At 45.5% G+C, this 143,474-nt stretch overlaps 2 protein-coding genes and 1 non-coding gene across 3 annotated transcripts; 1 reads left to right on the top strand and 2 right to left on the bottom strand.

Annotated features, from left to right (window-relative positions):
• Positions 1-12,847: 12,847 nt before the first annotated feature.
• MOGAT1 (monoacylglycerol O-acyltransferase 1) lies at positions 12,848-47,417 on the bottom strand. Its single transcript, XM_004576777.4, has 6 exons — positions 47,115-47,417; positions 29,547-29,725; positions 28,365-28,569; positions 24,150-24,324; positions 23,435-23,634; positions 12,848-13,096 (listed from the first exon to the last, which is right to left on the bottom strand). The coding sequence occupies exons 1-6, from the start codon at positions 47,206-47,208 to the stop codon at positions 12,942-12,944; spliced, it is 1,008 nt and encodes a 335-aa protein (XP_004576834.2). The 5' UTR covers positions 47,209-47,417; the 3' UTR covers positions 12,848-12,941.
• Positions 47,418-57,355: 9,938 nt separating this feature from the next.
• Positions 57,356-142,120, top strand: FARSB (phenylalanyl-tRNA synthetase subunit beta). Its single transcript, XM_058665067.1, has 17 exons — positions 57,356-57,529; positions 62,516-62,571; positions 64,923-65,077; positions 67,765-67,834; positions 68,725-68,840; positions 80,198-80,348; positions 81,211-81,319; positions 82,162-82,232; positions 83,897-83,958; positions 84,871-84,922; positions 91,624-91,685; positions 91,957-92,164; positions 92,620-92,700; positions 102,841-102,933; positions 105,695-105,812; positions 116,833-116,988; positions 141,863-142,120. Exons 1-17 carry the CDS (start codon positions 57,472-57,474, stop codon positions 142,012-142,014), a joined length of 1,770 nt encoding a protein of 589 aa, XP_058521050.1. The 5' UTR covers positions 57,356-57,471; the 3' UTR covers positions 142,015-142,120.
• Positions 78,024-78,127, bottom strand: LOC118757908 (U6 spliceosomal RNA). Its single transcript, XR_004995419.2, has one exon. It is a non-coding gene; the product is annotated as a U6 spliceosomal RNA (small nuclear RNA).
• Positions 142,121-143,474: the final 1,354 nt, after the last annotated feature.

Raw genomic sequence — 143,474 nt, 5'->3', positions numbered from 1 at the left:
GGACGCTGGTGTTGCACGCAGCAGCGTATCCCACTGCACCACAATGCTTGCCAAAAGGGGACTCCTTTCTTCTTCCTGGATTAAACACAGATGTGATGTCTGGGGCTATGGTGACAACTTTTGCCACCACAATGAAACCAGCATGAGGTTGATGCATTATAGCCAATACGTCACTGGCTATGTTGGCTAAAGAGCCAATGCTTTCTTGTCTCTGGAGCTGATATTGATTTGAGCTAGAGACTTAACCATGGTCACTTGGGAGAAAATCACTGAGGCAGTTCCTTCTCCTGGGAAACTTTGGTTCTCTGAGATTTTGGTTGTGGTCATGTCATCCCAGGGTTTCAGTTGAAGAGAGTTCAACTTCAGCACAGCCTAAATCTGTTAATGTACTCGGAGTAGGTGGGATATAAAAACAAGCTGTATGAGTTGTGTTTCAAGATTGAATGTTGAACATGGCCAAAGTGTACAGAAAACAGTGATTGCTGGTCCTATGACTCAATGAACTTCTGTACAGAACAGATAATTTTATTACTGTCAGTACTCAATTGGAACTTGAGCTTTTCCTAAGCTTTGTAAGTGGTAAATTAGATAATGAAATGGCTAATAAACCTATTATATCTTTGGTGCTTTTGCAATCATACGTTGTAAAGGTATTAAACTCTCTTTTTTTTTTAATTTGATTATTATTATTGGAAAGCCGGATATACAGAGAGGAGGAGAGACAGAGAGGAAGATCTTCCATCCGATGATTCACTCCCCAAGTGAGCCGCAATGGGCCGGTGTGCGCCGATCCGAAGCCGGGAACCTGGAACCTCCCCCGGATCTCCCACGCGGGTGCAGTGTCCCAATGTATTGGGCCGTCCTCAACTGCTTTCCCAGGCCACAAGCAGGGAGCTGGATGGGAAGTGGAGCTGCCAGGATTAGAACCGGCGCCCATATGGGATCTGGGGGCTTTCAAGGCGAGGACTTTAGCTGCTAGGCCACGCCGCTGGGCCCAAGGTATTAAACTGTTGAAGGTAGAAGAAAACAAAATAAAATGTTCAGTAAATGCTCTAAAGGACTTTTCAGTCTACCTCAGGTCTTCAAGTATGTGCTGAGATTCAAAGGTCATCAGATCTGGGCACTTGATCATTAGAAACACATTAGAAATCCATTAGAAGAGATATTTTCTCCAGGTGAGAATAGAAACTGAATCCCAGAAAAACAGCTTCACATAGTCTGAAAGTTCCTCTCATCCTGGGGTTCAGATTCTCATGGGTTAGGCCCTGAGGTATGTCTTACGTCACTGCAATTGGCCTGTGCAGGAAGGAAGACTCAGAACAAAATCTCACCCAAGACTGGGATGATACTCTGCTGGCTCTGTCTTCAGACCAGAGAGGGTATACCTAAGAAGCCGTTGAACTTGACTGGACAATAAGATGCTGGACTCTATGTTTAGTATATGCTTGCAATGGGGGAATCTCAACTGAACTTGAGCTGTGGTTATGCAACAAGGTGGAGAAATGCACCATGGTGGGAGGGTTTGGGGAGGGGTGGGGAGAACCCAAGTACCTATGTAACTGTGTTGTCCCGACCTGCAGGACACGACGCTCAAACCCTGAGGGTGGACTGGGAATGCCGGGCTGCTGGCCCAAGAAACACACGGACACTCGTACTTGGTGGAAAAGAGTGCCTCTCTCTTTATTTTTTCTCCTCATATATATACCTTCTCTAGGGGAGGAAGAGAAAGGGAGGGGTTTCCTGGGAGTAATTATCTTCACTGAAGCAGGAAGGAACTAATCAGCTACATTGAAACAGGGGAGGAACTAATTATCTGAACAGGAACAAGGGTGGAGGTTGTATTCTGTTTGCTCTACAGAGGATGTTTTGGCCTAATATCCTGCTTGCTGTAGCCCTGCCTGCAGGCTTTTGCAATGCAACAGGCTGTCAGGTAGGCCAAGTCTAAGGCCCATAAGTCTTTGGCTCCTAACACTGTGTCACATAATACAATGTAATTAATGAAGTAAAATAATAAATAATTAAAAAAAACCCAAAAAAACCCCCCAAATCTCACCCAAACACAGAGATCTCTCCCAGCCTTAGGTCCACCATTCACATGGAAGTCCCAGGAAGTGGAAAATTTCAGGCTATCATGGGGTTACATGGCTAAATTAAAATTATTCATTTGCCGTAAGTTGGCTTAAAAGCTCCTCTCTGCAACCGTGAAAACAACGTGCTTTCCCTCCCAAAGGTAGAGACCACTGCCAGCACTGCGCTGAATGCCTAGGGAGACCAACTCTCTGCCCGGGACAGAGATCTCCGCTTCCTTTACTGCTAAACCAGGACCATGTCAGGAAACCCGAGTCAAGCTGGTCACCTTGACTGACACTCACCTGCCCTTTCTCTTCATGTTCTCTCGCACCTGCCTCATCCTAGCAAGTCCCAGTGGATTCCAGTCTCTTTATGACTCCCTGCCAGATCGTCCAGCCAGAACGAATCTCTCCATCTGACCAGAGCTCTGGGCGCCCCATGTGTGGACTGCGGCTTCATGCTGGCAGGTGGCACTCCACAGGGCAGTGCACATGCCCCCAGCATTGGTTCTCTTGTCTGAGTCAGTGCTTGACCACCTTTGTGCAGCCGAGAGGTCCCTGGGGCACGACTGACAGAACCATCTTTCTCCAAGACATGTGCACATCGCTTGCACCTGTTGGGAGAAACACACCTTACGGCTTGGGCTCAGGCACCTCCGTGAGAATCTCTGAATTTCTGGGAGAGGCAGGAAATTCTGATTGCATCTGATAACTACAAACAAAGCTGAAAGTAATTCTTCAGCAGATTCTTGCCAAATGATTCTGGCAGGAAAATAGTCCTGCTGGAACTCAGAGAATTAGCAGAAAACAAGTTACACATCCCAGAAAGGGGATCAGATCGAAATCACTGTGTCCCCACATTTTGAAAAAGAAAAAAAAGTAAATAATAAATAAGCAAGAGCCCATAGCAAAGCGGAACCACAAGCAAAGTGGAAGAGAAATTTCCCCTTTGAAATCATGGCCGTGGGCAGCTTCTGGGCTTTTCAAGATGGGGAAATGGAAATAGCCCCTGCCTAAAGACAGGTTACAGGAAACGCTTCAGAGGAGTTTTGAAGTTCAACGTCAGTGGGACCTTGTGAAATGTGTTTTCTCTGGCCTTCAGGAAAGCACACAGCTTTGCAAAAATTCCATCATCTCAACCTCCAGACTCAGCAGCTATAGTCAAATCACCTTGCTTTATTTTCTAGAACTCTGAACACCAACTGTGCAAATACATAGTTCTAAAGGTCGCCTTGCGTGTGCGCAATCGAACAAATGCAATTGACTATTCTGTGTTCATGGGAGTATTTGATCTTTGGACTTGTGATCATATCACCTGTCAACTTGGCATAGTACTGGAGGGGAAAAATGGGCTCTGAGTCTCCTAGAGCTTCCATCTAAGACTTTCAGCTGTTTGATGATTGAAGTTAGCAATTGCAGATTCTCAAAAGTAATCAGGAAAATTGCCAAGATCCTTCACAGAGGCCTGGTAGGATTAAGAGAATTTAAGTTTTTGCTGTAGAAATCACTCTTTTAGGTTGCCAAGAAGGGGCCAGCAGACCTCACCTTCCTTCCGGGTGTACCATGAATGTGAGAACTGGGAACAGGATGTGGAAGGGTCTTTAATGAATATGGGATGTATAATGTTCACTGCAAAATGTCCATCGTGAGGGAGCCTCCTCTTCTCTTAGGCAGAGTCTCATCCCTTTCTTTTCAGCTCTTTCCAACCTTGACAGTCCTTGGCCCTTACCTCTTCCTGGAATTCGACTTTCCCCTCCTTGTCCCTCCTCTTCCTTTTCTTTTCCTTCTCCTGGATTGTTAGACAAAGCAGAGGAGTCATCGAAGAAGCTAGAAAGGGGGGCTAATAGGGGTTATCTCATGACTTTCTTCTCGACTCAGACATAAACCCTCTGGCCCGGCACGGTGGCCTAGCAGCTAAAGTCCTCACCTTGCACGTGCTGGGATCCCATATGGGTGCTTGCTCTAATCCCAGTAACCCCACTTCCCATCCAGCTCCCTGCTTGTGGCCTGGGAAAGCAGTCGAGGACAGCCCAAAGCCTTGGGATCTTGCACCTGTGTGGGAGGCCAGGAAGAGGCTACTGGCTCCTGACTTCAGATCAGCTCAGCTCTAGCCATTGCAGCCACTTGGGGAATGAACCATCAGACGGAAGAGCTTCTTCTCTGTCTCTCCTCCTCTCTCTATATCTGCCTTTCCAACAAAAATAAATAAATCCTTTTTTTAAAAAAAGAGAGAGAAAGCCTCCACTGTCAGAGTCAAGTGCTTTAAAGGCAAGAGTGCAGCTCTGTCCTGGGTTGACACAGCACAAGGAGTTGCTTCTGCTGGGTTACAACCCTTGTTCACTTGTAATCCTGGTACTAAGTTCAACTGACAGTAAATGAAATGCTCATGGAAAAATGGATTTGCAAGGTAAGCTTATTTGGGTGCAAATAGATACCAGGAATAATACGTATGCTCATGGACTTGTTGAAGACCTCTCTTATGCATGAATCTCAAAAACTTTTTGCACCTGAATAAATTTATCTTTTAATTCCATTTTCTGTTAGCCTTTTGAAGAATCCTTATATTATTCACAAGGCAGGTAAAATTCAGCTTTAAAACTATCATTAGTTCCCAAAGGAACGACGTTTGCTTTAGGTTCCAGTGATTCAAAATTTCCTTTGCTGAGAGGGTTATTTCAATTATACTAAGGAATAATATACATCTTTATACGTGTGTCTATATTATTGTTATATGTAATGTATCATAGTATACATGTTTTATATAATGCAAAACCATATTACACGTATGAAATTCTCTGTAGATCCTGATAAAATACTTTAATATAACCCAAAATTCTATATTCATGGATTCAATGTTATTTTAAGGCTAGGTCAATTTGAAATTACAAATGGTCTGATCTTCCTCTTGCATCATCAACCAATCTAAGATAAATCACAGCATTCCATCATAAAAGGTCCAGACCAGGTTATGTTAAAAGTCTAATTCCTTTCATATCTAGAATCTTCTTAAGATATTGCCGGAAAGCTGGAGAAAGCAGGGGAGGAGCTGTCAACTGCAAACATTTTTTTTCTTAAATTTAGAACATGTGGCAAGCATCTTACAGAGAAAAACATCAAAAGGTGCTTAGAGACACACACACAGGCATGTGCTTAGAGACACACACACAGGCATGTAAACATGGGAGAAGGAAAATGAATCTCAAAACAGTTTGCAAAATGGTCTTTCCTGAGTTAATGTTCCATGTAGTCACAGCCACACAAACACACACCAAAAATGTCAAGACATTGAATCAAATAGATTGTTCTTTCCCATCTTTAAATTTGTCCAACAAATATTCATCTGTTGGTGAAGGTTATGTGTGCTGTTGTTTTAGTGGGGGACGTGACATTGTCAGCACATACGGGGTCCTCAGTGCTTGCGTGCTGAGGGTGGCCACTGGGACTGCTGGGTCTGAGGCCAGGGTAGGTCAGAAGCAGCTTTAGACACAATCCCAGCTAGAGGCAGCCGCCCCATTGGTTCCTCGGTGGATGGTGTGTTTGCTGACCCTGTTGCTGTGTGCTAGCTCACTGGCATGTGTTTGCTCAGGGTGAGCCACAGAGATCAGGCCCAGCTTACAGGTATGGTATCTTTTCTCAGCTGCACCTCCCACCATCAGGCTACGGTTCGATACCTTACTGAGCCCCAGCTTCCTATAAGATAAAAGTAACACCTGCAAGATGGGGATATTTTAAAAATTAACTGCCATAATATAGTAAAAGCATTTAACTCTATATGGCATATTGCAGGTAGCTGACAAATGTTGCCTATCTTATATGGCAATGATTATTTAGTAGGTTGTGGAGTTAATAAGCTAATTTAAACTAAGTTTCAGTGTTGAGACTGGCACAGTTAGCCTAGTGCATAAAGTCTTCACCTTGAATGCGCTGGGATCCCATATGGGCACCGGTTCTAATCCTGGCAGCCCTGCTTCCCATCCATCTCCCTGCTTGTGGCCTGGGAAAGCAGTCAAGGACTGCCCAAAGCCTTGGGATCCTGCACCCATGTGGGAGACCTGGCAGAGGCTCCAGGCTCCTGACTTCAGATTGGCGCAGCTCTGGCTGTTGCAGCTACTTGAGGAGTGAATCATCAGTCGGAAGATCTTCCTCTCTCTCCTCCTCTCTCTGTATCTGCCTTTCCAATAAAAATAAAATAAATTTTTTTTAAGATACATTCTATTAAAAAAAAGAAGTTTCAGTGTTGTGATGCAGTGGGTTAAGCCCCCATCTGTGATGCTGGCATCCCATAGGGGAGTCCTGCTTTTAATCCTGGCCCACTCTGATCCAGGTTGCTGCTAATGCAGCTGGTGAGGCAGCAAAAGATGGTGCCGGACCCTGTACTGGCAAGCTCACACAAGAATCAGGTCTGGGATCACCTCAGACGAAGTTTCCTTGGAGATCCCTCCAACTGAACTGCTGATCTCAGAACCCCAACCATGGAGAGACTATGTCAGCCAGTGGATTCTGAAGAGATTTCATCGTGCTTGGAGTGGTGAGATTGGCAGCAATTCAGCACTGTTGAACTAGCAAAACTGCTTGAGCAGGACCCTCAGAGCATGCCCCACGTCGGGGACCTGGGATGGCTGGGAGGCTGGGTGGGGCTTTTCCCTTTGTCTCTTCCCTTACCCTGGATACAGAAAAAAAATAATATTAATGTGGAAACAATGATCCTACCCACTTTCCTGAAGCCCTTGACCCTTTGTACCCTAATCAACTATGCAAAGATTATTTTAAAAAAAATTTTTTAAAAGAAATAGAAAAAAGAAAATTTAACACACACACACACACAAAGATGGTCAACTGCTTGAAGTCTTGCCACCCGTGTGGGAGACCAGGGTGGAATTCTTGGATTCTGGTTTTGGACTGGCCCAGTCCTAACTTTTGCAGCCACTTAGGTAGTTAACCAGTGAGTGAAATGTTCTCTCTCTTTCAAATAATTAATTAAATCTGTTTTAAAAACATTAAAGTCAGAGTACTTACAATAAGAACAAATGTTCTTTAGTCACTAAAATGCTCTGGCCAGTAAAAATAGTAATGGACTGCAAAACACACTTAGTAGATTTCAGACATCAAGGCACATGGTTTGGCATACGAGGTGCTGGCTTCTAAAATGAATTTCATTTTTGACATGTTTTAAAATTTGTATTTATTTATTTGAGAAGCAGAGAGATAGAGATGGGGCAGACAACGCTCCTCCTACCTTCTGGTCCATCCGCTTGGACTAGGCTGGCCGAGAACTCAGTCCAGGCTTCTCCAGTATTTGAGATCATTGTTGCCTCTCTGGATCTCCATTAACAGAAGTTACGATGAGATATTAGACCTAGGTACTCTAATAGGGACCTCAGACATCAAGGCTAAATGCCCACTGTTAGTTATTTAAAACAGTTAAAGTTCTGGTTATTACAATATTATTAGGATATTATTACGTAAAGCTAATTCCTGTAAAGGTGAGCTGAAAACACCAGACGCAACAATGTATCTCAGGAGGTTTATTCCAGCGGGGGCAGGAACGGGACAGGGTGGTGGGCAGGCAAGGGGGGAGGGGGAGGAAGAGGTGGGGGGAGCCAGAAGGAGAAAAGACAGACAGAGTCCACCTGGGAGCCTTACTGTCACTCAAGTGAGCCTGCAAGGTGCGGGGGATGAGGATTGGGAGGGATCCAGGGCAGGCCCCAGGGGATTGGTGCCTGAGACTGTCGCAGGTGATTGCCTAAGAATGATTGGTAAGCGAGCGGAGCCGGGGAAGGGGCTGGAAGATTGAGGGTGGGATTCTCAGGTAAAGTCAGGGTTACATCTGATTGGGGACGGCTAGTCTGGCGTGAATTCCGTGAGCTCTGAGGAAGAGGAAATGGCGCTGGGTCCAGGGTGGGGTGTTCAAATAACTCCTTACAACTATCCTGACATGTTCTAAAATTAAGAGATTTTGATTTTCTACCATCATTTTGGTAATGAAATGATTGACTTGATTTTTATAGAAGTTTTGAGTTATAACTCACATACTCTAACACCCAACCGTTAGCAATGGTGAGGTGCAGGTTTTTAGTATACTGACAGCATTGTGAACCGTCACTAACACACTTCATCAGGCGTGCTCATTAGCAGCGACCAGCTTCATCAGTCAGCCACACGTGTTCCTACAAGTGTTCGAAGACTTTGAACGTGTCTGGCTCAGACAGGCTCTCGTTCGGCTTCCTCTTACCGTCCCTATTCCAGGTTCAATCCCGCCTGAAGTTTTCAGCGCTCCTGCCTCTGCGTCAAGGTTCCCTATCAAGAGGACTTAAAGCACTGACTCTTCATTATGAGAATTTGCAAATACTCCTGATTTTGCTACAATTTTCGGGCCAAGTCTAAACTATGTCACCCTTACAAGGGGCTGGGGGAAGGAAAGCATCCCCCTCCAAGTTGAAAAACAAAATACACACAAACACACACAAACTCAATGTATCACTCAGGGCAGAAAAGCACATTTATTGGTCAAAACTTTTTAAAATGGAGAGGTTTAAAAAATACAACAGCAACATGTGCCATATAGAAAATATATAAATTCACAGCCTCGTATAAATGTTTTAACAAAGTAATAACCTTTTTGAATGTTATAAAGGAAGTGGGTTCTTAAACTACATTTCTCTTATTTACTGAATTCACTTCTTACAATCGCACAATGAAAGGGAACTGTGGTCCTGCAGACACCGCAGTGGCAACCTGTGTTCTGTGTATATGAAGAAAGTGAGAAGATTATTTCAGAACTTCTGGAGGGATAGAGGCAAGTGAGGGGGCGACAGAGGAAAAGATAGTTACCAGGTGAAACACCCCCCAAAGAGATGTTATTACCATGACAGATAAAAGGCCAGGCAAAGACAGAGTCAGAAGGTACCATGGGCAATACTCACTCGTACCTCTATTTATGTCGGAAGGAATTGAGTCAGGACCCTCCAATCAGTTACTGGAAGCCAGAGGCTAAAGGACTGTGTGGGACAGAAGTTCAGAGAATAGAAGAGAGTGGGGCAGTTAGATTCTCCCAGCATCACTGCATGTCTGCACTACAGAGCTTGGAATCCAACCAGGAAGAGCTAAGGTTCCCAGTTAGCCTGGAAATGGTTTACAGAATAGCTAGGTAGTCCCTGGGAACATGGGGAGACCAAAACAACTTAACATAATTCTTAATCGGAATCTAACAACTTTGGAAAAGAGAGTCGCTTCCAATCTTTACCAAACGTCATTAGGGTCCAACCACTTCCTATACAGAAGGAATGTCAGAAGGAACTCAGGCTGCTAAACAGCTTTTGGCTTTACGACTTGACTTCTTTGACATAATACCAAATTTGTTGTTTTCCAGTTTGGTGCCACCAGTATTCACTGAGACTCTGCGTCGGGTCTGGTCTGTGGGGTTGGGACCCAGATGCAAACAAGCCACAGATTCTTCTGTTAAGAACTCATCATCTCCAGGTTAACTGTAAGTTGGGATAAACATTCTCTTTGTCATTACAAGATATTAAGGCACAAAGACACAGGTGCTTGGAAGGATAAACTACAATGACCAACATATGAAGTACTAGAGAAATCCTTCTAGAGGAAAAACTGCTTCTGTATCTGCATCCTAGAAAAACCAGAGAAACTGGTTTAGAAGTTGCCCTGTTTTTCTCTCTTGGAAAGATCTACAAATTCTGTGTCATAATTCCTCCATTCCCGCAAAATGACATCTCATCACTTTGATTAAACAATACAAACAAGAGAATCATTCCTTGTTGGGCTGTTTGGGGTTGGGGGAAGTTATTGAGTAATTCAACAAATTCCATCAAGTGTTTCTTGCCAGAGGAAAGCAGACCTAACGCACTGTCTCACATTCATCACGGAGCTGGCAGTCTGCATCAGTGAGGTAGTACGGGACAGATGGCAAGTCACGGAGGTGTGGCTAGGTGCCACCTCTATGCTTCTCATGACAGGGACGGGAGCTCACCCAGCGTCTCTGCAGGACAGCCACATCAACTCCTCCCAAGCAGCAGCAAAGGACTCACACGAAGCCTGTAGCACCCCTTCCTGTGATTTCCAGGTGTAAAAAGGCCACGCTGACCAGCTCTTACACATATCTGAAGAGTTAGCCTTCAATTTGAGTGTAACCAGATTTAACTGGTTATCAGCAATTTCATACACTTGTAGTTGCAAGACAATGACGCAGTCTACACCAGGTGGGCAAGGGAAAGAAATGTTTTAAATTATGTAACATACATGCACATTTTGCCAAGGCCTTGGGTCCACTTTCTCCCAGGTGGCTCTAGAGATAGTTTTGGCGTTGTTATTGTTTTGATTTGTAGTTTAAAAATAACATGCAAATCTGCAGAAGGACATTGTGACCCTAGAAGGTCAGGGAGCACAGCGTTACAACTGATAGGATACTATTTGTATGAGAACAACTGGATGGATGCCATTTGTGTGACTGATTGGATGTCCTCTGTATGAGAACAACCAAATGGATGCCTTTTGTATAACTGATTGGGCATCATTTGTATGAGAACAATTAAGTGTGTACCATTCCTATAACTAAATGGATATCATTTGTATGAGAGCAGCTGAGTGGACAGCAAGTGAATAAGAACACTTGGTGGAATATACAAAACAAAAGGAGTTCCAAACAAAAGTATAGAAACAGTGGATGGGTTTTGTTGATAAGCGCAATACCTCCTCCCTTATCCCATATGACCCTCAGTGTATAAAGTCTGATGCCACTAATAAACTTTGGCTTTAAACCATCAGTCAGAGTCCACACGTGTGTTAATAAAGGCTCCGTGCACCAGTCCATCACTGTGGGACAGTTGCACAATTCCATAGAGATGGGATTCTTGGAGAGATCCCTGACAAATCCCTCGTGAATATACTCTATGCCCCACATAAGTGGGAAGCCAAACTTGGTACCAAAGAATTCAATTGGAATCTGCAGAACTTGGGGGGATTTGCAAGCATGACTTGGGTCTATGAAAGTATTTCAGGTGTGGCTGGATCAAGGCCTTTGGAGACCCCCAGAACAGGCTGAGATCATCTTTCTTCTCCCATAAGCTACACCAAAAAATCTCATTTCATGTATGCCATCTACTAGGATTCGTAAAAAATTCCTAAAGGTAAATAATTCCTAATTAGATTTTTTAATTCCTAATGGTAAAATCCAGATAATTTATGAGTGAAAATTTTCTCTCTCTCTCTCTCTCTATTTTTTTGTCTTTTTGCTTTACTAAACATGCACATTTAATCTCCTGCCAGACAATTCAGCTGATCTTGGCCAGTCATTACCAACAATGACACTGAAACTCATCTCTGCAAAGTCATGAAAGTTCAAGCATAAACTTCTCTGAGGGAATGAAATCTGTGGGTTTGGAAAAAACGTAGAGTCTCATTTTGACCAAAAACAAATAAAACAAAACAAAATAACCCAAGTTCCTGGATTGCTCCATTAGTATGAAATCAAAGGAATTTAGGCCCAACACCTTCATACAGAACAATACAGAACTTTCTTGCATGGAACACGTTGTCTTACTCAAAGTCTTGCCCAGCATGATTTTGTAGAGCTGTTGCTTTACTCAAGCCAGGCTCCAGCCCCGGTTTTTACGCTTAAACATTAGACATATTGCCAACAAGCTGTGACATTGTCCACAAATACCTGGAACAGAGGAGGCACAGAAACGAGCAACCAGCCCTGGAGATGCTCCGGAAACCAGGTGTGCTTCCTGCCCAACTAGTTCCTAGCACGGATGCTCTCCAACTTGCCTGCTGGGAGCCAGTCTGACACCAGGACAGTCACATGGAGCGAACGACCTCCTTCTTAAGGCAGGTCTTACATTTCATTCTAGCGACTTTAAAACTTCTTCATGTTATAGCAACATTTGGCATGTTCTTGAACACCTTCATTAAGCAAGTACTTACTTAGTGCTTTCTGAGTTCCGTGAGCCCTTTAGACCCGGCTCCATGGATACATCAGCAGAAGCAAGGACAGGGCTCTGCTCACTCAGCTTCAGAGGAGACTGAACCCCAGCTCACCGGGAACTGGACACATCTCCCTAGAGCAGCTCTGCTTCAGGGCCTGGCTTACAATGCAAAGGCCATTTGGGAAGGAAGTGGAAACTATTTCTGTTGCCATGAAAGCCTTTTGGAATTTCCGCCGTCTAAAGCACATGCAAAGCTCTGTCTTCCCCTGGGTTTCCTCGCTGCATCAGAAGGCTGCATCGCTAAGCACGGAGAGAGATGAAGAGACAGGCTTTGGCTCACATGGATTTCCACGTGACGGGCTCATTCTGCTTCCAAGATGACACAAACACTCTACACGATTGTATAAAACTGCGTTGGTTGACATGAGCGAAAGGGCTGAATTATTCCTTCTGTTGCACCTGGTCCAAACAAACCAAAAGAGTCCCCTCACTCTAGCTCTATGTGGCAAATTATTTTACAGCCCATTCTGCATGTCCCAGCTGTGCTAAACCACAGCTGTCACACTGGATGAAAACATTATGTATAATGATTCCTACGCCTAGTGAAAGGATCTAATAACTTTTTGAAGATGTCATATTTTTTTTGACATCTGGTGAGTAAATCTGAACCTGTTTATAACCTAGAAAATGATCTGTACCTTATAAACAAGGGATATTATTAAAAGTTCTACAGTTATGTCCATTCTTACCCTACATTCACTTACTACATTTTTTATTTTCTGAGAAAACAACATCTGTCACCATAAATAATACTTTCCGGGTACAAATTTGATTTCGTAAGTCAAAAGAGAAAAACTTATTTAAAATGGTTTTGCTGTCACTGCGATGTTCCCTCGTCCTCCTTTGCGCCTTGAGAAAATGGCAATCATTTGAAAACCAGAGTTTCATGCTCTGGGATGCCGTACTTTGCTTTGTGCTCGTCGAACAGTTTTCGTAGTTCCTCCATGTAGGTCTGATGCAGCTGCTCGATCTGCTCCGAGGTCGGGTGCGGAGTCTGAGCAACAGGGATTGGGCGGCCAACTGGAAAAACAGAGAGCCGTCAGGCAGGGGAGGAGCGCGCCGCCGGCTTCCGCCAATGACCGGCTGTCAATCACAATCCTTCCAGCCTACTGACTCCCAGTCCTTTTGCTCGCTTCACTGGCCGCCTGCGGCGGTCACCCCATCCCTCTTCTTAACGAATGAGGAGCTTGCCTTCTCAGCAGATACTGCCGTGTGATACCCTGGCGGTTTTGCCTTGGAGTCAAAGGAGTTCCTGAGCTGACTGGGGCTGCGAGCCGAGAGCGCACCGCTCCGTGGCCACGTCCCTGGCACGCTGTTCCTGGCACAGCGCCCTCGTTAGGACCAGCTGAATCTGTGAGCCACGGGCATCCCTCCTCTCCTCGCTGTCCTGAACCGTGAATGCACTGACAGGTTTTGCAATGAGGTATCTGTATTGGAGAATGCCCAATTACAACGATTCTTTGTGATAATCTGTAAGTCTCACTTGAAAAACGAAGAAGTCATGCAATGTTCATTGACCTTTTTCATAAAATATAAACACGTGAAGATGAGCACATGCTTGTCTAAACTGCATTAAGGGGGAAAAGTGGAATAACTTGGCATGATCTTATGTGCAATAAATATTTATATTTATAGGTACATAGAGTCTGTTGTATAAAAAATATTGAAAGAGAAATAGTTTTAGCTAAAGAAGGAGGTGAAGATGGGGAATCCATCACTTTCTCTCTGTTTTATCTGTATTTTCTACAAAGAAGAAAGCATTTGTAGGAGACACATTACCAATACAGTAATTTATTAAAAATAAATCTGGCAAGTTTACATATTTTAAGAGATGTTTATGCAATAAACAGTATTTCACTGTCTCAGCTTTTTAAGAGAACACAAAACCATGTAAGGTGGGTCCAGCATGACAGCATAGTAGCTAAAGTCCTTGCTTTGTATCCCCGGCATCCCATATGGGCGCTGGTGCTAATCCCAGCGCCCCCACTTGCTATCCAGCTCCCTGCCTGTGGCCTGGGAAAGCAGTCAAGGATGGTCCAAAGCCCAGGGATCCTGCACCTGCGTGGGAGACCTGGAAGAAGCTCCTGGCTCCTGGCTTTGCATCAGCCTAGCTCCGGCCATTGAAGCCACTTGGGTAGTGAATCAGTGGACATAAGCTCTGTCTCTCCCTTTCTCTGTATATCTGCTTTTCCAATAAAAATAAATACATTTAACAACAAAATAAAAACAAAACCTCAAGACTTTGGCGCGTGCCCTCACGGCACCCCCTGCTGGTGGTCTTGTTATATTACAGATTCCCCCTCCGACCACCACCCAGCAAAACTGCTTCTTCTGACCTTTGAGCCTCTGGGATAGGACAAGGTAATGACTGGAACTCGCTGTACACGGGACTTCCTATGTCCGTCCCTGATACTACTGTGTGGTACCTACCAGCCCCACATCAATTAGAGAAGGCCTTCACAGAAAGCAGAACAAACGTTAAGTCATAAAGAAGGAAGGAAATATTGAATCACACCAGTACGGAGGGCGAGGAGGTGCGGAGGAGTGAGCAGTGCGTGGACTCTCACGCACCTCTTTACTGTAGCATGGGGATTCTCAAATTGCTAATTATTCAACCGGATGCTTTTCTTTGGTAGCCTGGATGGCATTTTATACACGGGAGTCACCAGGCCTTTTAAACTCAACATGAAGAACTAGAAACGTGACCATGCGACTGTGAGTTGTTGGTCAGACATAAGGCACTCAGGCGCTTATGCAGCGACGAAGTATAGTGCGCACTCAGCGGCAGGTGCACTGGTCAGGTAGCCCTCTTTCTGGCCTTAATTTTCACATGTATGTGATAAAAGGTTAGAACTCCAAATCCATGGTGTTACATAAGTAGTTTCTGCTTTCTCAGGGAGAATATTCCGCTGAACCAGGTCTGTGTAAGCACTCAGGGTGAGGCTGGACTGAAACAGAGACACGAATCTAAGCTCAGAGTGTGCTGTCTCCAGAGTCCTCAGGAAGCATTGCATCTCCTTCCTGGGAGGCGCCCTGGACTCCCTGCCTGGTCTCTTATTGCTAGCAGCTTTCTTACATCTCAGATGGTTCTGTAGAGTGCTCAGACCTGGCACTTAGGTGCTAAAGGCGTCAGGTGCTGAAATTCCATGGTTACAACTGAGTCTGCACCCTGAGGTGAGTAGAGGGGAGGCCTTGGAGAAGTCATCCGGATGGGATCCAGTCATTAGCATGGAGCTTTGGAATTCAGGACACTCCATAAGCAGAGGGGAGAGAAACGTAGACATGTGTGATCCCTCATCCTGAACGCACTTCTACTAGAGAACTCAGGGAAGCCTACCTTGAAGAAGTAAGGTTCTCAGCAATGGACAACAAGCTCCAGCTGTAAGCTCAGGTCTGATACAGCCATCGAGAGGCTACACTGCACATAGATTTGATATGACACGCTTATTTATGGAGGGTCCACTAGATGTCATTAAACTGAATCTTTGCAACCCTCTAACAAAGCAGCCACACTGTCTTTTAAACATTGGGAATATTGGGCCACAGAAAAGCGAAGGAGTAAGTCAAGAGAAAATGTTGTGAAGCTGAAGAGCAAGTGTCAGAAATGTCAAACTGAGCCTGAGGCGACAATTCAATGGCTAAATCTCCACCTTGCAAGAACCTGGGATCCCATATAGGCACCAGTTCATGTCCTGACTGCTCCATTTCCAATCCAGCTCCCTGCTTGTGGCCTGGGAAGGCAGCAGAAGATGGCCCAAGTCCTTGGGCCTTGCACTCGCATGAGACACACAGAACCAACTCCTGGCTTCTGGCTTTGGATTGGCTCAGCAGTGGCCAGTGTGGCCATTTGGGAAACGAACCAGTAGATGGAAGATCTTTCTCTCATTTCTCATTCTCTTTAAATCAACCTTTCTTTTTTTTTATATAAAGGTTTATTAATTTTATTACAAAGTCAGATATACAGAGAGGAGAAGAGACAGAGAGGAAGATCCTCCATCCGATGACTCACCCCCCAAGTGAGCCGCAACGGTCGGTGCGCGCCGATCCGAAGCCGGGAACCAGGAACCTCCTCCGGGTCTCCTACGCGGGTGCAGTGTCCCAAATCCTTGGGCCGTCCTGGACTGCTTTCCCAGACCACAAGCAGGGAGCTGGATGGGAAGTGGAGCTGCTGGGACTAGAACCGACGCCCACCTGGGATCCCGGGGCTCCCAAGGCGAGGACTCTAGCAACTAGGCCACGCCGCCGGGCCTGTAAATCGGCCTTTCTGATAAATAAATAATTTTTTAAACGAAAGAAATGGGAAAGTTGGGAAATGGGTTTTGAACAAAAGCTGTGAGCTGAGGATGCTGAGGCAACCACATTCCTCCTGCTGCACCAACAGAGGAGGGTCCGATCAGCACTGTGGTCCCTCTCCTTTCCAATCCCAGGCCTCCCGCAGCCTAGGCCAGTCCAATCTCAGGCTTCCCTCAGCCTAGCCCCGAGCCCTCAGTTCACACCATAGACCAGTGTGTTATAAGCTCCATCGTATTCCAGCTGTACCCATCACTAAAATTCAAGTTTCTCATTCATTCAGCCAGGCTAGCAGCATCCCTGCCCCACCTACTTCCAGTGCTTCCAGGATGAGGCAAAAAGAGCCATCTGAAATTGTTCTGTACCTACTTACTGCAAATCAGAAGTAGTTGAAAGGTCCTGGACCCTTCAAACTGCTGCAAAAATACTCATTTTAGAACACAAAGGGGAAAAAGGCAGCTGCATAACACTGCCTTTGTAAAATGCCTTGCCCTGGAAAAAATCAGCCAGCACCCACTTGCAGCACAGTCAGGAGTCAGAGCCTTTGTTTATGCTTTGCTGCTTTTTATAGCTGCTGTGCTCCACTGGTCTATTTTTGCACTCTACCCAAAAGTTCCAGATCAGTGCCTTACATAGCAGTCACCCCGGTTTAGAGTGCTGGGCTATTGTTACTTGAGATGAGGGAAGAGCTGCTTCCATGAGCCCTGGGATACCTGGAAAGAGAGGGCTTGGAAACGGGTATTCATTTCTTTTCATGGAGGCAAAGAGTAGACCTTTCAGAATAAAAATGTCTCTGCTGTCTAACTCTGCAGTGCCAGAGACCACGGCTTCTCCGCTCTGATGGTCTCACGCAGATCCTTCATTCTCAGGATTTCTCACACACAGCAGCATGTGGCCGCGCGAGTTGGTGGAGAGCAGACCCACTGGACCCAGATGAAACCCAAGGGAAGACTCAAAAGATACCCAGGGTTCCACGTGCGTGTGTGTTGCACCTGTATGCCATATAGAATTACACACGCACTCACTCATGAACATCCATGGAGTGCTGGTACCATGCGCTGAAGTGTTGCTTGCATCGAGCTGCCCCAAAACTGCCAACAGGTAGCAGGTTGAGCGTAAAGATGTCATAGAGGGTCAATCTGCAGTGCAAGAAGGGCATTCTGAATTCTCTCTCCTTCCGGAAACAGAATGTGGAACTCCTACATAAAAGACGCCCTCTCTATCCCAGGAGGAAACATTCTTAGCAGAGCCAGAAAAGGAGAGTCAAGCTGAGAGAAACCCCTTCAGCCCTTGAACTCACTAACCTTCCCTTACTCTCCCCACGGATTTGTTTTCCACACCTGCCTTTCCTTGTCTCACATGGCATATAAACTCTTAGGCCGGAGGCAGAGAGTGAGACAGCCACACAGAGACAAAGACAAACAGATTACCCATCCACTGGTTCACTCCCCCAAATCCCTCAACAGGTGGGACTGAGCCAGGCCGTGGAGGCTCCCTCCATGACCTGGGACAACCAGTGTGTTTTCCTGAGGCTCCTGAGTCCAGGCGATTGAAGTTTCAGGCCTCGCCAGAGACTTTGAGATTACAGAAGTAGAATTTTGTCTCCCCTACAACATCGTCCTAATTCCCTTAACATGATTAGTATTTCAAAATCTCTTCAATTTTACAATTAAAACTCCAATTAAGTCTCCCTTCTTTTTTCGTAATTTCCAAACATTCCTTAGTCTTCCCAACAGGAAAAAATGACTTAAAATATAATGGGCCTAGCGTGGTAGCCTAGCAGCTAAAGTCCTAGCCTTGCAAGTGCCAGAACCCCATATAGGCGCCAGTCCTGATCCCGGCAGCTCTACGTCCCATCCAGCTCCCTGCTTGTGGCCTGGGAAGGCAGTTGAGGACGGCCCAAAGCTTTGGGACCCTGCTCCCATGTGGGAGACCTGGAAGAAGCTCCTGGCTTTGGATTGGCGCAGCTCCAGCCACTGTGCCTGCTTGGGATGTGAATCATTGGACGGATCTTTCTCTCTGTCTCTCCCTTTCTTGGTTTATCTGCTTTTCCAATAAAAATAAATAAATCTTAAATATATATATAATGGACAACTTTGGTCTCTTATGGTTTAAAATCAGCTTTATCTAAATAAAATCAATCCCCTTTCCCTCCTTTTTAAATTTCAGAGGCATCAGGAGAGCCGGCTTGATGTGCTTAGCAGTCGAGCTGTCCCTGGGATCCCATACTCCACCTTAGAGTGCCTGGGTTCCAGTCTCAGTTCCGGTCTCCATCCTGACTTCCTCCCCGTGAGCAGCAGGTGGAGGCATGGGCAGTCAGGTCCCTGGCTCCTGGGGGGCAGTTCCTCGCTCTCGGCTCTGTCTTGGTGCAGCCCCAGCTGCTACAGGCATTTGGGAGTGAACCGGTAGATGGGCATTTTTTTCTTATCTCACTCACTCTCACTCTTTCTCAAATTAAAAAAAAAATTTTTTTTTCAAAACTTCATATTTAGACAGAGCAAGGCAATGAGCATTTGCATGCCACTTCTAGGCTCATCAATCTCTAGCATTCTCTATATATGCACATACAGCATGTTCATTTCTTCTTTTTTTTTTTTTTCATTTATCAAGGCAGACTTACAGAGAGAAGAGACAAAGAGAGAGAGGGAGAGACAAAGAAAGAGAGGGAGAGACAAAGAGAAAGCGAGAGATCTTCCAGCCAATGGTTCATTCCCCAAATCGCTGCAACAGCTGGAGCCGAGCCAATCCACAGCCAGGAAACAGGCACCTCTCCCACATCCTCCACTCCTTTCCCACGCCGTACGTAAGCAGAGAGCTGTGTCTGAAACGGACCAATGGGATTGGAATCTGCACCTGTGTGGGATGCTGGCACTGCCAAGCGGAGGGTCAGTTTGTTGAGCCAGGATTAGTTTGCTAGCCCAGCATATCCATTATTAATCAAACTTCCGTAGAACCATTTTAAATTAAGTTATGCAATCAAAGATTCGATCAAGCGAATCATCCCTAACTATTTTCACATTGCCCAAGAACAGCATCCTGTGTGACGATACCATTGTGATACTAACTTCGACAGAGTATTATTGTGAACTCAATCCACACTGAAACTGGATCAGTTATCTCAATAATACCATTTATGTTTTTCCTCAGTCTACAATAGCAGTGTGTCTCTGAATACAACCTCATTTTTGTCTTTCATGACATTGTGGGTTGTGTTTAAAGAGTCCAGGCAGTTGTTTGGTACAATGTCCTCCAATCTGCATTTGCCTGCTTATGTCCCCATGATCTTATTCAGACTAACATTTTGGATGGGGACAAAGGCTCCCAGCCAGCTAGGCAGGAAGGCTCCGGCTCTGTGCTCTGACCCGCATCATCCCAGCACCAGGAACAGCAGGCTGTCCCAGGAATCAGGAAACTTAATCTTCAGAATAACATGACAGAAGATAAAACAATTACACTTAGCTTCTCCTTTGTGGTTCATAAAGCTGAGGCTTAGGGAACATGAATGAAACATTAAAGCCACCCAGAGGCCACAAACCCCAGGAGTTCCTTCCGTACATCCTTTTTAACATGAGTACAAGTCTGCCCAAAGTTTCCCGGCAGACTTACTACGGAAAAGATCTTGTAATGGCACTGGTTTTTTTGTTTGTTAGTTTTATATTTTTCAGTTGTTATCAGAATAAAAGTGAAGCAAACACATTCAGATCAGCAGACAGGCTTGACTAGTTCTGATAGGTCCGAGCCCTCTTTCACATGCAAATACACCTGATAAGGTTAGCTGGGCATCCAGACTTTAACTAACCTAGCAGCGGGAAATGCCATATCCATGGTAACATACCAACGAATAAAGCACACTAGGAAAACTGCAGTTAGAAAGACACCCGCTTGCAACCATGACCCTAATCACTGATTCCGGCCAGTTATCAATGGATAACTAAACATGACTGAAACAGCCATGGTGTAACATGCCAGAACATTCCGTACTCCTCACCAGTTCTCATCATCTCAGAGAGACAGAGAGGGGATGAAGAACTAGTCCAGCTTAAAGAAGGCAAATGGGGGCCCTGCGGCGTGACCTAGCTGCTAAAGTCCTTGCCTTGAACGCCCCAGGATCCCATATGGGTGCTGGTTCTAATCCCAGCGGCTCCACTTCCCATCCAGCTCCCTGCTTGTGGCCTGGGAAAGCAGTCCAGGACAGCCCAGTGCACTGGGACCCTGCACCCATGTGGGAGACCCGGAGGAGGTTCCTGGTTCCCAGCTTCGGATTGGCACGTACCGGCCGTTGCGGCTCACTTGGGGAGTGAATCATCGGACGGAAGATCTTCCTCTCTGTCTCTCCTCCTCTCTGTATATCTGACTTTGTAATAAAATGAATAAATCTTAAAATAGATAAATAAATAAATAAATAAATAAGTAAGTAAATAAATAAATCTTTTTAAAAAACCCAGCAACAACAATGAAACACTACTGTGACAGTCAAATGTGAACATAAACTATAGCCTTTTTTTTTACTTTATTTTTACTTCTTGGAGAATCAGAGATGGAAAGAATTAGAAGATACAGAGAGTGCCTATCTGTTGGTTCATCCCCCAAATGTCAGAAACAGCGGGGCCAGGGCCAAACCCACAACCAGGAGAACTCGGCGTTTGCCTCCCACCTGGAGGCCAGGGGTTAAGCACCTGCTGCCTCCCAGGCCATGACTAGAAGGAAGCTGGCCTTCCAGGTGAAGCTGGGACTTGATCCCAGGCTCTCTCGATACAGGATGTGGACACCCCGGCTGGTTTCTTCTCTGCTACATCACAGTCAGTCAGTGTTAATTCTCCTTAACGGTACTGACATGGCAGAAGGAAACACCTCTTAAGATATATACAAAAGTATACTTTCGTATTACAAAAGTATACTTTTTTGTATACTTATATACAAAAGTAATCAGAAGCCAAAGGCCATCATGTGTACACTCACTGAACACTTCTGAGATGACATAGAAGTGTATTTATTACACACACACACAGAGGAGAGGGGGACCAAGAGAGGGAGAGAGAGGGAGATGGAGGGAGGGAAGGACAGATGGAGGGATGGACAGAGATAAAGAACAAGAGAACAAGAGAGAAGAGGAAAAAGCTGTCACAAAAACATAGCAAATGTTGGGTCTAGAAAAGTGGTGTGCAGACATGCATGTGACAATCGTGGTTGAGTTCATTGTTGAAGCGTGAGGGAAACAGCAGACGCACTGTAGACCCTGGGCTGCTGTGAATGCTGAGTGACCGCTGAAGTGGTAACTTAAGGGGAACCAGACCAATGCTGTGGGTGACTTCAACGAAGTCGTAGTTAAGGAGAAGGAGGGCAGAGGGGCTGCCAAATAACCCGCTATTCTGGAAGGTGCCGAGTCCTTCCTAGGGCGGGGCAGGGGGAACTCAAAGCCATCAAAGAACTTGAGGTTTCAAGTGCTTAGGTTTAAAAGAGAAATGGACAGAGCTCAGAACAGTGTTTCAGTATCACTTGTGGTTTGTTCTCTTGTGACATCTGACGGCTACATAGCTTTACTTTGTTGTATAGCTGTGAATATTCTGGCCTCATGTGATTTCAAGTAAACAAAAACCCTTAAGTACACATCATCTTGCTTCACAAATGGGGCTGGGCAAGCGCATGTGACTCCTACGGCTAGACCAACCCTAAGATCATGACAGCTGCGTCTCAGGAATGCACATGCGTAAACTTGACTTTTAAGGGTTACAAATGATACTGGGACACACACTAGGATCTGCCTTAGTTGCCTGTGGTGGAAGTGTAATTAGAGAAATCCCCCTTCATTCTGAGTCTTTTTAAGAGAAACATTGGAAAGGCAGTGATGAAAACAGTCTTTAAATTGTTCCAGTTACACAGACTCAATAATTCCATCTGACCTTACCATTTTACTATTTTGTCAGCGGAGCTAACTCTGCATCTATTCAATGGCAAATGACTTGATTGCCCAAAACAAAACAAAAACCCCTTAACTCAATCAGGTGATAACTGTAATCATTAAATGCTATAAAATATACTTGCATTCAACAATTATAAGCTATTTCATGACAGTACTTACCTGAACTTTCAGTTCCAGAATAACTCACATTCCTTTATACTGTCCCCCCTCAAATTCAACAATATAAATTTGCACCTAAGATACCAAAAGTTATTAAGTAACACTCTGTCAAGGGAATGTAGCTAGTTAATTTTGAAAAATACAACTGAAAACTAAGTATCAATATTCTTGCTGTACTAACTAATATACAGGCTTCAAATATTCCATGTAAGTTAGATACAACATTAAAAATATAGCATTTGATTGTGTGTGAAATGCAAAGCTCTTAAAAACCGATAGTAGTAAAATCCTGTCCTAAGGAAAGGGCCCTTAAAGTGTTTTGGACTACACTAAACCTTCACTTAATAAGTACACATGGAAAAAATGACTTCCAGCTCCGTGTAAAGTACACAGTTACGGTTATTCTGCTGCAGCTCCACATTTCCTCATTTTTAGCTGACTCTTTACAATCTGCGAAGACAATTATTCCCTCCTCTGTCCTTTTATCAACATGAGGTTCACCCAACTCTCCGCATCTCAATCTTCCGAACATGCAACTTTTTAAAATATTAGATATCACAATGTGCACTAATATAGCAAGTTGCAACAACAACAAAAAAATGCTTTTGCTATAGAAACTGCTGCCTACATGAACTGGCCATGATGAAGACATCTACTGTGGAGAAGTTTTCATGTGTTAGTACACTCCACAGTAACCTGTTCCTCAAGAAATTACTATGCATGCTCTCATTTTATGGCACAAAGAAATATTCATCATAGAAACACTATTGGATTGTACCTGTAATTCAATAGCAGTGTTCCAGAAAGTAATCAATTGCTATTCAAATGGAAAATAGTTATTATTTCATAAATAAAAGGCATGCTGTAAATGAAGCTCAAATAGCATCAACAGGATTATCATTTGCAAGCCACTTCTCCTGTATGATCTCCTCAGTCAACAGCGATCAACATTGTTAAGGTAACGGTTTTTATCCATTTTATGTACATACCAACAGTGTTGATGGGCTTCCTATAGGGTATTATACCAAAGCTGTACTGAAAAACTCCTCTGGCGTGAAACAGTGGCAAAGCAAACCCCATGATCTTCTGCAGTCTCTCCTGAACAGTTCGAAGCCATGAGCCTTCGGGGTTGCTAACTTGTTTAAACAGTTCATTTTCACCAAAGGAAAACACAGGGACCAAATAGGCCCTACAAGTAACAAAGGTGAAGAACAGGAATTTTAAATGAAAAGGATTGAAATAATTTATTCTGCCCAACTGACATTTGCAATAAATTCTTTTTAAAAAAATCCCAAATTCCCGTATTGCTAACTTCATGCTCCGCACATTGAAACTGCATTATAATTGAAATCCTTTGGGCAAGGAATCTCAGGCAGCAAGGAACTGGTGGCAGTTTATTCTGCAGATCCTAGGAAGCATTCAACTATAGGTTTGGTCATCGCTCATTTGGTTGGAAATCAACATCGCATATATAAGATTTTGTTTCTCACTGCTGTATATTGGCCTCTTGAAGTTAAATATAACTGCTGGGTGTTGTGGCATTGAGCTCCATTTGTAGGGAATTCCATTCCCTGGGAATGCCCACTCCTATTTTTATTATAAGATCTGTCTATAGGGCTAGAAAATTTGTGTTATTTCTTTTTGTTCATTTAATAATGTTTTCATTTTCCCAACCCAGTCACTCCAAAATGAAAATACACCTACCCGTGGGTCAAAGCAATTTTAATGAAGCCTTTCCGTTGGCGAATGAACAGCGTGAATTTCCCAGGGTGGGCATCCAGCGACTCTTCGGCTCCCCCGAGGACGATCACTGATATGTTCCCACCTCCCTGCCTGCTCAGCACGTAGGACACACTTCTCTTGGAAACAGACACTGGTCCTTCATGAACAGAACAATGTAACTGACCATCTTCCTTTAAACATTAAAACATGAATTACAATATTCTACAATAACAATGAAAATTTCACAAAATTCTCTATACTTCTCACGTTTGGAGAACTTTGCAAGTTTACAGTTTTTGCACAGCCAAACCTTCCTTATTAAGAACTGACATTTTGGTGGGTAATGTGTTAGGTGTTTAAAACATTGCTTCATCTTAACTAGTCTACCACTCATTAGTTGGTTTTGCACTGCTGAGCATTAAGATTCCACTCACGTTGCACAGGAAGTAAATGGTTCATATTGCCCAGCACGGGGTTGTTCTGCACAGCGTCTACACAGCTGCAGGTGGTGGGCATGAGCATTATCCTGGCAGAGCCTTGGTAGAACCACAAATATGTCCTCCGAGAAGCTTCAGGATGCTTCGAACACGTAACAGCATGTTTTCAGAGGTCCCATGTGGGTTTTTGTTGACCACATCAGGATTTATAATGGTCTCAAAAACTCAGACACTTGATAAATAACATAGATCATTTGCCAGATTTCCTCACAGTTCCAAGATGTATCATCTGAGTTTGACGAATTATCCGTTTTAAATAGTCACATTCTTGGTCAGTTTGTATATCAGACTTTTGCATGTGAAAACAGCTCTAAAGACTCTGCACAGAATTTCTATCAAGTATAGACTCTTGGAGGAAGAACACAGAACAAAGACAAAAATAGAAAAAACAAATGGCCAGCATTTTGCTGATAATTGCCTTTCTTTTTTTTTTTAAAAAGATTTATTCATTTTTATTACAGCCAGATATACACAGAGGAGGAGAGACAGAGACAGAGTGAATCCGATGATTCACTCCCCAAGTGAGCCGCAATGGGCCGATGCTGCGCCGATCCGAAGCCAGGAACCTGGAACCTGGAACCTCTTCTGGGTCTCCCACACGGGTGCAGGGTCCCAGTGCATTGGGCCGTCCTCAACTGCTTTCCCAGGCCACAAGCAGGGAGCTGGATGGGAAGTGGAGCTGCCGGGATTAGAACCGGCGCCCATATGGGATCCTGGGGCTTTCAAGGTGAGGACTTTAGCCGCTAGGCCACGCCGCTGGGCCCGATAATTGCCTTTCAACATCTTGCATGTTTCCTCCCATTCTGACGTCTGTCCAGTTGTTTAAAGTCGTAACAGAATGTGTTAGGCTTTATACAGCACAGCACGTTTCCTCTTTCAAAGGAAATGGCATGTGAATTTTACGACATGTTGTTATCATTGTGGAATCATAGCATGATTCAGGATTCTAAATGACCGACTACTCTCCTAGGACCAGGCAGAGGGCGCTGCACTCTGGGAGCCTGAGCTGGCCTGGTCTGAACTTTATCGATTTAAGGCATGCTGTTCTGCTCTGCATGTCTTGGGTGGGAGCTGAGAGGCACCATCTCTGCCCCTGGTTTCCAGACGCATCTTCTCCAAGCTTGCGTCTGGCCACTTCGCCCCTGGACACTGCAATTTCACCTTCCTCATCTTGTCTTCTAACCTGATATGTGCCAAAGACCCAACTGTCACCAGTGTGTGCTGACTTCTTCCAGTTCCATCTCCTGGGAGATACTCCTCTTCAACTTTTGGGCCTACATTTTGAATGATCCTAAAGAACTTCTACCTTGACAGACCAAAGGTACCTCAAACTGCATGTCCCCAAGCACAGTGCGTCAAATTCTCCCTCAAAGTGGTGCCTTTCCTACATTACCTATCGAGGTAAACAAAGCCATCTCCTATCCAGTCACTCAAATCAGAAACATCGACGTCTACCAGATGTGTTCCCCCTCTTCGCCGCCATGCTGACCAGGCACTCATTCACTAATCCAGATGTATTTATTAAATAAGCACCTACTGGATGCCAGTTACTGCTCTAGAGGCTGATAAAAATGATGGTATTGCTGGGATCAGTGTGCCAGTTCAACAGGCTACCTAGTGGTGCCAGTGGCCCAGATGGGTGCTGGTTTGTGTCCCAGCTGCTCCAGTTCCAATTCAGCTTCCTGCTTGTGGCTTTGGAAAGTAGCCTTAAGGATGACTCCAGCCCTAGGGCGCCTGTACCCATGTGAGGGACCCAGAGGGAGCTCTTGGCTCCCAGCTTCAGATCAGCTGGGTTCTGGGCGTTGTGGCCATTTAAGGAGTGTATTGATGGATGGAAAGGTCTCTCTCTTTTCCTTTCTGTAAATCTAGCTTTCAAATAAATTTAAAATAAATAATAAATAAAATAATGACAGGGCCCAGAGCAGTAACCTAGTGGCTAAAGTCCTCACTTTGCAAGTGTCAGAACCTCATATGGGCGCCAGTTCTAATCCTGGTGGCCTCACTTCCCATCCAGCTCCCAGCTTGTTGCCTGGGAAAACAATCCGAGGACGGCCCAGCGCCTTGGGATACTGTATCTGCGTGGGAGACCTGGAACAAGCTCCTGGCTCCTGGCTTCGGATCAGCGCAGCACCAGCTGTTGTGGCCACTTGGGGAGTGAATCATCAGATGGACGATCTTCCTCTCTGTCTCTCCTCCTCTCTGAATACCTGACTTTGCAATAAAAATAAATATAATCTTTAAAAATAGGCTATAGCAAAGGGAAGGATTTAATGATGTGATAAGTCAGTGATGGTCGACAAGTTTCATCTGAAACGTCAGATATAGTAAATGGCAATGACCATGGAGACCGGTGCTGGGAGTCACTAAGTTTGTTAGGCCATGGAGAGGAGCTCACGTAAATCTCCTGTACCATGGATCTGATTCACCTGCTGTCAATTCTAATCCTCCAACTCACCTGTGGCAAAGACTTTTCTGTAAACATATTTCCACACTGTTTTGAAAATTTTAACATTTCTCTTTAGTTTTCCTCCTTTTATCAAATCCAAATCCGACATATACAAACCAAGGAGGACGCTTCCCTCCGACACTTTGGTAGTTTGAGGAAGCTAGTGCGCCCTCTAGAGGCCACATGCAGGACCTTTTGGGCATTCGGGATGTAAATTGTTGCCTCTAGTACACCCTCTAATACAGACTGCCAGGAGTTGCTTGTGAGCTAATAAACAGAACTTGAATGCCCAGCTGTGGACCCTGGCCCCTTGCTACTCAGTGGTTTTTCTGCCAGACACATAATTATAACAGTGACCTGAGTGATGAATAGGAACTAATGAAAATCTAAAAAATTATGGACAACTCTGTCCCCAAATGTCATTTACTGATCCTGAAATTAAAATGTTTCATAAACAGAACATTCACTTCTCTTTATATCCAAGAAATGCAAAACTGCAAAAATGGTAATAAATAACTCACAAAACCTTCATAAATGTAAGGTACTTCTTAGGTTACTGTATCATGATTAGCCAACAATACAATTTCCAATTGTAGTTGGAAAACCAAATACATTGAGCCTCTTCAGTTGAAAGCAGAACTATTAACAAAAGCTTAGACTTCTGTACACATTTACATAACATATTCACAGCATTTAATATTAATTTTATCCTCAGAATTGGTAGAATTACGGTTTAATTAACCAAAGAGTCTTCCTTTGGTTCAGAGTGACAGGGTAAAATGGACTGATTTCTCAATCAAGCTGTGTTTAATCTGGGAAGAATAAGTTCACTTAATATGCTCAGTTTATGCCACCACCAAGACACACGGGAGACACTTTCTATTCGCAAAAACATGTAGGGCACTGCTCTAGGAGTATGACTTATCTCTATTTGATCTGTGACTTTTTGTCATGCACCCAAGTAAACAAAATGCATGCATTAGTTCTTTCATTGCATTTCATTGCATTACTAAATGTCAGGCACCATGCCAGATACCTGATATGGAACAGGAGAAAAAGGCACAGTCTATGCGATGCTGACCTCACAGTGTCTGTGATGTTCGCACTTCCAGGACCCTGTGCAGGGCCAGCAGGGACAGAGGCACAGGATGCATATTCCTGTAAGACACTGTGTGCCCAGCTGGGCATGGGAGGGAAAGTTCTGCGTGCTTGCGCCACCCCAGAGCTTGAAGAAAGTGACCTGCCCTCACTTACCACAACTCATCAGATATTCCCGGAAGAGAGGGCACCGGAACCAAAATGGGAGCACGTGAAGATATGCGGTAAAGCCGGGGAACAGCTCCTTGAACTCCGAGTAATTTGTACAAAAATTTCCAAAGGCTCCAACCACAAGAACTCCGTGGGGGTGAAAGCCAAATATATAGTTGCGACTTGGATCCAAACCCTGAGTTTTGATGAGCTGGGGCACATTCATGTTGAGATAAAAAATAAATTAAATATCCCCTGATTAGGTTCCAACGAGAAACAAAAGGATTCATGATGAGTCAGGAAATAGAGCATGATTTATTTCAATTCTCTGCACTGGAGCTATTTCCCAATTTCTAAGCCCAGATTCCTTCATATACAGTCTTCTATATTTTATCAATTTAGCTTAGAGTTTATTTAGCAATTCAGGCCAAACTTCAGGCTGCCTTCTCCCTGTGCTGTTACAAACAGCATCTGACGCAGCAGCGTTGGGAGGTGTGTCCTAATGAAAGGTAATCCAACCATGAAGGCAGGACGAACAGATGAAGGTCATTACTGTGCGAGTGGGTTCCCTACTGTTAAAGGATACATTTGGTCCCCTCTTCTGCTTATGCAATGGGATACTGCAGCAAGAAGGCCTTTGCTTGTTGCTGGCACATTGACATTGGATTATCCTGCCTCCAGCACTGTGACAAATTTCCTTTCTTTATAAATTAACCAGCCTCCGGGCCCGGCGGCGTGGCCTAGCGGCTAAGGAAAGCCCCGGGATCCCATATGGGTGCCGGTTCTAATCCCGGCAGCTCCACTTCCCATCCAGCTCCAAGCTTGTGGCCTGGGAAAGCAGTTGAGGACGGCCCAATGCATTGGGACACTGCACCCGTGTGGGAGACCTGGAAGAGGTTCCAGGTTCCCGGCATCGGATTGGCTCAGCACCGGCCGTTGAGGTCACTAGGGGAGTGAAACATCGGATGGAAGATCTTCCTCTCTGTCTCTCCTCCTCTGTGTATATCTGGCTGTAATAAAAATGAATAAATCTTTTAAAAAAATAAAAAAACAAATTAACCAGCCTCTGATACTCTGTTAGAATAGCAAAATCCAAACTGAGATACACCCAATGAATGGGACAAAATGTTGAAAACAAATACCCACTCTTTTCCCCCATTGAAAGCAATACAAAACAATTTTACTCACATGAATTGGAAAATAGTCCCTAAAGTACTTCCAAACAGTCCAACTTCTGACCCATTCGGTCCTTCTGCCTCCTTGCTCTGGGGTTTGCCAGTCAAAGTAAAGCCATGTCAAATAGGGGATGTAGAGGAACCAGTAGTTGTATATGATCAGTATTATGATGATTCCAACACACACCTGTGCTGTAACAAAGGGAATCAGGATCAGGCATTGGCCTTCAAGCAATGGCCTACAATCAGGGCATTTCATGCCCCGTTGCCTCAGTGCTGACGCAGCTCCCTTGATCATGGTCTTGGTGGAGCATCGGGAAATGGCTCAAGTGTTTTGGGCCCCTGCTAACCAGATGGAAGGCCCAGATGAAGCTCCTGGCTTTGACCCAGCCAAGCTCTGCCATGGCAGCCACCTATGAAACGACTGGTGGGTGAACGAGTCTGTTTCTCTCCCTCCCCGCTCCCCCTGACTCCCTGCCATCTCTGCTTCTGTAACTCAGATTTTTCAAGTAAATAAGTTAAAAAAAAAAAAAAGAAAGGGTTGGTGCATTAGAAGTGGTCAATGCACAAACTAACAATGACCCAGCTTCAAGGAGTGCCATTTAACTGTCCTACACGGCAGTCTCCAATCCAGCGCTCACTTCAGGCTGCGGATTTCATCCATTCTATATCAACTTTCTCAAGACTTTTCCCCAAAATCACCCATGGAGGTATAGAGTTTGATCTATTGCGTGAGACAGATGCATGGGCAGTAAGATGTTGCTGTGGTGCTGAAGTGGTTTGGTGTGGGGTCAGCAAGTGCCAGAATTTCATCTTAGAGGCAGGCAATTCGACTCTGAAATCTCCCTCATGAATGCATTCATGTTACCTTAGCAGAGAGTGGATCAGGTCTGGAAGAAGTGGATTTGTTTCTGAGAGCATCTTAGTATGAAAGGACTGACAGATCTCTCCCAGGTTCTGCATTCTCGTCCCCACCCGTGCCCTTGTGCACACAGCTGGTCTCCTTTGTACTTTTTCGCTATTCTGTGATGCAATCAGGGTGCCCTTGACAGGATGCCAGTGCCAGTGCCATGCTCTTCGGATCTGTCAGTCACATGATTCTGCTTCACTTGGGGTCTATCCACACGCGGGTATTTTTTACAACACAAAACAGACAACAGCAGAAACACATGTCAAGCTAAGAACATGTATTTGTATTACATTAGACGACACATTTCCTAGGACAGATTTAACCAAAATATGTCACTGAGCCTCGTCTGAGGCTTCACCTGCTGCTCTTCCCAGGTTGGGTTCAAAGACAACAGAGAGGATGAAAGATTAAGAAGTTCTGTGTCCTCCAGGCCACCGCGAGGTGTTTGGCTGCACCCTGGAAATGTCAAGAAAGTTTCTAGGAATGCAAAGCCAGGCAAAAAGAGTCCTCTATCCTCTGCCCTCATTTCTCCCAGAATTATCTCCCTTTGCGTCATCCATTTCCCTCTACAGAGACTTGAGTAACACTGCATTGCCCTGGGTTAGCTTTATTTTACTCTTTATAAGACTTTACTTAGTAAATATTTATTTTATACGAAACAAATGAGGATACTTCAAAAGTTCAGGGAAAAGTAGCTAAAGATAAATATATTTAGCTAGGGTTTTTAAGTCCACACACAGTTTTTTCATAAGATGTATTATCCTTTTTTAAAAAATATATATTTATTTTATTTTTATTGGAAAGTCAGATACTGAGAGGAGAGACAGAGAAGAAGATCTTCCTTCTGCTGATTCACTCCCTAAGTGACCACAACGGCCAGAGCCGAGGCGATCCGAAGCCAGGAGCCAGAGCTTCTTCTGGGTTTCCCACAAGAGTGTAGGGTCCCAAGGCTTTGGGCCGTCCTCGACTGCTTTCCCGGGCCATAAGCAGGGAGCTGGATGGGAAGCGGGGCTGCTAGGATTAGAATCAGTGCTCATATGGGATCCCGGCATGTGCAAGGCAAAGACTTTAGCCACTAGGCTACTGCTCTGGGCCAGATGTATTTTCCATGAATTTTTTGAAGGTCCTTCCTACCTTGATGTTATTTTGCACTCAAAGCTAGATCAGGGGGTTTGGTCTAACAGTTAAGATGCCAGGTAAGAGGTTTGCATCCTATATGGGGAATGCATGAACCCAAGTGCCAGCTCTGGTTCCTGTGTGCAGCTTCTTGCTAATTCACACCCTAGAAACGGGTAATGATTCAACTAAGTGAGTTCTTGCCACCCGCAAGGGAAACTGGGATTGAGTTCCCAACGATGGGCCACATCCAACCACTGCAGGCATTGAGTGGGCCAGCAGATGGGAGCTTTCTTTCTCTTTCTGTCTCACAAACAAACAAACAAATAAATAAAATATTTTTTAGCTAAGTCAGGTGAGCTAAGGTGCAGCAGAAAGAGAAGGAACATTTACTGAATGTTACTTCACTTCTTCCTCTTATTTGAAGGATCTCATGAACTCCTCCCAATACTCACATACTGTTCTCATTGCGTATTCCCATACTGAGGCTCAGGAAGGTTGAGTGCCCAGGGAAGTTAAACCTGGGTCTTGGGGCTAGCACCGTGACAGAGCTAGTACAGCTGCTACCTGTGCTGCCAACATTCCATGTGTGCACTGGCTCAAGTCCTGGCTGTTCCACTACCGATCCGGCTCCCTGCTATTGCATCTGGAAAAGCAACAGAGGATGGCCCAAGTCCCTGGGCCCCTGCATCCACGTGAGAGACATGGAAGGAGCTGGAGACTCATGGCTTCAGATTGCCCAGCTCTGGCCATTGCAGTCATTTGGGGAGTGAACCAGAGGTTGAAGATCTCTCTCCCTCTCCCTTGTTATCTCCAGCTGTGCAGCTCTGCCTTTCAAACAAATAACTAATTAAAAAAAAATCCACCATTTTTTTGAAACTGAATCTGCTTAATTTGTAAGCCCATGTGCTTTTGTTCAAAAAGCCACATAGTCTCTAGCTCATGGTAGTTATACTGTAGGCTTATATGCATGGAACTACAAGTACACAGACGGTTCACAATCAGGCAAGTGGGAGGTTCTGTTTCCTTATTGCAAAGATGGAAAAGGCATGGCAATTTCAACTCAGTCACAGAGTGAGAAAATAACAGGTTCACAATCCAATGCTGCTCATTCCATACTCCACTCACTCAACAGTATGTACTGTAGTTGAATTCATAACTCGCTGTGTCCAGTACGTTTTTTTTTTTAAAGATTTATTTATTCACTCCCCAAGTGAGCTGCAATGGCCGGTGCGTGCCGATCCGAAGCCGGGAACCAGGAACCTCTTCCAGGTCTCCCACACGGGTGCAGGGTCACAAGACTTTGGGCTGTCCTCGACTGCTTTCCCAGGCTACAAGCAGGGAGCTGGATGGGAAGTGTAGCTGCCGGGATTAGAACTGGCGCCCATATGGGATCCTGGGGCGTTCAAGGCGAGGACTTTAGCCGCTAGGCCACGCCGCCGGGCCCGTCCAGTACGTTTTACATGGATCGTAGCGGAGATGTGGGTCTGGAATTGCACTGCCTACAGCGGAATATGTCACTGGCTGGGACAGACTCCAACACCTGCTCCGACATGTCTCACATCTCACCTCCTTTACTTGTGAAATGAGCTGACGACAGCACCTTTCTCCAAAGGCTGCTGAGAGGAGAAATGTTATTAGATCGCACACAGCTCGGTGCAGAGACCTTGTGATAATTTTCTTAACTATTATATATTTAGATTATGAAAAAGGTAGAAGTAGAGTATCAGCTATTCTCCTGCCGCTCAAGAAACACTATCAGACTTCTCTCCCGTCTCCCTCACCACAGTGAGCAGATTATGTTTCTATCATACGGTTGTCATATTTTTAAAATTCCAAATCATTATAAATTATTATTGCTTCATATTCACTGGTGGGTACTATAAATTAGACATTATTTTATAAGTGTCAGATGTAACAGCTGACCAACATCCCATTGGTTTTCAGTGCCGATTTAAACATTCTCTTTGTGTTGAATGTTTGGTCTTCTGACACACTTTTCTTTATAAAAATCATCTTGAAGAGTTTCCCCACATTCTGACTTGCTTCTACAGGACAATAACTGAATTACTGGATCACTAAACAGAAACATCTTTTGTTGCTTGATCACTCTGGTGCTTTGCTTTCCAAAAAAGTTGTTCTATTTTAAACTCCTACTGCACACGCCACTTGCATTTTTTAAGTTTCACATCCATAAACAGAACCAAAATAGATTTTTAATCCCTTAGTTCTAATTGGACTGAAAGAAGAAAACAACATAAGTTGGTGACTAGATAACTTCTGTTTTCTATTTTTACTTCCTTAAGCAATTCTAGGTAACTTGATTCTCTTAAACCAGAGGCCAGAGACATGAAAGAGACAAAACTCCACTCCAATACTGGTGGTGATGCCCAGAATTACAAACTTATTTGTTTCTAGCCTCACAAATCAAATTGAATTGAATCATATTAGATATAATTTTGGATTAAAAGCTACAGGTCAGTGCCCTATTGCTGATAACCTAGCTTTACTTAACTATTCCAATAAATTCTACTTTTTCTGCTTATTAAGAAAGTTGCCCTCTGACTCACTTTTTTTTTGAGCTAATATTCACATAACATAAAATTCTCCATTTGAATGAACAATCCAGTGGCACCTAATGTATTAATAATGTTTGCAACTACTGCCAGGTTGCATGTCCCTTACGCTTGGGACTAGAAGTGTTTGGGAGGTATTTTTTTGGAAGATTTTTTTTGGAATTTTAGAACATTTGCGTGTGCATATTGAAGTATCCTGGTAATGGGTCTTGAATTTAAACACAAAACATATCCTGCTCATTTATGTTTCATATCTACCTTGTATCCCAGGCTGAAGGTAATTTACACAAATTGTTCGGACCACCTGTATTTTGATTACAATCTGTCACAAGAGACTGGTTGTGCAGTTTCCATCTTGTGCTGTTACACCAGCAGTCCAGAAGTTATGGATTTGGGAGTATTTTGGATTTCAGATTTTCAGATTAGTATTGCTTAATGTGTACTTCAGTCTTGTTCCCAAACACTTGATTATTTCAAAATGAAAATCTGTACCCATTAAGCAAGTACTCCGCGTTGCCCTCTACCCTCTGCACCTGGCGTTCACCAAGCGGCATTGTGTCTTTGCTTTTCCTATTCTGGATATTTCTTTTATAGATGTCTGCTTAATATCAAGTTTTATAGTTCTCCTATATCAGAGCATGAATCAGCATTTAATCCTTTCTATGGCTAAAAAATATAGCCTTGTATGTGTATACCACAAGTTGCTTATTTATCCACCTATTGCTGGACATTGGATAGTTTCCACCTTCTGGCTACTGTGAAAAGTGCTGCAATGTTCCAGTCACTTCAACAGTACTAAAGTCCTAGACAAACAAAGCTCATCCAAACCAAGTGTACTGTCATGAAATTTAACATCACCTTAAAGGGACAAAATAACCCCCAGCTGCATTGTACCTAGGCAAGTGCTACACTGCTGGGAGACAAGCAGGTAATAGCTGGCAGGCATCCTGAACCTGGCTAATAACAAATTTGTGTTAACTATACCTGTGTGCCAGTGTAGTTGCCTATTTTATTTAAATTTTCAAAGATATGTATGGAACTGATGCCAGATATCAACAAAGAGGGTCTAGGGACCCACACCCAAGTGTGAGTGGGACCTGGACAGGAAGGCAAGACCCCAGGGTGGCACAACATACTGCTGGAGGACTGAACTTGGGGATACGCATGCTTGCAGATGTTGGGGGCTATGGATTGCTCAGGAAGTAGGTCTAGGGATACGTGGGAGGGAGCATACTGGGAGAGGATGTGACAGGTGAGGAATGACTTCTGGGGACTTCTGCCAATCAGACTACTGTACTAGCAGGTAAATGAGGGGGCTGAGACCTAGTGGTGTGGAGGAGGACAACCTAAGTAAATCTCAGGGCCAAACCAATACACCTGCCCACATAGAAATACTGAGTTGGGCTTTTTGGTATCAACCACCATGTACCTGTACACATGAAAGCTAGGGCTAGAGGGTCTGCCTGGCCTGCTCTGCCACACTATTTGCCAGGGTAGGGGTGGACCACGTCAAGCTGGGCCATGACACTAGCTCGCATGTGAGAGAGCCAGGTCCAGGAGCACGTTCTGTAGGGGGTTAAGGGCTCACCACTGTGGGACTGCCATACCAGGTGGTTTGCTTAAGGATTGGGAATGGTGATAAGCCTAGCTAGGCCTGACCATGGAACTCACCAACATTCATGGGTGTTGAGGTTGGGAAGAGGCCAGGCAGGTCCAGACTGCAGTACCCGCAGGTGCACCCAAAAATTGGGTATAGGGTGGGCTGGGCCACAGCATCCACCAGCACACACAAAGGCCAAACCTGGGGGCACAGTGTGCTGGGTAAGGGCCTAATACCCACTGGCATATGTGAGATCTGGGTCTGGGAGTGGGCCTGGTGGTGTAACTTGGGGAACTTCCCTGGTGGGCTGTAGCACACACTGGTGAGCATGAGTTTGCTGGGTGTTAGGCTGGGCAAGGCTGCTTCACTTGTCAGCAGGTGTGTGGGTTGGGGATGAACAGGGCAGGGCTAGGCCGAGTATAGCTCACTGGCATGCACAGGAGCCAGGATGGGGTGTGGGCCATGCTGGGCTAGACTAGGCTGTTATACTTAGTGGTTTTCATTTAAGCCAGGGGTGAGGGCAGTCTGGCTGGGCTAAGCTATAGCACTCACCGGTGAAAGTTGAGATTGGGGGTGGGCTAGGTTAGTTCAGCCTACAGCACCAATGGCAAAGGCCAAGACAAGCAATGGGCAATGCTGGACCGGGTCAGAGCAACCACTGGAATGCATGGGATCTGTGGTTGGAAGTGGGCCTGGTCGGGGAGCTAAGAGGATGCCCCAGCTGGGTTGCAGTTGGCACTATGAGTGCAAAAGCTGGAACAGGGGTGGCAAACTGGGCTAAACAGGCTGTAGAATCCCTCAGCATGGATGTGGACTGGATTTGAGGTATGCCAAACTAGGTTAGGCTCCAGAAACTTCTAGCGCTCGCAAGAGCCAGAGTCAGTACAGGACAGCCTGGTCTGCCCCCATCCCAGATCTCGTGCTCACCAGCTGCAGCAGAGAGCGAGAGAGAAAGACCTTCCACCTTCTGGTTCACTCCCTAAAGGGCCAGAGCTGAGCCAATCTAAAGCCAGGAGCCAGGCACCTCATCTGAGTCTCCCACAAGATGCAGGGGCCCAAGGCATTGGCGCGTCCTCCACTGCCTTCCCAGGCCACAAGCAGGTAAGTGGAGCAAACAAACTGGCACCCAAATGGGTGCACTTGGCAGGTAGAGGATTAGCCTGTTAAACTCCTAATTTTTTTTCTTTTAAATGACCCATCAGCAACAGGGCCTGGTGCAATAGCATAGTGGTTAAAGTTGTCGCCTTGAACGCGCCAGGATCCCATTTGGGCGTCGGTTCTAATCCCAGCAGCCCCACGTCCCATCCAACTCCCTGCTTGTAACCTGGAAAAGCAGTCAAGGAGGGGCCAAAGCCTTGGGACCCTGCAACCTACCTGGGAGACCCGGAAGAGCTCCTGGTTCCTGGCTCCGGATTGGCTCAGCTCCAGCCACTGTGGTAGCTTGGGGAGTGAATCATCGTATGGAAGATCTTCCTCTCTGGCTCTCCTCTCTGTATATCTGCCTTTCCAATAAAAATAAACAAATCTTTTTAAAAAAATGACCCATCAGCACCAACAAAGTGGAGATGGAGAAGTAGATGATAGGGACACACAAGTGTCAAATGCTAAGAAGATGGCAAACGTAGGTTAAAAAAAAGAATGCTTTTATTTTTATTTTAATGTGGTAAAAGCACATAAAAGGAGATTTGCCATTTCAACAAAGTTCAAAGCATATGATATACTACTGCTAACAACAGGTACAATGTGACACGGGGTGTGTGTGCGCACACGCGCGCGCGTGTGTGTGTTCAGTCTTTACCTCCAATTGCTTGCACAGAACTCCTAAAATCATTGCAATTTCCAGATCACTAGGGATCATTGGCGGTGCTAGGTGAATGTTTTGCTCTGTGATTTGGTCTCTGACACAGATTCCTGATAGAGAGTTCCTAATCCCTGACAGAGAGTCCTGGGAGATAGGAATGTTATTTTTCCTAATGGAGCATCCTTTGGTGGGCTCCCAGATGGACATCAGCTACCAGAAAGTCCAAGACATTATTGGAATTTTGGAACCTTCATCACCCTCTCTCATCCCCTACTTGCTAAAGACAGGCAAGGGAATAGGAATGAAGCTAACAGCCAATCACGTGTGCATGATGAGGCTTCCACGCAAGTCCCCAGAGTGCAGCGTTCAGCGAGTACCCAGGATGGTGAACACATGGACCTGTTGTGATTGCCCTGCACCCTAACTCCAGGGAAGCAGAAGTCGCAGTGCTGTGATCCTGTGTGCCTCCTCATCTGGCTGCCCATCCATAGCTCTAACCACCCTCACTGCAGTCAGCAGGTAAGAAGCATGCCCCTGAATCCTGTGAGTCATCACAACAAACGTTTGAACCTGAGGAGGTGGTTGTGGGAACCCTGAAAAGCTGTTAGTTTAGAAACGCAGGAGTTGCAATCTGCAACGGAAGCAGACAATCTGGTGGAGTGATCCCTCAGCGCGCATCAACTATAGCTCACTCCAGGGACAGAGTGTCAGAATCAGATTACAGCGCATACTCAGCTGTTGTCTAGAGAATTGGATAAACCATTGGAATCGGGTAGAGGAACTCTTTTTTTTTTTTTTTTTAACAAGATTTAGTTATTTTTACTTGAAAGGCAGATATTACAGGGAGAGATAGAGAAGGTGTTCCAGCTTCTGGCTCACTTCCCAAATGGCAGAAATGGCCAATGTTAAGATGATCTGAAACCAGTAGCCAGAAGCTTCTTCCAAGTCTCCCATGTGAGTACAAGTCCAAGGGCTTGGGCCATCCTCTGCTGCTTTTCCAGGCTATACGCAGAAAGCCATAGCAGAAATGGCGCAGCTAGGACATGAGCTAGCGCCGATATGGGATGGCGGTGCCACAAGGAGGAGGATTAGTCTGCTTAGCTGCCATGCCAGGCTCTGAAAAGAACTTATACACTTTCCATGAAAATTAATTCAAAATGGATCACAGACCAAAGTGTAAAATGAAAATCTGTAAAACTCCTAGGGCACACCAGGAGAAAAAACTAGATGTTCTTCAGTTTGCCAATGACTTTTCAGATAAGATATCAATGGGCCCATCCATGAAAGAAAGAATTGATCAACTAGACTTCATAAAATACCAAAGTGTTTGTAAATGACGCTGTCAACAAAATGAAAAATTAAGAATAATCTGGGAGAGAATATTTGTAAAAAAAATGTATTTGATAAACATTCTAATTCAGGCACACAACAAAGTGTTAAATTCTACAAAAAATGGCGCAAGGGACAGGCACTGTGCACAGGGCGTTAGCTTGCTCACGGGGATGTGCATATCCCACATCAGGGTGTTGTCCCACATCTGCTTCCTATTCACCTTCTTGCCAATATACAACCTGAGAAGTGGCAAACAATAGCCCAAGTACTAGGGTACCTGTCATCTATATAAGAGACAAAAATGGGGTTCTGGGCCCGGCATGGTGGCCTAGCAGCCAAAGATCTTGGCTTGAGTGCGCCGGGATCCCATATGGGCGCCGGTTCTAATCCCAGCAGCCCCACTTCCCATCCATCTCCCTGCTTGTTGCCTGGGAAAGCAGTCAAGGACGGCCTAAAGCCTTGCAACCCTGCACCCATGTGGGAGACCCGGAAGAGCTCCTGGCTCCTGACTTCGGATTGGCTCAGCACCAGCCGTTGTGGCCACTTGGGGAGTGAACCATCGACGGAAGATCTTCCTCTCTGTCTTTCCTCCTCTCTGTGTATCTGCCTTTCCAATAAAAATAAATAAATCTTTAAAAAAAATAAATAAACATTGACCTATTACATTTCTACAAGTGGAGCCAAAGTTGTAGTACAGTGAGTTAAGCTGCCACTGTGATATAGGCATCCTCAGTTCAAACAACAATTTCTTCGATAGGACTTCCCAAACGCAATCTATTGAAAAATAAGGATAAACTGGACTCCAACAGAATTAAACTGCTCTTCAAAAGACACTAATGAGAATAGGAAAAAATAACCCACATATTGAAAGAAGATCTACACAAAGCATACATCTAAGGAAGGACTTACACCCAGAATACATAAAGAATTCTCACAACAGAAAGAGGAAGCACCCAATCAACAGGGTTTAAATGAAAACTTCAACAAATGACAAAGGAACCAAGGAACAGGTACTACAGCATAGCAAGTTAGACCTCCACCTGCGCAGCTGGCATCCCATGTGGGTGCCCATTGGAGTCCTCGTTGCTTCACGTCCAGTCCAGCTCCCTGCACCTCGGAAAGCAGAGGAGGAGGGGCCTCGTGCTTGGGCCCCTGTGTCCGTATGGGAGACCTGAAGAACTTCCTGGCTCCCAGCTCTGAATCAGCCCAAACCCGGCCATTGTGGGCATTTCGAGAAAGAACCAGGGGATGGAAGATCTCTCTCCATCTTTTCCTCCTGTCTCTCTAACTTTGCCTTTCAAATAAAGAATGAATAAATAAATCTTTTTAAAAATTGGGCCCGGCGGCGTGGCCTAGCGGCTAAAGTCCTTGCCTTGAAAGCCCCAGGAACCCATATGGGCACTGGTTCTAATCCCGGCAGCTCCACTTCCCATCCAGCTCCCTGCTTGTGGCCTGGGAAAGCAATCGAGTACGGCCCAAAGATTTGGGACCCTGCACCCGTGTGGGATACCCGAAAGAGGTTCCAGGTTCCCGGCTTCGGATTGGCACAGAACCGGCCGTTGCAGCTCACTTGGGGAGTGAATCATCGGACGGAAGATCTTCCTGTCTGTCTCTCCTCCTCTCTGTATATCTAACTTTGTAATAAAATAAATAAATCTTTAAAAAAAATATATGAAAAATATTTTAGATAAAAAGACTACATTATTAGTTATAGGTGACATACAAATTAAAGCTACAATGAGACACCATGAGAGGACCTGAGAGAACGTTGAGCGAGATGTGAGAGAGAATTCCACCATCACTAGTCTTCTGTTGGTGCTTCATCCCCAGACCCTGTCCCTGTCCACGTCACTGGCTCTGCTGGCCGGAGCATGAACTCTGCTTCTATGGTGAGAACAAGCCTAGGCCAGCCACCTGGAGATGAGAATACACTTGGAGCACAGTCACTCATACTGGTCTGGCACGGTAGTCCAGTGGCTAAAGTCTTCACCTTGAACACACCAGGATCCCATATGGGCGCCGGTTCTGGTCCCGGCAGCCCCACTTCCCATCCAGCTCCCTGCTTGTGGCCTGGGAAAGCAGTCGAGGACAGCCCAATGCATTGGGACCCTGCACCAATGTGGGAGAACTGGAGGAGGCTCCAGGCTCCTGGCTTCGGATTGGCTCAGCTCCAACGTGGCTGCTTGGGGAGTGAATCAACAGATGGAAGATCTTCTCTGTCTCTCCTTCTCTCTCTGTATATATATATATATGACTTTGGAATAAAAAGAAATAAATCTTAAAAATTTATTTATAAGCAGGGAACACATTTTGTGTATTTCATATATAGTTTTAATTGTGTGGGGATGCTTCCCACCCTCGTCTTTCTCCCTTTCTCACTCCCATCCTCTGTCCTTATTATTTTTCTTTTAATTTAACAATGATATGCCTTCAATTTGCTTGGTAATCATAAGCTTAACTGTCCACTAAATAAAGGATTCAACATGTAATAAGTAGGAAAAAACTATAAAATAAATGATTGCAAAAATATAGAACATCTAGCATTCTCATGCATATTTAGTGGTAATGTAATTAGGAGAAAATCTTGGCAATTTCTTTAAAAGTTAAAATTGCACCTATTATATGATCCAGCCACTTAATTCTCAGGTTTGTCTAAGAATAAAGAAGGCACATCTTCACACAAAGTGGAAGTTCTCATAAATATTCATAATAGCTACAACCCAAATATGCATCCAGAGAAATAGACAGACAATAATAACAGCCCTGAACAGAACCCTCTTCAAAAACCAAAAGCAAAGCACTATCAATACATAAAGTAAAATAAATTTGACCTGAAAAGTAAAAGAAATTTCTAGAAATACAAACTAATCTGTAATGGCTAAAAGCAGATCAGGGACAGAGAGGGACTGAAAAAAAAAAAGAGATTGGCAAAGAAAATGAGAACTCTCTGGGGGTGATGGCTGCATGTGGCCACAGTTTCTTATCCAAACACAGGCTTCGAATACAGGCAATTTGTTGTGTATCTCAAGAAATTGCTTAATAAGTAAATATTCAGTAAAAGATCGTGATTTCATCATTAACACACATGCAATCACGGGCAAAATATTTAGTGTTCTAAATTTTGCTTTTCTTTCATTTAACAATCTCTGTCATGGAGTAGTAGATAGCAGATCAATAAATGTATCCTTTTCTTATTTAACTTATATTTTTAAGGTTTATTTTAAAAATTTTTAGTTGAAAGCCAGAGTTACACAGAAAAAGAGGAGAGGAGAGACAGAGACCCTCCATCTGCTGGCCAGAGCTAAGCTGGTCTGGAGCCGGGAGGCAAGGCCCCCTTCCAGCCTCCGCTGCTTTCCCAGGCTTTAAGCAAGCAGCTAGATGAGAAGCGGAGCAACTGGGACTAGACCCAGTGCCCAGAAGGATTGGTAAGCTACCATGTGGGCCCTGTATTGAGTTTTGTGTGTTTGCTTTAAAGATTTATTTATTTTTATTGAAAAAATCAGATCAGGTTTACAGAGAGAAGAGACAGAAAAATCTTCCATCCACTGGTTCACTCCCCAAGTGGCTGCAATGGCCAGAGCCGAGCCAATCCAGTCAGGCGCCAGGAGCTTCTTCCAGGTATCCCACATAGGTGCAGGGTGCCAAGGCTTTGTGTCATGCCCAGACCACAAGCAGGGAGCTGAATGGGAAGTGGACCAGCCAGAACATGACTTTTGCCCATATGAAATCTTGCTGCTTGCAACTTGAGGATTTAGCCAATTGAGTCACTGCACCAGGCCCTGTGTTTCGTTATCTACGAATAGTTTAGTTAGCAGTTTAGTGGAATGCAACCTGGTAAGTAATGTTTCAGTTTCTTCGATAATTCAGTAGTAATAAATGGTGAGTAACATTTATCTCAAGGTAACAATGTTCAGCTTAATGAGTAAATGAAACAGCTTGCTATTTTTAAATAACTCTGAAGTGATCATCACTGAAACAGTTTTCTGGTGGTAGAAAGAAAAATGTATTTCAAGAATGTGATTTACATATTAAAATTATTCACACTTAATAAAGCATATCTTGTCACCACTGGAATAAGCACTTACATTAGCTCCTTACTTAAAGATTTAGAATTCAATTGAAATAAGTTGGCATTTACTTTTCCTTTCCTGCCAGAATTGAACTGCATAGTGGTTAATTGGTCCTGGATGAGCAGGGAAAAAATATGGATAAAATTTTCCTTCAGAAATTCTAGCTAATACGAGGAATATGCTGAAAGTTCATAGAAACTTCATAATATAAAAATCATGCATAGATTTCAATTTTTGCACCCAAATAAATTGACCATTTAATTCATTTATTCGAAGAACTTCTAGGAGTTCACTTGTACATGGGAAATGAAAGAATAAACCAACTATCATTTTGCAGTACAAATACACCAATCTAGGAAAAATGATGACATAAGGCACTAGGTGAAAGGTCAGTAGTGAAAGACACACAAATAAAACAATTTAGGGAAAGATCATGACATGAATTACTAGGTGAAAGGTCAGTGGTCAAAGACAAGGACATTTTTTTACAACATGTCAGCTACCACTTCTCAGATTACGTCCTTCCTGGACCTGCTAACCAGCCTGAGACACTAACAGCCGCACAACCTGACCTTGTGCGCATCTTGCAATGTTACAGCCTGAATATTTGTCCCCTAGAAATTCAGGCAATGTTCATCTCCTAAATTTTACGCTAATGGTACAAAGAGGTCGGAAACGCGTTCTAAGGATGATGTTTGATGATGTTTGCAGGTGGGGACTAGATAAAGTGATTGCATCATTAGGGCTGAGCTTCCAAGGTTGAATCCTGGTGGCTTTCTGAGGATAGGAGAGCCAGCATCAAACACAGACACACCTGGCCCTACCACGGTGTGACGTACTAAATGAGGTTCTTATAACAGCCTGAGCAGTGAGGTCTGGACTTTGACTCTGGGAACCAGGAGAAAAACTAAACCTCTGTTGCTTTTCAAGCAGCCTGCCTTGGGTACTGACTTACACAGAGAAGAAGCACACAGCTGTCTGCAGGAGGCAGTCATGCCAGAGGTCTTACTGACACCTAAGCAAGCCTGTAGCTCCTTCCGTTTAAGAAGAAATAGAGTGGATAAGGGAACACATTGATGCTATGCAGGAACAATCCAATCCACAAGGTTGCACCCTGCAGGATGCACGACATTCTAGCTTCTTCAACATTTCACTGATAAGTAAACAGATGTGACAGCAATGTTCTAGAGGAAAAAATACACAAAACCCACAATGGTCCTGTTTGCATCCATGTTCAAAGAGTAAGAGTGTATTTTGGTAGGATTGAGGAGATGTGAGTCTGAACTAAGCTTAGACGATTTTAAGCAAGTTATACTGATGACAATGGTACTACGAAATATGCACATTATTTAGGATGGAAACACCATAAATTAATTTACCTTGAAATACTTATGCAAAGTTACACACAAGTAGGGCAACAGACTAGATGGAGACAGAGAGAGAGAAAGTATATTTATTGGTTCACTCCTCAGATAGCTGCAGCTGGTGAGCTGGGCCAGGCCTGAGCCAGGAGCCTGAAGATCCTGCAGCTCTCCCACATGGCTGCAAGTCCCCACACTCTTGGGCCACCCTCACTGCTTTCCCAGGCACTCAACTGCAGGGAGCTGGACTGAAAATGGAGCAGCCTAGGTCGGAACCAGTGCCACAGTGCCTGCAGGTGGTGGCTTAAATGGCTATGCCACAGTGCTGGCCCCATAAATAATTTTTTTTAAAAAATTTGTTTGTGGAGTCGCTGTGGTTCAATTCGAATTAGGCAAGGCTTATTGGGGGTGCTGTCACTTCCTAGTCACTAATCCACTCACATGTATTTCCGTCACCAGCTACTGAGCTATGCAACCTTGAGTAATTCAGTTCAGCTCTAAGCTTCCCCATGTCTAACATGAGGACTGGAGGCGATCGCTTCCTCAGGGGTGGCTACAAGGATTTATATCCAGCAATGCCCTTCGTGGCGTTCCAGCTGATAGCGTGGAAGCCATCACACCACACGTCTCCCTGCACACCTCCGTGAGCCAGGCAGGTGCCAGGTGCCCCCTCAGCAAATCTGTAGGCTAGCACGGTCATCCAACTTTCTCAGAAGCCTGCAGACATACAAGTACAACCAACAACACATCCCCTGGACCAGACCTGGACTACGGTCAGAGTTAGGACATCCGGTTTCTAAGCTGGGAGTCCCAGCCTGAAAGCAGTCTTTGGCTAGAACACTTGGGTTTGCGTCCAATGCTTTCCCCTCCTGCCAGCTGTGTGACTTTGAGAGGTGTTTCTCTCATCTCTACAAGGAGAGTAGGACTAGTATCTACCTCGGGGGTGGGAGGGTGTCTGAGGATCACATGCTTACAAGTGGAAGGTGCTTAGAACAGCACTCGGAACTCGCCAAGCACTGGATAAGGTTGTCTCCCATTATCTTGATGGTCCTTTGGTCCAAGAGCAAAATGGAGTGGAATGTTATCAGCCCTCCTCATGCTTGCTCTGTGTGGACAGAATGAGTTACTGTTTGAGTTGCTTTTCTTGTAAGACCTGCTTGCACACCAGTGTCACTCAAAGTTCTTTAAAAAAAAAGTTCTGATGCAAAAGATGGCCCCTGGTCATCTGCATTCTGTGGGAGCTCCTCCAGGGATTCCTGGATGTCACCAGCACGGAGAACCACCGATGAAGGTGGTGAAAACAGAAAGTGTTAAAAATCCGGGCCCGGTGGCGTGGCCTAGCGGCTAAAGTCCTGGCCTTGAACACGCTGGGATCCCATATGGGCAGCGGTTCTAATCCCGGCAGCTCCACTTCCCATTCAGCTCCCTGCTTGTGGCCTGGGAAAGCAGTTGAGGACGGCCCAAGGATTTGGGACACTGCACCCATGTGGGAGACCTGGAAGAGGTTCCTGGTTCCAGGCTTCGGATCAGTGCAGCACCGGCTGTTGGGGTCACTTGGGGAGTGAATCATCGGATGGAAGATCTTCCTCTCTGTCTCTCCTCCTCTCTGTATATCCGACTATGTAATGAAAATAAATAAATCTTAAAAAAAAAAGTGTTAAAAATCCAAAAAGTGGACAAATCTACATGCAGAGAGTTTGCTTGGGTCCGGTGCGATAGCTCAGTGGCTAAATGCTACCTTGCAAGTGCCAGGATTCCACATGGGCACCAGTTCATGTCCCAGTTGCTCCACTTCCCTTCCAGCACCCAGCTATGACCTGGGAAAGCAATGAAGGATGACCAAAAGCCCTTGGACCCTACACCTGCGTGGGCGACCTGGAAGAAGCCCCTGGCTCCTGACTTTGGACTCAGCTCTGGCCACTGCAGCCACCTGGGGAGTGAAACCAGAGGATGGGAGAGCTTTTTCTCTGTCTCTCCCTCTCTTCATAAATCTTATCTGCCTCCCCAATGAAAATAATCAAATCTTACAGGAAAGTTGTATTCTCATCACGGCACCAACATACACAACCTTAAGCATACAGAAATGATTTTTTGCTTCCAAAAACAAGTTCTCACAGAAGGAGTTCCCCAAGTTTCTGCTCATTCCTGTAGTATTCCCACCCCACCCCAATTTATTCTAAGAGCAGAAGAAACTTGAAGAAAACAAAAAGTCAACCTGCCCATCTAGGGATCGTGGCTTGTTCGTGTGTCTTTCTTCCAGGGCTTAATTTGGGAATCGCTCAAGACTCTCTTCGTCCTTACTGTATCCGGATGAAAGCCACTGGTTCAACCCAGCCCAGTGTTTGGTGCAGACTGAAGAAATGCACCTTTTGCACTTGGGCGACGGGAAACGTTAGCACTTGGGGCGGCGTTCTCATGGCTCTTTGGCATTACTGTTTCAGCAGTTCAAGAAACGCGTTTATCAACTTTTAGGGAACTAAAGTGTGATGTTGCAAAGCTCCACGGGGCCACGGTTATACCTGGGAGCGCAGCTGTTTGTTTATAACCTGGGCAAGCCACAAGGCAACGCTTAAAATCGCACAGGGAAAAACACAGCCTGTAAACAGTCAAGCTACACGTGGGGAAGAAAACCAGGGGGTGGCCCCGCGTCAGCGCTAGGCGCCCTCTTCAACCCGCCCGCTCCGGCTGACAGGGGCACAGGGTTGGACTGTCCCGCAAGGACGGCCTTGGAGAGCGACCGCCTGCGAGCTTGGAACCGCAGCCCCGGCGCTGCGGCGTTTTGCCTGATCTCCCTCAGCCCGCGCGGGGTTCTTACCCAGCAGCAGGAAGGACAGGACCCATTGCAGCACCGCCGCCGTCTGCAACCGCCGCGCCAGGGGGATGCTGAGCGGCGCAAACTCCACCTTCATGGTTTGGGCTGGCTAGGATGGCGCCGGAACCCTCGCTGCCTTGCGGGGCCTGCGGGGAGCGCGCGGCGGGATCGGAGAGCGACGCCGGACACTGGCTGGGCTCAGAGGAGGTGGTGGCCCGGGAACAGGCGGAGACTGGACTTCGCCTTGGGTGGAAACGCGCTCCTGGGCTGAGGCTGGGGTCTGCCAATCACGCGCGCCGCCCGCAGGCGGAGGCCCTGAGCACCCCGGCCGAGAGCGGGAACGCGCCCAGGGCGGCAACCAGGGACAGCTGGCGGACCGGGAATGGGACAGCCCAGGCTCCTGCTGCTCTTCACTGGGACCTGATCATTGTTAGGTTCTTGGACCACCGTTGCTCCTGGCTTCAGCATCCGCCGTTAAACCCACCCCTTCCTCCAAACCCCCTGTGACTTGCAAGGGATCCAACAGCAGCTGGAGGGATTTCGCTTCTTAATTTATTGGTGTCTTCAAAGTACCCCCAAATTCTGAGCTGAGAGCCGGGGTCTCTGGCTTCCTAGCTCCTGGGGCTAAAGGTCCCTGCCTGAGTTTTGGAGAGTTTTCATTTTCTTTTCCCTCAGCCCACAGTTGGTGCATCCATAGCATACTGGGCACCATTCTGGGAGCTGGGGATACAGTGTAACCAAGTCATCCATCCTTTTCTTGAGGGTACAGATTATAAAGGGAAACAAATGTTAACAATGTAACTAAACAGGTATAATTAGGAGATTCTGCATAACTGGCCCATGTTAGGACTTGGCCTGGAGGGTTAGGGATGTTATCTCAAGAAATGCTCTTGACTTATCACAAGGAATTTAATTTGCGGAGAGGATTCTTTAGGCAAAACAAACACACACACACACACACACACACACACACACACGTGCAAAGGTCCTGTGACTTAAATACAAAAAGACTGATACAGCAGGAGCTCAAGCAGCAATCCAGAGATTGGGGTGAGTGAGGCCAAATTGTGGGGCTGCTGTTTGTAAATTTGCCTTTAAAATAAAAACATATCTTAAAAAAAATACTCAAACAGGGAAGCAGGAACATTAGACATTATCTTTCCAAACTACACATTTCGTGGAACAGGAAACTGAAGTAAAGTGACTTGCCTGGAACAACACAACCCAGCCAAGTGCTGGCCAGGAGTAAATCGACCACTCTGTAGAGTCATACAACCATGTCTTGACACTAACAACCATAACAAACAGGGGAAATTAATACGGAGTAAAAGAGTGGTTTCAAATTTTTCTTTTAGAAGAGATTTTTTTAAATCTTCAAAAAATACCAACTTATGAAACAAAGCATTTCTATTTGAAAAGAGATAGGGAGCCAGATTTCCACCTGCTAAGGATTTTCCTTCTGCCTAAGGTGACTATATTTTTAGCAAATCAAATCCACAACAGCCATAGAACTTCTGAGGGTTCAGCACACCCAGCGTGGAAACCATGGCTTGTGTGGTCCTTTCCTTTCCTTCCCTTCCCTTCCCTTCCCTTCCCCTTCCCCTTCCCCTTCCCCTTCCCCTTCCCTTTCCCTCCCCTCCCCTCCCCTCCCCTCCCCTTCCCTTCCCTCCCCTCCCCTTCCCTTCCCTCTCTCTGTCCTCAACATTTGAATAAACAGAGTGTAAATGAGGGCTGCAGTTCCAACCCATCAATATTACCACTACTGAGTGCATGCCACCTCCCAGCTGTGAGCTTTTTGTTACCAGGCCCGACTTGAGGCCCACAAGGACTCCCCACTACAGGCACTATCATGCCTTTTACCACTGAGTAGAGGTTGAAGTATTCACTTGGTAAAAATTGGGACCAGGTTACTGCTTTTTGGAAACACACGTTTATGGAGCCCAAGTTTTATTTGTTCTGAGCCACACTAGCTTTCTCAGATAATATCATGAGGGAAGGAAGGGAGGTTGTTGAAACCAAGTTGAATCACTGAGTGATAGGGCAAGGAGCAGTGAAGATCAAGTTCGTTATCATTTGGGCCTAGCGGCTAAAGTCCTCACCTTGAACGCCCCAGGATCCCATATGGGCGCCAGTTCTAATCCCAGCAGCTCCACTTCCCATCCAGCTCCCTGCTTGTGGCCTGGGAAAGCAGTCGAAGACGGCCCAAAGCTTTGGGACCCTGCACCTGCGTGGGAGACCCGGAAGAGGTTCCAGGTTCCCGGCTTCGGATTGGCACAGAACCGGCCGTTGCAGCTCACGTGGGGAGTGAATCACCGGACGGAAGATCTTCCTCTCTGTCTTTTCTCCTCTCTGTGTATCTGACTTTGTAATAAAAAAAAAAAAGTTGGTTATCATTTGAATTGGGGTTAGTTTTCCATTCAGTTAATAAATACTTCACAGTCACATTCTGTGTGCTCTGCGTTGACTACACAAGAGTGAATCATTGCATGTGTTCACAACAGCACAGGAGTATCAAGCACCACTGGCGTTAGTCCTGGAGGGCGAGGGCTTGGCGATAGGAAACCAACTCTACCTGATGAACTGAGATCTCACCAGACGGCAACGGGTCCTCATTCCACTAAACTGTAAGGAATAACACAGCGGTAGTTCAGGTTGCCCCACAGAACATGAAAGCCTACTCGTAGAAATGAGAAATTACAAATAACTTCCTCATTTTGTCTCTTTCTCTTATAAAGTTTACGACAGCTAATTTCCATTAGTAAGATGGTATCAATGTTTTTCTATTTAAAATGACATTTACTACAAATTACTTATAAGTTAAAAAGCAAATAGTGGACCCAGCATGGTGGCCTAGTGGTTAAAGTCCTCGCCTTGAAAGCGCCAGGATCCCATATGGGCACCGGTTCTAATCCCAGCAGCCCCGCTTCCTATCCAGCTCCCTCCTTGTGTCCTGGGAAAGCAGTTGAAGACTCAAAGCCTTGGGACCCCGCTCCTGCATGGAAGACCTAGAAGATGCTCCTGGCTCCTGGCTTCGGATCTTCCTCTCTGACTCTCCTCCTCTCTGTATATCTGACTTTGAAATAAAATAAAAATCTTAAAAAAGAAAAGAAGCAAATAGTACTTTTCCTAGATTGACAATCCTTATAAGGGACAATTCAGGACAAAGGTCACAGTTTGGAAATTCATAAAATACATTAAACATAAAAGTAATATTCTTTATTTCCATTCTCTCTCTCTCTCTCTTTCTCTCTCTTCCACATACACACACTTACACAGAATCCAACCAACATGATCACCATAATTTATGGGAATCACTAGCTCTGGTTAAAGTTAAATAGAAGGCCATCACAACAGTGCTTTCAATGAAAATGACATTCAAGAAGCTCTATTTTCAAATTCTTGAATTTTGTTCAAGAATTTGCTCTGGCCCACATGTTCTCTTATTACTTTCTCAATGAGCCATTTTATCAGTCTGAGGGGGCTCTGTTACATTTGTTCTAGACAGTTCAGGGGCTTCTTTGAGAAATGAGGCTTTGTATCCGTCAGTACTATGGGACAAGTGAACTTACTCCATCTTTTCCTATTGCTGCATGCACAAGCAATGTCTCACATCCTAGACACCATTCCTGCCTTGATCAAGGTTCAGTCATTGTCTTCTCCTTAGTTTATATTAATAAATGCTTGTACTGTAAAACACACGCTTCCCTAAATTTTAAATCATTACAACACAAATAATAATTACACTTATAAACTATGATAGTAATCACTAGGATTTATGAGATGGCCGTCCCATCCCCATGACCCTCACCCCCACAGTCATTTACATTTGGCTTGGACATCTACTTGGGGCAGTGGGAGCCCAAGCATAGGAAGAACAATTCAGAAGAGACTGGAAAGGCCACCTGCAGCTGACCTCAGTCCAGGGAAGGCTTTAACAGAGACAGTCAGTAGTTCAAATAACAGAATACTTGAGTATGTGGCACAGTGAACTCCACCACTTTGTTGTTAGTTTCTAGGAAAAAAAATGTTAACTGTTTGAATGTTTATGTCCCCCTAAAATTCACATGTTGAGGTCCTAACCAGCAAGATGATGGGTTCAGAAGTGGGGACTTGGGGAGATGATTAGGTGGTGAGAAGAGGGCCCTCCAGAATGGGTGAGTCCCCGGGGGAGCCCAAGGGAATTTGTTTTCTCCTGCTATGTGAAGATGGCAGAAGTTGTCTGCAACTGACAGGGCCTTCACATGTTAGCACCCTAATCTTTGGTTTTCTAGTATTCAGAACTGTGACAAGCAAATTTCTGCTGCTTGGAAGCCACTTCTACTGTTTTCTTACAGTATCCCAAATAAACTACATGCAATCAAAGTAGATGGACTTGAAATCATGTTTGGATCTTTCTGGTTGTTTATGGGCACTCGGCATTGTTTCACTGATTACCCTGGTTCTGTGCATGGATTGTTTTTTGATAGGTGCTATTTTCCTGGCGGCTGCCACATCTCCCCAAGATTATTGCAACATTCTGGATGTTTTCCCTGTTCTGAGTTCTGCCCTCAACAACCTCATTTGTTTTCCACAAACCACCCAATGGGATCTTTCCAAAATATCAATCATGCCATTTTTTTTCTTCTTAAAAATCCTGAATTTCTTCCCTTTGCTCTCAAAATTAAGACTGAACTCTTCAATATGATTTGGATTCTGCGTTACAGATCTTCTATAGGCCTTGGCTGTAATATTCCAACCCTCACACTCAAGTTTTAATGGTTCTGTCCATTGAAAGCCAAGTTTCAGAAAGAGGAGGGAAAGCGCTGGGACTGAACAACCACTGCTGATTTAAATGCCTCTGGGTCTTTGCACTTTTTTCTCTCTTGTCTCACCGTGAATTGCTGTTCTCCACGGGCTCAGCAATTTGCTACTGAGAGCTGGCACTTGTGTCTGACAGATTCTGCCATTGCATGACATAAAATGGACCTCCAGCTCACGTCAGGCTTCCATTCCTTGATCAGTACATTGGAATGGGCTATGATGCACTGCTCTGTTAGGATAACTCTCTCAAGTTCACCTTATGGCTGAAAGAGGAAACCATTGGGAAAGTATGTCAAGCTTCCATAATCAAAATCATTTGGAAGAGAGAAGTGAGGGAGGAAGATTTAGGTCCATTTCAGTATTTCTGACTCAGATAACTCAGTGAATGGTGGTGCCATTAAAAGAACAGGAGTAAATGGGGCAAACAAGTCAGGGTTAAGGACCTGGCGCGGTGCCCTAGCAGCTAAAGTCCTCGCCTTGAACGCTCTGGGATCCCATATGGGCACCGGTTCTAATCCCGGCAGCTCTACTTCCCATCCAGCTCCCTACTTGTGGCCTGGGAAAGCACTTGAGGATGGCCCAAAGCCTTGGGACCCTGCACCTGCATGGGAGACCTGGAAGAGCTCCTGGCTCCTGGTTTCGGATTGGCTCAATTCCAGCCGTTGTGGTCACTTGGGAAGTGAACCATCTGATGGAAGATCTTTCTCTCTGTCTCTCTTCCTCTCTGTATATCTGACTTTCCAATAAAAATAAATAAATCTTTTTAAAAAGGGGTTAAAAGCAGAAAGTTGTTTTTGACATGCTCAGCACGAGATGCTAGGATACTGAGCATCCAGGTGCAGAGGTCAAGAAGGTGGTAAGAAAAAGTGCAGGAAAGATAAAGTCTGGAGCTTTCTGTGTTTATGTGACAGGAGCAGCTGGGGCGTTCACGCCCATCGATCACTGAGCATGTAACCTAGGGAGGTGAGTGCTAAGCACCTCACTCAGCACAGCCCTCCACGGGGAGGGAGGGTAAGTGGGCTGCAGGGTCAGCAGAGCCTGGAAGATAGTCGCCAGTTACCACACGGTCACGAGGTGCCAAACACAGGCTGCCCGAGTTTCTCTCAAAATTTGTACAACCACTTTTTCTACATCCATGAAGTAAGTGCTGTCATGACCTTAAGAAAAGGATCTAAGTCCGATTAGTATTTATTGCTGACCCACCTGATTCTTGGTAGTCTGACACGCCTTCCCCCCAGATGGGTTCATCCACAGAAATTGAAGAAAAAAGAGGCAGGGCATGTTCCCAAAGTCCCAAGAGTATACAGGGAATGTATGGGAAAGGCTTATAGGATTTTTGGCTAGAAAGATCAATATAGAGCAAGTTCAAAACACAGCCAGTTGGCATGATTGGTGTCATCTGCTAGCTACACTGAGAGGCCTGGCCCAGTCTCTAGCAAGTAACTTGTCAAGTTTTTCGAAGCCAAACACCAAACACGAAGTATAGCCTCATATTTGCTTGGCTTGTTACCTGTAGCATCTAATATTTCAGTGCAATAGGTTTCCAGTAGTTTCCACACACTCCAACCTCACAACCTTCTGACGAAGTACTTCCTGTATTTATGGATGAAGTAAGAGCTACTAGACGCCACAGTGTCAGCTTTTGGAAAGGAAAGAAGAATGAAAACTCAGCCTACCACTGCCAACCATCTGCCACTCTGGTTGAAAAGTGTTTCTAACATCATACTGCATTTTGGGACCGGTTAGGCTCTATTTCCAAATGACTGACTGCCTGACCACAGCTTTACAGGAAAGTGGCACAATCACTTCAGAAACATTGTTGGGAAACATTGCACACTGTGCAGGCACAGCCCAGCAGCCATGCATGCTGGAAGCACGGTCTCCTTAGGAAGGGATGTGAATGGGTTTGTGTTGGGCGATTTTGTTTCTCCCTCAGAATAAAAGTAACAGTTGATTAGAATTTTTAAAATTTGTTTTATTTACGGGACAGAGAGAGAAAGAAGGAATGACTTTCTTTCGCCCACTTAGTTTGCTCCTCAGGCCAAAGCCAAGCGTCTGGCCGCCCACTCATCCCAGTGGCAGTACCCACTGGACGTATTAGCTAGAAGCTGGAGTGGGGAGCGGAGCTGCCAGTCAGAACCAGGCGCTCCCATACTGCATGCGGGCATCTGAAGGGAGCACTTGACCTGCTGTGCCAAATTCCTACACCGCAGATTACTCACACCACAAAATGCTCAATGAAGACAATGATTTCACCATCTAAAGACAATGCTTGAGTGTATACCATGCTAGCTATTTCATTTTCGTTCACAGTTGTACACATACGCGCCTTTGAAAACAAAATTTGATTGAGTATATAAATGCTTAATTTCTTTTTAAAAAAGGTTCAATTATTTTTATTGGAAAGGCAGATTTACAGATAGAAGAAACAGAAAAAAATCTTCTATCCATTGATTCACTCCCCAAGTAGCCGCAACGGCTGGAGCCGAGCCAATCCAAAGCCAGGAGCCAGGAACTTCCTCCAGTTCTCCCACGCAGGTGCAGAGTCACAAGGCTTCGGGCCGCTCTCAACTGCTTTCCCAGGCCACAAGCAGGGAGCTGGATGGGAAGTGGGACTGCTGGGATTTGAACCAGTGCCTATAATGGATCCTTGCATGTGTAAGGTGGGGACTTTAGTCACTAGGCTACTGTGCTGGGCCCTATTAATTTCATATTCATATCATCTGCTTTGGTCTTTTCTCCAAGTTTTAAAAACCGTAGCTGGTGAGTACATTACTTTAACATGTGCCTACAATCCCATTTTACAGACGTATGTGTTGGACAGCCCTTTCTGGTGGTGACCTGACGAACATTTGAGAGGAGCTCAGGAAAAGGAAAAGCGTTCTTTCTAGTGAGCCCAACTCAAGCTTCTGTAACAACCCTCTCCTAAAAGCTCAAGAGTTCTCACAGGAACTGGCCTCTGAGGGCACACCCCCAATGACCGAAGGCCGTCTTACCCGGCTCTGCCTCTGTAAGGTTCCCTAATCCCTCAATAGCAGCAGTCCAGTCCACCAGGTCTGCCACACAGGTGGAAACTCAACGTGCACACCACAGCGCTAACTCCCCCTGCCATGGCCCTGACGAGCGCAGGCGGCCCACCTCCCCAGGCCACTCACAAATAACTTCTCCGGTCTTTTATCACTGCTTTTTCTTTCAATTTTTACCATTTTATTTACGTATGTCTACCAACGAACTCTCTAGATTCGCGTCTTCTTTTTTCTGTAAAAATATACCGTTTACATGACTGATTTGTTTTCCCCTTAACATTACAATTTTTTGTCCCCTCATTCATTTTCACAGCTATGTTACTTTATTGTATGACTCCCCTAATTGCTTACTCATGTTAGTACTGACAGACATTTGGTTGTTTCCAACGTTCTCTGATAAAGAACTGGCCTTGTGGCAGCACAGGTGTAGCCTCTGCCTGGGACGCTGGCACCCTACAGGGATCCAGCTGTTCTACTTCCCATTCAGCTTCCTGCTAATGCGCCCGGGAAAGCAGTGGAGGATGGCTCAAGCGTCTGGGCCCCTCCACCCCTGTGGGAGATTCCTGGCCTCAGCCTGGCACAACCCTGGCCATTGCAGCTATTTGGGGAGTGACCCAGTAGGTGGAGAACTCTCTGTCTTTCCTCCTTCTGTAATTCTGTTTCATATAAATATTTATATGATATATAAATATTCATATAAATATCTTTAAAAATCACAACTTTTTAGGGTCCGGCATGATAGCCTAGTGGCTAAATCCTAGCCTTCCATGCACCGAGATCCACACGGGTGCAGGTTCGTGTCCCAGCTGCTCCACTTCCCATCCAGCTTCCTGCTTGTGGCCTGGGAAGGTAGTAGAGAATGGCCCAGAGCCTTGGGACCTCATACTTGTGTGGGAGACCTGGAAGAAGCTCCAGGTGCTTGGCTTTGTATTGGCTCAGCCCTGGCCGTTGTGGCCACTTGGGGAGTGAACCAGTGGATGGAAAATCTTTGTCTCTCCTTCTCTGTCCAATAAAAAAAAAATAAATTTCACACACACACACACACACACACACACAGAGTAACCATACAGCTCCTTGTTAAGGTCTTCTGGTCCCCTAAGCTTCCATGGGACTATTCCTACAAGTACTACTGGGTTACCAGGCTAAGTGTGTATCGTTTATTACACGGGACGACATATTTTCCAAAAGCAGTCATACCAATCTTGCCACAACTGGGTTTTGTCAGATCTAGAAAACTGACCAGTTTTGCAAGTATTATTATGTAGTTAAAATTTTAATTTGTATTTCGTTGGTCTCTAATGGGCTGCGAGAGCTTTCTTTTTCTTTTCTATTTCGCCCACCCCACCCCCCATGGCTAGGAAAGGCTCCTCTGCACTCCTTGTCTCAGGTTAGCGCTCAAACTAGAGGAAAGCAAGACCCGCCTGCATCTGGCGCTGTACTAGCCCACCACTCCCCACGTATCTTTCTTATTAGTTAATTGATGCCATTTGTCATGCGCTGTCAAGGCTTAGCTTTTTTCTTTTTCATTAGCGTTTTCTAACAGCTATAATTTAGTAATGGAGAAGGTGCAGGCTAGGTGTCAGGCATCGATGGCCAGACTGAGTCGAACGTATTGGAGGAAGTCGGAAGGGGCTGCTGACGATGGCAAACGAAACAGTGCAAAGTGATTAACTGTCGGGTCGCCAAACCTAGGAAGAGGTCTTCACTCACTGCGCAGAACGGCCGAGGCCAGGGCTCCCCAAGGTGGATGCCAGTGCGTGCCTCAGCTCCATCAGCTGCAACACAGGGACCTAAGTGCGCACACTCGATTCCAAAACCCTGCTGACTTCAGACACAAGGGAATGCTCTCGGTCCCTGGGTCCCATACGCGGGGAGAACTGTCCTTACTTCTTCCAGTGGGATACTTCCTACTTATCCTCTGTATGTAAACACGCCCTTTCATTTAGAGCCCTACCTGGCCATGGACGATCCCATAAAGCAGCATTTCCAGGCTGCAGGGCTCAGCACCTGCCCAGCACCACCGTGCTGACTCTACAGGACGCTAACGCTGGCCAACAGCTGGACCCTCCCAACAAAGCCGCCGTTGCCGGGCTGCGGAAACACACACCCCCGTGGGATTCGCGCCGCCTTCTCTCCAAGAAGCCTCGTATTTCACGGCCCCGGGCCTAGATGCTTTAGAGCTGGAGCTCCAGTCTTCTCTCACCCAGTGCTCTGTCGTCCCGCCCACCCCGTGTGGCGTCGCCCGTTCCCGGTGAATTTGGGTCTGTTCCTTCTTACTGCCTATTCAATTCTACCAACTTCTAGTCAACCAGTCACCTGTAGCAGACTTTGTCTTATTCACCAAATAGATTTGGATTTCATTATGAAGATAGCGATACGTTCCTCGTGTTCCTTTGAAGAAAAACCGAAAGGAGAAACTGTAAGGACGCATCTGGCACTGTTTAAGACAGCCCGCAGCCCGGAGTCTGGGTCCTTCGCGCGTAGCTCCCGGGTCCTGGTCGGCTCCCCGCGCAGGCGCACAGGACCGACTCGCCATGCCGACCGTCAGCGTGAAGCGGGACCTGCTGTTCCGAGCCCTGGGCCGGACCTACAGTGAGTGCGGGTGACTGCCCCGGTGCCTGCTGCCGGGTGGCCGCTTCGGGCTCGCCTTGCCGGGTGCCCGCTGCCCGCGCCGTGCCCTGGGGGCAGTGCCGGCGGGAGCCGCGTAGTGACCGGGCCGGGTTTTGGTAGGATTTACCGAGCGCCCCCCGAGCTCTTTGGGGCCCGCGGCTGCGCCCGCGATGCAGGTCAGAGTCTCGGCTCCGAGCGAGGAGGCGGGCCGGGGCGACCCCCACCACATGGGGGAGCTGGGCTGGGAGAGAAAAGCAGGTGTTGGCGCTGAGACCCACATCGGGTAGGGCTGGCAGCGTTGCAGCCTGAACCCTGACAGGTCTTCATTCGCTGCACTTCTCTCTTTGGAAAAGGACCGCGCACATGGGGTCCCCGTTGAAATAACTTCTGCACCGCCCCGGATTTAGCAGCTTGTACTAAGGCGGGGGCGGCTGATTGCCAGAGCTCGTTGTTTTTTTAGTTTTTGGAAGGAGCATCGTGATCCCAAAGTTCTGATCAATTTACTTGACAGGTGCAGCTTCATTGACTAAGATAAAACGTTTGCCTTGACAGTAGACGTAATATTCTTGCCGTTGAACTCAGCTCTAAGGGCCTAAGCACTTTTTATTTTGTAACATGCCTGTTTATGTTTACTTCAGGTTAATTTTAGTTGAGAGACAGAGTGATAGAGAGATGAGTATGTTTCTTCTGCTGGTACATTTCCCACGTGGCTGTGGGCAGCTGGGACTGGGTCAGCTGAAGCCCAGTGGGTCCAGAACTTCATTCTCTCTCGAATCACAGGGGCCCACGTGGTTGGGCCGTCTTCCACTGCTTTACCAGAGGCATTAGCCGGAAGCTGGATTGAAGGCGGAGCAGCCAGCACTCCCAGCTGGAGCTCTGATGTGCCATGCTGGCTTGGCACACGGCAGCTTTAAGGACCGCATCTCAGTACCGGCCCTAATAGTATTTCTTGGTCGTTTTTCTGAGCCACGTCCTCATGAATGGTTTGTGTTGTGTCTGAATTGTCTCTCATGGTATCTGACAAATTGTTCAGAGCATCCATATTGAGTTCTTACCCAGGCCTCCTCTGAGAAAATAAGAAATCCACCTTTAAAAGGCGGTGAGATTTGTTAACTTACTAATATTCTAACGCATTCTCCAGCTACCCTCTCTTCTTGTTCATGTTGTGAATGATTAGGTAAGCTTGATTTTCCACAGGTGACTGTTAGCCACTGACTCTTTTTTTTAAAAATATCTATATATTTTTATTGCAAAGTCAGGTATATACAGAGAGGAGGAGAGACAGAGAGGAAGATCTTCCGTCCGATGATTCACTCCCCAAGTGAGCTGCAACAGTCGGTGCTGCGCCGATCCAAAGCCAGGAACCAGGAACCTCTTCTGGGTCCCCTACGCAGGTGCAGGGTCTCAATGCATTGGGCTGTCCTCGAATGCTTTCCCAGGCCACAAGCAGGGAGCTGGATGGGAATTGGAGCTGCCAGGATTAGAACCGGCGCCCATATGGGATCCCGGGTGTTCAAGGCGAGGACTTTAGCTGCTAGGCCACCACGCCGTGCCCTAACCACTGACTCTTAATACTTTCAGTCAGAAAGATTGGTGTTCTTGCAGTGTGCTTCTGACAGGTCAGAAATGCATTTTATATCTGTTGCGTTCTTTTCTTGAAGTCTTCTAAACATTCATTGGGTTGGGTCAGAGTTGGAACAGTATGTTCCAGAAAGCATTTTCTTCCGAATGGTGTGGAGCCATCTTTCTGTGTTGTTTTCTTCATTTCCAGAGAGAGGTCTTTGATGATCTTGCATCGGTGCTGCCCCTCCCAATCCCTCCAGGGGCTGCGTTCTGTTCCCACCTGCCCCTTCACTGCCGCTTTGGTCCTTGAGGGTATTTCTCCCTCAGTCTGTTCTGGCCATTTCGCTCCTCAAGTGCCTTTGGGACAGTTTTTGTCCTTGATCTACTTTTTTCCTGCCTTGCTATCCACGTGTTTTCTTTGGCCCCTCATTTTCCTGCTAGCTGATTTGTTACGACTGCTCTTGATCGCTGGTCCTGCTATGACTTGGTGTCCTGCCGGAACTGCCTGTGTGCCTTAGAGTCCTCCAATGAGAGTAGGGAGTCTTTTCTTCACCAAACGTCATTTAGTTGTTTACTAGTATTTCTGGACCATACTAAATTATCAGCTTATAGACTGGTCTGCTGTAGATTTACTGAATTTCAAGTGTCTGGTGACTGCCTTGAGAGAGCATCCGTGCCTGCCCACCCAGGACCCCAGCATGCCTGGATCCCCGAGCTGGTCCTGCCGGCCTGGGACCCTCCCACTCCTCTTGCTTGGGTGTCAAGTCTGCGTGATTTCCCAAGCCCAGTCCACCAGTACACCATGCCAGCCTGCCAGTTTGGGGTCCTGCCTCCCACCCCTGCCTTCCCAGAACCCTGCCCAGCTCTGCTGACCTGGGCACCCAGCCCAGAGGCTGCCCAAGCAGGTGGCACTCCTACAGCAGGAGCCAACTGCATCCTTAATAGAGGAAGAGGCTTTATTATCAGTGATTTCAAGAGCCTTTAAGTTTGCATTTACACTCAGCAGCCGACTGCCGTGCAGGTCCAAGGCCACTCCCAGGGGTTTTGGTTTTTGTTTTGTCAGCGCTCTGCTTCCAGGAACTGAAGTCTGTGTTAGTAATCTGATTCTAGGTAACCTGTTACCCCAATCCTTAGCAGCCTAAAACAGCATGCTTTTATTCTGCAGTTGGTGAGACGGAAATGACGTGTGACTCGGCTGTGATTGTAGTCCAGGTGCTGCCAGGTGTTGTGAGTTGACCGAATCTATCCCAAAACATGAGTCGGAGGCCGACAGAGGCTCAGGAGTCTCTATTCACTGGCCAGCACTGACTTTTTTTCCCTCTTCCAGATGTGGTTCCTTTCTACCACATCTGTAAGAGGGAACAATCCTGCCCAGTGTGTTCAGGGGTTTTTAAGAAACAATCATCTGGGCCGGGCGGCATGGCCCAGCGGCTAAAGTCCTCACCTTGAACGCCCCGGGATCCCATATGGGTGCCAGTTCTAATCCTGGCAGCTCCACTTCCCATCCAGCTCCCTGCCTGTGGCCTGGGAAAGCAGTTGAGGGCGGCCCAAAGCTTTGGGACACTGCACTCGCGTGGGAGACCTGGAAGAGGTTCCTGGTTCCCGGCATCGGATCGGCGCGCATCGGCCCGTTGTGGCTCACTTGGGGAGTGAGTCATCGGACGGAAGATCTTCCTCTCTGTCTCTCCTCCTCTCTGTATATCTGACTTTGTAATAAAAAATAAAATCTTTAAAAAAAAAAAAAAAAGAAACAATCATCCAGTCAACTAAGAGAACGTTGGTACCTGTTAGGAATCATTAATCAGCTGCAGTGGCGCAGAACATGGATACCCAGTCACTTTAAACGCCGTGCTCTCTAAACTATCCAGTCAGTAAGAGCCGCATGTCGCATTTTAGGAACAGCAGGACCAAGCAGACAGGTCCTTCCAATTGTGTTTACAGAAAGCAGTTTGGGTCAGTCAGCTCACTGCTTACTGCCTGAGCTGTAAAAGAAAAGATCACATCCTGGAATGAGATAAGCACTCTTACTTTCCAAGAACCCGAGGTTATGGCAAAGGTCAGGTTATGGACATGTCCCAGAAGGGTTTCAGAAGCCCTAGCCTTACTGTCGCCATTTCCTGTTGTCTGGCCTGTCACATCAGGCTGTCAGCTGGTCCAGGCTTGCTTGCGTTGGAGACTCTGCATCCCAGCTCGCTCATGCATTGTTTCACGCCTCAGTTCACACACGGTGTGAACGCTGGAAGGCGGGATCACTAGGTGGGACCTGGGAGGCTGGTACCCCTGTTGTATTGCCCTAGTAAATGCCACCTCCCTCACCTGTGTCCTCGAACCAGAGACCTGGGGGTCATCCCAGATGCTTCCCTAGAGAAAGAGCTTCCATCCACTGGTTCGCTGCTCAAGTGATCACAACAGCCAGAGCTGAGCTGAGCCGAAAACAGGAGCTCCCTCTGGGTCTCCCGCATGGGTGCAGGGTCTCAAGTGTTTGGGCCATTCTCCACTGCTTCCCCAGCACAAGCAGGGAGTTGGATGGGAAGTGGAACATCCAGGACATGAACTGGCACCTGTATGGAATCCTGGATCAGGAATCCTAATACCAGTTTTCCACCAGAATATACTGGTTATGATAGTTTTTGAAAGTGAAAAAAATCCTGAACATTCTACACCAGGAAGCAGACTATAATTTTAAAACATGGAAGAAAGCTCTTAATTATTACAGGCCTGCTATGTTTCAAGGTACAATAGCATCTGCGTAACCAGAATGACTTCATTTACATCTTTCCCACAATCTCGTGCTGTGGATGATTGTGACATGCCTCTATGTAGATGAAGCATTTGTAAAGATAGGTTCCGTTGGTCCTCACTTCTCAGAAGTGAGTAGGGGAGGGGGGGGATTCCCAGAGCCTATGAAACTGTAACATAATGCAAAATAATTTAAAAAAATAAATAAATTAATTAAAAAAAAAAAAAAAGAAGTGAGTAGGGGAGGCAGAATTAAGAGTCCAGTTGGCTTGGCCCCAAGACCCGGTATCAGGCTACTTCAGATAATTTTCAGAGACGGAGTTTCTGTGACATTGCATTGTTTCAGATCTGATTTGAGGCCTACTTTGCATTTCATCCCTACTTAACAGGTTTTTTTTCCCCTAAGTATCTGCAAACTTCCTGGTATATAATTGATACTGGTATAGTTTAATCAGTGATTTTACTTTTCTTTCCTGTTTTACTGCTTGACTAAGCTGATTTGTTTACTTGCTTTTGAATGATAATGCCCGGAGTCTGGTATTTAATGTGTGGTGTAAAGCAGTTAATGAGATGTAATGCATAAAAAATAAATAAGAAAGTGCAGGTTACATATGATTTTAATTTAGGCTGAATAGATAAGAACTAATGAACTCTTTTCTCTCCTAGCTGATGAAGAATTTGATGAACTGTGTTTTGAATTTGGCCTGGAGCTCGATGAAATTGTATGTAAAAGATCTTTATTTTTCTCATGTCCTGTGTATAAACTCATTTTTCAGGAGTTTGCTGTTATTGTCTCTGCTACATTATAGCTAGACATTGTGGGCCGTGGGGATTTGTGTGTTCTGTCTTCAGGGGATTAAACTCCATTTCTGAAAGAATCCATCACTTTGACTCAGATTTCAAAAGGCATTCGTGCCTCGTTTTCATACGATCTGTTCAGTTATGAGGCTAATGTGGTGAGGGGTTAGCAAGCCAGACAGTCACAGTGGGACTGTGAGCTCCCCAGCAGGCAGCTGCTTTTAAAGAAGGGATCTGTAGGGCTGTAGAGGTGTTGCCTCCTCCAGAGCCCTGAGGGCCCTGCACCCTTAGCTCGTCCTCAGACACTGTGTGTGATTGAAATGACAGCTGTCTAGTAGGGAGTGTGACTTCTTTGGTAAGCTGTCTTTTGGATGTAGGTGTTTCATAACCTGACCTCTGATTCAAGACTCAAGTCCCAGCTGCTCCACTTCTGATACAGCTCCCTGCTCTTGGTCTTGGAAAAGCAACAAAGGATAGTCCACGTGCTTGGACCCCCAAAGTCACGTGGGAGACGCAGATGAAGTTCAGGGTTCCTGGCTTTGGTCTAGCCCAGGCCTGGGCATTCGAGCCACTTGGGGAGTCAACCAGAAGATGGCAGGCTTTCTCTCTGTCCCCGTAACTCTGCCTTTCAAATAATTAAATGAATCTTAAAATGTATATCTGTTTCTGTCAAAATTGATACAACATCATCTTCATGTTTTGTCTTTTTGAATTGAAATACTGAACATGAAAGAAGATTTAAACTTTGGAAAAAGCATTAGGCCATTTTTCATCTGGATAGCTTCTTTCGGTGGTTACTGAGTTACCTGCCCTTCCTTACAGAGATATTCCCGAAATCTGCCTTTGAGGTGCTCAGAATCAAATTTTCCTGGAATCTGACATGGTTTTCTTTGTTAGCTCTGGACGTTCAATGCCTCTGGGCAGTGTGCAGGATTATCATTGTTCATCTGAGCAGTGATGTCAGCCACCGAAGCCGTGGCAGGGAGGTGGCATCTTATACAACAAAATCATCACGTGTTTTGATAGAGCTCAAGGCATTATTTTATCAGGTTATGGTTAGTGGAAGGAATGGGAATTCTGGTTAAGTGGGGTTTCCAGACAGATGATATTATCATTTAGGACACAACATTTTGATTGAAAGTTTCTCTTTCTCAACTTAAGTTACTTTTGTTTACGTAAAAGGCAAGTGATAGATTCCCCAAAGCTGGGACTGGGCCAGGCCGGTCTGGAGCCCGTCTGGGTTTCCCACGCGCCTGGGTGGCCCGTGCTGCATGTTGAGTATCACGTGCTGCCTCTCAGGGTGCCTGTTGGCAAGGGGCTGGGTAGCAAGTGGAGGACTTGATCCCAGACACTGTGACTCAGGCTACAGGCGACCCACACAGGCTGCCTGACCTGCTGAGGTCTTTGCTTTAGTAATAAGAGGGAATACAGTTTGACTTCTTAGCAATGAGTGTTTTTGAGAATATCTGTTACTCCATGCGCTGAGGCTGTGGTTCTAGCATCCTGAAGCTCTGCCCTGGATGGTTTCCTCCTGGCTGGCGTCCCCGCTGCTTCCTGCCGTTACTGTCGCTGGAGCGCCTCCTGCTGTGCTCACAGGCCCTTCAGATTCTTAGTGTAGCTCCTGGTGATTTCTCTGAATGTTTCCAGTATGTTCTTGTGTTACTGACTTTGTCATATTGTTTCTAGGTTTGGTGTCGCATGATTCCGCTTTTAGAGTCATACTTTCAGATTTATATATTTCTTTTCCTTTATCGTTATTTGACCTCTTGGGCTCTTTTGGTGTTGGTGTTCTATGTTCTTGGGGGATATATACATTTTTTTTTTTTTTAGATTGGAATAGCCAAACCTTTTTGTAAGGGTGGCAAATATTTTAGGCTTTGTAGATCTTGACTTCTGTTAAAACTCACCTATGGCAGTGTGTAAGTTGTAGTACATGATATGCAAATGAATGCATCTGGCAGTGTTTCATTAAACTTTGTTTACAAAAGCAGTTGCCAGTTATGAGCCATAGTTTGCTGAAATTTGATTTAGATGCATTTGCACTGTTCCAGAATGAGTGAGGGTCCAGGTAGCTGGAGCCAGTAGATCAAGAATATTTTTTGTTTGTTTGTTTGTTTACTGTGATTAAAACATGTAACATACTCAGTAAGCCCATGTTTGTTTTGTAGTAGGAAATAGCTCATAACATAACTGCCTTACAGGACTGATGACTTGTTCTTATAAAAAGTAATTTAGATTTATTTAATATCATTAAATTGTTTTTGGCTTATTTTAGACTTCTGAGAAGGAAATAATAAGTAAAGAGCAAGGAAACGTAAAGGCGAAGGGAGCCTCTGATGTTGTTCTTTACAAAATTGATGTCCCTGCCAACCGATATGACCTGCTGTGTCTGGAAGGTTTAGCTCGGAGTCTGCAGGTCTTCAAAGAAAGGTAAGGGTCCTTTCAGTTCTTATCTGTGGTCAGGTTTAAGTTTCTGGGAAAAACAAAAAACAAAAGATTTGTTATATGTACATGTGACTTTTCACTTGGAGGAATGGAGATTTTGAAAATTTACCAAACATTGAAAAACTATTTTATTTGTTTTAAAGATTTATTTATTTACGTTAAAGAGTTACAGAGAGAGAAGGAAGAAGATTTTCCGTATGCTGGTTCACTCCCTAGATGGGTGCCTGGCCGAGGCCTATGGCTGGCGGTGACGTAAGCCCCTGGGCCGTCCCCCACTGCTTCGCCCCGGCCGCTTGGGAGCTGGAGCAGAAGTGGAGTCTGCCTGAACCAGTGCCTGCATGGGATGCGGCTGTTGGAGGTGCCGAGTTCACGCACTGTGCCGTAATGCCATCCTCTGGAAAACTTTTTTTTTTAAAACTGAAAGTCAGTAATACCATGGCTTTTTAGGAAATTCTTCAGCAAATCTTTGTTGTTTCCTTAAGCAATCTTATTGGAATGAACAGATCATTGGATTTGTTCAAGTTTGGGAGGAAAGATAGAGATACCACAACTTTAGGTGCCTTTACTTTAAGAATTCTAGGGGCTTGGGCCGGGCGGCGTGGCCTAGCAGCTAAAGTCCTCGCCTTGAACGCCCTAGGATCCCATGTGGGCGCCGGTTCTAATCCGGCTCCTCCACTTCCCATCCAGCTCTCTGCTTGTGGCCTGGGAAAGCAGTTGAGGACAGCCCAAAGCTTTGGGACCCTGCACCTGCATGGGAGACCTGGAGGAGGTTCCAGGTTCCTGGCTTTGGATCGGCGTGCACCGGCCGTTGCGGCTCACTTGGGGAGTGAATCATCGGATGGAAGATCTTCCTCTCTGTCTCTCCTTCTCTCTGTATATCTGACTTTCCAATACTAATAAATAAATCTTAGAAAAAAAAAAAGAATTCTAGGGGCCAGTGCAGGTAGGCTAATCCCCCACCTTTGGTGCTGGCATCCCATCTGGACATTGGTTCATGTCCCGGCTGCTCCATTTCCAATCCAACTCCCTGCTCATGGCCTGGGAAAGCAGTGAATAATGGCCCAAGTCGTTGGTTCCCTGCATACACATGGGAGACCCAGAAAAAACTCCTGGCTCCTAGCTTTGGTCTGGCACAGATCTGACTGTTGCTGCTCTTTTGAGAGGGATCCACTGGATGGAAGATCTCTTTCTCTGTCTCTCCCTCTTGGTTCCTTAACTCTACTAAGTAAAATAAATAAATCTTGGAAAAAAAATTCTAGGGAAGCTGAGGAGTCGAGTACCTAAATCTCGTATATATCAGAATGGGTCTGTGATCTCTTGTAAATTAACAGGCATCCTTGGTTTTAATTTCCTAATCAATAACAAATCTAACTCTGTATGTAGTAGATAAAGAAAGTAATGAATATAAAAGTGAAAAATATTGTGTATCAAAAATTACTGTTTTTTTGGCTTTGATTATGTATGTTTATTATCAGTGACAAAATAATTAAAGCCTCTGGTGGCTGGACTCATTTTTTAACTTGTTAAAGTGCCACATGAACAACAGATATTGGTGGAATCATGTTTAGGCATTTTATTTTATTTTTTATTTTTATTTTATTTATTTATTTTTTAAAGATTTATTTTTATTACAAAGTCCGATATACAGAGAGGAGAGACAGAGAGGAAGATCTTCCGTCCAGTGATTCACTCCAAAGTGAGCTGCAGCAGCTGGCGCTGCGCCGATCCAAAGCCAGGAACCTGGAACCTCTTCCGGGTCTCCCACACGGGTGCAGGGTCCCAAAGCTTTGGGCCGTCCTCGACTGCTTTCCCAGGCCACAAGCAGGGAGCTGGATGGGAAGTGGAGCTGCCAGGATTAGAACCAGCACCCATATGGGATCCCAGGGCGTTCAAGGCGAGGACTTAGCTGCTAGGCCACACCGCCGGACCCTAAGCATTTTATTAGTATGATTAGAAGTTTGAGGTTGATCCAGTTGGTTCTCTTCCTGGCAATTAGAAGCTTTTAGAGGAAAGGATAGTCTTTTGGCAAATGTTTCCTAAAGTGTGCCTAATCCCAGTGTGTGTGTGTGCTGGGTGCCCATGGTATCCAGGCGGGATCAAGAAGGTGCTGTAAAGCCTTCCTGCTCAGGATGGCGCCTGCGTCTGAAATGCTGATGTGTTGAATTAGAACCTCAAATTTAACTAACTCTCTAAGTACAATGAAATTTGAGAAGCACTTTCTCAGAAAAACTGTTCCCAGTTTTTGCGATAAGAATTACTTGGAGATAACTACAAAATGTGCCAGTTACCAAGGCTTTGTCTTACCGGGTTGAGTAGGTTCAGATAGGGACTGTGTGTTTTTAATAAACTCTCTTCTTTGTAGAAGCTCAGAATTTTGTGGTTGTAATAATACTTAAACGTTATCTAATCCAACCCCTTATATGGTTGTTACTTAGTGATTTTGTAACCTCTGCTTGGACTCTTTTAATAGGAAACTGTATCATTAGGCATCCTGTTATTTCTGATAACATTAAATATTAGAATTATTTCGGATAGTCAGCCAAAATTTGATTTGTTGTAACTCATCCCACTTTCCTAATTCTATTGATTTTTGTCTATTATTTACAAGCATAGAATTTACTTTAAGAAGTATTTTCTTAATTTTGAATAATTTTGTTTTAATAATGTTTTAGGATAAAAGCTCCAGTGTATAAACGTGTAATGCCTAAAGGAGAAATCCAAAAACTGATTTGCACAGAAGAGGTAATTTTGTTTTTGCTTTTTCAAGGATTTTTTTTTGTGTATATGTATATAGGAGGAAAAAAATATAAACTGACTGTTCTTACGAAATGTCTCTTATTTGCTAAAATGGATGCATACGTAGCGTCTAGCTCTTAAGTCAATTTGTTTTTATTGATAATGAAAAAGAACGGTATCTTTTTTTGTAAATCTTGGGAATTATTCAAATGTGTATTTAAGATGCATGCATCTGAGATACAGTTGTGTAAATTGCGATATATTAATAAGCATTTTTAAAAAGTTTTATTTATTTATTCAAAAGGCACAGTTACACAGAGAAGGAGAGGGAGAGAAAAAGAGATGTCTTCTATCTGCTGGTTCATTCCCCAAATGACCACAGTAGCCAGGGCTGGACTGGGCGGAAGTAGAAGCCCAGAGCTCCTGGCCCTTCCATGTGGGTGTAGGGGCCAAAGCACCTGGGCACCCCCACGGCTTTCCCAGGCGCATTCGCAGGGGACTGGATCGTAGTGGAGCATCGAGGACACGGACCCGCAGCCATATAGATGCTGGTGCCAAGGTGGTGTCTGACACGCCACAGCTCTGGCACCGTGATAGTTAAATTTTGGAGGAGATTATTTTGATACAAATGAGGTATGAGTAAGGTATTTGAAAAATAGGGTTTTGTTTTTCTTTGTTATTTATTTTGCAAGTTTTCAGAAACTTTTTGAAATGTAGATTCTGTGAGGACATTGCCTTTTATACATACTTTATTGTAGATTGAATAAATGTGTGTATACTGGTTGGAATCAAAACTTGCGACTGCCAAGATGCCAGCTACCCTTCTGTTATGTTACTACAAAGAGCCTTGTTCTTTACTATCTTTAGTAGTCTTATGACATCTAACAATGTTTCAGACAGCTAAAGTACGACCCTACGCGGTGGCAGCAGTTCTCCGAAATATAAAGTTCACTAAAGATCGGTATGACAGCTTCATTGAACTTCAAGAGAAGTTACATCAGAACATTTGCAGGTTTGTCATTTTGTTTTTTTTCCTTGCCCTCTCCCTTCCTTTACTCTTTCTTTTTTTAATTAATTAATTTATTTTTAAAATTATATTGTTGACAATCTTTACATAGTTAATTACGGTAAAAAGGTTCAGGGGCTGTAGGGAGGTGGGTAAGACTATTATGTCTATATTGTTTCCTTCTTGTATCTGAGGTAAAGGGGGATATTAAGGGAGAAGCCCCACCCAGTTTCCCACCCACCCCAGGTCCCGGATGTGGGGCATGCTCTGAGATCCTTGCTCAAGTGGTTTTAATAGTTCATCAGTTATGAATCACTGCCATTTTCGCCACTATCAGCTCGGTGAGGTTGTTGAAGAATCCACTGATTGACATAGTCCATCATAGAGTCTTCATTTGCCCTGCATTTCGCTGCCAACATATAGCTGAGGTGGTTGATTGAGTTGTTCTTTCTTCTGTCTTTTCTTGGCTAGGGTTCTGAGTCCAGCATTTCGATTGGGGAGATCCCCAAAGAAACTTTGAGGTATTCCCAGACCAGATTCTTGTATGTTCTAGCAAGCACAGGGCCCGGCACAGTCCATCTCCACGATCAGCTGGTGGTTGCAATTGCTGGGTTGGTTCTGGTTTCAGTCCTGAGTTGCACTGGAACCAATGGGTGTTGCAGTCCAGCGTGGTTCTGCCCAGCACATACTCGGTCCTTACATCAACCAGTGGGAGCTGCAGCCTAGTATGGGTGACCCACAATAACCCCCACCAGGCCCGCCCCTCCCCTGGTTTGCCAGTATGTATAGCAGTAGACAGACCAGTCTGTCCCCCATCCCATTTGGCTCTTGTACTTGTCAATGGGTATTAAAGCTTAGTTCCGTCTAACCAGCTCAACTATCCAGCCCTTATGGATGTTGTTGAGTGCCTCTCTGTCTAGCCACCCCAGCCCCCATCCTAGTTTTCATGCCCTCCCACGGGAATATTGACCCAAGAAGGGGGAACCCACTTTTTCCCTCTCGGGTCTCTCTCAGTCCCGGTTTATGCACTCTTTAGGTGGTTCTGTGGTTTGACTTGACAGAATTAGCCCTCAGTGCCAGCTTCTGCCAGCTAATGCTGCGGCTAAGCCCAAACATCCCTCACCCACTACAATTGTAGATTGCACCAGTAGGAATAATCATCCCAGCCTGGCTTTTCCCTGATCTGGTCCACATCAGGCGCACAGATGTTATAGCCCTGCTTAGTCTGTTCTGTCCCCATCCCAGCCCACGCTCTCCAGTGGGAGTAGCTGTCTGGCGAGGGGACCAGCCCCTTAATCCCCCTGCCGGTTCTGCCCGCTCCCTTCCTGGTTCTCATGCGCGCTGGTTGGGTGCTGCAGTCAGATCCAGTACAGGCAACCTCGCCCTGGCATTCCATATTGTGCACTGGTTTTGTCGTGACCAAAACTGGCTCAACCCATACTCTGTTCTGGTGTTCGGATTTGCCAGAGGATGACATGAACTGATTCAGCCTGGTCTGCCCCTGACCCATGCCAAATGTATGCCAGTGGGAAACTTTCCATGGCCTATTCTGGGCTGTTTCCTATCATGCTTCTTTTTTTTTTTTTTTTTTTTTTTTAATTTTTTTTCTTTTTATTGTATTGTTGACAATCTTTACAAAGTTAATTACAGTTAAAGGAAAAAGAAGGAAAAAAAAGGTTTAGGGGGATAGGAAAGTGGGTAATGCTATTATGTCCATATTGTTTCCATCACGTATCTGAGGTAAAGGGGGATATTGAGGGAGAAGCCCCACCCGGTTTCCCGCCCACCCTAAGTCCCGGATGTGGGGCATGCTCTGAGATATGTGCTCGAGTGGTGTTAATAGTTCTGCAGTTATGAATCGCTGCCAGTTTCGCTCGATGAGGTCGTCCACCAATTGATATGGTCCATCATAAAGTCTCCGTTTGCCCCATAATTTGCTGCCAACATATAGCTGAGATGAATGATTGTCCTGTTCTGTCTTCTGTCTTTTCTTGGTTAGAGTTCTGAGTCCAGCAGTTCGATTGGGGAGATCTCCAAAGATACTTTGAGGTATTCCCAGGCTAGTTTCTTGTATGTTCTAGCAAGCACAGGGCCCGGCACAGTCCATCACCCCGATCAGCTGGTGGTTGCAATTGCTGGGTTGGTTCTGTTTTCAGTCCCGAGTTGCACTGGAACCAATGGGTGTTGCAGTCCAGTCTGGTTCGGCCCTTACATCACCCAGTGGGAGCTGCAGCCTAGTAGGGGCGACCCACAATAACCCCCACCAAGCCCGCCCCCTACCCTGGTTTGCCAGTATGTGTAGCAGAAGACCAGTCTGTCCCCCATCCCATTTGGCTCTGGTACTTGTCAATGGGTATTAAAGCTTGGTTCTATCTAACCAACTCAACCATCCAGCCCTCCCAGATGTTGTTGAGTGCCTCTCTATCTAGCCATCCCAGCCCCCGTCCTAGTTTTCATGCCCTCCCACGGGAATAGTGACCCAAGAAGGGGGAACCCACTTTTCCCTCCCAGGTCTCTCTGTCCCGGTTTATGCACTCTTTAGGTGGTCCTGAGATTTGACTCGACAGAATTAGTCCCCAGTGCCAGCTTCTGCCAGCTGATGCTGCGGCCCTGATCTAGTCCACATGCAGCGCACAGGTGTTATAGCCTTGCTTGGTCGGGTCTGTCTCTATCCCAGCCCACGCTCTCCAGTGGGAGTAGCTGACCGGTGAGGGGACCAGCCCCTTAATCCCCCCGCCAGCTCTGCCCCTTCCTTCCTGGATCTCACGTGTGCTGGATGGGTGCTACATTCACATTCACATCCAGTACAGGCAGCCACGCCCTGGCATTCCATAATGTGTACTGGTTGTGTCGCAACCAAACCCGGCCCATCCCACACTCTGTTCTGGCGATCGGATTTGCCAGTGGTTGACATGAACTGATTCAGCCTGGTCTGCTCCTGACCCATGCCGAATGTATGCCAGTGGGAAACTTTCCATGGCCTATTCTGGGCTGTTTCCTATCATGCTTCTTGCGCTTACCTGCAGGGACTGTGTCCTGCCAGAGGAGTTGCCCAGGCTCCTCCATCAGAACCCCTCCCAATGCCAGATTTTGCGCATACCAGGGGGTCCATGAGCCAGCCTCACTCAGTTCACCTCCTGTCCTAGCAGGAACAGTGGTTTTTCTTGGCTGGCTTTCACCCCATTCTGGTTCTTGTTGTTGGATGTTTCAGCCCAGCCATGACTCGTCCATACCCACATACAGCTCACACATGGCTCAGTAGGGGGTTGAGACGTAGCCTAGTCAGTCCCACATCTACCCTGGTTCTCCAGGACACCAGATGGTGTTGGGGTCTGGGCTGGCCTGGTGCATCTAATCCCAGTCCCCACTAGTGCCACGGGAGGCTACAACTGTTTCCTAGTTAGAACACAGCCCCCTTTCCAGCACACGCGCCCCTTGGTGGGAACCTCAACCCAGTTAGGGTGTCCCCTTAGCTCCCTGACCAGGCCTGTTCGTAGCCATCGATCACGTGCCTGCAAGTGGGTGCTCTGACTCAGCTTGGCTCAGTCCCTCACTTGTCCTGGCCTCTGCCTTAGACACTGTGGCTTAGCGTCCTTGACTCACGTAGACCAGCAGGTGCAAGAGCCTAGCTTGGCATGATCTGTGCTCCATCCTGGCTTCTAGTTTCGCTTGTAGGTTAAGGTTTGCTCAGTCCTGCCCAGTACATCCCGTTTCATTACCAATTTACACATTAGCCAACTGTTAGAGCTGCTTTGCCCAGCTTGTCTGACCCCCCAGGTCTGGACCACATGTTCACCAGCGGGAGCTATGACTCCCCAGGAGAGTTTCCCGAGTTCCTCCCCTTGATCCACTCCCAGACTCAGTTCTCATACATGCCAATGGGTTTTAGGCCAGTGCCTGGCGCAGTCTGGCCTTCCATTTGGCCGTATATGAGCTGGTGAATGTTGCAGCCTGGCCCACCCCACACCCTATTCATAATGCACATTCAAGTGCTGCTGCCTTGACAAGTCCAGACTGCTGTGGGTTCCTTTACATGTGATTGATGGCAGGCTCCTTGGTCACACCTAGCTTAATCCAAAACCACCCAAACTCTTGGGCTTACCAGTGGAGCTAGACTTTCTACAGGGTTTGGCCCACACATCCCATACAGAATATACCCCCGGATATGGTTCTCGAGTGCTAGTTAATGTTATGACCCTGCCTAATGTGACCAGTCTCCTGATCCATCATCATGTCAGGTAAAAGGATATCCTGCTGGACAAGCCCCGAGCTTGGCTTTTGCATGAACTGGTGTTCAGCGCTCAGCATTGTTAAGTGGTTACAAGTTCTGCAAAGGAAGACTTACCGCCATTGGGAATCTTTACGATTGACTCAGATCACAGAAGCACAGTGGGATCAACCTGGAGCTACCTAAGCATTGATTCAGACAACCAATACCCCAGAGCTCCCTGCCTGGGCGGCCAGCAGGCAGAGCCTGGTGCCAAATGGCGCACTGGCCACCTGGGGACAGCTTACCACGTGCACATGGTGTCTGGAGTCGGGATCCAAGCAGGACTCCCCAACCTGGAGCCCACCAACAACAGCCTCCTGGCTGCTGGAAGTTTAAATCCACAGGCCCCCTTTAGTTTTTCCATCCAGCCTCTTCCTGTCTGGCTTCTCCCTCTTGTTGCTTCTCCCTTTCCATTCTCTGTCCATCTCTTCTCTGCAAACTTTCTCAAAGCATTTCTAAGCTACTAATACATGAAAGTGAAAGTTTGCTGGAGAGTCTTATAAATGGTGTGTACCTGGTTAAGCACTAGCTGTATTTTGAATACTAGATAGAGAAGAATTGTCTAGTGGTTTTTGTTGTTGTTGTTGTTGTTGTTGTTAGAATTACACTAAGTGAAATACATAATAATTTGAATACTGTTTGAAAAATGGAAAGATGTTTTTGCTTAGTGCCTCTTTTTAAATTAGTGTAATTATAAATTGACAAAGTGACTTTAAGTGACTGAATTTTATTTACTCTGTCTTTGCATTACTGTGTATCACTTCCTGCATGGCTCCTTTTAATGCTGATTCTCAAACTTACAAAATTCTTGAACTCGGTACTCTTTATAATTTAATTTAGTGCAATAGTCTCTTTGTCCTGAAGCATCTGTGTTAACTTGTAGTGGTTAAGGAAAGCAACAGTGGAAATCCTTACACCAGCACCATGTTTTCAAAACCCTGATGGAACCATACAATAACTAATGTGAGGAACTTCAGCCCCTAGCTTATGCGTCCCTGTTTGGGGAGTGAACCGGCAGAGGGAGGATCTTCCTGTCTCCTTTCTGTAAATCTGCCTTTCCAACAAAAATAAATCTTTAAAACAAAGATCACTAAAATAACTAAAAAAAAAAAAGTAGCCTTATCCTGAAATATCTGTGTTGACATGCTAGAAGTGATTTTTTTTTCAGAAACTCAGCATTTATTCAGTTTTTTTAATTTACAAAGAAATTATATTTCTAGATATTATTGTGTTAATATGTTTATATTAATGCAGTAAGTCACAGGGTTTTATGGTTGTTTCAAGGTTTTCTTCACAGAGTGATTGTAGGTGTCTTTTTTTTTTTTTAAAGATTTATTTATTTCATTACAAAGTCAGATATACAGAGAGGAGGAGAGACAGAGAAGAAGATCTTCCGTCCGATGATCCACTCCCCAAGTGAGCCACAACGGCTGGTGCGCGCCGATCCCAAGTCGGGAACCTGGAACCTCCTCCAGGTCTCCCACATGGGTGCAGTGTCCCAATGCATTGGGCCGTCCTTGACTGCTTTCCCAGGCCACAGGCAGGGAGCTGGATGGGAAGTGGAGCTGCCAGGATTAGAACTGGCGCCCATATGGGATCCCAGGGCGTTCAAGGCGAGGACTTCAGCAGCTAGGCCACGCTGCTGGGCCCTGTAGGTGTCTTTTTATATAGAACGATGGGATGTGTGGATGAAACGAAATACTTAGAGTTTAAATATAAACTCTCTGCTGATGTCACCTGTTTCATTCCTATATCACTTTTTCTTTCTTCTTGATCGTTATAGTTAAAGGATTATGGGTATTATTGATCAATTTTTGGCTTCATTGATTTTTCTCTGTTCTTTTCCCTTTATTTTCTTGTTTTCCATTGATCAAGCAACACTGTGCAGGCCCAAGTAGTTGCTACTTTTGAGGGAAAAGTACCTTTGGCTTCTCTGCCCATTGCCACGTGAACATGACATTCATGTCACATTTCCATTGTGTTAGGTAGTTCGAACAGTCTAGGGGTTATTTTAAGTTATGCGGGAGGCTGTGATTAGGTTTTGTACAACTAGTTAGACCCGTTTCAGTAAGGAACTTGAACATCTGTGGTTCTGGTAGCTGCTGAGGAATGATTGCAGTTTCTCTCTGCAGACGTTAACTTATCTGCTTATGTGTATTTTCATATTATTCTCAAATCTTTATTTTAACAGTTTGAAAATCTGTGTTGCAGTGTCACAATCTGGGCCATCTTGGGGTTTTGTTCTTTTTTTATGGACTGGTTTTATATGGAATATGAGTCTTTTTTTCATTTTTTTATTATATGTTTGATAATCTTTACATAGTTAGGGTAAAAAGGTTCAAGGGCTACAGGAAAGTGGGTAAGACTGTCATTTTCACACTTGTTTTTTCTATATCTGGAGTAAAGGGGAAGGTAAAGGGAGAAGCCCCACCCAGTCTCCCACCTGTCTCAGGTCCCCGATGTGGGGCATGCTCTGAGGGTCTTGCTCAAGGGGTTTTGATAGTTCAGCAGTTCTGAATTGCTGCCAGTCTCACCACTCCAAGCATGAAGAAATCACTGCAGAATCCACTGGTTGGCCTAGTCCATCTTAGAGTCTCTGTTTGCCCAGTTTTTCACTGCCAACATATGGCTGAGGTGGTGGACTGGTTTGTTCTGTCCTCTGTTTTTTCATGGTTAGAGATCTGAGTCCGGCAGTTTGATTGGAGGGATCCCTAAAGAAACTTTGTCGCGGCTAGCTGCTTTACAAAAGGCATGGCTTGATCTGCATCACCAAATACCCTATCTGCAGTTACCAGTAGGCGATCTACAAATGCCTGGTAAGGCTCGTCCGGGCCTTGGACAATTTTAGAGAGATGTAAATGTAGCGAGCCCTTTGGTGATAAAGACTTCCAGGCCCTCACTGCAGCAGCAGCGGTCTGTGCATAAACTCCTGGGTCATAATTAATCTGATCCTGTACATTAGCAAAATTCCCCTCTCCTGTCAACATATCATGATTTCTCTCAGGAAAGCCTGCCTGGGTATTCTGCCGTGCTGTGTCAAGGCAAAGCTCAAAGAACTCAGATTTCCACATTAGAAAATCGCCCCCATCCAGAGTAGCCTTACAGAGCTGTTTCCAATCGGCCGGAGTCAAATTGTTAGGTGCTAAGGCTTCAATCATGGAAACAGTGAAGGGGGCCGATGGACCATATGTGGGAACAGCGTCCCTCAGACTCTTTATGTCCTTAAAGGACAGTGCCAGGTGCTGTCTGATTCTCTGCCCCTGCTGATTCTCTACCTCAACTACCGGGAAGGTAAAGCGCCTAGCAAGGGTAGCTGCCTCAGGGTCTCCCTGCTCCTGTGCTTGCTTTACCGCACGTTCCACAGCTGAGAGAGAAGTTGAAAGCGGGGGTCCAGCACGAGCCCCAACAGTGCATCCACTCTGCTCCTGCCTCAACTGAAGGGAGAGGCGCTGAAGTTGCTCCTGTAAACCTTTTACAACTGTGCTCAGACATGATGGCGCCAATGGCTCAGGCGGCGCAGAGAGCTCTGTGCCTGTCCAAGAGGGACTTTTGTTTGGCACACGCTCTACAGGTGGAGGATCCTCAACAAACTCACTTCCATCCTTTTTCTCCTCAGCCTCCTCAGAAGAGGACCACAAATCTCCTTCACGCACTTTCTCCAGACTTTGTCTTGTCTGGGGTTCCTTCTCCTTATTTACCCTGGTTTGTAGCTGTCTCCTACTTTTAACAGACAATTTCTTACGGCGGGCTTCCACCACTGCTTGACGGGATGACCAAGCAATATTTAGCAAGCGCCAGAGAAAAAGGATGACTACAATGAAAGCAAACCATGGGAATACGTCGCAGACAGTTTCAAAAAAACTCTGCGAGGCCTTAAGCTTAGTGTCGGTGCCTAGTGACTGGAGCAGATCTCGGATTCCCTTAATTACCTGCATTTTAGAGAGTTCTTGCCCCATGATAAATTTTACTTATGCCCCTGCAAAAATTATAAAACCTGCCTCTAGATTTCCGGGGTCCCTCAGATTGTCCCTCGTGCCCCAAGACGGGGAGAAGGTCTGGGGATGAAATTAATTATGCCCCTCTAGAGTTAAATCCTAAACTTGCCTCCGGATTTCCGGGGTCCCTCAGATTGTCCCTCGTGCCCCTGAACGGGGAGAAGGTCTGGGGATGAGATTAATTTGCCCCTCCAGAGTTCCAGGGGTCCCTCAGATTGTCCCTCGTGCCCTAGCACAGGGAGAGGGTCTGGGGATTAAATCAGTTATGCCCCTGCAGAATTCCCAAATTCCGAATTCTTAATTCAAAATTCCTAATTCCTTAATTCCTTACCTTTGTAGTTCCAGGGGTCCCTCGGACGTCCTTTGTGCTGTGCCATGCCCCACGTTGGGCGCCATTTGTCGCGGCTAGCTGAGCCGGCGTAGTAGGCACGGCGAATGTCCGAGCGAAAAGCACCGACACACGGAGACCATGATGGTGTTCCAAGTGCTGGGAGCCGACTCCTCCAGCCGTCCTCCACAAGCCTCTTTATTACCATATTACCTCCTCTTTCCCCCAAGCCCATCAACAGGACAATAGGACGCCAATGAATCTGCAAAGGCTAGGTGCTACTGCCTTAGGCCCGATTCCTGAGTGCTCAGCTTAAGGAATGTAAATCAGCTCCACAGCCCACAACAAAACTTTGTCTGAGGTGATCCCAGACAAGATTCTTGTATGTACTAGCAATTACGGGGCCCAGCACAGTCCATCGCCCCGATCAGCTGGTGGTTGCAGTTGCTGGGTCGGTTCTGTTTCCATCCGTGTCTTCCTGGAACCAGTGGGTGTTGCAGTCCAGCCTGATCCAAACCAGTGGGAGCAGCAGCCTAGTCGGAGCGACCTACAATAACCCCCACCAGGCCTGCCCCTGTCCTGGTTCCCATGCTTTCAAAAATATGGAACACTTCACAAATTTGCATGTCATCCTTGCACAGGGGCCATGTTAATCTCTGTATTGTTCCAATTTTAGTATATGTGCTACCGAAGCGAGCACTGGAATATGAGTCTTATTCCCCTGTTTCATCTCAGGTTGTTTAATTGCATCTAGAATACTGTAGGGGGGAAGTGGCTCTTGCTTCTGTCTTCCCTGAAGAGCGGTTTTGTTTGTGCAGGCCGAGCCTGGGATGCTGAGCTGCACAGACTCTGTGAACGCCGGGCCTGGCCACACCAGACCTCTGCAGCTGGCAGCAGCCTGGGTCTCTGCCTCTCCGCTTCCACTGCTGCCTGTTTACAGCAGACCTTGAACGTTTTCACCAGTGTGGTGGATAACATCTTGGCATCAGACTAGTTTATTTTTATGTTTTCTGTATTTTTGTGTATTTGGCGTATCAATCCTTTTCTGTACGTATGGAAAAAAAATCTTATCAGTGAATTTTTTTTTCGTCTTTAACATTTGGAGCCTTTTGGATTATAAGGTTTTCAGTTTGAATATAGGTTGTCAATCTTATGTGATTTTTATGTTTTGTGATTTACTGAATCAGTAGATTTAATCACATTCATCCACAGTTTTTTGAATAAATTTGTGGTATCTTTTATGTGTGTGTAGGTATGTGTGTGTATTTTTTTTTCCAAAAATAAAACTGATTCATCTGGAGCTTATTTCTTTGTGACTGCTTTAAGGTTGAAAGCTTAGTGGGTTTTTTTTGAGATACTGTTTTACAATTGAAGGAATAGTGTTAATATCTCTGAAAACTTGTGATTTCTGACTTGCAGATGTGTGAATTGTTAATTTATCAAAACCTATTTAGCTTCATATTGCGTCTCATTAGTTCCGGTCTGTGAGCTTCCATAAACAGGTTACTCTTTGTGTCAGGTAACACTTCCTTCTCAGTAATTCTGTTCTAGTTTGCTAGTCTTGGAGGCTGACTCAAATTTAGTATTATGCATTTTGTCTGCTTCATGACTGTGTTACTATGCGTAACTAGTCAAACATGTATGTGTACATAACATTTTGAAACCAATTCTAAGGAGTCTTAAAAACAAATTTTGATTAGATTTCTTTCTTTGAAATGACTGCTAGAAAACTGAGAACCAAATTTGTATCTGTAGCCATTAGACTTAGATCCTTTAAATTCTGATGTAATATTAAAATTTCCTGGCACAGAGATATATGTGTGTGTGTGTGTGTGTGTGTGTGTGTGTGTGTGTATTCCTAAAATGACTGGAAATCCCAGGTGGATTAACTATGGGACTAAAATTAATAACCTTTGAACTTTTCTTCCATGTTAAACTTGAAGTGTCCTTCACGGCTCTTAAAAATTCAGTTTTCCCATGCGATATAGTACCAGGGTGCTTGAACAGGAAGAAGAGAAACCAAGGATTTAGTAGGAAGCAGCTTTTTCTTGCCAGGGAACACTGAGCCACAGGGGCCACTCCTTTATCCCATTTAGCTTCTTTGACTTCCTTACATGGCCACGTACATTTTGATAGGATGTTCGGCTGCTGCTTGGTGGCTAGGTTACACAGGCATACATAGCTACTGTTAATGTTGGCTTTCCTTAAAGGGGTCAGTTATTGTCCCACACCATGTAGCGAACTGTTCTCTAGCTGGCTAAAGCAGCAGTGTCGTGCTGACAGGCAGGTGTGCCAGCTGTCCTGAGCAAGTCGTTACTGCCAGTGCCTTCCCAAGGTAGGCCTGTCTTCGTTTTTTGCTTATTTCAGAGAAATCCCTATTACAATATAGCTATGTGATAAATTGGAATATACCACAGCCAAACTACACAGAATTTCGATAGTTTATTCTCATAAACCAAGCAGAACTAGATTAAAAGATGAGCGGAGTGCTGATGTTGATGTCCTGGCACTGGTGCTTGGGAAGGTGTGGTGGCAAGGATTTGCGTCAGCTGCTGAAATGATGTGTTCCAAGGAGTTTATAACTTCTGGATACTTTTCGTTGTGAAAATATTTTCATTGTATTCCACCAAAGATGCCTGGTAGTAACTGTAGTTTTAGGGGAATGTCTAAAATAATTTTCTTGAACATGTAGTCTGTGTTGTCTTTAGAATTATGTTTTGAAATATTCATGTCTCTGTCTCCTTCACTTCCATCCTCTGTCGATGTTTAGGAAAAGAGCGTTGGTTGCTATTGGCGCCCATGATTTGGACACTTTGGCAGGCCCGTTCACCTACACTGCACAGCGTCCTTCATGTATCAAGTTCAAGCCTCTCAATAAGACGAAGGAATATACAGCTTGTGAACTGATGAACATATACAAGGTAAATGCTTACGCAGTATTTTTGCTTGGGTCATGAAACTTGAAGACAAGCCTTGAAGTTACGGAATTGGAATGTTCGTTATAGATTCCTAAGGGACAGTGGACGTAGCAGTCACTTTAAACCGCGCACAGCTAACAGACAGAAACAGTAGGTATTGTTGGAAAAACAGCTGTTTCCTTGGGCAGAGTTTCAGCAGATTTCTTCGTATTTATAAACAGGTTTCTTGACAGCTTGTGTTTTGTTTCAGGCGATTGGGCAAAGCAGTGTGAATCTCTTTTCTCTCCTGAGAAGTGATTCTGTGTTCTTATCTCACCAGTAGAATTTCAGGTTGTCTAGGCACATTGAGATATTCATTTATATTAGACAATCTTTTTTTTTTTTTAAGATTTATTTATTTTTATTACCAAGTCAGATGTACAGAGAGGAGGAGAGACAGAGAGGAAGATCTTCCATCCGATGTTTCACTCCCCAAGTGAGCCGCAGCAGCTGGTGCGCGCCGATCTGGAGCCTGGAACCTGGAACCTCTTCCGGGTCTCCCATGCAGGTTCAGGGTCCCAAGGCTTTGGGCCGTCCTCGACTGCTTTCCCAGGCCACAAGCAGGGAGCTGGATGGGAAGTGGAGCCGCTGGGATCAGAATCGGCGCCCATATGGGATCCCGGGGCGTTCAAGGCGAGGACTTTAGCTGCTAGGCCACGCTGTTGGGCCCTATATTAGACAATCTTATGAATTAACCGCTGACTGCAATTTGGGGCTGTTTTAGGTTTTCCTGCTTCTTTCTCCTCGTTTTTTTTTTCTTTGTATAGGTTGATATGTAAGCTAATTGTCGTGACAGTAAACTAGGTTTTTAACTGAATTTTTTCAGACTGACAACCACCTTAAGCATTACTTACACATCATTGAAAACAAGCCCCTGTACCCCGTGATCTACGACAGCAACGGCGTGGTTCTGTCGATGCCTCCAATCATCAACGGTGAGCTGCTTCGGCGCCGCCCTGGGCTGGGGCCGTCCTTGCCTTTGAGAGCTGCTGTAGCATTCCCAGTGACCTTGGCTCAATCCAGTCCGGGGACTCAATCTCAAGATCTCCCACGTTTGGTAGATTTCGTTTGAATAGTTCACTTGTTCATTTTTCAACAACATTACTGGGTTTTTATGTGATTTATAAAGTTGTAATTCTTTATGATATATAAATGTTTCTCATTGCAATTTCTAGGTTCTGTATATTTCTCTAGAAAGTATTGATACTTTAGTTTTAGCAAATTGGTTAACTCAAAAGCAAGATCTGTGTTGTCTATAGTTTATAGCAAAACTTTTCATTGACATTTTGCCTTGTTCATCCCTTTGGATGACTATTTCTCTGGGGCCGTTTGAATTTGCTCACAGAGTGGCACCAAGCCAGGGAGGGGGGAAGGAGGTTCGGCTTGGTTCATGGTGGGAGGAGTGTCCTGTCCGTGAGGTCACGGACTCTGTTTCTCGCTGTGCCAAGAACTCCGGCCGCAGAGTTCTTGAGACCTGGACACAGACCTACTTGGCCTTCCTGTCTCATAGTGTGGAATCATGATCAAATAGCTTCATTTCTGAAGTTCAGCAGTCCTGCCTGCGATCATAGCATAGCACTGTACTGCGGCTTACCTGAGGCAGTCTGCACTAGGTGTTTGGCATGGCAGCTGATGTGTTTTATGTACTTAGTGAAGGCTAGTTTTAATGGTTTCAACTTGCAGCGGAGGCTTACTATAAAAAAAAGCTTATATAATGTGTTTTGAGTTTAAATGTAGTTTGTTTTATTGAACACTGTATATTTCATGTTTGTTGCAGGGGAACATTCCAAATTAACAGTAAATACTAAAAATGTGTTTATCGAATGTACAGGAACTGACTTTACTAAGGTAATCCAAACTTTCATTTTATTATGGTACTATAAGGCAGGATTAGATTTTACTTCCCAGCCATGACTATGCAATTAATATTTAAGATATGTTCATTTTGTAGGTGGGAGCATAGTTCAGAAATTTAGAAGACTAAGAAGAAGTAGTTATTTTGTACTTTGGTTATGGTGTTTTTGACAGATGTTGAATGAACACCTTATGCCTTTCCAGTGCCAGGACTTAATAGTGAATTCCAGGTTTCCTACTTCCAGGCATCTTTAGTGAATGACAGAAATGACAGAGTGAGTCATTGACGTAACTGTCAAGCAGAAAGTATTGAAATGAGATCTGTAAAAATTGTTTATCTTGCTTGACTTGTGTTTAAATGAAAATCAACTTGGTACCTTTGTGTCTTTGAATTTTAATGAACTGAGTGTAGTGAAGTTTTTGTTAGCACTTTGATAAAGGGTTAATGCTCACAGTATCCAGGTGTGTAGAGTGCTGGCTCATTCTTACTAGCTGTGGTGGCTTGGCTTGTTATGATTGCTTTCTGTATGGCACGTGAATCCTTCACGCGTGGTAAGTAGAGCGTTGAGTGAGGTGGCATTTAAAGAGATTCAGAAGGGCAAACTGAGATGGTAGGAGAAGGTTGGAATGTCAGATGAGTGCCATTTGTGTGCAACTTAGAGTGTTGGGAGAATGGGAGAGAATTTTCATTGATAACTTGGATATGGTAAGATTTATTTTCAGAAATAGGGTAATTCAACCGTTAAAAAATTTAAATTTATGCTTAGGAGGCCTTGTACAGTAATTTCACAGAGCTTGCACGTGACCCAAGGATGTGAGAGGAGTGCACATGTCTCCACAGGCTGCTGCCTTTCATTCCTAGGAATGTGTTTTTCAGTTAACTCTAACAAACTTAATATGGCCCTAAGCACTCAGAAGGTATAATCTACCTGTTTTATGTTTGAGTCTATTGGATCCTCATAATCAAAAAAGTAGCAATTTTTTTTTTAAAGATTTATCTATTTTTATTTGAAAGACAGACTTACAGAGTGAGGAGAGGCAGAAAGATGGTCTTCCACCTGGAGCTAAGCTGATCTGCAGATAGGAACCAGGTGCCTCTTCCAAGTGGGCTTCCTCTGCTGCCTTCCCAGGCCATGCATAGCCGCAGGGCTAGATCTCAAGTGGAACAGCCAGGACTTGAACCGGAGTCTATATGGGATGTAGTTGCTGGCAGATGGAGGCTTATTCTACTAGGCCACAGTCCCAGCCCCATAGGGATTTTTGTTATCTCCACTCAACAGATAAGAAAACTGAGATACAAAGAGGATATTTAGCATTCAAGTGAACCAACTTAGTCTTAGGAGACTGATGAGATTTGCTGCAATAATTAGCTGTTTGTAACTTAGAGAACTGCATGAATCTAGAGTGACTGAAGAGACAGACCCATTCCTCCACCTGACACCACTGTTGATGATTTGGACTTGTTTTTTTTTGTTTTGTTTTGTTTTTTAATTAAAGACCTACTCAAGTTTTCTTTCTGGTTTTCTTACTTAAATATATGAGACAAGGCCTACCTTTAAACATTTGAAGACTAAATTATATAAATATTAACACATTTCCAACTTAAAGAAGACAATATACTTATATATTACAATAATATTTGTTTTTTTCTTTCCCAGGCGAAAATAGTTCTTGATATTATTGTCACCATGTTCAGTGAATATTGTGAGAATCAATTTACGTAAGTTCTCTCATTTTATTGATGACCTGCTGTTGTGAAGGCATTAAGGCTTTGTACAAAATACAGAGATCACAGTGTTTCCTGTAACAAGAATAGGCATAGTATCTGTTTTGGGAGATAAACATGTCTACAATAAACATGCACAAATACTATATACAAACTTCAGTGTTTTGTTAATATCCTGGCCATCTGGAAGGGCAAATGCCTGCAAGCTGAGGCCGTCTGGGGCGGGCCGCCAGGAGGCAGTGCAGTTTAAGCTGTGTCTGAGACTGTAAAGTCAGAAGGCCCGCAAAAGGAGCAACCAGCCAATGAGAAGTACATTTTCATGTTGAGAGCAAGGCATGAATCCCTTAGGTATGGGTGATATTTTTTCCCAAAGCGTATTTTTAATTAAAAGATTTATTTAGCGAATCTGTATGGCTTCTTACTGTGTATGATCATCATAGTGATTTATGCTGGCCTGTTCATGGTGAGTCAGAATAAGTGGTGAGTCAGAATAAGAGTGTCAAAAGCATATGGTGTAAAAAGCTATATGGGTACTATCATTTGGGGTTTGTGAATTGATTAGCATTTCAGTGAGAGGATCAGTTAGCTATTGTTGTATAGCACACTGCGTTGATAAAGCTTAGAATGTGATGTCACACTGGCCAGGAGTACATGTGGGAAACATGCTTGTTGTGCTGGAAGGTGAATGCTGCCGGGAAACGGTGCCTGATGGCACGAGGCAGCCAGGGAAGGTGCACTGGTTGAGATGATGTACAGGAAGGTCATTCCTAACCACGCGGTTGGCAAGTGAGAGAGTGACCCATCGAGGTGCCAGATGGCAGATTCGCTAAGCAGATACATTTCTAGCATTGAAGGCACATATTTTTTTTTCCTAAAGTATTTTATTTCTGGCTTTTCTACCCCCAGGGTTGAAGCAGCTGAGGTAGTTTTTCCTAATCGAAAATCGCACACCTTTCCAGTAAGTATTTGAGAAACGACTTAATGATGGTGGTGGTAACGATAGTGGCAATACTACTAATAATGGCTCAGTGCTGTGTTCCCAGTCTGTGTGTCTCTTCTACCCTTAGGCTGCAAGCTAAACCCTTACTCTCCATCTCCTGGTTTACTGGGCACTAGACTGTGATTACGTGGATGCTGCCTTTACAGTAACCCTGTGAGCATAGGTGGCAGTATTGTATTTTTTCCTGAGATCCTGAGACATTGAGCTGCTACCCAGCCTACCTGTTAACTGTGAATTGGGAGGCTAGGATTAAACTTGAAGTGATCTGATTTCAGGTGCCAAAGTGCCATAACCAACAAGATAGGACCATATTTGCTGTGCCTTATTCTCTGATTGAATAGTTGGTTGGGTAATGTATGATTTGACATCTGTGGGCATTGCTTAGCCTCCACATCTAACGGGTCTGCTTAGACTTTTGCTCTTGGCCATCACTGTAGTGAATACATCCAAATTATTAATAAAACTCATTTAGTAGTAAGTATATTGTCAAGACATTGAATCTTTGTTTAAGAATATTAGTCAGTATTGTTCTTACTTGACTGGATGTTTCTCCTCCCAGTATTAGTTGGTGTAATCATGGCCCTTTTAAATCATGGTGGAATTATAATCATTTAATTGTGATTTTTGTTCAGTGAGACCACTCTTTAATGAGCATTTTTTCCTTTGGATTTTTTTTTTGTGTGTGTTACAAACTACCTCAAGACTCTGGCTTAAAATAACACCCCTTTATTTACTTTTTGTTTTAAGATTTATTTATTTTTATTGGAAAGTCAGATATACAGAGAGGAGGAGAGACAGAGAGGAAGATCTTCTGTCCAATGATTCACTCCTTTAGAAAAGGCCACAATGGCCAGAGCTGTGCCAATCCGAAGCTAGGAGCCAGGAGCTCTTCCGGGTCTCCCACGCGGGTGCAGGCTCCCAAGGCTTTGGGTCGTCCTCAACTACTTTACCAGGGCACAAGCAGGGAGCTGGATGGGAAGTGGGATTGCCGGGATTAGAACTGGTGTTCATATGGGATTCCAGCATGTGCAAGGCAAGGACTTTAGCCTCTAGGCTACTGTGTCAGGCCCAACACCTTTATTTACTTCTTGGCTCTCTTGGTTGTGAGTGGTTCTTCTAGGCTGAGCCAGTTTAGCTGATCTCTGCCGGGTTCTTTAATATGAGAAATCAGCCGGCTGCTTGGCTGGGCTGAGAAATCAGCTGGCTGCTTGCTGGGCTGATCTCCCCCACCTGTCTTCTTGGTGGTGGAATCGGTAGGGCAACTGTCCCTTGTCATCTGGCAGGCTGGGGTGCATGCTTTTACATGATGGCGGTTGCAGAGTTCTTGGCAGCAGGAGAGCGAGCCCAGAGCTCGGCATTGAGGCCTGCTGAGCTGTGGACAGGGTGAGGGGTAGAGGAACGAAGGCTGTCTCCTGTGGGAGGGCTTGCAGCATCCCATGCAGGGCCGCGGCCACTGAGCAGGGAAGAAGCTGCAGTTTTTAGAACTTACCATGGTAGTATTTTGGGTAGCCAGCAATAGCTTTTAAGTCTGTTTTGAAATGGTTTGAGAGGACTTTGTTTATGTGAAGAATTGTCAAATGTTACAAAAAAGGGAGTGTGTTTTAAAGTTTGGCTCAGTCTCCTTGTGGAGATAGTTCCCTCAAGTCATGTATTTGTATGAAGATGAAGTTTCAAAATTTTCAAGTAGTAGGCTTCCATGCGAGTGTTTTGCCATTTTATTTATTTACTGCTAAACTTCAGTTGGAACAGCCTTTCAAAAGTCCTGCAAGAAATGCGCCAGGATCCCATATGAGTGCTGGTTCTAATCTTGGCAGCCCCACTTCCCATCCAGTTCCCTGCTTGTGGCCTGGGAAAGCAGTCGAGGACGGCCCAAAACCTTAGGTCCCTGCTCTCATGTGGGAGACCCGGATGAAGCCCCAGGCTCCTGGCTTCAGATTGGCGGTGCAGCTCTGGGCATTGCGGCCAATTGGGAAGTGAATCAATGGATGGAAGATCTTTCCTCTCTGTCTCTCCTCCTCCTCTCTATATATGACTTTCCAATAAAAATAAAATAAACCTAAAAAAAAAAAGTCCTGCAAGAAGAGAAGGGTCGTCTCAGGGATGCTTAGACTTCCTCACACAGAGTGGATGATTTTCCCCAAACACTGGAAATTCTGTTCTAGTTTTTGTCATTGATAGAAAAGAATAAAGTTTTGAAATAAGAGAAGTAGGGGTTAGAAGAGGGGCCAGGGCCGAGAGACTAGTGATGAATGGTTTGTGCTTTGGAATGTGGCTGTCTGAATTTGTTTACTGATTCATTAGTTTATTCGTTAGTTACTTCATGCATGCATACATTTGCTCTTTAAATGTATACCAAATGTTTATTATCTAACCCGTGTTTGTCTAAGCACTGGGCAAACAGCAGTCCTTGGCTTTGTTAACCTGCCATGGCGGTAACCTGTACTTAGACCTCTAAAATGTAAATTCCTTCTCTGTAAAATGAAAGCATTGAATTGTGAAGATGGGGTAAGGTCATCGTAAGTATGTGCCTTGTATTGGTCAGCTCATAGTGACTGGTCAGTAAAGTTTTGTTGTTGCCGTTATTACCCTAAGCATCTGCCCACTGCCTGTCATGGTTCTTTGTGCTCACTGCACATGGGGGCCTTGTGACCTGGGACTGGGCTTTGCACAGTTGGAGCTGTTACTCCCGGCTCTGCAGACCTCAAGTCTGTTGTGGGCTAAGGAGTTGGTTAGCACTGGCTAAGCTGAGCACTACAGGCAATGGGCTTGGGGCTGAAAGCACCTGTTCTAATGGAACTCAGCTGTATCCAGTATTCTGCTAATGAGAATGTGGGCTAAAGCATAAATAAGAACTAGGTGAGAGGTCAAGAGTGGAGGCAGTAAAAGCAGGCCTCCAGAGAGGCCAGGGAAAGACATTTCCACCATCTCTGGTCTCCGTATGTCGGTGCCTCATCCCCAGATCCTTCGCTGTGTCCACGTTACCAGCCCAGCTGGCCGCAACAAATGGCGCCCAACGTGGGGCACAGCACGAAGGACATCTGAGGGACCCCTGGATCTATGACAGTAAGTTTAGAATTTAGGAAATTTGCAGAGGCATAATTGATTTCATCCCCAGACCCTCTCCCTTTGCTAGGGCACGAGGGACAATCTGAGGGACCCCTGGAACTCTGGAGAGGCATAATTAATTCCATCCCCAGACCTTCTCCCCGTTCTGGGGCACGAGGGACAATCTGAGGGAGCCCGGAAATCCAGAGGTGTTATGGGGTGCAGCCTGTGATAGCCAGCACCCATTGACAGTGGGCAAATGAAATTTGGCTGTGTCCCCCAACCTCTGTCCTGAAGGTGGGTCCTACAGCAATGGGATAGTAATTGCATCCTCAGCCACTTCCCCCACATCCTAAATGAGCCAGGTTATTGGAAGTCCAATTAGTCTAAGTATTTTTAGCTACAAGCCCAGTTCCTGTTCCTGTCCATCCTAATGAGCACTAATCAACTCCTTAGCCCACAACACTTAGGTATTCACTCCTGCCCACCTGTGACTCACCTATCAACTGAGAGGGGACGGTATTGTGTTGTGTGTAACCACTCCCCTCACAAGCCCCTTTAAAAGGCCCATGAAGCAGGGGCTCTCACTCTCTTTCTGGCCAGGTGCTTCTGTTACTCTGGCACCTCGAGTCTTGGCTGACCCAGGACAGGTAATCTCCTGAGCATGGTCCCTGTAGATGGGACAATGGTTATAACAGTGTTGTTGCTAGTCTGTGAACTATCTGGAGTTCCAGGAGGGGTGAGGCCTAGCAGTAGTGGAATGTGGGCAGAGAAGCCAGGGAAAGGTGAATGTCTGCAGCTTTGTAAGTGTGTCCAGGTTATTTGTGAGTGTGTCCAGGTTATTTGTTGCATGTCTCTTAGGATAACATATATTGTTGGGGGAGCTGGGACATAGGTCTTCAGCTTAACGGATGGACTTAAGGATAATGACCATTTGTTTCTTTTGGGATTATGATTGGTTGGATTATGATTAGGTGGACTGCTGTATGGACTTGTAATTTGCTATTGTGCTCTGTTGTCTTCAAGCTTGATTAATAGACTCCTTAATAAACCTTAGGCATGTCTGGTATGATCTCGCTCGCACCCTGCAACAGAGGCAGGTTTAACTCTAGAGGGGCATAATTAATTTCATCCCCAGACCTTCTCCCCATTCAGGGGCACGAGGGACAATCTGAGGGACCCCGGAAATCTAGAGGCAGGTTTAGAAATTTTTACAGGGGCATAAGTAAAATTTATCATGGGGCAAGAACTCGCTGAAGTGCAGGTAATTAAGGGAATCAGAGATCTGCTCCAGTCACAAGGCACCGACACTAAGCTTAAGGCCTCGCAGAGTTTTTTTGAAACTGTCTGCGATGTATTCCCGTGCTTGGCTCTCATTATAGTCACCTTCCTTCTCTGGCGCTTGGCAAAAAGTGCTTTGCCATCCCCTCAAGCAGTGGGGCAACCCCGCCGGAAAAAATGGTCCATTAGAAGGAGGGGAGAGCTGCAAACCAGGGTAAAAAAGAAGGAACCCCAAACTAGACAAAGTCGGGAGAAAGTGCTCAAAGAAGATTCGCAGTTCTCTTCTGAGGAGGGTGAAGAGGAAAAGGATGGAAAGGACGACAATGGTCCCAGGTGGATTCCTGAGAGGCTTGTCCTGCAAGCTCCTGCTGCTGAGTCTTGTGAAAGCTCGGGTACTGGCCAAGATGATGGCATTTCAATCGGAAGATCGACGGGACAAGCAAAAAACGCCTCTGAAGTGAATGACACCGAGTTCCAGTGCACCCTGACAGCATGCTGGAATGGCAGGTGCGATTCTGCTATTATCCTGCAGCTGCCCTGAATCCCACCAGCTCCTGTTGGGACTGACGGAGAGACCTTTGTTAGCCTGATAAAGAATAAGAGACTTTGGCATAACGGCGACCATCGTAGCCAGTACATCAGCCGCCGCCACCAGCTACCGTGGTGACAGTGAACAAGGTCGCGGAACAGACTGCCAGAGTTACGGACAACAGGACTTTACTGATGAACATGAGCGGGTGGGCATGCTTGCATTGTAACTGCGGGTTGATTTGTTGTCAGAGGAAGAGCAGATGCTGTGAGATTTGGCCTAGACCTCTTGTACCCCATTGTATGCCTTTTTGTGTGTATCACCTATGCAAGTGCAAAATGTTTTCCCAATCCCTGGTACTGCTGTCTGCTCGTTGCTACCTAGCTAAACTTACTCCTATGGTCAGGGCCTCTTGTTCCCCATCATATGCTTCATGTATGTTTCACCTGTGTAGTGCTGTGTTTCCCCAAGCCCAGGAACTGCTGTCTGCTCATTGCTACCAACACTCCTAGCCATGGAACAGGGTTACCAGCCTCCCCAAGTATGGTTTGTGCATTTGTAGCAAAAAATGCGTTGAATGGCAGCCAGTGATAGGTAAGATGGACCGGGCACTGACCAACCTAAGACAGGGTCTCTGTCATGCTACGGAGATTCCTGATGATGGGTAAGGCTGATAACCTGCGAGTCCAAAACCTAAGTCAGGCACATTCAAGTCTGCTTTAAAACAAAAACAGGGGGACCTGTTGTGGGCTAAGAAGTTAGTTAGCACTCGCTAAGCTGAACACTACAGGCAATGGGCTTGGGGCTGAAAGCACCTGGTCTAATGGAACTCAGCTGTATCCAATATTCTAATGAGAATGTGGGCTAAAGCGTAAACAAGAACTAGGTGAGAGGTCAAGAGTGGAGGCAGTAAAAGCAGGCCTCGAGAGAGGCCAGGGAGAGACATTTTCCACCATCTCTGGTCTCCGTATGTCGGTGCCTCATCCCCAGATCCTTCTTCGTGCCACGTTATCAGCCTAGCCAGCTGAAACACGAGTCCGCCTTCCTGTCAAGCTCAGAGGATGACACTGGTGCTTCTCTTGAGTAGCAGTGCTCTGACCCGTTCCTCTGCCTTGAATCGTAGCAGGCTTTTGCAATTTTGATCTTTGCTAGTGGCAGTTATGCTTTTGAGAGTCATTTAGTGAAAGGAAATATTAAAAGTTTGTTTCCAGTCGTGCTGAAAAGCTAAGGTATTGAGTGTGTTCGCTTTCCACGTATGGTCCCTTTGAAGGAGAACGAGGACCAATTTATAAGATGCTTGTGCCTCTGCTGATTCCTGCAGCAGAGTGATGGGACTTGGAGCAGCCTTGCGTTTCCCCTTGGAGAGGATAGAAAAGAGAGAGAAAGAATGCTTTCCTGAAACTCTTAGACTCCATGAGGTGGGTCAAGGCACCTGCGCTTGGTCATACGCCCTTACTTGCATGAGATAAGACTTGGAAATCTTGAGCAGAATGTATAAATATCTTCGTAATGATCTAATATAGCAGTGTTGCACTGCAGGGAATGGGAGTTGAGCATCTAAAAGGGAAAAAAAGATCTCGTCTCATTTCTAAGCAGCACAGATTGTCTAACAAGTAGAAGTGAGGCTAGTCGATCAGATTTGTTCTTCCATAAGAACATTTTGAAATACCAAGCTTATGTTCAGTCTGGTTCTCATGACCGTGTGTTGGGTGAGTAATAAGAATGCAACAACTCATTGAATTAGAAAAGTCTAAAGCTGTATGGGATCGGGAATGATTTTGACTGTTGCAACTGTTTCTTTAAGGAACTGGCTTACCGCAAGGAGATAGTAAGAGCTGATCTGATTAACAAGAAAGTTGGAATCAGGTATGCTCTCACTTCATTTATTTACTTACTGTTGGAGGGAATTGAACAAAATACAAACAGAAGTATTTAATTTTTCCCGAAACAATGCTAGGATAGGGTTTTGATATCCTTTCAGATTAAGTCAAGGAGTGAGTGCATCAGTTTGGGTGTCCGGGGTTTTCTAGAATTCAAAAAGAAATGCTATTGCAGGTCATAAGTAGCATATTTTAAAACAATGTAAACGTATTTTCATTGTCCAGAGGAAGTCACTACTTGTACATTCCCATTTCAGAGAAACTCCAGAAAACCTTGCCAAGCTCCTGACCAGGATGTATTTAAAGTCAGAAGTCATAGGCGATGGGAATCAGATTGAGATTGAAATCCCTCCGACCCGAGCTGACGTCATCCATGCATGCGATATTGTAGAAGATGCGGCCATTGCTTACGGATATAACAACATTCAGATGACTCTTCCGAAAACATACACCATAGCTAATCAAGTAAGATTGCACCCTTAAATAAACACTCCTTATTGTTAGAAACTGATTATCTAATGCCAGGAAGGCTTCGAGAAGAACAGAACATAGGAATTAAGCAGTGTTTGGACATGCTTTGCTTTGGGAGGCAATTGCTGTGGAAAGGATACAAAACAGATGCCCAAATGATTAGAGTTCGTTGAAAACCTGCGATGACTAGGTCTTTGAGGAAAGACAGGTTTTGAGTTTGCAGCCCGTGTTGGCTGTCTGACTGCAGAATCCATTTTTTGAACTTGGTGCTGAAGTCAGAAGCTGGGAGGGAGAAGGGGTGTACATCCATGTAGACATGGAGTGGTAGCAAGGTGGTGCAAGATGGGGTGCTAGTCGTGTGGGAAACAGAGCAAGTGCCATTTCATGATATGACTTGTCAAAAAAAGATATCTTATAGGTGAAATAAAGTGAATTTCCTTTTTTGTCAGTTTCCCCTTAATAAGCTCACTGAACTTCTCCGACACGATATGGCAGCTGCCGGATTCACCGAAGCCCTTACCTTCGCTCTGGTAGGTCTGCCCATGGGACTGCTTACTTTGACTCTGAATCACTGTTGGAGCCCCTGTGAGAGTGTATAAAGCCTAGATGACCAACATTTCCAGATTGTGGAGAAAAACTGTTGCTTGCGACTATACAATGTATTCTAAAGAAGTATTTAAGCTTTTCTTTTTATACACAGAACATGAAGTCCTAGAAAGAATGTCTAAATAACAAAAGATGAAGTATTTAATAGTTTCATGTAAGTGTTAAGGGTTCACAGTGAATTTCATAACCCAATTTAATAAGTTAGGGTTTTTGGTCTTAATTTGGTTGTGGCTGTGCCCACTAGATGCCGCCCTGGTTAAGGGCTTGCAGACTGTTCCACTTATTTCTTTGTCTTTGAACACATTCACAGACATTTGCTTTGAGTTGAGAAGCTGACATAAAAGGCCTAAATCAGGAAATGACTTTTATTACAAAATCAGAAAGCACTCTTCCCTCCCTGCCAGACTGACCATGTGAAGGGATACAATGTGTGTGCAATTTGTAGTCCCTTTGTTTCGTCTTGCCGAGAGTTCCCGTGGTGCCTATGGTGCAGTTCTGGAGTGTTCAAGGAAGTTTCAGTGCAGTGTCTGTGAGCTGATTTGTGATTTAGAGTTGTGTCTTCCCCAGTCAAGCCCAGCCTTGAAGCTTTCAGTTGTTTTGAGAGTCCAAGAGACTATAGACCTCCAGTTTTCTGATTCATCAGTCATTCTGTTGGTGTTTGTTGGCCATCTGTTTGGTGAAGCCTGAGCCGACAGGGGTAGCTGTGTAACCAGTTGCCCACAGCCAACAGAGGACTGTAGGACCAGGGGCCTTGCTTCTGGATTTCGGGAGCCGTGCTTCTCCATCATCCCATCAGTGGATTCCCAGTCTGTGCTGCGTGCTGTGCACACCCACACAGCTGTATAGTACCAAGCTTCTGTAAGTTCATACAAACTGATTTTAAAAAAGGGATTTTGAGGGCCCGGCGGCGTGGCCTAGCGGCAAAAAGTCCTCACCTTGAAAGCCCCGGGATCCCATATGGGTGCCGGTTCTAATCCCGGCAGCTCCACTTCCCATCCAGCTCCCTGCTTGTGTCGAGGACAGCTAAAGCCTTAGGACACTGCACCAATGTGGGAGACCTGGAAGAAGTTCCTGGCTCCTGGCTCTGGATTGGCACAGCACTGGCTGTTGCACTCACTTGGGGAGTGAAGCATTGGACGGAAGATCTTCCTCTCTCTCTCCTCCTCTCTACATCTGACTTTCCAATAAAAATAAAATAAATTTTTAAAAAAATATATACTTCTCAAAATCCCTTTTTTTTTTTAAAGATTTATTATTATTGGAAAGCCAGATATACAGAGAGGAGGAGAGACAGAGAGGAAGATCCTCCATCCGATGTTTCATTCCCCAAGTGAGCCTCAACGGGCCGGTGCACGCCAATCCGAAGCCAGGAACCAGGAACCTCCTCCAGGTCTCCCACATGGGTGCAGTGTCCCAATGCATTGGGCCGTCCTCCACTGCTTTCCCAGGCCACAAGCAGGGAGCTGGATGGGAAGTGGAGCTGCCGGGATTAGAACCGGCACCCATATGGGATCCCGGGGCTTTCGAGGTGAGGGCTTTAGCCACTAGGCCACGGTGCCGGGCCCTGAGAAGTGTATTTTTATTTGTTTAATCTGTTGGTAGACAGACCTGGCAGGATGGCTCAGTGGCTAAATCCTCACCTTACAAGTGCCCAGACCCCATATGGGCACAGGCTCCTGTTCTGGCTACTCTACTTCCCGTCCAGCTTCCTGCTTGTGGCCTGGGGGCCAAGGATCTGGGCCAGCGTCCTTCTCAGGCCGGTAGCAGGAAACTGGATGGGCAGTGTAGTAGCCAGCTTATATGGGATGCCGGTTGCTGAAGGCAGAGGCTTGGACCGCTATGCTACCATGCTGGCTATAATTTCTTTGAAACTGGCTGACTTTAAAAAAAAAATGTTTTATGTACAAATTTAGTTTTGATCAAGTTTATTTAGAGGTGAGGAAATCACTGAAACACATTGAGGGAGAGAGTGGGCAGAGAGGGGAAAGATGGGAGAGAGATGTTTGTGCGTTCGTCTTGTGTCCACGGGGAGGGAGAGGACTCCTCTTCCTGCTGCCTGGCTTCTCATGAGCCTCAGAAGGGGAATGGTTATGTGATGTCACCCTCCAGTCCTCGGTGGGGGGGAGGTCCTGCCGGGAAGGGGCCAGTTGATTGACAAGTGGGTAGACTGTGTTACATAGAGGAGGAGGGGTATGGCTTCCATTTTGGGTGGAAGCTTTCTACCTGCCTGGCCCACTCCTGACATTTCCAACCCCTGTTCTTAAGGGTTGCTGAAGGTTGTAGTTACATCTCATCTTTTGTCGCTACTTCCTCCTGATTAAGGGTGTAGCCTTGCATGTCCTGGTTTCAAAAATCTCACCATATCTTCTAAGGGTTCCATCTCCCGAACCGTAGAAATGTAGCTGGTGCATGTGGCTGTATCCGCCACATCTTCATTGCCACTGGCCTTTTCTGTCTTGGAGCAGCATCCGAGTGTCTCAGCTGGTTCACAGGGGCAGGCTGAGTCTTCTTTGCATCTGCAGGTGGGCATGATCCTTCCCCTTGTGCAGGAGTCCGAGTAGCAGGCTTAACAGCACACACTGTTCCGATGCTGGGCCCCTGGCCTTGGGCCCCTGGCCTAGAATGTGAGCTAGTTGTGACCACCTGGAATCCGTCAGGGGCCTGGCCTGCTTTTTCCAGGCTAGCACACAGCAGGCCAGGCCCAGCAGGCCAGGCACAGGAGCTGTAGAGTCCCACTTCCCTCGCGCATGCACAGTTCTCCAGCCTGAAGCCCTGGACGGACTCAGTAGTGCCCTACAGGTGTGGCCTACGGGGCCCCCGTGGCAGCTGTCTGGTCTACCACTCCCAGACCTGTGTTTTGACACGGCATGGTGCGTCGAGGCCCCTGCCTTGCCCTCTTCAGACCGGCATTTTGGTGTGATGTGGCCACAGCCTGCCCAGGACTGAGGCCTCTGGCCTGTCTGCTCCTAGACCAGCACCTTGGTGCACCGTGAGTGCAGCTTAAATTGACTTAGAATTAAATACCTTAGTACACAAATACTAGTTATAGGTTTTTCTGACACATCAAACTAAATATAAATATTTAACACTTCGAAAAAATTCCTTCATGTGCACCAGTTCTTGCCATTTCAGAATAACTTGATTGAAAGTGTTTTTCGTCACCATAGGAAAGCAGTAGGCCCCTCAGACACACAGCCGCCTCACCTAGTCTGTGGCTCTCTTGCTGGTTCTGTTTGAGATAGAATGTGTCAGATATATTGCATTTTTCTTTCTTTATATTGTAAAGGCAGATTTTTTTCCCTAAGATTTATTTATTTTTATTTGAAAGGCAGAGTTATAGAGAGAGGGGTTGTGGAGAGAAAGATCTTCCATGTGCTTATTCACCCCCAAAGGCTGCAGCAGTCAGAGCTGAGCCCATCTGGAGCCAGGGGCCAAGAGATTCTTCCAGGTCTTCCACGTGGGTGCAGTTATCTTCCAGGAGTGGGCATCTGCCCTGGGAGTTTTGATGTGTGCATCTTGTATTTGAGTATCTGGTCCTGGCGCCCCTCCCAAATCCAGCTTCCTGTTACTCTTGGTACCCAGGGACGCAGCACCTCCGGTCGTTGAGTCTCTGGCACATGTGTGGGAGACTAGACTAGAAGCTCCAGTTCCCAGATTCCGGTCATTTGGGAAATGAATTCGTGAGTGCTATTCTCTTTCTTTTTCCCTCTCTTTGCTTTTTAAATAAACAACAAATTTAAAATGGGACTGATTGGGCCCAGCACGGGAGCCTAGAGGCTGAAGTCCTTGCCTTGCACGTGCCAGGATTCCATATTGGCGTCAGTTCTAATCCCGATAGCCCTACTTCCCATTCAGCTCCCTGCTTGTGGCCTGGGAAAGCAATCAAGGCGGTCCAAAGCCTTGGGATCTGCACCTGCATGGAGACCTGGAAGAGGCTCTGAGCTCCTGGCTTCAGATTGACTCAGCTCCGCTTGGGGAGTGAATCAATGGACAGAAGATCCTTTCTGTCTCTTCCTCCTCTATGTATATCTGATCTTCCAATAAAAAGAAACATAAATAAATCTTAGAAAAAATATGACTGGCACTGTGGCATGACAAGTTAAGCCACTGCCTGCAGTGCCAGCATCCCATATGGGTATTGGTTCAAGTTCTGGCTGTTCTACCTCTAATCCAGCTCCCTGCGAATGTGTACCTGGGAAAGCAACAGAAGTTGGCTGAGGTGCTTATGCCGCTCTGCCCATTTGAGAGACCTGAAAGAAGCTTTGGTTTGGCCCAGTTCCCACTGCAGCCATATAATTTTTTTAAGAGTTGTTATTTTTTGTTTTTTGATACAATTTAGTTGGCAGTAGGCTCTCCCCTCTCTCTCCCCCCAGTTCCCTCCCCCCAGCCATATAATGTTCAAGTGAACATTAACGTTTATGATGGTTGTTTATCTTCAGTAATCATTAGTTAATATTGTACGTACATTTTGAGTACAGAATGCTAGTTTCATTGTCTTTTAAAAGGTTTTCCTTTTGTTTAAACGACATTTTCTTAAGGATTTATTTATTTGTTTATCTTAAACATAGATTGATTTCTTTGAGAGGCAGAGTTCCTGGGGGTAAGGAAGGAGAGAATAAGCAGAAATCTTGTGTGTGCTGGTTCATTCCTCAAATGTCAGAGCAGTCGGGGCTGGCCAGACTCAGCCCAGGAGCTGGGAAATTCATCTGGGTCTCCCACATCGACAGCAAGGATGCAGGCACCTGGGCCATCTTGTATTTTCTCGGCTGAATTGTCAGGGAATTGGGTTGGAAGTAGTGCAACCAGGATTTTTTTTTTTTTTTTTAAGATTTATTTATTTTTATTACCAAGTCAGATGTACAGAGAGGAAGATCTTCCATCCGATGATTCACTCCCCAAGTGAGCTGCAGTGGGCCGGTGCGCGCCAATCCGATGCCGGGAACCAGGAACCTCTTCCAGGTCTCCCACGCGGGTGCAGGGTCCCAAGGCATTGGGCCGTCCTCAACTGCTTTCCCAGGCCACAACATTGAGCTACATTGGAAGTGGGGCGGCTGGGATTAGAACCGGCGCCCATATGGGATCCCGGGGCTTTCAAGGCGAGGACTTTAGCGGCTAGGCCATGCCGCCGGGCCCAGGATTTTTTTTTTTAACCATTGTTTCCACACTAATATTATCATTTTTCCCTGTATCTGGGGTTAGGGGAGTAACAAAGGGACAAGCCCCACCCAACCTCCCACCCATCCCAGCTCCCCAACAGGAGGCGCGCTGCAAGGGTGCTGCTCAGTTTTGATAGTTTATCAGTTCTGGATTGCTGCCAGTCTCGCCGTTCCAGTTGCAATGAAACCTATTCAGAGTCCACTGGCTGACAGTCTCTTGATGGTTGGGGTTCTAAGATCAGTTCAGTTGGAGGGATCTCCAAAGAAACTTCATCTGAGATGATCCCAGACCTGGTTCTTGCATGAGTTTGCTAGTACAGACTCCAACACCGTCCGTTGTCACACCAATCAGCTTATGCACATGCTGGTCATTGCAGTTGCTGGGTCAGTTCTGTTTCCAGCCCTGTCTTCCTCGTGGACCAACGGGTGTTGTAGTCCAGCTTGATCCTACCCACTTCATGCTCGGTCCTCACGCAAACCAGTTGGAGTTGTAACCTAGTTTGGGCGACTCCCCATAACCCCCACCAGTTCTGCCCCCTACCCTGGTTCCCATGATTGCCAGTGTGTACTGCAGGCTTGTCCAGTCTGTCCCACATCCCATTTAACTCTCACACATGTCAATGGGCATTGAAGCCTAGTTCAACCCAATCAGCCTACTATCTAGCCCATACACCTGCTGGCAGGTGCCTTTCTGTCTAGCCACCCCAGCCCCTGTCCTGGTTTTCGTGCTGTCCAGTGAGAGTGGTAACCATGAGGGAGGTGCCCACTATTTCCCTTCTGGGCCACACCCACTCCCCAATTATGCACTCTGCAGGTGGTTCTGGCATTTGACTTGACAGAATTAGCCCTCAGTGCCAGTCTCTGCCAGCTAATGCTGCGGCTAAGCCTAACCAACCCTCACCCACTCTAATTTTTGCTTGCCCCAGTTGGAACAGTCAGCTCACTGTAGCCCTTCCCTTATCTAGCTCACATGAGGCCCACAGGTGTTATAACCCTGCCTAGTCTGATCTGTCCCCATGCCGACTCACGCTTTCCAATGGAAGTAGTTGTCCAGCAGGGGAGCCCACATTCCCTTGTTGGCTTTGCCTTCTCCCCCTGATTATCACATACATGTGCTGTTTGGGTGCTGCAACCACATCTGGTACAGCTTACCTCACCTTGGCATTCCGTAATGTGCACTGACTGGTATGTATTGCAACCAAACCTGGCTCAACCCGCACTCTGTTCTGGTGCTCGGATTCGCCAGTGGGTGATGTGAACAGGTTCAGCCTGGTCTGCCCCCGACCCATGCCGAATGTGTGCCAGTTGGATAATTTCCATTGACTGTTCTGGGCTGTTTCCTATTGTGCTTCTTGTGCTTACCTGCAGGGACTGTCCTGCCAGAGAAGTTGTCCGGGCTCCTCCACCAGAAACTCTCCCAATGCCAGATTTTGCGCATACCAGTGGGTCCATGAGCCAGCCCTACTCAGTTCACCTCCTGTCCTAGCAGGAACAGGGGCTTTTCCTGACTGGCCTTCAACTCAATTTGGTTCTTGCTGTTGGATGTTTCAACCCAGCCACGGCTCTTCCATACCCCCATACAGCTCACACATGGTTCAGTAAGGGCTGAAACCTAGCCTAGTCTGTCACACATCTCCCCTGGTCCTTCAGGGCACCAGATGGTGTTGGAGTCTGGCCCGGCTTGGTGTGTCCAGTCCCAGTCCACAGTTGTGCCAAGTGAGATTACAACCGTATCCTGATCAGAACGCAGTCCCAATTCCAGCCCATGTACTCCTTGGTGGGAGACACCCAGTTAGGGTGTCCCCTTAGCTCCCCACCGGGCCTGTTCCCAACCTTAGATCACGTGCAGGCCAGTGGTTGCTCTGACTCAGCTTGGCAGAGCCCCTCACTTGTCCTGGCCCCTTAGATGCTGTGGCTTAGCATCCCTGTCTCACGCAGATCGGTAGGTACAAGGACCTACTTGGCATGACCTGTGCTCCAACCTGATTTCTGTTGTTTCTTGTGAGTTAAGGTTTGTTCAGCCCTGCCCATTCAGCCCCCTTCTAGTGGCAGCCCAGCCCACCCCACATCCTGTTTTAGGATACACATTCAGGTGCTGCTGCCTTGACCTGCCCTGACTGTTGTGGGTTCCCTTACCCGTGATTGGTGGCAGGTGGCATGGTCACACCTAGCTTAGTCTATCGCAACCCCAGCTTGCGAGCTAACCAGGGGGACTTGTATTTCCACAGGGTTGGGCCCTCACAACCCCACATAGTCTACCCCCAGACCAAGTTCTCTCGTGTGCTGGATAGTGTCTTGACACTGCCAAATGTGATGACTCCACCACTGCACCACCCAGCCGGGTATTGGTACCCAACACTGCCAGAGAGGCCCCCATCCATAGCTTTGGTGTGGGCTGGTGTGTGGCGATCAGTGATATGCTATGCTAACAGCCCATCTCTGTATTCCTAATTGGGCTGGTGAATCTGTCTAACCCAAATTGTCTTCTGGATACTTTCCTTCAAACCACCAGGTCTCAGTCCCCAGGCATGCCTGAAAGTTTCATGACCCTGTCACTGGGAATCACCCAAAATTCACTTCTCACTACACTAAAACTGGCCTTAGTCGTGGGTGTCCCCAGGCAGCAACTACATCTTTTTTTTCTTTTAAAGATTTATTTATTTTTTTATTGCAAAGTCAGATATACAGAGAGGAGGAGAGACAGAGAGGAAGATCATCCATCCGATGATTCACTCCCCAAGTGAGCTGCAACAGCCGGTGCTGCGCCGATCCGAAGCTGGGAACCAGGAACCTCTTCCAGATCTCCCACGCGGGTGCAGGGTCCCAAGGCTTTGGGCCATCTCAACTGCTTTCCCAGGCCACAAGCAGGGAGCTGGATGGGAAGTGGAGCTGCCAGGATTAGAACAGGTGCCCATGTGGGATCCCGGGGTGTTCAAGGCGAGGACTTTTTGCCGCTAGGCCACGGTGCCGGACCCAGCAACTACAAATCTTAAAAACCCCAGAGTTCATCACGGGGCGACCAGCAGGCAAAGCCTGGCACCACTTGGTGCACTGGCCACCCTTGGGGAAGCTGAGGACACGTTCACTGCCTTCCTGCAGTGTCTTTGGCTTGAGTCCCTAGCATTGGGTCTGACCAGGCAGGGGCACCCCCCACAATCGCCACACTACAGGGAGCTGCAGTTGCCCCCAACCCCAAAGCCTGCACCCTTCCCAGACACGCCCAGCCGCAAGATCTTAGCGGCAGGGTGCAACCAGGATTTGAACTGGTGCCTGTATGGGATGTCCACCACTTAACTCACTAAACCACGGTACCATCCCTGTTGCATGTTATCTTTCTTATCTCGTGAATAGCTTTGATATATTTAATAATCAGTGGGCTTTCTTTTTTGAATTTTCTTTTGAACAGTTCTGTAACTGATAACTTTCCTTACGTTAGCCTCCTAGTTACCTTCCACATTAATTTAATCTTCTTTGTCATATGTTATTTCTTATTTTTTTTAACATATTTTATTTTTTATGGTATAATTCCGTGGATTCTGGAGTTGCCCGTGCGCTTCCCTAAGGCCCCTGCCCCCCTCCTCCCGCATTTCCTCTCTAGTTTTGCAATGGATGTCCTTTATGAATAGTCACAAGTCCATCGTGTTGTGATACATTATTTCTTACTAATTTGAACTCACTATCCCAGATGCCCAAGAGCTGGGCTGGAGCTAAAGCTAGGAGCAGAGAGTGTAATCCAGGTTTCCCATGTGGCTAACAGGAATCCAATTACTTGAACAACCGTTGTTGCCTCCCAGGATCTACACTAGTAGGAAATGGAGTTGGCAGCCAGAAATCATATCTTGGCATCCAAGTAGGTACAGGCTGAATGTTAACCATTAGGCTAAATGGTCACATCCACATTTTATCTTATTTTTAATGGTCTGTCTGTCTATCTATCTATCTATCTATCTATCTATCTATCTATCTATCGTTTCTGATAGGCAAAAGGAGAGAGATGGAGAGGCAGGTAGAGATCTTCCAGCAGCTGGTGTTCACTCTCCAAATGGCTACAGTGTCTAGAGCTGAGCCAGTCTGTAGCCAGGAGCCAGGAACTTCATCTAGGTCTGCAATGAGGATGCAGAGGCCAAGTACATGGACCGTCTTCTGCTTTCCCAGACGCATTAGCAGGGAACTGGACAGGAAGTGGAACAGCTGGGGTTTGAACTGGTGCTCAGATGGGATGCCAGCATCACAAGCAGAGGCTCAGGTGCCAGTCTCAGGTTTCATACATTGACTCCCTCCTCCCACACATCTGGGTTTTTCAGGGTGTCAGCATCTTCTCTTGGTAGAGGGTTATCAATAGGAGCATCATTAAGCATCTACACAGAAATTAAATGGCAGAATAGAAAGAGTATTGTACAGAATTCAGACCACTTGATTTCTACTCCAGGTCCTACCACTCTAAAACAATTGGTAAGGATTTACCATGGGTCTCAGTACAAGACCATGGGAGTGGCAGAGGGAAACAAAGCTTCTTACGTATTTTTTATGTAAGCAGAAGAAGCGATATCATTTGAATGGTGTGTACGGGGAGCCGTGAGGATGTTAGGTAAAGTTAGGAAAATTGTAGCAAACTAGACTGGAAAGGTGGGTGGGAAGGAGGCTAGCTTAGGAACAGTTTGTATCACCTCCTGTCAGTGAAAATTAATAATCAGAACGCGTCATAAAAGAAGTGCTAATGTTAACTTGCTGTGAGCTTGAATTTAATACGTGTTCATTCTTAGTTTATTCTTAACTTACTAATTCATACAGAGAGTATGAGTTGGTATCATGTCATGCTAAGTTGGTCAAGAACATGAATGCTTTTTGTGTTGAATGTAGTCAGTCATTCCTTTTCCACATTGCTCTGTTTGGTCTGCCCGCCTTCAGTGCTCCCAGGAAGACATTGCGGATAAACTGGGTTTGGATATCTCTGCCACACAGGCGGTCCACATCAGCAATCCCAAAACAGCTGAGTTTCAGGTAAGTACTTAAAAGTCAGAATTTGGGGAAAAAAATGAAGAGTGAAAACATCAGTTAGGAAAAGTCACTTGAGTTATACCTCAGATTGTAGCTTAGAGCAACTTAAAAATGTTTATAGAAGTGTATGCATTAATATTTTGATTTATTTATTTTTTGAGACAGGTGTTCACTCTGCGGATGCCTGCAGTAGCCAGTGCTGAACTCAGCGCAGGTCTCCACTGTGGGTGGTGATGGGGACAGTTATCTTGGTCCGTCACCTGCTGCCGCCCAGAGTGCACATTGCAGGAACCTGGGTCTGGGAGTGGAGGCAGCACTTGAACCCAGGAGATGGACATCCCAAGTGATGTCCTAATTGTTACACAAAACATCTGCCTCTAGAGTGTTGTTTGTTTCTTAAATTTTTTTTTTAAAGATTTATTATTATTGGAAAGCCAGATATACACAGAGGAGGAGAGACAGAGAGGAAGATCTTCCATCTGATGATTCACTCCCCAAGTGAGCCACAACAGCCAGTGCTGCGCTGATCCGAAGCCGGGAACCAGGAACCTCTTCCAGGTCTCCCACGCAGGTGCAGGGTCCCAAAGCTTTGGGCCGTCCTCAACTGCTTTCCCAGGCCACAAGCAGGGAGCTGGATGGGAAGTGGAGCTGCCGGGATTAGAACCGGCACCCATATGGGATCCCGGGGCGTTCAAGGCGAGGACTTTAGCTGTTAGGCCATGCCGCCAGGCCTAAGCGTTGTTTGTTTCTTAAAAATGGATTTGAAAAGCAGACTTGGAGAGAGGGCGAGATAGATCTTCCATCCACTGCTTCACGTTGCAAATGGCTCCAACAGATAGGTCTTGGTCCAAGCTGAAAGTCAGGGATCGAGAGTTCATCTGGGTCCACAGGTGGGTGGCAGGAGCCCTGCTTTCTCAGGCACATTAGCAGGGAGCTGGATAAGTAGGGCGCCCAGTGTCACAGGTGGTGGCTTAGTTCATGTGCCACAGTGCTGTTCCCCTTGCCCCCAGAATGTTTGTGTAATTTCTTCTGGGATAAGTTTATGGTTGGTTCTTAAAATGTTCTGAAAAAGTTGTGAAAGCTTCTTTTATAAGTTTTTTTTCTCAATTAAGTTGGTTCTTAACATTCTTTATGCCATGTGGCCAATCTTTTCTGACTAAACTTTGTAATTGATTTATAAAATCGTATTTTCAGATTTCATCTGTTTTTCATTCATTTCTAATGAATGAATCAAAACCTGTTCCCAGTACTTCTGAAAGTCATTCCTGTTCCAATTAGCCATTTCATCGGTTCTCAATCTGTTGCTCATGTCTTGTTCATAATTGTATAAATTTATTTGCAATTACATGCAGAGCTTAGGAAGATTAAAATGTAATTCTTTAGTAGTAAATGTTAAATAAGTTATGTTATAGATGACAATATTAAGGGACTGACACTGTGGTCCAGCTGCAGGGTCCCAAGGCTTTGGGCCATCCTCGACTGCTTTCCCAGGCCACAAGCAGGGAGCTGGATGGGAAGTGGGGCTGCCGGGACACGAACTGACACCCTTGTGGGGTCCTGGCATGTGCAATGCGAGGATTTAACCACTAGGCTATCGCACCAGGCCCCTGTTGGAGATTTTTGAGTAGGGGGCTGCATGATGTGATTTTAGTCTTAGAGTACCGTTCTGAGAAGAGAATAGAAGATGCCTGCTGAGCTGAGAGGCCAGCCTACAATTGTGCAGTAATCTAGACCAAAGAAAATGGTGCTTGAATCTCCCAGCCGAGTCTGCCGTTAGTGTCCTATCGCTTCCCGTAAAACCTCTGTGAGATGTTGTGTGCAAAGCTATTATCTGGTTAAAGTGAGACTATCATTTCTAAGTCAGGAAGTTTTCCCTTTTTTTTAAGAGCTGGGAGACACCTTTCTTAGGAAGAACAGCAGTCAGATGACTGAGTGTGTTCTGAGTCGGTCGCCGTAGCCCGCCCCTCGCGGCTGGGGGGTGTCTTCAGCACCTAACGGCGCTAATATCTTGTGTTTTATATTTGACTTGCTTTTGTAATTTTTTTCTGTTCTTAGTTTTTTTTTTTTTAAAGATTTATTATTATTGGAAAGCCGGATATACAGAGAGGAGGAGAGACAGAGAGGAAGATCTTCCATCCAATGTTTCACTCCCCAAGTGAGCCGCAACGGGCCGGTACGCACCGATCCGAAGCCGGGAACCAGGAACCTCTTCCAGGTCTCCCACACGGGTGCAGGGTCCCAATTCATTGGGCCGTCCTCGAATGCTTTCCCAGGCCACAAGCAGGGAGCTGGATGGGAAGTGGAGCTGCCAGGATTAGAACCGGCGCCCATATGGGATCCCGGGGCGTTCAAGGCGAGGACTTTAGCTGCTAGGCCACGCCGCCGGGCCCTGTTCTTAGTTTTTTAAATGTTTGTGCTTGTCATAGGAAACTTCAATAACTTTGTGAAACGAGACAGAACATGAGAATTTATGTATTTAACATCTTTTTGGAGGCAGTTTTGGTTTTAAAATAATGAAAAAATAATGAAAAAATCCTGGTAAGAGTAGTCTTATTTAGATTCTTTTCGCTTTGCACATTTTAAAATTCAGATTTGATTTTTAATTTTATAAATTTGGAAGTTAGGATATTTTTAACCCTTTCAGTGCCTTCGAGCGGGGCGTTTTCCTGGAGTCCAGTGTCTTGGGCCCTGCGCAGTCTGCTGCGGGTATTCACCCAGGACCGGCTTGAGTTTGCTTGGTGCGATTTCCTGCGTTTTCCTCTAGGTGGCGCGCACTACCCTTCTCCCTGGCCTCCTGAAGACCATAGCAGCGAATCGCAAAATGCCCCTGCCTCTGAAACTCTTTGAAATTTCTGACATTGTAATAAAAGATTCTACCAAAGGTAAGAATGAGTCATCTTTGGTTTGTGTACTGCAAGCATGTATTTTTTAATTCATACAGTTTTAACAATCTACAGAAGTGGAGAAGCGTATGTCTGTGCCATGGTGATCCAGCACTCGGCTTCAGCAGTTGCCAGCACCTGGCACCTTCCGTCCGCAGATTCACTCCCCTGATGGCTACAACAGCTAGAGCTACACCAGTTCAAAACCAGAAGCCAGGAGCTTCTTTCAGGTCTTTCACATGGTTGCAGGGGCTTGGGACTTAGGGCATCTTCCGGTATTTTTCCCAGGCACATTAGCAGGGGAGCTAGATTGGAAGTGATACAGGTGGGACTTGAACTAGCACCCATGTGGGATGCCTGCATCACAGGTAGAGACTCAGCCTACTAAGCCATGGTGCACGCTTATATTTGTAAAATAGGAGCACTATCAATTTGGGTTTTTTTTCCCCTTGATATTTATGCACTTTATCTGAAAGAAAGAGGGAGAAACACAGAGGACTCTCCTCTCTGTTGACTCACCTCCCAGTGGCAGCAGCTGGGAGTGAGAGCCCAGGGACCCGATTACTGATGCCACCGCCTGCTGCCTTCCAGGGTACGCATTAACTGGAAGGTGGGGCGGGCAGCAGAGCTGGGGTTAAACCCAGGTACTCTGACAGGGGACACAGGTGTCCCAGAAGATGGCTAGCAAAGGCACCAACACCTGTCCTTGCTTGGTTTAGATAACTGACAGCATTATCCCACCTTCTTTTCATCAAATATCTACAAAGAATTTAAGTTTTCCCAGTTCTTTCATAAAATTGCTTTTTATGATTAATTTATGTGCTCACATATTTGATTACCGTGTGTCTCATTTCTTTAAACGGCAAGCACATTTGAAAGAAGGTTTGATACTCTTTATGAAGAGCCCTACTAAAGGTCTCCACTTGGAAAGTGCTTGTCCTTCATCACAGGTGATATTCATATTGTTTTGTTGGGTTCTCTGGTTTTTGAAGAGTATTTTATTTTTATTAGAAAGGCAGAGTTACAGAGAGAAGGAGAGACGGAGGTCTTCCATCTGTTGGCTCACTCCACAAATGGCTGCCACGGCCAGAGCTGGGCTGGTCTGAAGCCAGGAGCCAGGGCTTCCTTCAGCTCTCCCACGCGGGTGCAGGATCCTAAAGACTTGAGCCAATCTGTGCTGCTTTCCCAGGCTGTAAGCAGGTTGCTGGATGGGAAATGGAGCAGATGGGATGCGAACCAGTGCCCGTATGGTGTGCTGGCACCACAGGCTGAGGTTTACCCTAGTACACCACAGTGCCAGCACCCTATTCATATCACTGTAATGCACTAGTATCTTGCCATTCTGGGCCAGTGGTACATGGCCCAGTATAGTGGGTGTCCCAGGGTTGATGGGTACATTTGACTGGTTCTTGTTCCTTCTGAGTATACTTTGGACTTACTAATATAGCAGATTGCTTGGTACAGCACTTGGAACATGGTGGTTATTTAAAGTACCTAAGCCGAGTTGCCAGGAAAGTCTATCTTAAACTCCATTTCTGGATCAGCCAGCCTCTTCTGAGTTGTATCTGCACCCATCCTTTGGTAATCAGGAGGTTGAGTGACTGAATTGCTGGCCAAATTTCTTTGGGGCCCAGCACGGAGGCCTAGTGGCCAAAGTCCTCACCTTGCGCACGCTGAGATCCCATGTGGGCGCCAGTTGTTATCCCAGCTGTTCTGTTTCCCATCCAGCTCCCTGCTTTTGGCCTGGGACGGCCCAAAGCCTTGGGACCCTGCACCCGCATAGGAGAGCTGGGAGAAGCTCCTGGCTTGTCAGCTCAGCTCCGGCCATTGCAGCCAGTTGGGGAGTGAACCAGTGAATGGAAGATCTTTCTCTCTGTTCCCATCTCTGTGTAAATCTAACTTTCTAATAAAAATAATAAATCCTTTTTTTTAAAAGCTTCTTTGGTTCTCTGGAGTTTACAAATCAATTCCTGTTTATTCAGTGATTTTGCAATTCAAAGTGTGTTGAAAGACCTTTTCTTGATTTCTTCTGAAGAGAGCACTAGGCATTCTTAGCTGCCCAAAGTAGGCGACAACTGTTGACTGTACGTGAGACCATCTCAGGAAATAATACTGTAAGGTGAGGACCACTTTGCCTGTCACGTGGCTTGGTAGCAGACTTTTCATCCAAAGCTGGATCTGTTTGCCAACCTTGTTCCAATTAACATATTGGGAAATGAAGATTGGAAAATGGCTGTTTGCCCAGGACTGCATAAGATTGGAATTGGAGCTCAGTGACATATCCTTAGAGAAAAAAGTTCATTTAATTCCTTTTTAAAATATTTACTTTTATTTTTCTGAAAGCCTTAGTAGCAGAAAAGGAGGGAAGGAGGGGGAGAGAGGAGTGAGGGAGCGTACTCCTCCATGCACAGGTTCTCTCCAGATGCCTGCAGCTGCTGAGGCTGGTCCTGGCTCAATCCAGGATCCCCAAACTCCACGTGGGCCTCCCACCCAGAGGGCAGCGCCGCACGTCTGTAACCCGTCGTCTGCTCCTCCCAGAGTACAAATTAACAAAAAGCTGGATTGGAAGCAGGGGAGCCATAAGCAGAACCAAGCTAGAAAGTTCATTCTAAGTCAGTCTGCGTGCAGTTTTCTTTGGTGGTACATCTACTGTAATAGAAATCAGAAGGCTGTTTTGGTACCGGCTGTGAATAGTTTCCAGTGTTTTTGTGACTCAGATTATCATCAGTGTTACAAGAGAACTGAGAATTTGTTACAATTCCAATGTGTAATTTTTCTGTTAACCTTAAGTTATTTCATTTAGTCTTAGTTCTTTGAGTTCTGTATTATTTTGATCCCCGGTGATATGTTAATGTTTATAATACAGGATTAGATTAACTGCATAGGTTTCCTCAAAATTTTATAAAATGGTTTCAGCAGTCGGCTTCTTCCCTTAGTGGCCTAAGAGCTTCGCAGGCATGGGCATGCTCACAGGCAAGCGGCCTCGAGCCTGCAGGGGAAGGAAGGAGAGGAGCTGGTGTCTTGTTGCTGCGGGAAGTGTCAGGGTGGATGTCCTTAGTCCTGGGCATAGGTGCCTGTCTGTGTTGAGAAGGGCTCAGAATGGACCCTGCTCCTCAGCCGTCCCCAACGCCTTGCTTGGAGTTGGTGTCCCTGTTGAGACGTGCTGTTCCTACAGGCTGATGCTATTGGCTGTTTTGACCAAGCGATCACTGCGCAGGTGCAGCCCATACGCTTCCGGCCTTGAAGATGTGCATTCGTGTGGTACTTTGTTTCATCAGGAAGAACCATTTTTGTCTGTAACAAGTCTCTTCTCTCTGTTCTTCCCGTTGCTCCACTCCGTTTTCCCCCTTGATTCATTTCCGTCGGATAGGATTGTCGCCTGTTGTACTGGTTTACACTTTTGCTTTGAAATTTTCTATCATATCAGTGGAATTTCAAGAATGAAGGGAAGCTAATGTGCTCAGTAAGTCTACCATCTTGAAAACATAGATTTGCTTGAATTTATAAGAGTATGTTTTCTGTTTAGATAGGCCTGGATTTTATTTCATAACAAAAGGAGTTTTTCTGAAGGATTATTCTAAACATGTACATGTGGATTCCCTGCCCGGCATCTGGCATGCGTGGAAGGCTCTGTCGGAGAGGCAGCGCCATGATTCTGTGGGGAGACTCAGTGACCCGCGTGGCTCGTTGAGTGGTGGTTCTGTCAGCCAGCACTGCTCAACTCTGCAGTGTTGATCTGATCTGTTTTTTCAGTTGCCTAGTTTGTTATATATCCAGTGGTGTTAATGATAGCACTTACTTCGTTAGATTTGTTGCAAGGAGGAAATGAAATTACATTTTGAAAACATCTAGCCATACAAGGAGCACTGTTTGGTATTAGCTCTTATTTTTAGGGTGTTAGCAATCTGTAAGGCCAGAACTTGTACATGAGAATTTTCTGATAGAATGGTGTGAAAGTCTCAGGTAACCAGTGAAGTGTTAGTTTCACCTGGCTAAGGATCTCGGTGCTGATTTTTGTCTTAAACTTTGAATTAACTTTTTCTTTTTTTCCTGCTGTACTTTATCATCGTCGTCATCATTGTTTTACAGTAAGAAAATCAAAACATAGTAATGTTGGAATCTACTTAAGAACCTAGGAATGCTATTTTTTGAGTAATGCATCACTCACTTCTCAATGGATTGACATGTTTCTAGTGTCTCTAAAACCAAGAGCCACTTCTCTGTTGAAGTTACGTCAGCCATTTCCTCTGAAACAGTGGAACGTTTTTGGAGAAGAAAGCCTGAGGCCTCAGAAGAGAAACTATAGAGGAGTGGGCCGAATCCTATGAAAGTCTAGTTTTCACAGCTAGGAGCAGTCCCCAAATTTTAGGCTCAAGGTGGTGGATATGTGTGGCAGGAGGAAGCCAGCCATTTCTTTTTTTTTTTTTTCTTCTTCTTCTTTTTATTATTATCATTTTAAGATACAGTTCCATAGGCCCTGGGATTTCCCTTTAGCCCCTCCCCAATCCCATCCCCCTCACTGAGTTCCTTATATCATTACCACAGTATAGTTCTTCATACGCAGTCATATGTCCATCATTGTGGGCGTGGACAATGAAGCCAGCCAGTTTTACCTAGCACATCGCTACAAAGTATTTTTGAGTTCTTTGCTAGGGTCACCTTTGCAATGTATGAGAAGAGACACAAGCAAATTCTTGGAGTTTGTGGTCAGGGTATGTGAAGGTGCCCTGTTTCACAGAGTGGAGGAGCTGCTACTCTTACTAGTTTTAAGATCTTTCTGTTTGTTTTGGAAGTCAGCATTACAGTGAGAGGAGGAGAGATAGGAGATGGGGGAAGAGGTGGCTCTCCATCCACTGGTTCACTCCCCAGATGGCTGCCATGGCCAGGAGCTGAGGGCTTCTTAGGAGTATCTCATGTGGGTATCAGGGTTCGACACCTGATCAATTTTCTGTTGCTTTTCCTCCTAACCGTTGGCAAGGAACTGGATCAGAAGTGGGACAGCCTTTAGTTGGCACCTGTGTGGGATCCCTGCGGCTTTCCCCGCTGGAACACGGAGCCCCATCTCTTGTTTTGTCATACTAAGGAACAACCCCAAACTTCCACCCTCCCATCAGTCTGGGCTCACTTGGCAAGCATATCTGGTAACGTGGAAATGCAGATGGTTGCTGGACTGAATTTGAATCTGCTTCCCGTAGATGCCGTCTGACTTGTGTTCTTGTAGGAGCAGCTTGAGGACTGCTAGTCTGTTTTCATGACTGCCCTAATAGGAGTTTCTTATCTTTTCAAGGCTCTTTTAACTCTATGTGTGTGTGAGATTGTCTGTCAGTACAGAGAGCCTGAAGAAGGCACACTTTTCAAACATGAAGATTCCTGCTCCAAATCAGGCACGTTCAGGTTCTGTGAGGCCGAGCCAGCCACTGCATGTATTGAGTCACTGGCTCTGAAGCCACTACAGCATTTTCAACCATTAGTCATGACTCAAGGAACTAAAGCTGATTTGTGCGCTTTGTTGGGCAGAGTGGCATGTGTATTTGGAATGAGAAGTTGAATGCAGACTCCGCCGTGGGATAAATATTTTAGCTTTATAACAGTCAAGACTTTTTGTTTTTTTTCTGTTCAGTGTCAAAAATAACTAAATTATAACAAAGCAGTGAAAAAAAGTTCAGGGGCGCTAAGGGCCTCATTGTATTAACTAATCTTTGTGGTCAGAAAAACAAATGTATTCTGCAATGCCAATATTCTTTTTTTTTTTTTTTAATATATATAAAAAACAACTTGAATTCTCGATCACAATGCCAGAGCTTCCACTGTGCTTAGAATCTCACCAAAGCAGCAAGAGGTTGGGTGGGTTGGGTGGGTTGAAGTTTTAAAGGAACAAGAGCCTGAGAAAGATGAAGTTGGTGTTGTAAAGTACTAAGGCCACTCTGGTTTCGCTGGAAACAATCTGACACACTTCTCTAGAGAACTCTGATCAACTACCGCATCAAAAAAAATGCAGTGTGTTGCTTTTTACCGCAGATGGCTCTCACCCTTGCAGGTCTTCAGAGCACGCAGTTGCCCCACGCCCCAGGCCCCACACCCCAGGCCCCATGCCTACGCCCCACACCCCAGGCCCCACGCCCACTCCCCAGGCCCTATGCCCCATACCCCTGGCCCCATGCCCCCGCCCACACCCACACCCCTGACCCCATCCCAACACCCTAGGACCCAGGCCCCATGCCCACGCCCCACACCCCAGGCCCCAGGCCCCACATTTTAGGCTCCACACCCCAGGCCCCATGCCCCACACCCCTGGCCCCACGCCAACACCCTAGGACCCAGGCCCCATGCCCATGCCCCACAGCCCAGGCCCCATACTCTAGGCTCCACAGCCCAGGCCTCATGCCCCACACCCCAGGCTCCACACCCCATGCCCATGCCCCACAGCCCAGGCCCCACACCCCATTCCCATGCCCCACAGCCCAGGCCCCACAGCCCAGGCCCCAGGCCCCGCGCCTTCCCTGCTGCTCTGCGCTCCTGCCTCCTCCAGCTGCAGTCCTACCTCCGGTTTTCTCCGCTCTGCCCCACTCCTCACCACATTCTCCTGGAAGCTTTCCTAAAGGAAAGAACGACATAGATTTCATTACCCTGCCTAGTTTGGATGTGGAAATCTGGAATTAAAAAGAAAAAGAAAACAACTTTACTCACAATGTATGTTTAAGATTCTCACTCCTTTTTCCTGCCTTGACCATCACGGCCACCACAGAGCATAACATTCCCTGTACTGTTATGATCCGGTTTGTTCTTTCAATTTATTGTTGGTTTGCACCGTACATGGACGTCAGTGCTCATGTAGCTGTTTGTTGAGCTTCGAAAACATAGGATCCAGATTGTTAGTTTTTGTGTAACTCCGTGCTTGATAAAAAGCGTTCTTATTTTGGCCTTATGAAATACCTCAGTTCTAAGAAATTGTCCAATAATTCTGGAACCCTCAAATACTGGAAGATTATCTAGCATCCCCATGTGGAATGGAGCTTTTTTGAAGAGAGCTTATGTCATCAGTCTGGATTAATTTAATTTCACTATTTCATATTTCTGGCATGTAGATTTTCCAATTAATAATTTAAAAAATATGGGTGTAAGCAGCATTGACATTAACAGTTTTTGAAGTAGCATCATTCGCATACGCGATGGCATCTTAGCTGTGTAAATACATCATTTTTAATACAGAAAGTTATTTTAGTACGTTTGGTTCCACATAGTTAAGATCCGTTAACGTGAGCATAATGTGCTCTGTCATGCGTTGAATATTGTATTTTTTTTAATAGATAAAAATTCATTCCAGGTTTATGGTGACTAAATAAAAGCCAACCTACAAGGACCTAACTTTTTTCCACTTGCATTGAAAAAGGTCATTGATTTTTTTTTTTCCCCTCACATTTGTTTCTTGGATTTTCAGCATTTTTTAAAAAGAAAAATCTATTCTTTGATAGCATAATCTAGAAGCATTTTAAAGAAAATTGAAAGCTGTCAAAATTGAAAATATGCTTGTAATGTCTTTACGAACTTCCATGACAATGTATTTTTGATTTTCAAGTAATTCTTTTTCTATCTTAAAAAAAGTCACTAATCTTGTGGTTAAAATTAGTTTCCAGACTCTCCAATGCATATGCCGCTGTATCGTGTGTGTGTGTGTGTGTGTGTGTGTGTGCACATAGAGGTGAATTCTCTCTAGTTTTACACAAACGGAGTTTCACTTTCCCTATTCTGTGCTGCGCCTTGTTTTTATCTCTGAGCTCACTCTGCCCCCTTTTACTCCCTTGAATGGCTGCATAGTACTCCGCCGTAGACATGCAACGCGCCCTGTTATTTATTTACTCAGACTGTTGATGAGTATTTAGGTTTTTACCAGTTTCTTGCGAAATGTTGCAGTGAAAATCTTTGTACCTTTGTGCAAATATTTATTTTTGGAAATAAAATTAACCAGTCCATAGATGTATACATCTCAGTATCTGGCAACTTGTCAAATTCTTTTACAAAGGGTTTTTTGTAGATTCTTTTCAGACTCAAGCCAAGAACTAGCAAGTCCATTCTGGTATCCCGCGTTGGCAGCAGGGAGTCCAGTGATGAAGCCGTCCTGTGCTGTGTTGCAGGTGCACCAGCAGGGAGCTGGGTCAGACATGCCGGCTCCAGTGCAGTGACTAGCACCGCGTCACTCATTCAGTCCGTGTAGTTTCTATGAATCATTTAGGCTTGTGTTGAAATTTTCAAGAGTCAAGTATAATTTGCAGTGTAAGTTACAATTTTGTAAGTACCAAAGTAAATTCATTAGATGAAATTGATCTAAAAAACAAGGTGATTTGTTATATTTTTAGAGCTTGGCTAGACTGTGAATCTCAAGTTCAAAATCAGTCCCTGATTATTAGATTCCCAAATCAGTCTCTAATATCGATTCTATTTACTCAGAAAGGTTTTTGGTTTTCCAGAGGGAATTCTCGCAGCATCTTTGTTTGGATTCTCAGGTAACTGCAGACTAGAATCCTAGGGTCTCTTGAAGACTCGGTCGTTTTACACTGTGTCAGATGTGATAACCAAGCATCTCTTCCTGGCTTCTGGTCATTAGTAGTTTGGTGAAAGAGAATCTATAGCAAGCAGGAACCAATTCCCAAACTTCTAGTTGTATGCAGTAGTCATCTACGAGGGAACATTATGCCATGCTTCGCTTTTCTTCTCTTTTCAAAAGCATTTGGCATGTTCTTTCAGCTCACAGTCATAGCTAGCCGTCCCTCCACTGGGGGCTCAATTCACTCCTGTTGGGGGGGTTTGATCAGCTCTCCGTTGAGCGGGTTCAGTTCACTCCTCCGTTGGGGGGTTTAGATCAGCTCTCCGTTGGGGGGGTTCAGTTCACTCCTCTGTTGGGGGGTTTAGATCAGCTCTCTGTTGGGGGGGGGTTTAGATCAGCTCTCCGTTGGGGGGGTTCAGTTCACTCCTCTGTTGGGGGGGTTCAGTTCACTCCTCTGTTGGGGGGTTTAGATCAGCTCTCTGTTGGGGGGGGTTCAGTTCACTCCTCTGTTGGGGGGTTTAGATCAGCTCTCCGCTGGGGGGGTTCAGTTCACTCCTCTGTTGGGGGGAGTTTAGATCAGCTCTCCGTTGGGGGGTTCAGTTCACTCCTCTGTTGGGGGGTTTAGATCAGCTCTCCGTTGGGGGGGTTCAGTTCACTCCTCTGTTGGGGGGAGTTTAGATCAGCTCTCCGTTGGGGGGGGTTCAGTTCACTCCTCTGTTGTGGGGGTTCAGTTCACTCCTCTGTTGGGGGGTTTAGATCAGCTCTCCGTTGGGGGTGTTCAGTTCACTCCTCTGTTGGGGGGAGTTTAGATCAGCTCTCCGTTGGGGGGTTCAGTTCACTCCTCCGTTGGGGGGAGTTTAGATCAGCTCTCCGCTGGGGGGGTTCAGTTCACTCCTCTGTTGGGGGGAGTTTAGATCAGCTCTCCGTAGGAGGGGTTCAGTTCACTCTGTTGCGGGGGGCTTTAGATCAGCTCTCCGCTGGGGGAGTTCAGTTCACTCCTCCGTTGGGGGGTGTTTAGATCAGCTCTCTGCTGGGGGGGTTTAGATGAGCCCTCTGTTGGGGGGGGTTTACATCAGTCCTCTCCAGGCAGTACTTTGAAGTCTGAGGAATATATAGATAATTTAGGCTGACATACTTGGCAGGCCCATTGAAAAAGCAGAATTGTTTGATGGCATGACACAAGAGGTCTGTTAACTGAGTTATAAAGAACTGAGGCGTTTCCAACAAACTCTAGCTTTGGCATGAAATTTAAATAGTTCTTTTCTGTGGTGTGCAGTCCTTGAACTTCCTGTGATGTAATATGCTCTCAGTGCACAATCCTAGGAAATGGCATTTTTACTATATCTAACAGTTTCTCCAGAGAGGAATAGGTGGAAATGAATGTATGGTTACTTACTGCTTTAATTCAGTTCAGCTACTGGAGAGGGAGTTACAGTAGACACGAGGAAGCAGTAGTCCTCAGGAAATGTGAAAAGTTATCCACTCAGTGGAGTTGGGAAGGGACTCAGACATAAACAGGTGGGACTGATCATTACGGAAGGTTTAAATCATACCCTAAGTTAGTGGCTTTTCTTAAAAAATACTATAAAATTGAAAAAAAGAGCTGTGTAGTTCATTGTTAAATAATGCAAATGTCTTGAAACATTTCTTACATGAAGTTGAGTATAATTTATTTAAAAGCTTGTGTTTCTTTGTAGGGTGTGATGCTTCAAAAAGTTTGTGAGAAATAGAATCTAAAGTTGAGTTTTTGATGCAAAAAATAAGACTATGAATAATTTCATATAATACACATTTTGATGAACTTTTTCAAGATTTTTTTTAAACTCTTATGATCACTAAAATCTCTTAACTGTGCATTTTAAAATCCTAAGTTTATAATCCACATGCTATCACTTTTATCAGAAAGATAAGTTTTACATAATTTAGAGATCAGGAAAAAGGATTTCAAGGCAAAGGTTACCAAAATGAAGCTTTAAGTGTACGTTTGTAAGCTCACTGAATTTTGGCCCCGCTGTTGGGCTCTCCTCTCACAGCCAAGCAGAACTACAAAGTAGTTTCAGTGCGTGCCTGTGTGTCAAAGTGGAAGCATGTGACACCAACAAATGGGTACCACATGGTCAAAATACCCAGAAGCAAGTCAGTAGTATGAAAGGGATAATTTAGTTCTGTTTCATTTAGATGTTTTTCCCTGTAGGGGGAGAGGGAGGTGGGGGTTGGGGTGGAGAAAATGAGAGTTTGTTTTCCTACAGCGGAATCAGGCCCCCATTTTAGCTTCTGCCTGTGATTGACTGAATGGATCTTATGCCTGCCTCGTTTTCAGTGGATTTTTATTCTCACACCTTTGATTTTAGCTTTCAGATGGAGAGTGATAGCAGTCCGGTGCTAACTTTCTTAGCTCCGCGGTCTTCAGAGTTTATTAAAGCGTCTCAAATGTTGAAGTTTAATGGGGTTTGGTAAACGATTCTTTTATTGTCTCAGACGTAGGTGCAAGGAACTGCAGGCATCTCTGTGCTGTTTATTACAACAAGAACCCCGGCTTTGAGATCATCCACGGCTTGCTGGACAGAGTGATGCAGCTGCTCGCGGTGCCCGCGGGGGAGGACAGGGCAGGATACGTGATCAAAGCGGCAGCAGGTGAGACACACGGACTCCGTCCCCGAGTCCCGCTGTGGCGACACCGAGCACTCCTGAGCTGTCCCTGCTGCGAAGGGTACAGAGGACAAAAAGAGCTTCATCTGAATCAGTTGTTAGTATTTCTCAGAAATATCCACTTTCCCTCCTGCAAACTTTAGCAAACACTGCACGATATGTTCCAAATGAGCTACGATAACTACTAGTTACCTGCAAGCCACCAACACCGTGCAGTGGAGAGTCCAGATGTGAGCTGGAAGCTAAGAAGACCCGAAGTGATGGTGTGCTTTCCAGAGTCACCTGTCCAAGAAGTGACCTTGAAAGTTTACCATGTGTGAAGTCATGAAACAAGGGGGGGTGCTCCTGGAGAAAAGCCAGTGTACAGTAAAATCCTCACCGGAGGTTGAAGGTCAACTACCGCAAGGATGTCTGTACTCCTGATTTACTGGTTTCTCACTCTCAAAAGTTTTACAAATTTTTGCGATTCATATCCCTGCTGCTTGAATTTTACATTAATTTTGTTAGGCAAGAGACCCAGAAACAACTTGGAGAAAAATGTAATAGTCTTTTTCTTATGTTTACTGTGCCTTTTTTTACAACTACATTTGGCACCTTCACTTTTTAAGAGCACATTGAATTTGAAAGTGGTAGGTCAGTTATTTGCGGTGGCGTGATGCTTCATGGGAAAGGGTGTTTTTTTCCGCCTCTGCTTCTGCTTATTTTTCTTCATCCTCCCAGATTTTTTTGTTGGTGGTTTGTTTTAATTACTATTTTCATTATTATTCTGAAACTTTGAAAATAGCCCTGGAATATATGAGTCTTTTCTTGTTTGCAGGTGTATGGGATTAATGTTTTTTAATAAAATTGGGAGGGTCTGGCGCTGTAGCCTAGCAGCTAAAGTCCTCATGTAGAACGTACCAGGATCCCATATGGGCACTGGTTCTGATCCAGCTGGCCCTGCTTCCCATCCAGCTCCCTGCTTGTGGTGTGGGAAAGCGGTCAAGGACAGCCCAAACCTTGTGACCTTGCACCTGTGTGGGAGGCCCCCAGGAGGCTCGAGGCTCCTGGCTCCTGGCTTTGGATCAGCTCAGCTCCAGCCATTGCAACTGCCTGGGGAGTGAATCAGCGGACAGATCTTCCTCTCTGTCTCTCTTCCTCTCTGTATATCTGACATTGCAATGAAGAATAAATAAAGCTTTAAAAAAATAAAATTGGGAAATAATATAGATAATTGTAATTCTTTTACCCTTCTGATTAGGACTAACCCAGTGGACCATAGCATTCACCCAGTGGGAAACTAAAGTGAGGCGTTTAAACTGAGTCAAGCCGTGTCAGCCTGGGAAGCCAGGGTCCTCCCCATGACCACCTGTCCTTCCGCCTGTGCCTTGTTGCGCTTGTTCTCTGGGTTACCATCCTAGAGTTCTGGGCCAAGACCTGCTCATCGAGGCTAGTGGGAATGTGTAAGCCAATGGGAAGCATTTCTTCTTTTATGCCAATTCTTTTCTCAGAAATCTTACCTTATCAGTGTGTTGATTGGGTTTCTAGAAGCAGGCTGTGCCATGTAAGTGAGGTCTGGTTTCTTGCCTACTTGAAAGGTTACAAAGGACTGAACTGATCAATTCCAGCATAATGCTCTCATTAATATTTGCATGAATAACATCAATATAAGCTAACATCTCAGTGTTGTGACTTCCTGCCTCAATGTGCCCCTTAGATATTCATGTTTTAGAACAATCTGAGTTGGGCCCGGCGGCGTGGCCTAGCGGCTAAAGTCCTCGCCTTGAATGCCCCGGGATCCCATATGGGCGCTGGTTCTAATCCCGACAGCTCCACTTCCCATCCAGCTCCCTGCTTGTGGCCTAGGAAAGCAGGAGAGGACGGCCCAATGCATTGGGACCCTGCACCTGCGTGGGAGACCCGGAAGAGGTTCCAGGTTCCCGGCTTCGGATCGGCGCGTACCGGCCCGTTGCAGCTCACTTGGGGAGTGAAACATTGGATGGAAGATCTTCCTCTCTGTCTCTACTCCTCTGTGTGTATCTGACTTTGTAATAAAATAAATAAATCTTGAAAAAAAAAAAAAAAAGAACAATCTGAGTCACCCATCATGAGGCCGACTTCAAAAAGATTAAAAGAAATAAGACCACAGGCCCTGCTGTCAAGAAACCTGTGGGGGAGACACCTCCACGGCCTGCATCTCACACCACGCTGCTGAGAAGAGTGTCTTGGGGTTTCGAACGGAGACAGTTTAACTTAGGATGTGCAGAAAAATGCCACGTTCACAGCGAGCTGGTCCTTTGAGGGTGGACACAGGATGCCAGGACAGGCACCTGAGCTGAAAACGATGGGACACACGGGCTGTGCATGTAACACAGGAGCAGTTGCCTTTTACTTAAAGGACCTCGGATTTAAGATTACAAAGTCAGATATACAGAGAGGAGGAGAGACAGAGAGGAAGATCTTCCGTCCGATGTTTCACTCCCCAAGTGACCGCAACGGCCAGTACGCGCCGATCCAAAGCCAGGACCCTGGAACCCCTCGGGGTCTCCCACGTGGGTGCAGGGTCCCAATGCATTGGGCTGTCCTCAACTGCTTTCCCAGGCCACAAGCAGGGAGCTGGATGGGAAGTGGGGCTGCTGGGATTAGAACCGGCACCCATATGGGATCCCGGGGTGTTTAAGGCGAAGACTTTAGCCGCTAGGCTATGCCACCGGGCCCAGTGTATTGATTCTTAAATGCTAGAGGTTTCAACTTATTAGGAGAAATAAATTGAGGTTTCTTTGTCTTTTTTTTTTTCTTAATGCTGGCAAGTGATAGTGGATTTGTATAGTAGAGGGATTAATGTGAAAACAGTTTGTAGATTCAGTTACATAGAAGTTTGTAGATTCAGTTACATAGAAAACATAGAAAAATAGAAGGCATTATACTGTATTTCAAAGCAATAAGAGGCAGCAGCTGTCGCTAGCTAAGGAAGCGACTGATTTTAGGATCTAGGGGAGTAGGTGGTCCAGCACTCACTGTATGGGAGATATTATGGGATGTTCCACTTGGAACTCTTTATATATGATCTGGCTAATATGTTTTGATCTCTGTTTTACACGTCAGACTTTTGTTAATTCTCAACTTCTGATATTATGTTAGGCATATATAAGCACTCAAGTAGAGTGAGTAGATGTCTATTCTGGTTTAGAATATATGTAAGTATATGTACTTTCATTGTTTATATATATATATTTATTTAGATAATCTTACATAGTTGATCAGGGCACAAAGGGTCAAGGATTACAGGAAGGTGGGTAAGACCATTGTTGCCATACTAATTTTTTCCCCTGTATCTGGGGTCAGGGAAGAAACAAAGGAAAAAGCCCCACCCAGCTTCCCACCCATCCCAGGTCCCCGACATGGGGCATGCTCTGAGGGTCCTGCTCAAGCAGTTTTGATAGTTCAACAGTTCTCAATTGCTGCCAGTCTTGCTGTTCCAACAGCAATGAAATCTCTTCAGAATCCACTGGCTGACATAGTCTCTTCATGGTTGGGGTTCTGAGATCAGTTCATTGGAGGGATCTCCAAAGAAACTTCATCTGAGATGATCCCAGACCTGATTCTTGTGTGTGCTTGCCAGTACAGGGTCCGGCACTGTCCATCACCCCAGTCAGCTTATTCACATGCTGGTCGTTGCAGTTGCTGGGTCAGTTCTGATTCCAGCCCTGTCTTCCACTGGAACCAATGGGTGTTGTAGTCCAGCCCGACCCTGCCCACTTCATACTCGGCCCTCACGCAAGCCAGTGGGAGTTGCAGCCTAGCTGGGACGACTCCCCATAACCCCCACCAGGCCTGTCCCCTGCCCGGGTTCCCATGCTTGCCACTATGGCCACTATGTACCGCAGATTAGTCCAGTCTGTCCCACATCCCATTCAGCTCTTATTCATGTCATTGGACATTGAAGCCTAGTTCAACCCCAACCAACCCTACTGTCCAGCCCACACACGTACTGGCAGGTGCCTTTCTGTCTAGCCAGGTCTGCCCCAGTCCTGGTTTTCGTGCTGTTCAGTGGGAGTGGTTACCCAAGAGGGAGGTGTCCACTATTTCCCTTCTGGGCCACACCCACTCCCCAATTATGTACTCTCCAGGTGGTTCTGGAGTTTAACTTGACAGAATTAGCCCCCCAGTGCCAGTCTCTGCCAGCTGATCCTGCGGCAAAGCCCAACCAACCCTCACCCACTCTAAATTATGCTTGCCCCAGTCGGAACAGTCAGCCCAGCCTGGCTTTTCCCTGATAGGTCACATGAGGCCCACAGGTGTTGTAGGCCTGCCTGGTCTGGTCTGCCCCCATAGTATATGTAAAAATCCTTTGTGAACTGCTGCAGCCGTGGTGTGGTTGTAGACATTTATGTTCAGTTTTGTAGGACTAAATTGTTACTTGGGTTTTGATTTTGTGTGACTACCTGCAGGTCAGGTTTGTGTTTCCTTTTGTATCTATGTAGGGTCGTGTAATAGAATGTCGTAATGTTTTCAAGTTTTCACATCTATGAAAGAGCCAAGATTTATGAAATGTAGAAGCTTTGAGCGGCCTGGATCAGTTCATATTGAACATATGTAACAATCGCTGGTAGCTTTGCAGTTAGAGTCCTGCTCATGTCAGTTACATTGGCAAATAAATCTCTCCATTCTTTTTAATCTATAACACCAACTTTGCTTTTATGCTGCCTTTTCTTTTTATCGTTATGGATTGATTGGAACGGAACTTGATTCCCTTTTGAGAAACATTGGCTGTTGTAGGAGAATCTGGAGGCTCGTTTGGTTGGTAATTGCCCTGATCTCAGCGTGCTGTGTTGACACGGCGGCATGCCGCTGCTTGTTCTGCAGGCTCCCGCCCTTGCCGCGTGTGGGGTGTCTGCACGAGGGCACAGAAAAGCCCAGGACTGCGGCTGCAGGGAAAGCCAGACTCTGACGTATTTTTCAGGTGCTGAGCATCTTTGCAGTTTAAAAGCCATGAAAGAGGGTAAAATGTTAAGGGTAGAATGAGGTCGTTACTGAGTGAAAGAGGACCCTTAACATTTTAGCCGACTGCTAAGTATTTGAAGGATTCCCGAAGGGTTCGGCTCAGAATGTTCCAGTGGCATTTGATCAGGTTATTGTAAATGTGTACATTGTAGCATGCTTTTCTTTTTCTTCTTTTTTTTTTTTTTTTTGCCTTCTTGCCTTTCATTTTTTGTGGTTTGTTGCAAACTAAATTATGTATGTTAAGATGCATTTATCCTTTTCAAAAACCACTTCTGGGCAAAGAAAATTCTTGACATTTTTTTGTGTTTAGAGCAGTTATGTGATTGCTGTGCAAATCAGTGGCAAAATAATTTCTTGTCGAATGTAGAAAGCTTTGTATGTCATTGGCTGTGTTTATTGGAGCATGTGGTTTTCCCCTCTCTACTTTGCTGCCTATTTCAGTTCTGATTATTTACAATTCTACCGAAAACGTCAATTTAACTTCAGATAATATCCATGATGGAGAGACAGGAGTTTTAAAATTTTAGTTTTGACAATTTAGTTTTCATGGTGCTCAGAACTAATTTTTAAAATGGAAAATAACCTTGAAAGTAGTGAGCACATTTAATCCTGTGCCATATGCACACAGAGTCGTTCCCTAGGTGCCTGCTGTTGTAACAGTGACAGCTAAGCATCGTTGGCTTGACCTAAAGGTTGTGACCTTTTCCCCTTTCAGGGCACCTGTGAAAGATTTCAGACGCTAAACAGTATGGGTGAAATTGTGATGTTTCCATGGTCGTCACACTGGTTTTTAGTGTAATCTAAATTTGGACATATACAAGGAAAACATCAATTCAATAACTTATCAACAGTTTGATTTACACAGATATGGGACTGTATTAAAGAGAGAACTGTATTGTGTGTTAACATTTAGTGACCTTTAAGCAAGACATTTTCCTATTTTTGGCATCAGCTTTAAAAAGCTTCCTAAGTTCTTAAGCTTCTGGCCTTAATGCTGTATAAGTAAAATAGGTATTCCTCCACTCTTCTTGTGTTTGAGACAAACTTTCAAATACTGCCTTGTCTATAAGCTTCTTGGGAGGAATCGAAAGATCCAGAACAACAGTAAGTGAGTGGTGATGACCACACAGTTGGAATAGTTAGAAGCATGGGGTGCAGCCTTTATGAGGGCTTGATTCATCACCACAGGACTCACTTAACCCCGTCAGCTCTGTGAGTACCGTGTGTGGGTGTGTGTGTAAGGTGTGTGTTTGTGTGTGTTGGCTTCTCGGCACCCATGGCAGATTTTAGAATACCATCTACCAGATGCCACAGCGAATGAGCTTGATCAGCTCATCTCCACGTTGCATCTGATAACAATGCTGTTCAACATCTTTGAATTTTCTCTCCCCTATCAACTACTCTGCATACATAAAAATAAATATGGACCTTACTTGCAGGTCAGTGTAAAAGTAACAATGACCAAATTCTTTTCTTTCCTTTAAAATCTATTTTATATATATTTTTAATAATAGTAGCTTTGTTTTTAGCATTTGTTACATAGGTCAGGGGATTCAGTTGGCAGGACTCAGAAGCAGCTCCTAGCTCCTGGCTTAGGAGCAGCTCAGCTCCGGCCTTTGCAGCCTTTTGGGGAGTGAAGCAGCGGATGGAAGGGTTTCTCTCTTCTCTTTGTTAATCTGATCTGCCTTACCAATAAAAATAAATCTTTAAAAAATACATTTTGAATTAAATGGTAAAAATTTTTATTCTCAAAGCCTCAGCCTCACAGCTGAGTTCTCAAGATTACACATAAACTGTCCGCAAGGCAGCCGCGTGGTCCTGGGGCTTGGCAGACCACCTCTTGGTGTGACTTCAGCTTCCAGCTGAAGTATTGGTAATCTTCCTTCAGGAAACATTTTGATACTCTTTGGTTGTCTTTTTGTTTTGTTTTTTATTTAAAATTTATTTATTTGAAAGTCAAGGTTAGAAAGAGAAGCAGATAAATCTGCTATCAACTGTTTCATTTCCCAAATGGTTGCAGTGGCCAGTCCAGATAGGATCCAGAAACTTCTAGTCTCCCGTGTGGCTGGCTGTAGGGGTCCAAGCGCTTGGACCATGCTCTGCTGCTTTCCCTGGTGCATTAGCAAGGAAGTGGATTGGAAGTGGAGCAGCTGCGACACAGACTGACGCCCGTACGGAACGGCACCGTGTACCACGATGCAGGCCGCGCTGTCACAGCTCTGTAGCACTGTGCTTGCACGATGCAGGCTGCAGCTGTCACGGTTCTGTAGCGCTGTGCTTGCACATGTTTTCTGTATTTTAATTTTTAATCTGCACTGCTTGTGTGTGAGGCAAGAAAATCCTATGAGAATAGTTAAATACTGAGGAGCAAGACTTCAGTCAAGTAAAGTTAGCTTTGGAGGACCCCCAAACCGTTGTAATATTTAAATTCTTTTCATATCCCCTTTAACCCAAGATGGGTTTTCACTCCTACTGAAAATTTATGCTACAACATAATACGTATTTTAGGGTTATTTAAATTCAATTATGTGTACTGATCCAAAAAAAAAAAAAACAAGAGATTTTAAGATTTATTTGAAAGATGGAGTTATAGAGGTATTTTCCATCTGCCAATTCTCTCTGCAAATGGTTAGAGCCAGGGTCTTCATACGGGTCTCCCATGTGGCTACAGGGAGACCAAGGACTTGAGACATCCCCTGCTGCCTTCCCAGGAGCATTTGCAGGGACAGCTGAGTTGGAAGTGCAGCAGCCAGGCTGCCACGTGGCACACACATGGGATTCTGGTGTCACCGGTGGCAGCTGAAACCTGTTCCGCCTCAGTGCCATCTGCAAGAAAGATTTTTTATTTCCCATGTTGCATTCTCTTTTTCCCAGCCTCCAAACTGGACATTGCCCTCTACTCCACAGAAAAGGATGTGTGGCCCAAATACAGAGATGGGGAAGTTCATTTTTACCTTAGAATCCTTCTGTGTCCTAAAGATTTTGATGGTGACTTTTCCTACTCATTTTTTTTTAGATCTTCTGCATACAGGAACTGTTTTTACCTTCCTTAGCAGCAAGCTTTACACATTGCTGTAATTTAGCAGTACCGGACTTTGGTACAGTTGTGTACCATAATGGGTAAGAGTCTTTGGCCTGGGAATTCCTAGAGAATTATATGTGTTCTGATAAACTAAATGTGTAAGTGGACAAACTAGCTTTCTCCCAGCATGCTTAGCAGGATAGATGGATGGGTAGATAGAAAAATAAACATATTGAATAAATCCCTAGGTAAGGATGTGGAGTCTGCTAAGCACATGGCCACTCAGAGGCAAGGCTCTATTTCCCTGGAGCATTTACAGTGGCTTTGACTGAGAGAAATAAATTTCTGTCTTGTTTTAGCCATTACTGTGGGGGTGGAGAGACGTTATTTCAAGTCCATCTGAAAGCTCTGAGCTAAAGAATGTGGCATCACACACACACACACACACACACACACACACACACACACACACACACACACACACACTTGGATTTCAGCAAATCTACTTGTTCAGTGCAGATGCAGTTTTGGGGGAAAAAAAAAGATGTATTTTCAGTCTGCAGTTGGTTGGATCCACAGATACAGGATCTGTGGATGAGTAAGGCCAACTCTGCATGTCTGTAAAGACTAAGTCCTCACTCAGTTCCAGTCAGACACTGCAGTATTCATCCCAGTGTTCTCCTGGTCCGGGTTTGCTCCTCTCTTCTGTAACAGTGAGAAACCCAGGCAGCCATCACTGCTATTTGCTCCTGGGTCTGAGCTCCTGTTACCTGCTTTCCTCCTGCATGTGCGCCCTGCTTCTTTCTGTGGGAATAGAACTGTCCGTGGGACTGTGCCCTGTGGACTCCCTGCTTTCTTGGGCAGAGAGCCCCAGCTGGCTTTCTCCCTGATCTGAGACGTGTGGAGTCACCGTCTCGGTCATCCTCTGGATCAGAACCTCTGCCCTGCCCAGGCCCTTTAGAGTGAAATTATCCTGGAAGACCAGAGGGAACATGTTCTGTCCTAAGTCTTTGGCTGCAGAGTTGGGTATTTAGCCTATCAGTTAAGACACTTGAATCTCAATATCTAGTGAAAAATAATTTACTCTTCGAGTGCTTCTTCGTATTGCATCTCATATTTTTGTGAATCTGTCCCAAAGAAACACTGGTCAAAGTACCAGATAACAGGGGTGGACTTAGGATGCTGCTGGGATGCCAACAGCTTTAAATTCAGTTGAAACAGTTAAGGTGCTGCTGGGGACACCTGCTTCCTTTATCTGAGTGCCAGACTTCAATTCCTGGCTCCAGCTCCAGGCTCCAGGTTTCTGACCGTGCAGACTCACCTACCCAAATTCAAGACCTGGGTTATGTCCCCAGCTCCTGGCCCTGGTCTGACTCTGACCTCCGCCACTGAGGACACTGGGGAATGAGCCAGAGAGTGAGAGTTATCCAAGTTTCAGTGTCTTGCAAATTAAAATGAAAAACCTTTTGTCAGAGGAGTCTTACTATAATTAATGGAAGAAAATGGTTGTATATAGTGGGCTTTTGGGCTCATCTATAGGTGCTACCTATATGGAACCAGATGTGTCATCTAGTGGTTCTGGTTCCTTTTAAGGAGAAATCAAATTTAGCTCACAGTTCAGGTGTTATGGTTGCTGGTCATTACTGAACAAGTCATTGTTTCTGGGACACTTTGGTGTGTAAACTTCAGAAATTCCTTTCCTTATTTATAAGGTAAATATATTGAATGAATGTGGGTACTTCCAGTTTGTATTAGGACTTGAAGATGTATATGTATTGCCTGCTTTCTAACAAATTTACATTATTATAATTTGCTTGCTCTGTTTCTCAAAAAAAAATCAGAATAAAATGCCAGTAGCCTTACTAACTGTGTGGTTACAGAAAACTGTTGCCATTTATCTTCTCTAACTACTCCGATATTTCAGGGTCAGTCTGTGTCTAGATACCCCTAAATCTACATCTTGTACCCCCTTGTATCTACGTCTATAGATACAAGGTATGCTAGGGACATCTGAGCTTTCAGCTCTTCATCTTCCGTGCCTTTCCCCGCTCCCACTGCACGTTATGATTCTGGTCAGCTTTCCGCTCGCCCTTTCTCGCTCTCTTCCAGGTGAACACTCCTGCGTTTACGCTCCCCCTGCTCCTCTTCCAGCCCAGGACACGATCCTCTCCACACTGTTGCACAGCTTGCTTAGCTCTCTGCCCTAGAGAGCATTCTTACGCAGCATAAGGAGAGCTTCTCCTTGGGACAACTCAGATGTTTCCAGTTCTCTAGTTGTTTCAGCTCATTCCCTATGGATAAATACCAGGCTCTTTCCAGTCAGGCCATTACAAGTGGTGCTACAGTCAGATGGCCCTGGGCGTGTTATTTGGTGTTTTTGCCAGTATTCCTTTGGGACAGATTCCTAAACTATGGGATTATTGAGGCAAGGGGTAAATTCATTTATCACTAGAGGCTGCCTGCCATCCCTCCCTGGGACTTTTCTGGTCTGGTATTGTACAAATTCAGTAGCCACAGAGCATGGGTTACATTTTTCTGAAACTTACCTGTTTTTTGCCAGTCTTTCAGGTGGTAATGGCATTTTCCTAGTTTTAATTGGCTCTTTGTTTTAATATTTATTTTTATTGGAAAGGCAGATTTACAGAAAGAAGGATCTTCCTTCTGCTGGTTCACTTCCTAGGTGGCCACAACAGCCGGAGCTGAGCCAATCTGAAGCCAGGAGCCTCTTCTGGGTCTCCCACACAGGCACCCCAAGGCTTTGGGCCGACCTCAGCTGTTTTTCCAGGCCAGAAGCAGGGAGCTGGATGGGAAGTGGCGCAGCCAGGACAGAAGCAGCAGCCATCCCGGCATGTTCAAGGCGAGGATTTAGCCACTGGGCCTTCGGCTCTTTATTTAAGCAGGGACAAGCAAGCATGCACACGTTTTAGAGCACTGGTTTTTCTCCAAACCTCCTGCCGCGTAACTTTTTCAGTAGGTGTTTGGGCAGTGCTTTAGCCATCACTCCGCTTCCCAGGAGGTTCTTCAGTGGGAATGTGGAGCGGAAGTGGGAGCAGCAGCCCAGGCACTCCAATGTGCAGTGCTGTGGTCTGAAGCTGCTCATTGTTTGAAAGGCAGAGAGAGACACAGAGTGGAGAAATTAGAAAGTTTTTACAAGCAGTTTTTCGACAGACATTTTCCCAGTATTTTTTTTAACAAGTGAGAATCTAGAAACTTGTAGGGATTTTTGGAAATGTTGTATTACATAATCTGCTTTGTTTGAAATTAGAAATGTGTATTTTGCTGAGGACTTTTTGGGCTGCGAGCATTCAGAGGTTTCATCAATCCTCCACTAGCTCATCTGGCTTCTGTGCAGCTTCGTTCCTCTGAGGGTGCCGTTCTGACCCATAGTACACTTTGGAAAAGCTCCTTCCTGCTCTTAGCTAACCTGCTTAAATATTACTACACATATACCCACTGCAGGAATCCAGCAGGCTGATGTTCATGTAAAGTAGTGTCAAGACTACATTTATAACTGAGAAGAGGTCCCAGCTGTGGTGATTTTTGATTTTGCCTTATGCTCTTACTGAATTACTGTGGCTTCACCATGAGGCATTTGAGAAATCGGTGCTGTCATTCACTTAGCTGACTTGGCCAACCTGTCGTCCCTCCTGGAAATTCTGGGGATTGCCTGCTGGCATGCATGCCCTGTGAGTCAGAACATCACCTGCTGGCACACGTGCCCTGTGGGTCAGAACGTTACCTGCTGGCACACGTGCCCTGTGGGTCAGAACGTTACCTGCTGGCACATGTGCCCTGTGGGTCAGAACATTGCCTGCTGGCACACGTGCCCTGTGGGTCAGAACATCGCCTGCTGGCACATGTGCCCTGTGGGTCAGAACATCACCTGCTGGCACACGTGTCCTGTGGGTCAGAACATTGCCTGGTGGCACGTGTGCCCTGTGGGTCAGAACATCACCTGCTGGCACACGTGCCCTGTGGGTCAGAACATCACCTGCTGGCACATGTGCCCTGTGGGTCAGAACATCACCTGCTGGCACACGTGCCCTGTGGGTCAGAACATCACCTGCTGGCACGTGTACCCTGTGGGTCAGAACATTACCTGCTGGCACATGTGCCCTGTGGGTCAGAACATCACCTGCTGGCACACGTGCCCTGTGGGTCAGAACATTGCCTGCTGGCATGCATACCCTGTGGGTCAGAACATCACCTGCTGGCACACGTGCCCTATGGGTCAGAACATTAGCTGCTATATGCATACCCTGTGGGTCAGAACATTACCTGCTGGCACACATGCCCTATGGGTCAGAACACGGTCTCCAGGGAGGCGCCTGTCTTCAGATGCCCTGGTTCTCCCTGTTTAGCAGCTTTCTGTTTCTCGGTTATTCTTTTTGCTCCTCTCCTGTCTCATTTTGCCTGCTGAGGCACTCCTCCCTGGCACTCACTTCTAGTCACTGTCTTAATCCCTAAAGACACTACTTTGTGAATTGCATTCTGAACACAGATTTCGTGTGGGAGTTATTTTCTCTGTCTGCTTTGAGGAATTTTTTTCTTGTCAGTTGGTAGTTGGTACCACATGGGGAAAGTTGTTTATCTGTACCATACAAAATAAGGGATCAGGGCACTCCCACAGGAAGTCTGTGGTTGGTTGGCCGTAATACTACAGCTAGTCCATTGTTTAATGACTGCACTTTTGGAAAACAGAAATGATCCCCAAAAAGCAAAGTCATATATGCAATGTATATTCTTACACAAGTCCTGTTTATAATAGTGACTAATTGGAAACAACTCTAAAAATGCTCAAAGAATAAGTTTGCCAACTATAATATAAAAATGGTACGTGATAAAAATATCTTTAGATGTGTGAATATAGATGTTTAAAAAGCAAATTCCAAGCTGCTATTGATACTAATTTTAATGATAGGAAAGAATACATGAGCGTCAAGCATGGCTTAGTAAGCGTAGCAGGTCGCTGCGGGTCTGTGTGCCAGGTTAGCTGAGAGAGCAAGGGTTTAGTCCCTCAGCCTGTTTCTCTGTCTGTAGAATGAGAATGACAGAATGTCCTGTCTACACCGTGGGCTTGCTGCTGGGAGAAGCAAAGGAAAGAATCTCCGAAAGCGTTTGGAATGAGTAGGTCACTCCTAAGTAGCCTTGGGAGGGACAGTAAGTCTGCATTCTCTAAGTGGCATCGGTCAAAAGTTGCAGCTTGGGGTTCAAGAGACCCAGAGTCCATCCTTAGCGCCATTGTCTGCTTGTGTGGCTTTCTTAATCTGGTTGTTATCCATATTCTCATGTGAAATGGAGAATGGACAGGATCTCCTTTAAGGTTATTTCTGCTTTAAAAAGTCTGCCGGAGTTTAAATTTTGAAGCAGTGTCTGCTAAGCATTCTAACATAACCCTTCTTTTTTACTGCCTTTGTAGATGCTGTTGCTATAGTTTTATTTATCTACCAGATAACTGTAGTCTTCTTCCAAGAATCTGGATTTTATTCCTTAAGGGTGCCAGGGCTGTATGAGATTGTAAAAATTCATAGTCCTGTGTTCCGTGGATTTTGTTGCTATTAGGTGGTGGTAATATTGCAGAGCATATCTGAGAATGTCCTAGTGTTAGGGTCATGAATTGTCAGTCGTCTTTTAGGTTTTGCTTTTATTGATTTAATTTTAAATTAGAAGAAGTTCGCAAACATAAAGTGGACAGCTTGGCCAAAAGCTTAGCGCATTTGCTGTGAGCCTTAAGTGCCTGTGGGTCACACCCAGGGAGGGTGTTCCAGCGGCCCCCTTTCCCCTCCAGCTTACTCTGCAGCCTATCCTGTTGCTCCCCCCAGGCAAGCGTCCTAATCTTGTGTTTCGCTTTTTCCCATCTGCAGCCTGGCTGTCCCACAGAGGACTTGGCCAGAGCTGCGCTGACACCAGTTTTCAGCCTTTTTCTGCAGGTGGGAGTTGAAAGCAAGGTAATGTGTTTTCAGAGTTTCTTTTTTTACCTTCCCACCCTCCTTGTCAACTAAAATTTAATTCTGAAGCTCAAACACATGTATTATGATTCCAGGTTTCAAGTTACTTTTATTTCAGGTTAGCCAGAAGTCTCAATTGAGTGAATTAAAAATCCCTGGATATAGTCTCATTTCCATTCTTCCCATAGCTAATCCCGTGCTGAGTTCATCATCATCATCATCATCATCATCATCATCATTTTGCTGAGATTATGGAGGAAGCAATTTTATGCATATATTGCTTGACAAAGTTTCCTTTAAGACTTCTTAAATGAGGGACTACATAGAGAGTCATTTGTTTGCCTAGGAAGACCTATACCTTTCATTTTTAAAGTTATTGTTCTAAAGATTTCCTTGTATGTAGTTAAGAAATGTGAAAATTTGGGGTAAATCGTTAGACACTGATTTAAAAGTAAAGTTTTAGCTGGGTCATCTGTAAGCTCTTCACCATTCCTAGCCTATTTCACATTTTCAATGTGCAAGGGAGACATTATAAGACTTTAAGACTAGATTTTGGGGCCTGGTGCGATGGTTCATTGGCTAAATCTCACCTTTTATTTATTTATTTATTAAGATTTATTTTATTTTTATTGCAAAGTCAGCTATACAGAGAAGAGGAGAGACAGAGAGGAAGATCTTCCGTCCGATGATTCACTCCCCAAGTGGCCGCAATGACCGGTGCTGTGCCGATCCGAAGCCGGGAACCAGGAACTTCCTCCAGGTCTCCCACGTGGATGCAGGGTCCCAAGGCTTGGGTGCAGGGTCCCAAGGCTTTGGGCTGTCCTCGACTGCTTTCCCAGGCCACAAGCAGGGAGCTGGATGGGAAGTGGAGCCACCGGGATTAGATCCCATAGGGGATCCCGGTGTATTCAAGGTGAGGACTTTAACCACTAGGCCACCATGCCAGACCCAATCCTCACCTTTTAAATGCTGGGATACCATATGGTTGCTGGATCATGTTCCAGGCTGCTGCATTTTCTATCCTGCTACCTACTTATGGCCTGGGAAAGCAGTGGAGGATGATTCAAAGCCTTGGGACCCTGCACCCTCACAGGAGACCCGGAAGAGGCGTCTGGCTTTGGATCAGCTCAGCTCTGGCCATGGTAGCCATTTGGGGAGTGAGCCAGCAGGTGGAGGATCTTTCTTTCTCTTCTCTGTAAATCTGATGTGCCACTCCAAAACAGACAGACAAATACTTAAAAAAAAAAAAGGTTTTACATTGTCCTACGTTTTCCATTTAGTCATTTAGTATTTTCCCTGCTAATCCTTAAATTTTTTGTAAGAAATACTAGAAAGTGACATCCATAAAAAAAAAAGTAATGCATTCCTCTGTGAAAATTAAGACTGAGTTTATTATATCAAAATATTTAGTTTTAGGAGATTATGGTGATTTTTATAAAAGAAGATTCTGTATTGGAGACATTTCTCCAGGAGCTAGATTGTCCAGGCCTGCTTGATGGTTTTAGAATGGTCCCGTGGTTTCTGCCCTCATTTGCAGAGTTTGCGATGCCCTGCCTGCTGGAGTGTTGCTCTGACACGGCTCCCTCTCCGAGCTCGGTGCTGTGGGGTTAAGTAGGTACTTGTTCTCTCAGCACTCGTGGCCTTTTGCTTCAAGAGTTAATGATGTCTGCAGGTGTGTGGGGATTAGCACTGTAAAGTTGTATGAGGGAGTTTTCTTTCTTTTGATCTTCAGAAAGGGATGAAAGATGACCATTAAATTTAAGGGATTAGGTCTCCACTCTTCACAGACTTGAGGTACCAATAAATATTTCACTTCAGATGCAAGGAGAAGAATTGTATACATCTGGGGGAAAACGGGTGTTTTATATTACCAGTTGGAAGTTATTCACTCTCGACTTACAAGTTAAATGATCTTTGCATAGTCGTTTTCTCTCAACCTGGTGTAGAAATATCTGAAAAGGAAATTTTTGTGTTTGTATCTTGGTAGTGAAGTTTTTTGTCCTGTATTCCTAAGCCTTTTATAAGTTAACATCTTTCCTATGTTCCTTGCTTTCCCTATTCAGGAATGTGTGTGGTTCCATTTGTGTAATTTCACTGTTGCCCTCAAAAAACTGCTGATCCTAAGTTTGAGAAGCAATACCTTTCAAAATGATCCCATGTTCACATGCTTGATATGTGCATGCTTGGTTTCATTAGCCCTGCAGTTTCATTGTCTTCCTTTCAAATCAGCATTGTTTAGAAAAGGAATGTGATGTTGATGAGCTGGCAGTCAAGGTGGACAATTACTGTTAGTGCATTCTCAGGAAACGGGGGGGGGGGGGGGACACTGGGAGGAAGTCTCAGGCACTCAGGAGAGATGGGGTCAGCGCCACTCCACTCCTTTCCCTGTTGTCTGCTCTGTCAGTTTAACTCCAGAATGGAACATGGAGAATGTTTCCTGTGTGTCCTAAGTAGAGTGAAATGCTTTGAGCACAAACCAAACCCAGAATAAATGATTTTTCCTCCCTGCATCACACATGACATAATCAGCTATTTAGAACACATTTAGAATACATCCATTCAGCCCCAGTGACTCACAGTATCTATATAGTTCTACATTTTGTGTTTTGATTCTGAAAGCTCACAAGTGATACTTTTCTGTCAGTTGCTGTTACACATGAGATACAGTCCTTTTCCAATGTTCTTTGTTCCCTACTTATTTCTTACCTTTTTATTGTAGAAAATTAGAATGATGGTTGTAAACTGTTAATGTTATACTAGTGATGTGAAGAAGGGAAAAGTAAATTGTGTGAGTACATACAATGAGATGGGTCACAGGAAGTACACACTGCGTGAGCTGACGGTGGCCGGTGGCAGAGTGCTGGGTGAGAGCTGAAGAGCCTGGTGCTTGATGGCACTGCCCAGTGCTTTCAGGTCAGGGGCCTGCTCAGTTACCACCTGCTTCCGATGCTTCATAAAAGTATAGGGATGACTCTGTGCACTGCTTATCCAAACTATGGGCCTATAATATTACTCTAAAAAAAGAAACTGTGAAAGGTGTTTGGCAACGAGCAAGAAAGGGACCTCACAAACTCTTTGATGGTCAATTAACCAGAAAATGTGCTAACGACTGGGTGCTGTGCTGGATTATGGGCCCAGGAATTACCCCCGAAGTCCTCAGAGTGGTCCTGCTCTTTGAGCACAGACACAATTATAGACCGCAGGGAGATGCTACAAAAGCTTTAATTAAGGGATTTATTTACACCCCACTGAGTTTTGGAAATTAAATTCGTATTTGGGCTTAACTGGTTTTTCTTTGGTCTGAATTTCCACATATATTTCAACAGAGAACACTTTTTTCCAAACCTGTTTTCTCTTGGAAGCCATCTTACTGTGATGGGTCACGGGGAAGGTGAGAGTAATCAGTAAGGAATGAGGGAAAGTGATCTGAGAGCCTGGATGGTGCAGCCTTTGGGGCTTGGGTTGGAAATTGAAGGGTTTTTTTTTTTTTATTGTATTGTTGTTGACAATCTTTACATAGTTAATCACGGTTAAAAAAAAAAAGGTTCAGGGGGTATAGGGTAGTGGGCAACACCATTATGTCCATATTGTTTCCATCATGTATCTGAGATAAAGGGGAGATAATGAGGGAGAAGCCCCACCCGGTTTCCCACCCACCCCAAGTCCCGGATGTGGGGCATGCTCTGAGATCCTTGCTCAAGTGGTTTTAATAAGTCTCCAGTTATGAATTGCTGCCAGTTTTGCTCGATGAGGTCATCCACTGATTGATATGGTCCATCATAGGGCCACCGTTTGCCCCATATTTCGCTGCCAACATATAGCTGAGGTGGTTGATTGAGTTGTTCTTTCTTCTGTCTTTTCTTGGTTAGAGTTCTGAGTCCAGCAGTTCGATTGGGGAGATCTCCAAAGAAACTTTGAGGTATTCCCAGACCAGATTCTTGTATGTTCTAGCAAGCACAGGGCCCGGCACAGGTCCATCACCACGATCAGCTGGTGGTTTCAATTGCTGGGTTGGTTCTGGTTTCAGTCCCGAGTTGCACTGGAACCAGTGGGTGTTGCAGTCCAGCCTGGTTCTGCCCAGCACATACTCGGCCCTTGCATCAACCAGTGGGAGCTGCAGCCTAGTACAGGTGACCCACAATAACCCCCACCAGGCCTGCCCCCTTCCCTGGTTTGCCAGTATGTGTAGCAGTAGACAGACCAGTCTGTCCCCCATCCCATTTGGCTCTTGTACTTGTCAATGGGTATTAAAGCTTAGTTCCATCTAACCAACTCAACCATCCAGTCCTCACGGATGTTGAGTGCCTCTCTGTCTAGCCACCCCAGGGCCCATCCTAGTTTTCATGCCCTCCCGCAGGAGTAGTGACCCAAAAAGGGGGAACCCACTTTTTCCCTCCCAGGTCTCTCTCAGTCCCGGTTTATGCACTCTTTAGGTGGTTCTGTGGTTTGACTTGACAGAATTAGTCCCCAGTGCCAGCTTCTGCCATCTGATGCTGCAGTTAAGCCCAAACATCCCTCACCCACTCTAATTTATGCTTATACCCGCAGGAATAATCATCCCAGCCTGGCTTTTCTCTGATCTAGTCCACATCAGGCGCACAGGTGTTGCAGCCTTGCTTAGTCTGGTCTGTCCCCATCCCAGCCCACGCTCTCCAGTGGGAGTAGCTGTCTGGCGAGGGGATCAGCCCCTTAATCTCCCTGCCAGCTCTGCCCCTCCCTTCCTGGATCTCACGTGTGCTGGTTGGGTGCTGCAGTCAAATCCAGTACAGGCAACCTCGCCCTGGCATTCCATAATGTGTACTGGTTTTGTCGTGACCAAACCCGGCTCAACCCATACTCTGTTCTGGTGTTCGGATTTGCCAGTGGATGACATGAACTGATTCAGCCTGGTCTGCCCCTGACCCATGCCAAATGTGTGCCAGTGGGAAACTTTCCATGGCCTATTCTGGGCTGTTTCCTATCATGCTTCTTGCGCTTACCTGCAGGGTATGTGTCCTGCCAGAGGAGTTGCCCAGGCTCCTCCATCAGAACCCCTCCCAATGCCAGATTTTGTGCATACCAGGGGATCCTTGAGCCAGCCCTCTCAGTTCACCTCCTGTCCTAGCAGGAACAGGGGCTTTTCCTGCCTGGCTTTCAACCCCATTCTGGTGGAAATTGAAGTTTTTATATGGAAATTGTCTCTGCTTGATATACCAGTAAACCAAAAACTGTGCGCTTAAATACACAAACAGAATTCAGATTATAGGAATCCTCCTCACAGGGCGACATGCTCATCCTTGGAACAGCATGCTGCTGTGTCTCCAAAAATGTTACTCTTTGACGTGATCAAAGCAGGTTTCTGCTACCCTCCAGGTCTGACCTTTTACAAACCAAGATCCATATTTAGTTCAGTTCCTCCACTAATTTGTGGAATGATTCCCACTGAAGGTGCATTTAACCTCACGTAAAGATCACAGCCACCTGAGTTACGAAGCTGCACTACCCTCCTTTGTCTGCAGGAGGCACTCTCCTCCTACAACTCCTGGGCCTGCTTGCTGCCTCAGTGGGTGTGTCCTCTTTGGTTAGTGAAGCAAGTGCCTGCAAAATTTGGTTTGAACCATGAAGGTTTTAAAGACTACTAGGTGGCCCCATGTTGTGCAGTAGTGGCTTAAGTTGCTACCTGCAACAGTGTCATAGGGACATCTGTTGGAGTCCCATCTGCTGCAGCTCCCTGCAAATCACATAGGAAAGTAGTGGCAAATGTCCCAAGTGCTTAGAACCCCGCACCCACCTGAGAGACCCAGAAGAAGCTCTTGGCTCCTGGCTCCTACCCGGCCCGGCCACAGCCACTGCAGCCATTTTGGAGTGAGCCACCAGATGGAAGATCTCTCTTTTTCTGTTTGTTACTCTTTCAAATAAATAAAATTAAATCTTTTTTTAAAAATAGTACTAGGAACTGTTATGCATTAGTAACTGCATATTTTCTTTGGTGTCTTTAGGTTTATGTATTTATTTGAAAGACACAGAGACAGAGAGAGAGAGACAGAGATCTTCCATTCACTGGTTCACTCCCCAAATGACCACTGTGGTCAAGACTGGGCCAGGCCACAGTCAGGAGCTCAGAATTCCATCTGAGTATCCCATATGGTTGGCAGTGACCTGGATTCTTGGGCATTATCTACTACCCTCCTAGGCTCATTGGCAGGGAGGGAAGGGGAACAGCTAAAACTTGAACCAGTGCTGCAGTGTTGGGTACCAGCACTGCCACTGAGAGCTTCACCAGCTGCGCCAGAGCCAGCTGCTCTTCTAGTGCTTGAGGTGTGTGCCTTACATGGACTCAGATGGCACATCTTGCAGGTTCCCTTGGGCACTTCTGATTGGTGGGCCCTTTTGCATTCCTCTCAGTTGGGTATGTGAAGAACGGAGTTTCCTTCTTTTTTGACATTCTGAACAGAATAGTCAATAAGAAAATCATTAGAGGTGTTTATGTCATAGTCTTACTTGGAAGGAAATGAAAGATGAAAAATGGGAAGCCCGGTTAACTAGTTTTAGATTATTAAAAAGTATAATTTTCAGCAAGGTTTCATTTATGTGAAAAGCCTACACTGGGACGTCGTGGTAACGTGGGGAGGGAAGGATGAGTATGGAATGAGAGGCAGAGGGCCCTTGGCCTGTTTTCATCCCCATGCAGTGAGGGGCTTCTCTCTCGGGTGCAGTGTGCCTTCGTGACCCAAGTGGGTCCATGTGCTAAGCATGCTTCTGACGTCTCTTTATTGTAAATACTCATTGGGATTTTTAAACAGCACATAATATGAATTTCCATTCTCTTTGCTTTTTTTTTTTCTCTTTTGAAAAGAAGATCTTTGTATTTAATGTTGTAAGTATTTTGTTCAACCAGGTAGTTACAGCTACTGAACTAGAAGCAAAGTTTGCTCCAAACTCCTAGAGAGAAATAGAACAGGTACCAAAGAATAACAGGATGTTTCCAGATTTTGTGGAAAGCAGAGCTAAAAGATAAGTTTATTTAGGTGTAAAAAAAATTTTTTTTAAATCACTTTTTTTCATAGAATGCATTTTCCATGAACTTCTTCAAGATCCTACGTGTGCAATAATTTGCTTTAAAAAATGCTGAATCAAAGTTACTTTATGAAGTAAAAATTCTAAGTTCTTATCTCTTAGGCTTTATTTTGCTAACATTACTAGAATTAGCACAGCTGGCTTAGATTCTAAAATAGTTCAGTTTTACGCTTCAGCAAAATTAATTCAATCAAATTGGAGTTGAGGTTAGATAAAAAGAAGCGTTCCTGGGCCCGGCGGCGTGGCCTAGCGGCTAAAGTCCTCGCCTTGAAAGCCCCGGGATCCCATATGGGCGCCGGTTCTAATCCCGGCAGCTCCACTTCCCATCCAGCTCCCTGCTTGTGGCCTGGGAAAGCAGTTGAGGACGGCCCAATGCATTGGGACACTGCACCCGCGTGGGAGACCCGGAAGAGGTTCCAGGTTCCCGGCTTCGGATCGGCGCGCATCGGCCCGTTGCGGCTCACTTGGGGAGTGAATCATCGGACGGAAGATCTTCCTCTCTGTCTCTCCTCTGTATATATCTGGCTGTAATAAAATGAATAAATCTTTAAAAAAAAAAAAAAAAAAAAAAGAAGCGTTCCTAAGCATAACAGGGTTATCAGGGAAGGACTAGGACATTTCCTTTCTGAGTGGCCTTTAAAAGTAGGCTGCTTTCAGGGTGGGCATTGGCATGACCATTAAGGCACAGTTTGGGATGTTTGCATTGTATTAGAGTGCCTGGGTTCAGGTGCCAGCTCCACTTCCCGCTCGATCTTTTTATTGACATGCAACCTGGGAGCCATCAGGTAACCAAATACCTCAGTACCTAGGTCCTTCCACACATGTGGGACACAGCAGGATTGAGGTCTAGTCTCCTGGATCCAACCTGGTCCAGCCCCAGCTGCCAGCTCTTGTGGCCATTTAGGAAGTGAAGCAGCAGATACACGGTCCTTGAGTATGTGTCTCTCTCTCTCCTAGGATATTGTGTTTTCCAGATACGGTAGATGTATTCAGATACAGTGGTGTATGAACAGGTGCCATGTGTAGCGATGGAGTGAGACTCTCAGGAAGCCTTCCTCTCCCACGTCTGTAATTTCTGCCCCCTCTCCCGCACCTGTTTTCCTTGGAAAGCAGAGAGACAGACAGCCATCTTTCATCCACAGGTTCACATCCGGAATGCCTGCAAAAGTCAGGGATGTGCGAGGCCAAATCCAGGATTCTAGAGCCTCATTTACATCTCCCACAAGGTGGCAGGGACCCAAGTACTTAAGCCATGGTCCATGACCTCCCAGGGTGTGTAATGCAGGAATGCCGGAGTTGGAAGCAGAGTTGGAAGTTAAACCCAGACACTCCATTGTGGGATGTGGGTATCTTGAGTAGTGTCAAACACCCTTAGCCGCTACATTTCTTTCTTTTGTATTTTTTAAGATTTGTTTATTTTTATTGGAAAGGTAGATTTACAAAGAGGACAGAGAGAAAGCTATTCCATCCTCTGGTTCACTCCCCAAATCACTGTAACAGCTTGAACTGAGCCAATCCAAATCAGGAGCTTTTTCCTGATCTCCCACATGGCTGCAGGGCCCCAAGGCTCTGGGCCATCCTCTACTGTTTTTTGAGGCTACCGGCAGGGAGCTGAATGGGAAATGAAGCAGCTGGGACACGAACCAGCGCCCATATGGGATGCCAGCACTTTTAGACAGAGAATTAGCCAGTTGAGCCATGGCACTGGGCCCACCCTTCACAATTTCCATTTTTCTTGATTATACTGCTTATCTTCCACACATATTTCATTGATTGAACATTTCCATTTTTGTTTGGGGGGGGGAGGGTCATAGTTTTGATTTTTAATAGTTAGGTTTAGGTTTTTGTTTTGATAATTTTTATCAGATCCACTAGTATCCCTGTCTCTCTAAGGTTGTGCATTATCAGTCCTGTTTGGTTTTTTCATTATTTTATTTGGTTTCCTTTCCTGTGCCTCTCCCCAAGTGTGAATTATGTCATGGAACCAGACATTGCACTTCAATGCAGTTCATTGAGATTTTTGCTTTAATAGATAATGAAGGAGAACCGTTTAGTCTGCAGGGCTATGTTACCTCATTTTAATCAGAGTGCTTTGGGATTCTATCAGAATGATGATTTAAAATGTGAGGTCTTGATCCAGAAGCATAAACAAGTAGCCATGTGCTGTTTGTAGTTCTGTGTCTCTGTGATGCTATTGGGACAGCAGCAGGTTCCCTCCTCCCCAGCGTGATTCTGTATTCCTTAATTAGGCTGACCATGAAGCCTAGCTGGCTCAGCAGTTTGCTGTCTCAGGTGGCAGGCTCGAGGCTGTGGCTCTGCTCCACTGGGTCGGTGTTGGGAAGCATTTCCAGTGAATGAGGAGCTATGGCCTGGTCCCTTTTCAAGTTGTTGGTGAAAGAAATGAGTCAGTATCTTTTCTTACGTCAGTATACAGCACTGAGAAACTCCTAAGGAGCTGGTTAATTTAGCAGATATGGGAGAAGGGCTATATTTGTTTTATTTGAGCCTCAGGAACTGTTGCTAGTTTGGTAAGTTCAGATCAGCACATTGGCATCCAGATGCAGAGAGAACTTTATGCCTGTGGTGGAGTAGATCAGGGATCCAACCCGAGTTATTTGGGACTGGTCTTTGCTGTGGCTTCACAGTGGATGCTCCCAATCGGTTTTCCAAGCCCTTTTCAGACAGGCATGTGGAGTCGTATTCTGGTAACATGGCTGGCCTCTCTTCAGACCTGTGGTCCCCATAGCCAGCTTATGGCGTTCTGCCTGGGTTATATATAAAAAGGGGAAACTGAATGACGTGGATAGTGAATAGATGGAATTTCAACTTGACCAGCAGGTATCACTATGGAAAAATCTGTTTCCAAACAGGTTCTTCCTACAAGTTCATCAGTTTTACATTCTATTCTCCTCTTTGTCTTTCTTAGGACTGGTGCCAAGAGAAGGCTGAGTTTCCCAGGGAGTTCTCCAAATTTCATCATCCCCCTTTATTTTATCCTCCCTACTTCAAAAATATAGCCAGGATTGAGCCAGTATTGTGGCTCAGTGGAGTAAGCTGCCTCTTTCACCCATGAGTACTTATTTGAGTCCCAGTTGCTCTGGGAAGGCCAAAGAAGATGGCTTAAGTACTTGGACCCTTGCCACCCCATAGATCTAGATGGAGTTCCAGATTCCTGGCTCTTTGTTTCTCTCTCTCTCTCTTCTCTCTCTCTCTCTCTCTCTCTTTTTCTCTCTCTCTGTGTGACTGAGCCTTTAAAAAAAATAAAAATATAATTATTGACAAAAGGGCTTGAGGCCAGGGTAGCATCATAGTGAGTTAAGCCATTGTCTGTGACATCAGACAGTACTGCTTGAAGTTGTGGTGCTTTGTTTCTGGGCCATTGTCCTACTGATGTGCTTGTGAGAGCAGTGGAGGATGGCTCAGGTCTCGGGTCCCTGCCACCCACTTGGGAGACCCAAATGCAGTTCCTGGCTTCTGGTTCCTGCCCGGCCCAGCCCTGACCACTGCAGTCATTTGGGGAGTTAGCCAGTGAATAAAAGAGTTCTACCTCTTAGTCTTGCTCTTTCTCCCTTTCTGTCTATGGCTTTTCCTTTGTCTCTGTAACTTTGCCTTTAAATAAATATTTTAAAAAGATACAGGGCCTTACTTCCATATTTGCCACTACTTTTGTTTCTATTCATGTTTCTAATACTAATATTGTGTTTCTCACCGAGTGTGAGGAAGCACTCTTTCATAGCCAGTGCTTTAAGGAATGGCAGTCCTTTTAAAAGTGGACTAGGGGACTTTCACTGTTAAATGTCTATTGACATTTTTGCCAGAAGATGTGTTGATTTTTCTCTCTGTTTTTCAGGTCCTGCCTTCTTCCCTGGGCGATGTGCTGAGATTTTTGCCAAGGGTCAAAGCATCGGGAAGCTTGGGGTCCTTCATCCTGATGTTATCACCAAATTTGAGTTGACCATGCCCTGCTGCTCCCTGGAAATCAATATTGAGCCCTTTTTGTGAAGATGTTATCCGTTGTGGTTATCGCTTTTCCTCCCTACCCCCTCGTGGTGTCTTTCAGCCCTCCCTTGAGAACACCTGTTTGTGTTTTAACGTTTGATAAAGTAAAGGTGTTGTCTGGCTCCCTGCATGAAGTCGGAAAATACAGCCTACTATTGGGTATCTGTGTGTGCATCTGCATTGTTGGGCCAAAGCCCTAGGGCGGGACAGAGGACCGCACTGCGGGGTACAGTGTCATTGGGCCCCTCAGCTCAGAACTTCACGCAGAAACCCATGCCTACTGCAGGATGAAACAAGATAATTGATTGGAGTATCCATCAGTTGAGTTTGAGGTAACTAAGGTTTTCAGCTGTATTCTCCACATCTAACATGTTTTCATTTGGGCAAACCAAGAAAAGAGCATTTTTAGAAAACCTTTGGCAGCACTTAAGTTGCTACTTGGGATGCTCATATCCGACACTGGAGCGCCTGGTCTGAGTCCTAGCTCTACTCCTAGTCCCAGCTTCCTGCTGACATGCACCCTGGAGGCTCAAAGACCTGGGATCCTGCCAGACCCACATTGGAGACCCAAACATCATTCCTGAATCCCACCTGGCCCAGCCCTAGCTCTCGTCCATGTTTGTGATCTGAATCAGTGAATGGGAGTTCTCTCTGTATGTCTCTCTGCCTTTCAAATAAAAAAATCAATAATAGTCTATCAATTTTGAAGTCATTTTAAAGGAAAGAAAAACCTAAAACACAAGTATTTACAGTATTTGAAGATACATGTCCTCTGTCTGTGATCCTTGGAGACAGAACATTGCAACAGATCTGCAGCGGTCCCAGTGCTGCACTTCCAATCCAGCTCCCTGTGAAGACTCCGGAAAGGCAGCGAAGAACAACCTGAGTCCTTGAATAAATATGAATAAAGTAAATAGAAATGATAAATGTAAGTAAATTATAAATAAATTAATTAAAATAACAATAAATCTTTTGTAAGAAGAAAGGATGGATCAGCACCGTGGCATAGTAGGTTAAGCCTTCCCCTGCAGCACCAGCATCCCGTATGAGAGTTAATTTGAATCCTGGCTTTTCCACTTCTGATTCATTTCCCTATTCAGGGCCTAGGAAAGCAGTGGAGGATGGCCTAAGTTCTTGGGCCCCTATGGGAGACCCAGAGGAAGTTCCTCAGCTCCAGCCGTTGCAGCCATTTGGGGAGTGAACCAACAGCAGAGGGAAGATTCTTTCCATAACTCTGCCCTTTTAAATAAAAATAAAGTATATATTTAAAAATGTATTTTTAAAGATTTATTTTTATTGGAAAAGCAGATTTACAGAGAGAAGGAGAGACAGAGAGGAAGATCTTCCATCCTCTGGTTCACTCCTCAAAAGGCCATAACAACTTGAGCTGAGCTGATCAGGAACCAGGAGCTTCTAGGTCTCCCACGCGGGTGCAGGGTCCCAAGGTTTTGGGCCATCCTCAG

Source organism: Ochotona princeps, chromosome 5 (genome assembly GCF_030435755.1).
Source record: "Ochotona princeps isolate mOchPri1 chromosome 5, mOchPri1.hap1, whole genome shotgun sequence".
Classification (NCBI taxonomy): domain Eukaryota; kingdom Metazoa; phylum Chordata; class Mammalia; order Lagomorpha; family Ochotonidae; genus Ochotona; species Ochotona princeps.
This window is presented reverse-complemented; position numbering and strand designations above follow the sequence as displayed.

What these genes read in the sequence shown, in the direction of transcription:
- FARSB (XM_058665067.1), top strand. Translation starts at nt 57,472, where the DNA reads ATGCCGACCGTCAGCGTGAAGCGGGACCTGCTGTTCCGAGCCCTGGGC. An exon ending in CCAAAACAGCTGAGTTTCAG is followed by an intron (nt 102,934 to 105,694) that starts GTAAGTACTTAA and finishes GTTTTCCTCTAG; the next exon opens with GTGGCGCGCACTACCCTTCT. An exon ending in CGTGATCAAAGCGGCAGCAG is followed by an intron (nt 116,989 to 141,862) that starts GTGAGACACACG and finishes TCTGTTTTTCAG; the next exon opens with GTCCTGCCTTCTTCCCTGGG.
- MOGAT1 (XM_004576777.4), bottom strand. Translation starts at nt 47,208, where the DNA reads ATGAAGGTGGAGTTTGCGCCGCTCAGCATCCCCCTGGCGCGGCGGTTG. An exon ending in GGGACTATTTTCCAATTCAT is followed by an intron (nt 28,570 to 29,546) that starts GTGAGTAAAATT and finishes AATGTGCCCCAG; the next exon opens with CTCATCAAAACTCAGGGTTT. An exon ending in AAAATTGCTTTGACCCACGG is followed by an intron (nt 23,635 to 24,149) that starts GTAGGTGTATTT and finishes TGTTACTTGTAG; the next exon opens with GGCCTATTTGGTCCCTGTGT.